This window comes from Rhinoderma darwinii, chromosome 13 (assembly GCF_050947455.1).
Source record: "Rhinoderma darwinii isolate aRhiDar2 chromosome 13, aRhiDar2.hap1, whole genome shotgun sequence".
Lineage (NCBI taxonomy): Eukaryota > Metazoa > Chordata > Amphibia > Anura > Rhinodermatidae > Rhinoderma > Rhinoderma darwinii.
In genome coordinates, this window is record NC_134699.1 from 32,189,267 (window position 1) to 32,331,536 (window position 142,270).

At 43.5% G+C, this 142,270-nt stretch overlaps 1 protein-coding gene across 5 annotated transcripts; it reads right to left on the reverse strand.

Annotated features, from left to right (window-relative positions):
* Positions 1-524: 524 nt before the first annotated feature.
* PHF20 (PHD finger protein 20) lies at positions 525-66,100 on the reverse strand. 5 transcript variants are annotated; one of them, XM_075845995.1, is made up of 20 exons: positions 65,828-66,100; positions 45,778-45,894; positions 45,471-45,642; positions 44,919-45,003; positions 44,239-44,318; positions 43,101-43,476; positions 42,574-42,675; positions 41,355-41,564; positions 41,063-41,257; positions 37,686-37,742; positions 32,088-32,363; positions 23,235-23,420; positions 21,129-21,209; positions 19,446-19,595; positions 17,886-18,058; positions 16,984-17,083; positions 13,750-13,945; positions 11,485-11,866; positions 5,947-6,127; positions 525-4,495 (listed from the first exon to the last, which is right to left on the reverse strand). In XM_075845995.1, exons 2-20 carry the CDS (start codon positions 45,858-45,860, stop codon positions 4,356-4,358), a joined length of 3,225 nt encoding a protein of 1,074 aa, XP_075702110.1. In that variant the 5' UTR covers positions 45,861-45,894; positions 65,828-66,100; the 3' UTR covers positions 525-4,355. The 5 variants fall into 5 exon arrangements, with proteins under 5 accessions (XP_075702110.1, XP_075702111.1, XP_075702112.1 ...); XM_075845996.1 differs by lacking the exon at positions 65,828-66,100 and adding an exon at positions 54,331-54,651; XM_075845997.1 differs by lacking the exon at positions 37,686-37,742 and having other exon boundaries at positions 65,828-66,099.
* Between the last annotated feature and the right edge of the window lie 76,170 nt (positions 66,101-142,270).

Sequence of the window (142,270 nt, forward strand, 5' to 3'; positions counted from 1 at the left end):
AATTAGCATAAATCTAAAATTGTTCATAAGTGAGTTTTTCAAAATTAAAAACCACTGTTATCTACATTACAGTGCCGATCAGATTGTCGGAGATAGGGCACTTAGGCTCTGTCACCAGATTATCTTTAAGCAAATAAGTGACAGAAAGCTGAATTCAGCATGTCTGTCACTACATTGTGCTCCCTGCAATGTGGATGACACATTCCCTTTAAAAATCAGACCATACACAGCCACATGTCTCACCATGCCCAGAACCTCTGGTGCACCACCAGCACTTGAAGCATAAGTGGGGTGTCCCTCCCTCCTTTTAGGAGTCTTCACATAATAAATCTCTTGAGTTTTAGTAAGCGCTATTAGTAATGCCCCCTGTACACAGTCCAATTGGGCAAAAATATACTACAAAAAAGCAAAAAAAAATAAAGCAGTGTAAACTGAAAAGGTTTGCAGCTTTTTTGTAATTTTGTGATCATGAACAAGAGCTCCACCGTTCATTTCAAGTGTAATAAGGTCTCACCATTCACAAGTACAGTTAAATATATTTGTTTTTATTTTAGGAAGAACAATTTCATAAAGAAAAAAACTCCCCTGCAAGGACTAACTTTTATGCAGCTTGGAAACAAAAGAGGTTTACAGTGGGCCCTGTCGGGTTGGTCCTGCTTGCTCTATCAGAGGGACCTCTAGGAAGCCCAGATATTTGTAATAGATCTTAGTAACGTCTTATTACAAATGGTGCAGTAGAAGAATTTGAATTCAATTAATTTCCATCTCCCGGATTCTCTTTGGAGTCCAGGTGGTCTTTCCTTTTCCCACACAGTAGGAGCATCTTGTCTATCACTGTGTGTGGGCGGCAGAGAACACCCTCCGGACTCGCTAGTACTGAGGAGAAGACGTTTAGACGGTTTTACTGCTCCTTTTCTAATAGATATATTCTTATCTTCTTTAGAGGTTTCTCAGCTATTACATGCTGTTCTCAGATAGGCCAGCTCGATTGGCCTGACAAGTCCACTTTAATTTGTGGTTTTGCCTTGTACCACTGAATATTTAACAAACCACTGGGTGAAAAGTATGACTAATCCCCTCACTAGTAAAAAGAGGAAAACAAAAACATACAAACCTTCATTGAAAATATTTTAGTCTGTTAGATTTACACAAATAATTATTTGTAGCATGTAACCAAAACAAATTGAAAGGGCACCTTGCCCAACCAAAATTCATTATTCTGTGAGTGACAATTTGGGTGTAAATAAAAAAACACCTTTAACAGAACACAAAGGAGGTGTCAAGAGAATCAACAGAAAGGAGGAAAAATTTCATACTAAACACTCAGCATCTAACTTCGATTACTAGAGCTTCAATGTGCCGCTCTCCAGAGCTAAAAAGTACTGAGACAATTTTAGAATTTGTAGCAACTCAGTCCTGGAGCGAAGATCTTGGGCTATGGTGCTGACAAGAACCCCTTTAGTGAACCAACACTCGTTTTACCCCAATGTTACAAAGGGGACTTCTCACCATATGTCCGTTCGGGCTTAAGTAACAACTGCAGCTTGGATATTTTAGAATTTAAAATATTTGCCTTTTTCCAATCCCAGGTCAGAATAAATGTTACACGGATATTGTAACAACGGTTTAGGATTTATAAAGCTAATCAATATAACTGGCATTTAATCTTGTATCATCTTTTGTGGCATTTATGGATGAGTAGGCATTATTGTCAAACAAACCTTGCCTTATCAGGTCTCCGGACAAACTATCCAAGATGCATAACCAATCCTACCAAATTAAAAGGTGGTTTAACACGGACCAATGATCGGAAAAACGCTCCTTCCAGATGATTGCCCTGTGTTAACAAGGCAGCGATTCAGCTGACAAACAAATGCTCGTTTGTCGACTGATTGGATTTTTAATCCAGCCCAAATAAATGGGTCACTTGTCGGCAGCACAGCTCGTGTGTAAACAGGGAATGTGCTGCCGACAAGATGCAAAATTGAAAAAATCGGGATGAACGATCAAACGAGTGCCGATCAACATGCTGTTATGGTCGATCCGTGTTAGTCACCAGGCAAAAATCTGCCGTGTAAAGCTTCCACCTTAAAAAGGGGTTATTCAGGATGTTTTTTTTTTTTTGTTTTTTTTAGTAGGGGCTGAAAATTAATAAGCCAAAAAAGCAAGACTTATCTCCTTGCCCTCGGCTAACCGGATGGTTGTTTATCTGCACGTAGCATGGGACTGCTGCAGCCAGAGGGCTCAGCGGTCTTGTGTGGTCTTTGAGGCATTATGACAGAAATACGATTGGTCACCGAGCACTCCTATTGGCTGCAGTAGTAACGGTTGATATGCACATACGTACAATGTTACTACTGCAGCCAATAGGAGGGCTCTATGACAAAATCGTATGTCTGGCATGCCGCCTGAAATACAACACATGACCGCTGAGCCCTCTGGCTGCAGCAGTCACATGCTACGTGCATGTAAACAACCACCGTGAGTGCCGCCAGAGCTGGATGGCCTGGAGCAAGGATAGGTAAGTATTGCTTTATTTCATTTCTAGCCCCTACTAAAAAAAAAAATCCACGTACAGGGTAACCCCTTTGACTCTAGATACAAGATACAAAAGAGAAATCTTTCCACTTACGGCTTTTAGCTTTTTCACAGTCATGCAGCCACAGCCAACAAATCATACAGGTCTTACAGAAAGGAATACAAATTGAGGACATAAACTTAGACCTGTGCACAACCTGTCTTCCATCAAGCTGTGACAGGGCAAATAAATATACATACATATTTACAAAAAGCAAAAGGGGGAAGGGAACACAACAGGAAGAAGCCGTAATAATCTACAGACAATGGAAACTTGCAAATTGTCTTTTGGGATTTCATACAAAACAATAGTGAACAATATTTCAGGGAGCCGTCAAACTGCTGCATTTTCAGTCCCTGTTTAACCTGCATATTTTTGACGAAGATTTAGAGTAGATTCCATCAAAAGGGAGTAATCGTATAGACTCCTGTTTTTTGGAGAGAAAAAATAAAAATAAAATATGGATGCAACATGGACTAACAATACAGCTATATGAATGCTCCATAAAGTAAAGCTTAACGAAACAGTCTCCAAGGGTACGTTCACACGGATCGGTGGTAGTAATGTAGCAGGAAGCAACACCACTACAGAATTGTAAAACCTGTGCTGAACGCAATGTTTTCTGTTAATGTAGAAGAAATCGTCATAGAACAACGTTTTTGTTTACCCCCGTTGTTAATGGGTAAAACGGTGAGCGAATTACTACATTGCATTAGAATGCTTCAGCAAAACAAGAAAAAATGCTGCATATGAACATACCCCAAGACTTCTTTTCAAGTGCTAACCAAACAAGCAGAGCATATCTCCGGTCATTAACTATAAACCCTATGATAATTCATCAGTTGAAACCCATTAACAAACCAATGGCTAATCATACATACCGTCGAGGAGCCAATATGGAACGTCATGTTATATACAAACATTCATTCACTCAAATATATGGATTTGTTTCCCTCACTGTGTAGGCCCAGCTTTACCATAACTTATTAGACTTTAATTATACAAAAAGCATAATGTAGACCATTTACTAAGTTTGCCGTAAGTCATGCCCTAGTAAGAATAACCGTGCTCATGTACCACTAACGCAAGTACAACAAGCAAAATACTTTGAACATAATACCTACTAAACATTGCAGCAACAAAATACAATGGAAGTAAGAACAATTCTCCACTGCGATACTTGAGAAAAAAAAGCCAGGACAATATAAGGAGTGATTAAATACTGGTCTAGGAGTCAGCCAGAATAAGATTGCAGGAGAACTTTAGTGATTTAAAGAAAAAAAGAACCCAAACAAACAAACCTACATTAGGCTTTTGCCCCCTACACTGTCCTTTTAGTGGCAAAATTTAAGTTATGTATGGAAAAAAAAAAAGTTAGTTATTCTACTTAAATCCTTGTGTTAAATTGTTCTCTCTGGGTCGGGCATACAAGTAATTTTTTTCTGTATTTAGCGAATAGAGAAATTAAAACACAAAATACAGCGGGCAAAAAGCTTCAGGTGAAAGCAAACAGTTCAGCAACTAACAATTTCAGACAACCAAGGGAAATATAAACAAAATGAAAAGAATACAAGCCTCGTAACTACATTCAGGTAATATTCTATCCTGTTATCAAACAGTATAAGCAGCTTGCCCCCTTAGAACAAGCAATATTCCTCCATCATCCCAGCAGTCTGTCCACGTTACATGCAGCCTGCATGCTACTCAAGGCTTTGCAGTGCTGGAGGCCTTGCTTCTCTGTTTCATATAGCCGATTCCATCATCAGCTCGAGTCTCTTCATGTTGAGCAAAGTGCTATTTGCTCTACTTTGCCAAGGTCCATTAGAAGTTGTTTGATCCGATGCTTTAGTTGTGGAAGCCTCGCAAGCGGTTCTGGTGGCTCAAGTTCACCAGTGTAGTCCAAAAAACTTTCTAGAACTGCAAACAAATAAATAAAATAAGAAAAGAGAGTGGTCTTTTAGAACTTATACATTTATTAAAACCGGGCAATTTCAACTGGCCTAGTTACCCACAGCAACCAATCAGAACGCTTATTTCTTTAGCTTGTCTGGTAAAATGAAAGCTGTACGGTGATTGGTTGCTATGGGCAACAAGGCTAGATATCTTGTTAGGCAGTTTGCATAAATGAGACCCAAAGTCTTAAAGAGGCTATCCAAGATTTTAAAATTTACAGCCTATCCTAAGGATAGGCTATCAATATTAGATCAGTGGGGGTCAGACTTTCGTCGCAATTAGCCGTTTAGCTGTTTGAAGGCCTCTACATTGTTTATGTCGGACAGCGTGGCAATATCCATCACAGCGGTTACAAATGTAACGGCGTGTGCAAGTATGAATGAAATTGAAATCCATGTAAACAATGAAGAGGCTGCGGTGCTCGTACAAGCGCTGCTACCCCTTCAAACAGCTGATCAGCGGGGGTGCTAAGAGTTGAACACCCAGCAATCTAATATTGATGGCCTTTCCCTTTAAAAAGGAAACTGAAAAATCAGCTATCACATTGGGTCTTAAATCAATCTGCCTAGTGGCCCATAGCAACTAATCACAGTGCAGCTTTAACGTTTTCCAGAGCAGTTGAAGAAATTAAAAATGCGGATCTGACTTTTTTGCCAATGGCAAGTTTTGATAAATTTAGCCCATGGGGTTTATTATGTTCCTTATCTTTAGACGTCCGTTCACACAGTTTTTTTGGCATGGATTTTGACACAGAAACAGTGTCTGAATCAGCGGGAAATAAACGGCCCGAAATCCCCCCACATTGATTTCAATGGACGACCAGTTTGGTTTTTTCCTCGGGTGGCTTTTGGTTGCTTGTGGGAAAAAAAAAAAAAGCAGCATGCTCTTTCTTTGAGAGGTTTCTGCCTCTGAACTTGCATTGAAAAATCTATGGGAGGCAGAAAAACCTGCGGCACTTGTTTTCAGCGTTTTTTTTGTGGCGCTTTTTGCATTAGATTCAGCTGCCGAAATCAAAAAGCGCGAAAAAAAAATGCTGCCAAATAAAAATTTGCTTATCAAAAAACTGTGAACTAGGCCTTGCATTTGAAAGGCTTTTAGGCCAAGATACCCATCCTCTGGCTTTCTGTACCATCAGTATCACTTCTACTGGGAAGGTGAGGATTCCAGATGATAAAATCAGGAAGATCCTGATAATCGTTTCCCCCAGTATATAAAGTAACTGCAAGGTAGAGCTACACGTAAAGTTCCCACAATTGGGACTACGTGTGAATTTATGCCAGTGGTCTCCAACTAAAATTCTTTCTCCTTGCATTCAGATTCTTTAAAGTATTAGAGATTGGATGTAGAAAAGAGCTGAGCAAAACTGGCTACCAAATAGAAACCATTTGCATCCCACGATTCTTAAATATGCTTACCATCAAGTTCCTTCTCTATAAAATCCATTCTATGAGTAACTTCATCCTGCAGGGACTCCAGATGTGTTAGGAGGTTAAGTTGCCATTGTAGCTGTGAACTGACTGTAGCATCTCCATTATCTGCGGGCTGAGTATGTGGAGATTCCGGAGGTGGATTCCTCTTTGATAAACACTCTCTTACCTAAGACCAAAAGTGAATTAAAAAAGAGCAGATTTTAACGGCATTTAAATAAAAAAAAATAAAAAAATGTTGACTCTTGGAAAGCGACAATGGAAAAACAAAAAATAATCCTCGGTCATTAAAGGGAAGGTGTCACGAATTTTTTTTATTTTTTTTTATATAATATTGCTTTTAGTATGATATTAAAATACATTTTATTTATTTGTGTTCTTGTGTTGTACTTTTTTCTTTTTACTTCTCTATGGGGGCTGCCATTTTTTTTTACATCTCTGTATGTGTCGATTAACGACACATACAGAGATGGAATACGGCACATACATCCCCATAGAGAATGCGAACGGGAGCCGTTCCATTCACTATAGCGTACACCATCTGTGTGGGAACGGCGCATGCGCCGCTCCCACACAGACCAAAAGGAAGCTCTTTGGCAGAGCGAAATCCGGCGCCATTTTCATGTAGACCGGAAGCCGCGGCCGGACAGTAAGATGACGACTTTCGGTCGCGGCTTCCGGCCATATGTTCAAGGCAGCGAAGACGCAAGGTATAGGAGCGGAGGCGGAAGGAGCAGGTAAGTTATGTTTGTGTATATGATGTGTGTATTAGGTTCGTGTTATACTGTGTGATTACCACTGTATCTAATCCTCCTACACTGCATTCAAACCTCCTACACTGTGAAAATGGCGGCAAATCTACCCAAAATTTGCAGCATAAAGCAATAAGGTTGCTTTACCACATTGTCAATGCTGCAATTTTGAGAATTGCTCCCTCTAGTGACCAGCACATAGAAATGTTATAAATTCGAATCTAATTTATAATATTTCCGGACTTGTGAAAAAATTAAAACAATGTGTAATCGCTTATATACTAACGGTTTAACGGGAAAAAAAATTAAAACATTTTCTAGCGACACATTCCCTTTAAGGCCAAAAGAGGTCTGGATGTTCTGTGTAATCTTTAAGAATTACATAGCCATTCTTACAAAGATTTTCATAGTAGGTACACCAGTTTCATCAGGTCTAAGAAACCTAAATAATTAATGCAGTTTATATTGTGAAATCTAGTGACATATCCTCTTTAAGAAGGACGGAAGTGGGGCGCATTCAACTAAATCTGTACAATCTTCTAAACAAACCCTAAACATTGCAATCTCAAAATACCATCAGCAGAGAGGACAGGTACACTTTAAGGCCTTATTCACACGAGCGTATTTCACATCAGTTTTACGTGCGTGAAAAAACAACGGACGTCACACGGACCTACGCAATTGAATGGGGCCACTCAGACTGCATGTCCTATTCTTGTGTGTTTTTTGCGCATCACGTACCCATTGAAGTCAATGGGTGTGTGAAAATCACGGCCAGCGCACGGACTTCATCTGTGTGCTGTTCATGATTCACGCAACAGTTGCTAAAGAAATTATGAGAAAAACCTTCAGGTTTTTTTTTGCTGACGTAAAAAAAAAACAGGTGACATACGCGCGTAAAAAAATGCAGACTAGCACTGCACACGGATGTCACACAGAACTGCAAAGCAAGAAAAGCTCTGCGTTTTTTGCGTGCGCAAAACAGACACGTTCATGTGAAAAAGGCCTTCGTGTAACTAGGTTATAACCAGAGGTGTAGGTAGGAGTTTAGCATAGGAGGGGCAAAACATCTCAGTGGGCCCCCAAATGCATGTTTACATGCAGAGGCGCATCAGGTGGGGTCAGGCTTATTTAAACGGCGTAGTTTGCTGCAATACCCAGTTTATGTAACACCCATTCACTTCTATGAAAAATTACAGAAACAGCGTAGCATAGTGAGCCGTGCTGTGAGGGTATGTTCACACGGCTTATTTTCAGCCGTTTCTCAGGCCGTAAACGGCACGAAAAACATCTGAAAATAAGTAGGCTGAACTCCTCCAAACATCTGCCCATTGATCTCAAAGGGAAAAACGGCGTTGCATTCCCATGGGGCGTTTTTACGTGGCCATTTTTAGAAACTGTGCGTAAAAAAACGCCTTGTAAAAAAAGAAGTGCATGTCCCTTCTTGAGCTGTTTTTCATTGGGACAATAGAAAAGCAGCTCCAAAAACGGACGTAAAAAAACACATCATAAAGTGCTTGATGCATAAAAAAACGGCTGTAACCCAGAGGCGGTTTTTCCTTGAAAACAGCTCTGTATTTTACAGCCATTTTTTTGTTTGCCATGTGAACATACCGTTTACGTTATTCCATTCACAGTATAGTGCCTCCCCGCACAATATAATGCCCCCGCACAGTATAATTAAACCTTTAGGGGCCCCCACACAGTATAATGCCCCGATAGTGCCCATCATACAGTATAATGCTCCTATAGTGACTCCCCACACAGTATAATTCCCCTATAGCTGGCCCCACACAGTATAATTCCCCTCTAGCTGTCCCTACATACACAGTATAATGCATTTATAAACTTCCCCCACACAGAATAATGCCCCAATAGTTCTCGCCACTTAGTATAATGTCCCCATAGCTACCCCCACAGGATAATGATCCTATAGTGCCCCACACACTGTATAATGCCCTCATAGCTGCCCCCCATATAATGCCCCCACACCTGCCCCTATACAGTATATTGCCCTATAGTGCCTCTTAAAAAACAAACAAAAAAAAAAAAAAACAACTCTCCTAACCCCATTCCTACGACAAGTGGTGGAGATCCCTCTGCTCCTCCACTCTATGCGGTGTGTGGCTCCTTGCTCCAGCACTGGAATCAACTGTATCTGCATCCTGATGCCGCAGATACAATGGAGACCGGGACACACCACTGCCGGCCCAGCCCGCCCCTGAACTCCCCCATATAAGAGGGCCCGGGGCCACCGACCTTCCCTGCTAGCTACGTCTCTGGTTATAGTGAAAGCCTAGCTTGCTCCTTAATATGCCACACAGACATTGGGAGGATTGAGAATAATGGGCCTCAACTAGAGTAAAGAGAATTTCTGCAACATAACCGAATATAGAATCTTTTAGAATGACTACATTTTTCAAGCTGCAAGGTGTTTAAAATACTATGAAATCATCATCATCATCATCTCCCCCTCCTGCAGCAAACTATTTAATATTGCTTAAGTGCCGAGTGTTTCTGAGAGGTGGCCAAAACACAAGCACCTTCCCCCGTAGACCGCTCCAAGGAAAAACGTCAGCATTCACGCACGACAAATACCGACAGGCCCTGACAACTAGCATTAACTTTTGTGCAATAATTACAGAAATGGAGTCTTCAGAGGGAAACCAACTCATGCAATATAAAGCATCTGAAACAAAAGAATTACCATTGAAATCAATGGTAATTCTAATGGACGCGATGCTTTCTGTTTGGACTCTTGTTCACCTCTTCCTCCGACAGAAAGGAACTATAACAGTAGTGAGAACGTCGCCTAATAGGAATGTATTACATATGGGATAACGCATCGCCTACAGAGATAAGTCCCATGGGTAATGTAACTCAAAAGGCAAATCCTTATCATTTTAAAGTATGAAAGTAAACACCTTACACAGTGTAAAAATTACACACATCACTTTACAATCATTACCATCATGAAATTTTGCATCAAAATTTAACATTGTGTAAAACATTCCTAAAATGTCATGTTTGTGGCAAAAAGTCTGACCCAAGCAGAGCCGGAGACGCACAATACCTCCTAAAGATAAATAATAATCACCCCCTGGGTCTGTGATCTTACTTCCGTCTGTCACTTGCAGCCCCCCCCCCCTCCCCTAAAGCTAAAATCAGCCCTAACAATTTACTTCACTTACTAACAGTATCTGCGGCTTAAAGAGGCTCTGTCACCAGATTTTGCAACCCCTATCTGCTATTGCAGCAGATAGGCGCTGCAATGTAGATTACAGTAACGTTTTTATTTTTAAAAAACGAGCATTTTTGGCCAAGTTATGACCATTTTTGTATTTATGCAAATGAGGCTTGCAAAAGTCCAAGTGGGCGTGTTTAAAGTAAAAGTCCAACTGGGCGTGTATTATGTGCGTACATCGGGGCGTTTTTACTTCTTTTACTAGCTGGGCGTTCTGACGAGAAGTATCATCCACTTCTCTTCAGAACGCCCAGCTTCTGGCAGTGACAGACACACAGCGTGTTCTCGAGAGATCACGCTGTGACGTCACTCACTTCCTGCCCCAGGTCCTGCATCGTGTCGGCCACATCGGCACCAGAGGCTACAGTTGATTCTGCAGCAGCATCAGCGTTTGCAGGTAAGTAGCTACATCGACTTACCTGCAAACGCCGATGCTGCTGCAGAATCAACTGTAGCGTCTGGTGCCGATGTGTCCTCGCTCGTCCGACACGATGCAGGACCTGGGGCAGGAAGTGAGTGACGTCACAGCGTGATCTCTCGAGAACACGCTGTGTGTCTGCACTGCCAGAAGCTGGGCGTTCTGAAGAGAAGTGGATGATACTTCTCGTCAGAACGCCCAGCTAGTAAAAACGCCCCGATGTACACACATAATACACGCCCAGTTGGACTTTTACTTTAAACATGCCCACTTGGACTTTTGCAAGCCTCATTTGCATAAATACAAAAATGGTCATAACTTGGCCAAAAAATGCTCGTTTTTAAAAAATAAAAACGTTACTCTTATCTACATTGCAGCGCCTATCTGCTGCAATAGCAGATAGGGGTTGCAAAATCTGGTGACAGAGCCTCTTTAATTTTGTTCCATTGTCCTGAAGTCTGGGTGGTGCTGTATGTGTGGGTAGGGGTGGGTAGGGGTCCCACATGTAAATAATACAGGCTTCTGCAGTGCAGTAGCGATCACATGATGCGGTCAAGTGACCGCCTAATCCATTGATCACCCTACATCCGCAAGTGCATGCACAAAGAAGCAATATATAGGCTTACATTATCACTTGGTTGATCTCAAACGAAGGTCAGAACTGGATAATAACAAAGCCTATAGTACAAATACAAATTATATACAAAAACTCATTACTGTAAGGCCACGTTCTCTGCAAGTGTAATTACACCACCAGCCTAAAATTACAATACTTTGACAATTCCCATTCGCAAAATGCATGGGGATTAAGATGAGATCTGCCAACATATGTTGGATGCTGCATGTGGTGCATTGTATCAGTGTTTCTTTTTAAGGGGTTTTATAGGATTAGGAAACAAAAAGAAAAAAAAAAGGTTTCAAGTAGATGAAGCTCAGCTGCAATAGCAGCCATGTACAAGAATGGTGCAGTTTCTGAGAAAACCTAATCCCAGAAAAAAAAAAACACTTTTAAAGAAACTGGATTTTACATAACAATTTAAATATCCCCACACAGATCACTAATAGTTTCAGAAATAAAATCTATTCAATACAAGCTTATATGACAAACTCACCTTACAGTAATTATGCTTTGATTCGCTCTCTACCTTTAGCAACTCTCTGTCCAATTCCCAACCTAATCTATCAGCCCTGTTTTGTCGTATTCGGTCTACGCCACCATCTAATGATGAACTGCGCGTTTCTACAACCAGTCTCTGCTCTACTGCAGGGTAATAGGTCCGAGGTTTTTGGTAACAGTGTTCACTGGTGATATAAGATTCCTCCACAGAAGGAATTGGGGAAGGCTTATCCACTGCACCATTATAAGTCCTGTAGTTTGTGGACTCCTCTTTACAGGAGTTCTCCTCCACAGTTCGTCTGATGTAACATCTATCGTTCAATGTATGTTGTTTCCATGGTTGGCCCCAAAACCGCAGATCTGGATGCTCCTTGCTCCTGTTTAAATCATACATTAATTTAGTGGTCTATATCTCAAATCATTGTAAAAAACTATAACTGAAATGTTAAACAATACATAAATTAGAGCGCATTTCCCCTTAAAGAGGCTCTGTCACCAGTTTAAAGAGAACCTTTCACCTCCCCATACATATGCAGCATGTAATGGGGAGGGCTGCACAAACCCTGGGGCACTTCAAAAAAAAATTTCTACCTCCCTCCGTTATTTAGATATCGGTGCCGTTATACGTTAGATATGCGCAAGGGGGCGCGTTACTATGACTGTGACACTGTCCAATCAGATATGGACAGTGCCACAGCAAGAGCGAGCAGAGAAAGTGCACACACTCTCTTCAGCTTTGAAGATCAGTCTTTTCACCCGAACTGGCAAGGGGGAGTGTCACTGCTCCGGACAGTGGAAGAGCTGGGGAGCGCTTCCACTGTCCGTAGCAGAGACACGCCCCCTTGCCAGTGCGGCAGACAATACAAGACTGATCTCTCGCAAGAGCTGGAGAGATGAGATCTCCTCTCCTCAGACCTTCCACTGTCCGTAGCAGTGACACGCCCCCTTGCCAGTTCGGGTGTAAAGACTGATCTTCAAAGCTGAAGAGAGCGTGCACTTTCTCTGCTCGCTCTTGCTGTGGCACTGTCCATGTCTAATTGGACAGTGTCACAGCCATAGTAACACGCCCCGTTGACTGTTCAGGGGGTTATTTAAATATCGGGCGCCAAATATAACGGCACCGATATCTACATTTTTTTTCTATCTCCCTCCGTTATTTAAAGTGCCCCAGGGTTTGTTCAGCCCTCCCCATACATGCTGCACATGTATGGGGAGGTGAAAGGTTCTCTTTAATACTTCATCTCCTACCTAATCTAACGCTTTGATGTAGATAACTACTGCTTTGTTTTTATTGAAAAACATTTATTAGTGACAAAGTTCTGATCATTTTTACATTTATGCAAATTTTTTGTATAGGAAGTATTTTGTAATAGGGAAGTATTAAACTGGTGACAGAGCCTCTTTAAAATAAACAGTAAATGAAGAAGTCTCCTTCTGTCAATTTATTAACCCCCCCCCCCCCCCCCAGGGAAAGCAAGTTGGGTGACATGTGCATTTTTACAGCTCACAGATGGGTTCATCCACCAAGTTAAAAACCTCCTAGTTAGGCATCATGAACATTTCTGTTTTACGTACTGCAAAACACTGGCTTTAGTGTGTATGGGTCCGCATCTTTTACCGCAGAACCATACACTAGAATGGATGAGATGGGCCGCATGTGACCTGTTCCATAACAGCCACGAAGGTCCTCAAAAAATAAAATCAAAAAATGAATACGTGCATGGCCTCATAGAAATTAATGATTCAGTGTGCTGAAAGAACACGGAGGAAAACAGCGGCTTTGTGCTTGAGCCCTTATACAGTAATGTAGCGCCATCTCCTATATCACTCCAAAATTAGGCAGAGCAGCTATTAGTGGTAAAACAGGGATTGGGGGCAGCCTACAAAAAAACAAACCACAACAACGCTATTTAATGGATAGCGTCGCAAACACTACAATTAACACTCCCGCTGTTAAATATTAAGTCATTAAAAGTAAGATTTCAGAACATTTTTTTTTTCATATTATACGTTATCTACACGCTGCGGCGGCATATTCTTTTTTTCTGAAGACACTTCATTCAAAATCTGTGGGAGTCCTGGGTGTAGGACCCCTACAAATCAAACATTGGTGGACTATCCTATGGAGATCCATAGCAAGACCATTATAAGCTAGTGATTTAGCCAAAGTAATTCTCCAAGATCTCGCAGATAAAATGGAGTAAATGTACTATAATTGGGCACAGTCTTTTATTGTAATAATATAAGGGTATGTACTCACTGCAATATACTCATCTTCAGCTGCAACCCATGCAGAACCTCAATCACACGCTGCACGTCTCCCAGGAGCTGATGTGTTGTAACAATCTTCTTTGCATTTTGATGGGAGTAGTTTTCCTCTAGAAATGACAAGCCGTGCATGTGACCTTCGTTCAGCCACTCTTTATCGTACCAGTACTTCAGACTCACACGTTGTCCTAGAAGGAAGTAGGAATAATTTACAGAACGCTAGTTTTCTAGCAAGGAAAAAAAGGCAGACAAGGGATAAAATATTATTCAGTGTATGTGAAGGTAATTCATTAAAGAGGCTCTGTCACCAGATTTTGCAACCCCTATCTGCTATTGCAGCAGATAGGCGCTGCAATGTAGATTACAGTAACGTTTTTATTTTTAAAAAACAAGCATTTTTGGCCAAGTTATGACCATTTCCGTATTTATGCAAATGAGGCTTGCAAAAGTACAACTGGGCGTGTTGAAAAGTAAAAGTACAACTGGGCGTGTATTATGTGCGTACATCGGGGCGTGTTTACTACTATTACTAGCTGGGCGTTGTGCATAGAAGTATCATCCACTTCTCTTCACAACGCCCAGCTTCTGGCAGTGCAGATCTGTGACGTCACTCACAGGTCCTGCATCGTGTCGGCACCAGATGATTCTGCAGCAGCATCGGCGTTTGCAGGTAAGTCGATGTAGCTACTTACCTGCAAACGCTGATGCTGCTGCAGAATCAACTGTAGCCTCTGGTGCCGACACGATGCAGGACCTGTGAGTGACGTCACAGCGTGATCTGCCAGAAGCTGGGCGTTCTGAAGAGAAGTGGATGATACTTCTCTTCAGAAAGCCCAGCTAGTAAAAGTAGTAAACACACCCCGATGTACGCACATAATACACGCCCAGTTGTACTTTTACTTTTCAACACGCCCAGTTGTACTTTTGCAAGCCTCATTTGCATAAATACGAAAATGGTCATAACTTGGCCAAAAATGCTCGTTTTTTAAAAATAAAAACGTTACTGTAATCTACATTGCAGCGCCTATCTGCTGCAATAGCAGATAGGGGTTGCAAAATCTGGTGACAGAGCCTCTTTAACTCTAGTGTTTATTTCTCTATGAGGTAGGTACCGACTATTTTGCGAACCGAAGAAATAATTCAATTTTCCCACTGATGCTGGAAGAGTCTGTGATAAATGAGCATCCATAAGACATTAAACATGCGGCGGTCACCTCTACGACCCAGGAGCTCTCCTGTACATTCTCTGTTCACAGACAGAAATTACGACATTGCAAATTATAGTTTTTTTTAACCACCGAAACTAACGGAAAAACTGGCCTTCAGATTAAGAGACTATCCCATATGTATTAGAGATCTGGATATTGCCTATTTCTTGTTGAAACCTTTAGTTTGCCTGTCTAAAAGTCACACACAAAATGAGGGAACGTAGATCATTTTCAATTCCAAGAGGCTTCTACTAATGTTAATACATTACCGCTTTGGAAAGCGTCCGACATGGCGGTCACAAACCATTCCAGCAAAATCTGCGCGCCAAAAGTCAAATACCACTATTTTCTTCAGAACCCTCCCATATGTCCAAACAGCAGTTTATAACTACATATGGGGTATTACCATACTCAGGAGACATTGATTTACAAATGTTGGTGTGCTTTTTCTTCTTTTTTTACTTGTGAAAATTAAAACTGTTGATCTAAAACTACATCTTATTGGGAGAAAAAAAAATTAATTTTTAATTTTCACGGCTTAATTCTAATTAATTCAGCAAAAAAACTGAGGTCAAAATACTCGGAAGAAATTGTTTTACAAATGTTGGGGTGCTTTTTCTCCTTTAGTCCTTGTAGAAAAGAAAAAACACTAAAAAAAATAATAATCCACTATGTTTTAGTGGAAAGAAAAATAGATTCATTTTAACAGCCCAATCCTAATAAAATCTATGGAACACCTGTGGGGTCAAAAGACTCACTACACAGCTAGATAAAATCCTTTTGGGGTGTAGTTTCCAAAATGCATTTTTGGGGTGTTTGCTTTGTTTTGGTACCTCTTCAAACCCGTCATGGTGCCTAAAATATAAACTAATAAAAAGAAGGCCCCAAAATCCACTAGGTGCTCCTTTGCATCTAAGGCCTGTGTTTCAGTCCATTAGGACACTAGGGCCACGTGTACGATATTTCTCAAGACTGCAAAATCTGGGCGCTAAATACTAAGTTGTGTTTCTCTGGTAAAACCTCCTGCGTTACAGAAAAAGAATGGATTAAAAATTGAATTTCTGCAAAAAAAAAAAAAAAAAAAAGTTTCTAAATTTCACCTCCACTTTGCTTTAATTGCTATGAAACTCCTAAAGGGTGAAGAAACTTTATAATGCTGTTTTGAATACTTCGAGGGGTGCAATTTTTTTAAATGGGTTGATGTGTGTTTTTTTTTTTTTTTTTTTTAAAGTATGGGCCCCTTTAAACCACTTTGGAACTGAACTGGTCCCTGAAAAAAAATAGCTTTTTGAAATTCAAGAAAATGTGAGAAATTGATGCTAAAACTATAAAGGCGTTTTGCGAAAAAACGCATTTGCGCGCGCAAAAGGTACTTATCAGCTCCGTGTGTCACCCTCGTATGATGCGTGATTTTCCGTGTGCGGCGCGTGATTTTCACGCACCCATTGACTTCAATGGGTGCGTGATGCGCGAACAACGCACAAATATAGGACATGTCGTGCGTTTCACGCTGCGTGAAAATCACGGACTGTCTGAACGGGGCCCATTGACTAACATAGGTCCGTGCAAGGCTTGAAAATCACACACGTTGCACAGACGTATTACACGTTCGTCTAAATAAGCCCTAAGTCTTGTAACATCCTAAAAGGACTATCAAAAAACGATGGTAACATAAAAGTAGATATGGGAAATGTTAATTAGTAACTATTTTGTGTGGTATAACTATGTCTGACAATCAGATGCATTTAAATTTATAAAAATGCAATTTTTTGCTACATTTTGGTGTTTTGTTTTTTTACAATTAAATACTGAATGTAACGACTACATTTTACCACTAATGTGTCATGGGAAAACAATCTCAAGCACTTGGATAGGTAAAAGCTTTCAAAAGTTATTACCACATAAAGTGAGATGTCATATTTGAAAAATGAGGCTCTGTAAGGAAGGTCAAAACGGCCACAGCGGGAAGGGGTTAATTAGCAGACAAGCAGATTTAAAAAAACAAAAAAAAAACATACCTGGTGGATCCTGGCAGACATAGCAAGTGTATTTTTCAGGTACACTGTCTTCTAATAAACCCATGCAAACTCCATGCTGCCAGCACAAACATTCTTCACACTGTCATTATGAGATAAAATGAGGGGGCGGGCAATCAGTGAAAAGTAAAGTAAAAATTTAGAATCACCTATAAATACTGGTTAACAGTGGAATATTGATGTCAATCCCGTTCTTATTTTAAGTGAAATTCACTAACAGTATTAGGCCACATTCAAACTTGTGTTGTATAATCCGTTAGGCTAAGTTCACACTACCGTCATCTTCCGTTTAGCTCTCTTCCGTCAGAGAAAGATGACCGAAAGCATCGCTTCAGTTTGAATTACCATTGATTTCAATGGTAATTCTTTTGTTTCAGTTGCATTCCATTTGCCTCCGTTCGCTAGGTTTCTGTATTTTTCCACGGAAGCAAAAGTGCAGTCTGCAGAGAACGGAATGCAACTGAAACAAAAGGATTACCATTGAAATCAATGGTAATTCAAACTGAAGCGATGCTTTCCGTTTAATCCATCGATCCTCTTTGCCTCTGACGGAAGAGAGGTAAACATATATTAAACGGTAGTGTGAATTTAGCCTTAGTCTTTCAAATTCTGAGTCGTCAATAACAGCTAAATCAACAGGGATTTCAGGAGCCGGACTTAGGGCACCATTAGTGTCTGTCAAGCGACGGATCCGGTACCCTGTGAACGGGTGTCATTTTACCAGATAAAATAGCGCAGCATGGTGCAAATTTGCGATGGAGGCTCTGAACGTATATACGGATTTGTTTATTTTATTAGCGTGAGTGTTTTGAAGTGTGTCCATAACACAATATGCCTCATTATGAAAAAGGGAAAGGTATCCAAACCACATGACCATTTTCTACCTGAATCATGAAGTCATTTTCTTCCTGCACCTCACACATGCAGCGAACAATTTCACACTCCGCTTCATCTTCCTCCATATCTTCATCTGCATTTGTGACGTCAATTTCTTCATTATAATCATCATCACTCCAAAGCAGACTTTCCGTGCATGAATCACTCAGGGTCTCCTCATCTGTTCGGACAAAAATGTAATTACTACAACTAGGATTTTCACCAGACTAAAGGGGTTTTGAAGTTATGTAACTATAGTGTAAGGCTGTGTTCACATCACCGTTGCTTTAAGCTGAGGGGTTCCGTTGGAGGTTTCCGTCAAGTAAACCCCTCAGCGGAAAGGCAAATGGAAACCTCAGCTTCCGTTTCCCTCACCATTGATATCAATGGTGATGGAAACCTAGCTAATGGTTTCAGTCTGTCACCGTTGTGACAGGGTTCCATAATTTTTACGGCATCAATAGCGCAGTCGACTGCGCTATTGGTTCAGTCAAGAACGTAACCCTGTCACAACGGCGACAGACGGAAACCATTAGCTAGGTTTCCATCCCCATTGATATCAATGGTGATGGAAACAGAAGCTTAAGTTTGTTTGCCTTTCCGTTGAGGGGGTTAACCCAACAGAACCCCTAAACGGAAGGGCAACGGTGATGTGAACAGACCCTAATGCAAAATTCTGCACATTTTTATGATACTTTGCAAGATCTCTTCTCAGTGAATGAAAACAATCTTAGCATCCAGAGTGTTGGAAATGGCATGGATTTGAAGCAAAAGTATATATATTACAAAGTACGTTATTTTTCATTATAGAATGATTAACCTAAAACCATTTTTCCAGTTATCTTGTACCAAAAAGTCTGTCAAAAAGAGTAACAAAATCATTTTACAAGCGCATTTACAAGACCACGTCTTGCCATTGTGTAATTTTAACCAAATTAAAAAAAATGCAATAAAAGTAATGTATTTTGTATAATGTATCTACTACTGCTCCCTCTCTGCACAGCATGAGTTAGGCCCTTTTCACACTGTTTGGAGTGAATGTTATACATATCCATAGGCGCCCATTCACCCAACGGAGGCAAAGAGCGTCCTTGTTCCTCCGTCAGGCTGGTATATCTCGGTATATATTTTTTCTTATGCTGTACGGAACAGTGCATACAGAGGTATCTAGTAAAATGTAAAAAAAAAAAAAAAAAAAAAAAAAGAAAAGATGCCAAGTGGTATACTTTTAATTTTACAATGGAAGCCTGTGTGAGACGTATGCCACTGTATACATATACAATGACATAAGTCTGAAGTATACGTCAGGAGTATAACCCTACTTATAAAAGGCCTATGAGTAACGAGATTGGCAGTAACATCAGACCTCCCCAGATAACCTTGCCCACGCAGTCTGCTCTGTTTCTACATTTTCCCTTTGCTACGGTCAGTGTAAAAGCGGATGATATTGGTTAAAGCAATGCAATAAACTTGCCATTCGGTCATTAAAAACTTTTTTTTGGCCAAGCTTGCTTTCCTAGGTCTTTTTAAGAAATCTGCGTTTAAGTCAACATCTAACAGTTACTCACCACTTAATCTGGTTGTATCTGTGAGCTTCATATGATCAGATGTTTTTATAGAACAAGAAATTTTATAATCTGTACCAAGATTTACGGGGCTTGTTTTTTTGGCCGATAGTTCCTTTGAAATGTCAACATTTTCTTCACTGCCAGATAGCTCTTCATTTGATACATCGGAACGAAGCAAAAAAAAAAAAAAAAAAAATTCTCATAAGTCATTTCAATAAATTAGTAATGTTTAACACAGATGAAAAGCGCAGTGGTAGCTATGAAATAGAATGATAGATGAAAGATAACGGTTTCAAGTATGATTTCACAAATCGTGAGTATGCAAGGAGCGGTGTAAAATGTCAAGAATTTATAGATTAAATGGGGAGATGGCCCAAGAAATGGTAATACGCACAAAACAGAAGTGGGAGGGAATTATGTGATGTGAAGAGGAAGGATATTGGGATAAAATATATCAGTCGAGCAATAATTTGCTCAGAGCTAATAGGCACAAGGTAACAATTTTTTATAAAATCATAGTTTATATCATTCAGCTCGGTTGTTACATCGGATTGGGTGAATTGGAACACGAATGGTGGGAATGTGACCCAGTCAGGAGACATTGGGATAAGGTTTTGGAGATCATTCATAAAGTGTATGATGTAAAGATCGTAGACCGATTAGAATTCACAATTTTGGGAGATATGATAAATATAATCATAGCAAGGGGTTGGTTATCAAAAAAAGAACCTCAGATAAAGAAATGGTATGAAGTAATTTCTTAAGATATGAGAAATTGATAAACAACAGGAAACAATATACAAAATTGAGCGAATACATGGAGGAATGGTTCATATACTGGGGTTCCAGCTGATTCATAAATAAGTGGACTGGGCTTTACTATGGAACAGGAGGTAGGAGATGAATGGGGAGGAGACTTGTGTCTTTTTTCCTCCTGTTTTGTTGCTGTGAAATCTGGGAGGGGGTGGGCAGGGCATTAATGAATTGTGATCATGTTTGAAATTTTGTATAATGTATGTGAAATTTGAAAAAAAAAAAAAGTCATGTTTAACACAAAGAAAAGTAAAAGGTTTAAAAAGGACATGATGTAGGTGGAGCAAACTTGGGATTTTGCAGTAACAACGTCAAAATGCTTAGGCTTTGTTTACAATGGCATTTTTTACAGTCTGTCAAGGTGTTGATTGGAACCAATTTACAACTGGATCCAACATAGCGGTCATAGCTCAATTATAAATGGAAGCTAGGACTCTGAACGGAGAGACTTCGATGTACACATTAACCACTAGGTACTCGTAATGGGGATTAGATGTGAGGAGGGAAAGGTATATTCCCAGTATAAATAGAATTTTCCATGGAAATAAACAAATGAGATTATACACACACACACACATATATATATATATATATATACACACACACACACACACACACACACACACACACACACACACACACACACACACACACACACACACACACACGTTGTCTTAGAATGTTATATTGATTTCCAAAATGACTGAGACGCTAGCCGACAGCTACCAGTGGCTGTCATTGAAGTACCCATAGAATTGGTCACTCAATTACCATTTTTGATAGATCAACATAGAAAAATAAGACCCAACACCTAACATACATTCACATAAACGCTGCCCAATTATAAAACTTAAGATGAATGTCAATTACCAGGCTTTGTGCTTTTCTGCTTTTTCTTCTTTGATTTAAGGCTTAAAAGGTCTTTTAACTTCTCCTTTACTTTATCTTTAACTGTCAATAAAGGTTGAATGTTAACATTAATACTGGAAAACAATCCAAGGCCTGAAATTGCAGAGCAGTTTAACAACCTATTGACATACATCTACTTTAACATATTCTTATTAACACAAAAGAAAAAAAAATTTGATTTTTGTATTCACCGTAAAATATTTCTGATTGAATTAATTGGACACAGCACAACGTGTATAGGCCCTTGACGCTAGAAGGCGGACTCTAGGTAGGAAAGAATCTTTGCTACGCCCAGGCAGGCAATGCTTCCCACAGACACTGGCTTAAAGGGAAGGAGTCATGATTTTTCATTTAATTTTTTTTAATTATATTGTTTTTAATAAAATATAAACAAACATTTTATTTATTAGTGTTGTCACGTTCTAATTTTTAGTGTGTTCAAAGTTTTACTTCTCTATGGGGCTGATATTTTTTTTCATCTCTGTATGTGTCGATTAACAACATATACAGAGATGGAATACAGCACATACATCCCCATAGAGAATGCGAACGGGAGCCGTTCCATTCACTATGGTGTACGCCATCTGTTTGGAAACTGCGCATGCGGTGCTCCCACACTGACCAAAAGAAATCTCATTCGCAGAGCGAAATCCGGTGCCATTTTCATGTGGACCGGAAGCCACTGCTGGACAATAAGATGACGCCTTCCGACCATATGTTCAGGCGCAAGGAATAGGAGCGTAGACCAGCGGAGGCAGGTAATTTGTGTATGTGATGTGTGTATTATGTTCGTGTGATACTGTCTGCTGAGCCCTGTATCTAATCCTCCTACACTGTGCAGTCGCTTAGAAAATGGCGGCACACAGTGTAGGAGGATTTAAGATTCATGGGGTTTGAATATTTAAGCCGATGGGCGAGGACACCACCAAATGTTCTGAGGCCTAGTCCCCCTAGAAGTCAGAAAACTAAATTTATCAGGCCTTGCCGGTGACTGAATACTAATGGTGCCGTGGTACTAAGAATCAACAAAACAAATAAAAAAACCCTGTCAAGGAACAACTCATTTTAGAATGCCCCCACGGCAGTTAGGGGAAGGAACTCCCTCAGACAAGAGGGGAATAGAGTGCCAGGTTAGGCACATCTCTCTCGGATAAAGACTCACTCAAGCAAGAGGGGATGGTGTCCCAGGTAAGGTACATCTTTTCTGAGAAAAAAAAAAAAGTCCCTCATGCAAGACCACAGAAAGTTTCCCTACCCTAATAAAATTGCCCCTTTATTAATGTACATAAGGATCCCTCAGAGCCGGTCTCACAAAAGGGGTTGTTGAAATTTTTATTTTAGTTTTTAAAAACGTACCCTCCGAAATCTTCGGGTGTATGAACTGTAATTTGGTAAGTAAATTGCACATATAGTGAGGTACTCCACCTGTGGATGCAGAAAATAAGTTGGATGACCAGCGGTGAGGGAAAAGCAGTGCAGAGAACTGCCTGGTTTACCGGCACCCGCAGGGTTTTGACTAGGCTGGTGGTACAGGCTGACAACCCACCTGAATATAAGGAAAATAAAAATGTAAAAAATAAAAATAAATGGCAGAAGGCTTGAGAATTCGGTCATGTCTGCACCCTATGTAAACGGATTAAGCCAGTGTCCGTAGCAGTGGTATGGCCTGTCTGGCCGGAGCCAAGTGTCTATACTCATGGTGCTGTGTCATCCAATGATATTAATGAGAAATTAGCAATTAAAAAAAAAAAAAAAAAAATATTAAAAAGAAGGTTCAGAGTTGCAGTTTTAGATGGGTTTTATAAAAATGATAATTTAAAAAAAAAAAAAAGCTATTAGAGCTGAGAGGGTGTTTATCCTTTTGAATCCTTACACAATACAAAACCGCGATGTGCAAAATGTTTTTATTGCACCAGTGTATAAAGAATTTTAAAAAAATGAAAAACTTTGCAAAGTTTTTATAAAAAAGATCAAATAAAAAGTATTATATATATTAGATCTCTCAAAATATATCAAAAGCAATAATACAAAAAAAATTAGCTGAGAAATAGTTAGAATGACCCATACCACTATCTGAACCCTTCTCTGGCTTGCGATAAGACTTCTGAATTTGATTCTCTTTGCTCTTCTCTTTTAGTGAAGGTCTTTGGACATTTAAGCTATTTGTGGCTGGACTTGAATGTCGTCTCTTCTCACAAATTAAGTCTTTAACATCATGAGGCGAGCTTCGTAGGGAAATCTGAAATGGGGGGTCTAAAGAAACAACAGAAGTGTCATCGAAGGTTTGATATTAGAAATTGATTTCATAAACCATGTAGAAAAGGAGGCAACATACACAATTGATGGACTAAGGAAAACAGAAGACAGACAGAACAAAACATGTTCAACATGCTTCAATGTACTCAAACCAGGGTTGAGACCATCAGGCAGTGAGGAAAATTATAACTTGTAGACAAATGAAGAATCAATAAGCAAACTAAAACCGATCAGCAACAGTGCTAGCATTAAATTTGATAGAAAAACAAACAATGTGTTGGTGAGGATGGTTGACAGACCTATGTAACATTAGCAATCTAATGAGCACTCATGCACATAGCATTAAGAAAAAAAAAATGCCTTGCAAAAAAGATAATAAAATTTAACCCGTTTTACCCGAAACCGCGCGCGCGCGCACGCACGCACGCACGCACACACACAGTGCCTGGACAGGTGGAACAAAGCAGCCAATTTTCAAACAATGACCAGGGTTCCACATAAAATGTTGCATTTTAGTGTACATAAATAACATCACTGCTAATAATGGAGAGCACAGTATCTATACAAAGCACTATCTATACAAATAACTATTACGATACTGACCCACATTGTGGAGGCCGTAACCACTCCCACATGCAGTGGCCGCACGCTTGTGTCAGTAATACCAGATATGGCCGGCCATTGAAAGTGAGCCAGGCTTCTGCAGAGTGCGGCCGCAGCTACGTGACACCATTCCCTTAAAATTAACTGCAGTTTGTCACAATGCATTAGATTAGGGTTTCCCAAATAGGCAGTGACTTGAGAAATGACCTTAACATTGCACAGGTGATCTTCTTAGTTTTACTAAATCAATAATTAGAATTTTTTTCTCTTGTACAGGAAATCCTTAACCCCTTGCGTACCTTCGACGTAATAGTACGTCGCTGGCCGCTTATTCCAGCGTACCTTCGACGTACTATTACGGCGCAGGAATAAACTGTCACTATGTGAAATCACATAGTGACAGAACAGCGGCGGCAGCTGTCATTGACAGCTAACCGTCTCTGCTACCGGCCTGGGGACCAATTAGCAGTCCCCAATGCCGGTGATTGCTGTGATTGGTCAGTCTCTGAAGACTGACCAATCACAGCCGTCTGTGACGTCGTCTGCAGGAGAAAGCTCCTGTCACTTTCTCTGATCTCCTCACTTCTGTGAGATACGTGAGGAGATCAGAGAAAGCGGTGTAAAAAAACAAAACACTATTTTTATTAACCCCTTCCCGAAAATGGGCGTATAGTAACGCCCTGAGGATGAAGCGGGCACAGGAGCTGTGCTCGCTCCATCTTCATCGGATGTCGGCTGTAATATACAGCCGACATCCCACTGCAACTACAGCGATCACTGTCCTCTCCGATCGCTGTAGTTTAACCCCTTAAATGCCGCTGTCAATAGCGACAGCGGCATTTAAGTGATTGATACAGAGGGAGGGGGCTCCCTCTGCACCCCATTGTCCCCCCGGCGAAAAATCGCGGGGTTCGGATGGTTGCAATGGCAACCAGGAAGCCTAGCAATGGCTTCCTGGTTGCCAGGTACGGGAGCCTATTAGGTCCTGCCCAAGGCAGGACATAATAGGCTCAACTGTCAGTTGTAAAGTGACAGTTACAATACACTGCACTACACAAGTATATACAGAAGTAGTGCAGTGTATTGTACAGGGGATCAGAAGATCAGATCTTCCAGTCCCCTAGTATGTGTAAAATAAAAAGTGAAAAAAAAAGTAAAAAAAAAAGTAAAAAAAAAGTTTTAGATAAATAAATAAATACAAGTTTTACGTAATAAAAACAATAATCGCCTTGTTTCCCTGATCAAGCCCTTTATAATTAGAAAAAAAATGAAAAAAAAGACAAAAACTAGACATAATAGGTATCGCCGCGTTCGTATCGGCCTGACCTAAAAAAATATCATATTATTTATCCCGCACGGTGAACACCGTAAAAAAAATACCATAAAAAAACAATAGCAGAATTTCCTTTTTTGGTCACGTTGTTTCCAAAAAAATGGAATAAAAAGTGATCAAAAAGTCGCGCGTAGCCAAACATGGTACCAATAAAAACGACAGTGTGTCACGCAAAAAATGTATGTACTCCGCACAGATTACATATGCCCCCACATTATAAGCTGAAACACCAGTAAAACACTAAACAAAACTACTACCAAGCAAAATCTGCGCTCCAAAAGCCAAATGGCGGTTCTTCTGGGCCTGGCAGTGTGCCCAAACAGCGGTTTATGACCACATATGGGGTATTACCGTACTCTGGAGAACCGCTTAACAATTTATGGGGCGTATGTCTCCGGTGGTACAAGCTGGGCCCAACGCATTGGGCACTGAAATAGCATATATGTGGAAAATGTCAATTTTATATCTGCAACATCCACTGTGCACTAATTTCTGAAAAACCTTTGGGGGTCAAAATGCTCACTACACTTCTAGATGAATTCCTTGAGGGGTGTAGTTTCCTAAATGGGGTCACTTCTCGGGAGTTTTCACTGTACTGGTACCTCAGCGCAATGCAACATGGCGTCAAAAACAAATTTTGTAAAATCTCCACTCCAAAAACGAAATTGCACTTTTTCCGTTTAGACCCTTGCCGTATGTCCAAATAGCCGTTTACAACCACATATGGGGTATTTCCGTAATCAGGAGAAATTGTGTAACACATTTTGGGGTGTCTTTTCTCCTGTATTCCTTGTGGAAATGAAAAATTCTGAGCTAAAGCTACAGGTTATTGGAAAAAAAAAAATTTCTACTGTACTGGTACTTCAGGGACTCTGCAAATGCGACATGGCCCCCAGAAACCAATTCAGCAAAATCTGAGCTGCAAAATCCAAATGGTGCTCCGTCCCTTCTGAGCCCTGCCATGGGTCCAAACAGCAGTTTATTACCACATATGGGGTATTTCCGTAATCAGGAGAAATTGCTTTACAAATGTTGAGGTGCTTTTTCTCCTTTATTCCTTATAAAAATTAGAAAATTCTGTGTTTTTTCCAAAAAAAAGTCTCTTTTCATCTTCACAGACTAATTCCAATAAATTCAGCAAAAAACCTGTGGGGTCAAAATGATAACTATACCACTAAAAAAGTTCCTTGAGGGGTATAGTTTCCAAAATGGGGTCACTTTTGGGGGGATTCCACTGTTTAGGTCCCTCCAGGGCGTTGCAAACGTGACACGGCACTGAAAACCATTCCAGTAAAATCAGAGCTCCAAAATCCAAATGGGGGTTCTTCCCTTCTGAGCCCTGCTGTGGGTCCAAACAGCAGTTTATTACCACATATGGGGTATTTCCGTAATCGCGAGAAATTGCTTTACAAATGTTGGGGTGCTTTCTCTCCTTTATTTCTTGCAAAAATTAGAAATTTTTACGTTTTTCCAGAAAAAAAGTAGATTTTCATTTTCACAGACTATCTCCAGAAAATATAGCAAAATACCTGTGGGGTCAAAATGCTAACTATACCCCTAGATAAATTCCCTGAGGGGTGTAGTTTAAAAAATGGGGGTCACTTTTGGGGTTTTCCACTGTTTTGGCACCACAAGACCTCTTCAAACCTGACATGGTGCCTAAAATATATTCTGAAAAAAGGAGGCCCCAAAATCCAAGAGGTGCTCCTTTGCTTCTGAGGCCTGTGTTTCAGTCCATTACCGCACTAGGGCCACGTGTGGGATATTTCTAAAAACTGCAGAATCTGGGCAATAAATATTGAGTTGCGTTTCTCAGGTAAAACCTTCTGTGGTACAGAAGAAAATGTATTACATATGAATTTTGTAAAAAAAAATGAAATTTGAAAATTTCAGCTCTACTTTCCTTTAATTCCTGTAAAACGCCTAAAGGGTTGAAACACTTTCTGAATGCTGTTTTGGATACTTTGAGGGGTGCAGTTTTCAAAATGGGGTGTTTTATGGGGGTTTCTAATATATAGGGCCCTCAAAACCACTTCAGAACTGAACTGGTCCATGAAAAAATCGCTTTTTGAAATTTTCTTAAAAATATGAGAAATTGCTGCTAAAGTTCTAAGCCTTGTGAGGTCATAGAAAAATAAAAGGATGTTCAAAAAACGATGCAAACATAAAGTAGACATATGGGAGATGTTAATTGGTAACGATTTTGTATGGTATTACCATCTGTTTTACAAGCAGATGCATTTAAAATTGGAAAAATCATAATTTCTTCATATTTTCGCTAAATGTTGGTGTTTTTCACAAATAAGCAATGAATTTATCGACCAAATTTTTCCACTAAACTAAAGTACAATATGTCATGAGAAAACAATCTCAGAATCAATTGGATAGGTAAAAGCATTCCGGAGTTATTACCACTTAAAGTGATACATGTCAGATTTGAAAAAATGGGTTTGGGCCTCAAGGCCAAAATGAGCTGGGTACTCAAGGGGTTAAGACATGGCCTGTTGAAGTTCAAGGAGAGGTTTAGGAAAACACTGCATTAGACCATACGGTCATGCAATTATTTAGACCACTGGGAGAACCAGGAGCGCATTATATCTGGGGTTCTACAATACCCAACTAGCTTACTTACATGCCTAATTTCTTCCAAAAACAATGCCACACCTGTGCACAGTTTATATGTTGTCTTGAAGTTTATCTCCATTCACTTCATTGGTCACTAACGTTTCAATAAACTTTACATAAATCAATAGTACAAGAGAATATAAGAAACATTGTAACATGGCTTATTACAGAAAATGCCTCTCTTTATCCACTTATCAGGCTTCCCACCCCTCCTAACTTTTCACGCACTCTGAATTTACTGCCAAGTCTGTCTCCACAAAATAGCCTATCATACAAGTCTATGGAGAGGGGAGGAGAGCAGGAGCAGAGTGAGGGAAGAGCAGAGAAACACAGTAGTGGCTGTAGCTTTTAGTAAGTGTTCTCTCAACCCCAGTGCTAGATTCACAGCTACACTGCTCATTACTGATGTGTAATCTCCTTGTTGCTGCAGTAGCAGGATGTACTATTCTATATGTGTGCTGTGTATGACAGATAGCAGTTAGGTTTCACCCACTAGCTCAGGGAAAACTGAGAATTAGAGAGAGCATGCTGAGAAGAAACGGCTAAAAAAAATGCAGAATGCAAGTTATAAAATGGCCAGAAACAGTTATTCCTCATTTACACACACACGACAGGTTATTCTGAAAAATCACCTAACGGGTTAGCTACACTTTCAATGTTTATTTGCATAGAGGGAAATTTCCCAGGGTAAAAAAAAAAACAAAACAACTTAATGAGTCACGATAATCCACATCTTACACACACTCTGTTCAAATCTTGTTATTTGAACATGTTCAGCTTATGTATCGTAAGAGCATAGTACCCCACACATCCTCCATATGCCAAGAGAGTGACGTTTTGGCATATGCCAGGCCAATATGTGGCTGGTGTTTCCTATACAGAGGCCTACAATATACAAATAAAAAAAACAATATTCTGCACGGTATTCAATGGGCGACATGACACTATGCCTATTCAGTGGCATATGTTATAGCCTTCCAACAGAGGAATACGTCTGGGAAAACACAAGATGTGAACAGAGCCTTAATTTCATGTATAAAAAATAATATATTGTAGAGCTTTTAACAGTATAAGGCTATGTACACATCTGCATAATTTCCATTTGTCTGTTCCGTCATAGAAACAGAAAAATGAGAACATCAGTGTCGGATCCGACATATTGACGGACACCAACTGCGCCCAACGGAATTCATTAACTTTAATGGCTTCCGTCATTTTACAGGACAAAATAGATTTTTGTAGCAGAGGCATGTGGAGCAGGCCTAATAGGCAATCATTTAAATGATATATGAAGAAAAAAAAAATAATTTAACTAGCAGTGCCACAGTTTTGCAACTGAATGGTTTAGAATTTAAAAAGTTGATAATTGCATAATGGCAGATTTCAGATTTTTCTACGTGTTCCTCATTTAAGATACTTACCCAGGTAATTTAGAATACGGGTATGTTGAATACTGCTGCAGTCCAAAGTTCAAAGCCAAGTGTTCAATTTTTACACATGCAGGATTCACACATGCTACTTTTGTTTGTGTTTTTAAATTTATTTTTTTTTACACTAAAGTGAGAAGTGGGTCCAAAAGATGGGAAAATATAATGCAAAATGATGAGCTCCATATGAAATCTGCAACATGTAAGCTCAGCCTAAAAAGGAAAGAATTACACTTCGCTCTTGTATCCACTCATGCTTGGCTCAAAAAAACGGCATGTGTGAATCCAGCCTTAAGAGGTGTTGCCGCGAACCCTTGAAAATTTGTGCTATTTTTCCACCCTTTTGCAAAAATCTCAGCAAAATGTCAGTTTTGATACGGTTCACGGCAAAACACAGCCTTCGGCCGGATTTTTGCGCGCGCAAAAGGTACTTAACAGCTCCGTGTCAGCCGCGTACGATGCGTGGCTGCGTGATTTTCGCGCAGCCGCCATCATTATGACACTCTGTATGTTTGTAAACCGAAAAGCACGTGGTGGTTTTCATTCATAGTTTTTACTGCTGTTGCGCGAATCACGCGCGTCACACGGAAGTTCTTCCGTGTGCTGCACGTGATTTTCACGCACCCATTGACTTCAATGGGTGCGTGATGCGCGAACAACTCACAAATATCGGACGTATCGTGAGTTTTACGTAGCCGACACACACTGCGTGAAACTCACGGACAGTCTGCACAGCCCCATAGACGAACATAGGTCCGTGCGAGGCGTGAAAATCACGCGCGTTGCACGGACGTATATCACGTTCGTCTAAATAAGCCCTTAGTGCCCTTTTACACGGGAGTATTTTCTTGCATCAGTATTTGTGAGCCAAAACTAGGAGTGTGTAAAAGACACAGAAGAGTTACAAATCTTGCCATTATAATTTCTGTTTATTTCCCACTCCTAGTTTTGGCTTACATATAGTGATACAAAATACCGACCAAAATACTGCCGTGTGAAAGTGTCCTTAGGGTAGATTTCTAAGAACCGACAAATCCCACAAGCCTTAGCATTAACAAAATGAAAAAGCATCAGAGTTCTATGTTTTAAAGGCAAAGCAAAAAAAAAGCAAGCTGTACAACTACAAAAAGTGACATTTAACCCCAACTCTACCAATAAAACACCTGTCTAGTGCCAAATAAGGTCGTGATTTCTATAGTTTAAGGCCCCATGCACACGACCGTGCCCGTAATCATGGTCCATGATTACAGGCACGGCCGGCCCCAGAGAGCCACCCGCATTTGTGGGCTGTGCTCCCATATAAAGTATGAGAGCACGGTCTGTAAAAAGCAAAAGATAGGACACGTTCTATCTTTTGCAGAGCCTTTCTATGGCACGGACACCTTACCTTAAATATACAGGAAGGTGTCAGTCAGCCGTAAAAATGAATGGGTCCGTAATTACGGACTAAATCTACTCTCGTGTGAACGGGGCCTAAGGCCCCATGCACACAACCGTAGTTTTCATCTGTAATTACAGCTGAAATTGCGGATTCATTCATTTCCATGGGCAACAGACACCTTTCCGTATATTTACGGATGGGTGTCAGTGCCGTAGAAATATCCGCAAATGATAGAACATGTCCTATTATTGTCCGTAATTATGGCACGGACTCCCCAAAGAAGTCTATGGGCGCTTCCGTAACTGCGGACGGCCACGGATGTGCATCCGTAGCCGTCTGTACGTGTGATAGCGTTGCTATGTGACACCAGGGGATTAACCAAGATTCCTCAGTTTGTATTTTGCGGATCCGTAAACACGGATGAACTACAGATGCACTATAGACCGTATTTGCAGACAGCGTGCCGTATATGAAGAGGAGTTGCGTATCATTGAAAAAAAAACCAAAAAAAAACAAACAAAAAAACTGTGATAATACATTTAAAATAGTTTCATTAACATTTCCTTTTTTTTTAATGCGATATAGATATATATATATATTTTTTTTTTTTTTTTTTTAATACACCGCATGTTCCAAAGGATCTGTATTGGTAACATTTTTAGATCATAAAAAGTAAACGGGTTAAACAAAAAATTTAACCGCATGTTCCGTTTTTTTAACAAGTTCACGTTTGTATTTGTATTTTTTTTTTCAAAAAGTTATTACGTTCATTTTTTGTTTGAACAAATACGGACGAAAAATTTACAACATATTAAAATATGTAATGAAAAATACAAAATGGAAAAACGGACCAAACTGTACAAAAAAAAAAAAACCTACAACCAAAAACACTGTATTGCACATCTGTACTTTCATATGCAATCCCTTAGCATCACAACAAGTCTGCCCACTCAGCAGGCATGAAGAGATAAAATTTGCTTTTTAGAACGGTATTTAAAAGGAATGGAAAAAGACCCAAAAACACCTTTGTTCTTTGATATCATTCTGCTCGGTTGTCTAAAAAAGGTAATTTTCGGTAATTAAAATTACAGCGAAGAAACTATTTAAAATATATTGCAAATAAAACAAGCAAAGAGAAGAGGAAAGAAAAAGCAACACTACAGCGGTAAAGAACATCTAGGACAGGGATTCACCTGTGTCTCAACCGTGATCCGGTAACCCTAGGACAAGACTAAAAGAACACTACAGTCTACACCTAAAAAAGAGCCACAGGACATAAAGGCGAACAGTCTTACGCAGGGAACCAGACGTGGTGCGTCTCCTTTTTGATGTTTGCTGGCTGTTCTTTTCATGAGCTAAAGAGCCTCTTGTCTGCATATGCCTGGACATAGGCATCTGATCCTGCTCTGCCTTTTCAACTCCATGGTAATACTTCATATGATAATGCAGCAATTTGGCTTTGCGAAAGGATTTGGAGCAATCCAAAATTTTGCATTTAAACCTGTTGGCGTCCAGTTCCAAGGTCACAGCTTTGGCAGCTGGATCATCTGGTTTCTTCAAAGTATTTGTTACTGTAAGGACACAACAAAACAAGAAACAAAAACAAAAAAATAAAATAAAAATGGAAAGTAAAAAAAATGTAGGAAGTAAATCAAAGAAAATAAAAAGGAAACTAAAAACTAAAGAGAAGCTACAGTATGTCCATTAGCCATTTATTCTGTAAGTAGGGAAAAAGGAGCTAGAAAGCCAGGTTCAAATAGAGAATTCATGTGGCGGTATACATTATATAAATCCTCCCCAGTCAGATGCAAGAAGCAAGACATTTGAGAATTTAACCCTCGATGAAGTAGCACTACCCGATCTACAACATTCACGTCGTTTTTGGGGCTATTTTCCAATTGACTTCAAAAATCGAGGCGAAAAAAAAATAAAAAATAAAATAAAAAAAAAACACACACCACCTCGATGCATATTAGTGCACTCTTTTTACACCGATCTTATGGTGTCATTTTTAAAAGTATCTGTAAGGGCTTGTCCACACACAACGGAATGGATGTAGAAAATTTCTGCAGCAATTCCATTGAAAGTCAAAGGCTTTCCGCTGTGGCAAAAATGCACCGTTTCCTGCGCTTTTTACGGCAGAAAATGGTGCGTATTTTACTGCGTTTTTTTCAATTTTAGGAGATGGAGACATCTCCTCGGAAAAAAGCAGCAATTGGCAGCAGGAATGGGCATGCTGCGGTCTGAAAAAATACGCACCGCAGGTCAATTTCGGCTTGGAAATTTTACGCAGCATGTGGATGAGATTTGTTAAAATCTCATCCACTATGCTGCTACTTTATTCTGCTCCATTTTTTCCATCCGAAATTCAGGCAGGAAAAAATGCTGCAATTCTGCAGTGTGTGGATGAACCCTAATAGGACCGATTTTTTTTTTTATATATATATAAAATATATTTACTTTTTACATAGCAAAATCAAATACAAAAAGGAACAGAAGAAAAAAAAAATACGGATCAGTTTTGACTGACCACTGACCTTTCACTAGTAGTCAATCACATTTAATATATAAAAACTCTTAATGCAATAGTTTGTGTATTACTTAACCACACTGAGCATCCGTAGGTGAACCCGGCCTAAAAGGAGTAGATTGAGGCTCTATAAAGCTGTATGCCTTTGATACTGTAAGGCCAAATGCGCACAATGGGTATCATGTGCGTATTTGCCGTGCGTATTTTCGTGCGCAAATCCGCAGCATAATACAGTACTAGCAAAGTAAATGAGATTTCAAGAAATCTCAACTACACGTTGAGTTTTGTTTTTTTGTACATAAATTAACCTGCGGTGTTTATTTTAAAATACGCAGCATGTCAATTGATCTTGCTCTTCCGCTTGCGAATTGTTTCACTAGATTTAAAAACTAAACCAAAATCTGCAGGATAAAAAAAAACACCTATTTTAGCATTTTAAAAAACAAACGCACTATAAGCAGCGGATTTTACCTGCGGGTCTTCTGCATCAAATTCCACAACGTGTGGATTTAGCCCAAGTGTAGCTACAATAGGTTTGCAGTAAGAATAGCATTACGAATACGTAAGACAAAGCTTAGTAAAAGTCACCATAAAAATAATAAAATTCCTTCTAGAGATTCCTTAACTGATTCAGGATCAGGTGGCGTTTAGCCATTTTTAGTACGCGTTATTTAAACGGCTATAATATTTTTATATGTTGGGCTAGCTATGTCATTTTTTGCAAAGCCATTTTCGTGATCAATGCAGGTTTTTCTTATTTTTGGGCTTATAGTTTGCAAAAAAAATATATATGCTATTTAAAGAGGCTCTGTCACCAGATTTTGCAACCCCTATCTGCTATTGCAGCAGATAGGCGCTGCAATGTAGATTACAGTAACGTTTTTATTTTTAAAAAACGAGCATTTTTGGCCAAGTTATGACCATTTTCGTATTTATGCAAATGAGGCTTGCAAAAGTACAACTGGGCGTGTTGAAAAGTAAAAGTACAACTGGGCGTGTATTCTGTTTGTACATCGGGGCGTGTTTACTACTTTTACTAGCTGGGCTTTCTGATGAGAAGTATCATCCACTTCTCTTCAGAACGCCCAGCTTCTGGCAGTGCAGATCTGTGACGTCACTCACAGGTCCTGCATCGTGTCGGCACCAGAGGCTACAGTTGATTCTGCAGCAGCATCAGCATTTTCAGGTAAGTAGCTACATCGACTTACCTGCAAACGCCGATGCTGCTGCAGAATCATCTGTAGCCTCTGGTGCCGACACGATGCAGGACCTGTGAGTGACGTCACAGCGTGATCTCTGGAGAACACGGCTGTGTCTGCACTGCCAGAAGCTGGGCGTTGTGAAGAGAAGTGGATGACACTTCTATACACAACGCCCAGCTAGTAAAAGTAGTAAACACGCCCCGATGTACGCACATAATACACGCCCAGTTGTACTTTTACTTTTCAACACGCCCAGTTGTACTTTTGCAAGCCTCATTTGCATAAATACTAAAATGGTCATAACTTGGCCAAAAATGCTCGTTTTTTAAAAATAAAAACGTTACTGTAATCTACATTGCAGCGCCTATCTGCTGCAATAGCAGATAGGGGCTGCAAAATCTGGTGACAGAGCCTATTTAAGTTTTAGCTAATTTTTTCTGGTAATAATACAGTGTTACCCTAACTTTTTTTTGAGATGTCATGGTATGCTAAATTTTGATATATTACATGTCTATTTTAGGGTAATAAGGTCAGGGCTGAACTCAGTACTGGCAATGTTTGGCAGGGGGGAGCGGTTTTTTCGGGGGTATTTTATATGCAATTCTTATCTCGGTTTTGTTTTTTAATCACTATGGCCTAGACTTTTAGAGGACTTTATTATTATTTTTTATTCTTGTACACTATATTTTCCCACTGGTGCTGCACAGTAGGTAAATGAGCTCGGTTAGGCCGAATTCAGACGGCCGTCAAACGGACAAATGTATTTGAATGGGGCTGTTCACACAGCCGTTTTTTTTTTTTAACGCACCGTGTGGATGGTCCGTTGAAAAATAGAACAAGTTCTATTTTCTTCAGTTTTCATGTGGACAGACTCAAGCCTATGGGGACCCATGAAAACGGCACCTGCAATTGTGCAACTCGGACATGAAAAACGGCCGTTTTTTCCACTCGTTCGTGTGAATCTGGCCTTATAGTGACCATTGTCATGGATAGGGCAGTGCAGAGTCTAGTTAGACCCAACACAACAGAAGCCTCCTACTACTGGCATCCCGGCAATCACGTGAGCAGTCACATAACCACCAGGAACCAGGACCAATAGAGGCAGCGGCGCTCCTGCTGCCCTTTATTCTATACACAGCGCACATTGAGCACTGTGTTCACGAGAAAAGAGCGGTGAAAGACGCATTTGTCTTCTCTCCAGGGTCTCTGACTGGCGGGCACCCGACATTTACCTGCCGTATACGTACAGTGGGTGGTCCTCAGATCGGTTCATACAAAACTCCTCTTCCCAATGGTCTTAGACCAATTTACATGGCAAAGATGTTCTTAAAACACTTACATAAGACTACCTGTTGATAGGACACCCTCAGAATAGTGCTACTATGCCAACGAGCAGAGGTGCATGTGAGCAAGAAAGCACTGATATCCATTCTACGCTAGATATATTGGCTCTGCTTGGCAGACAAAAGGGCTGCAGGAGTGTCATCAGTGTTGCCAAGTAGGTAGTGTAGTACAGACAGCAACCAAGAGGCTTAAAGGGGCCACAGCTAACACCCCTTTTTCTTTACTAAACACACAAAATATCTTAATTTATACTGGTCTTTCCTACGGATATACTTGCTTTAAAGGGCATGTACAGCGAAATTGCATTGATTCTCATCAATAGATCTGGCCACATTATCGATTTCAAGTGTGTTTTTTCCTCTAGTGAACATGCAAACAAGATGCACTAGTTGGTGCATTTCTCAAGTAAAGGCTAAAAAACTCTTTAGGTTTGTTCCAATTTCCTATGTAAATTAGTTTTCATTTAAAAATAAGACATATAAAAAAACAATCAAACCAGTACAAGAAGTTGTGTTCTACTGAACAATTTAATGAAACTTCCTGTAATTTAACTGCCCGTCATCTGCTGATTAACACTTTTCTCCCTATGCACACTAAAAGGGAGAAGGACGTTATTCAGTGGTTGGATGGCAGGTGAAGAATGAATATTCTTAGAATCAAGCCTGCAGCGTGCCACAAATATAACTACTAAATTCTCAGAAACTACTGCACATTATCTTATTAGTCAAAGTCCGCTGAAATCCGCATCAGTCACTTCTTTATGCTGCCCTAAGACAGGGCAGAAACATATGACAGATCTGCTTTAATACTACCATGCAGTCACCTCTGCCTCTTGCTAGAATACTACCAAAACCCATTTGTATGTCCCTAGCAGGCTTTCCTTGTTCAAGTTCGAGGACTCTAATAAACACTGGGATACTCCTTTTTACCAGAATGTCCTTTTAAATGTTCCAAGTCATAAATTTGGCTGGTTTCTACAAAAGAGAAGTCCTTTATACTTTTTCTTCCTTTTGCATCCACTCCTGGCTTTAGTATTTGTTTGTTTTTTTTTTGTTTTTTTAAAAACCTCTGCATTTAGGCTGCCATCAACCGGCTGTAATACAGACATAATGTAGCCCCCATATTATTGCCGCAATAACTGGACCTCCTATGGTTCAGAGTCGAACTTCGAAAGACATTATAGGATTCTATGGATGGTGTTTAAAGTGGTGAACCTCTACTTGTGATCTCCCACCAAACCGAACATTCGGCGTGGAGACTGCACACTGGGTAGAACAGTTGTCGTGGTAACCATAGGCCACGGAGTATTGTGCAGAGGTCCACATTTTTTTAAAAAAAGGTCCATAATACTCTGTGTACTGTACGCTTGCCATGGCACTGCGTATCCACAGATGTCAGGTCGGACAGGGGAACACAAGTGGAGGTTCACTTTAAATCACCATAAATACCTATAAAAAGACCTTCGAAGTGCGGTTGGGGGCCCAGTTATTGTGGCTGTAAGATAGATGGCTATTACGGCTATCTGAAACCAGCCTTAGGGGGAAGCAAAAACTCAAATGTCAAGGAAACGCGACTAGTTAATTTTCATGAAAAGATAAGCACTAACAAGCGTGGCATTTTCCTTCAAATGCAGTCAGTAATAAATAAGCAAGGAAACGTATTAAAGTTAAAAGATGCAGTACTTATGTAAGAAAGCTAGACTTTGGGGAAAAAAATTAGCAGTATTACTTAGAGGAGTGTGAAAAATATTTTGGCTACTTGATCGATATTGGGGATATTTCTCACAGAGTACAAAGCAATGAAGCAAAGCATCTTACAAGGTTCTCTGCTGTATTTAGCAGAATTGTCAGATCGTGGATTCCGCTTCATAGGAGCTAGGGGAAAAACCCAAATAAAGAAATTAGCACTGCGGATACTACAACTCATTATTAGTCGTGACTTATAAGATTTAGGTCTGGCCTTTGTATTACCTCCACCTTTAATTAACAAGGACTATATGATCGGCAAATATACAATCTAGCCTCTATGTAAAATATCTTATAAATATGTGAAATTGTAGAATAAAAAAAAGTTTGTTTTTGCTCTGTGCAATGCAGAAAATAATTTTTTTTCGTTTCAATTGGGCATATGTAAAGTTGAGCCATAATTATTTTGGTACACCTTGCAGATCAGCTGAAGAACAAGAATATGAAAAGTCCAGTTTATATATGAATACTTAACACCTGCATTGTCTCTATCCATATCTCCCACTCGTAAGGCTAGAATTCACACAGGCGTTGGGTGTTTTTCACGTCCAAGGTGCATCCGTGCTCTGCGCAGCGGGATGAGATATCACGCATCCCACATAGACTAGAGTCTATGTAGGAATGCGTGAAGCGTGAAAAAATAGGACGTCCTATTTTCTCACGGACCCTTCGTGTGAACGCCCACATTGAATTATATAGGTCTGTGCAGCGGCCGTTTAACACGTTCGTGTGTGAATAAGGCCTAATGGAGAAGGACAGTGCACATGTGGGAATGTCTGCACAGAATACCTAGGAGCAGGGACCCCTGTTCAGGGGGATAAGTAAAGTGGCCTAGCAGTTGGATCCCGCCGATCACACATTTATGGCATATCTGAGCTGCCAGGGGGTAGAGGATGTTCTTGAGCTAAAAAACAAAACGGTCCACTGTGCACACAAAGTATATAGATACATAGGATTGATTAAAAATTAATTTATTAACGCTATTGTTGACAGCTTCCGTGTAACAAATAAAAAGAGAATCATAAAAAAATGGAAACAAGTTAAAAAAAATAATTCATTAATAAAAAAGAACCAAAAAAAACAAAGCTAGAGTTTGACAACCACATGGCCTATGTTAATCTAAGGTGGAGTATTCCTACACAGGAAAGCTAACCTTTAATCCTGGAGACTTTAAAGACAGAAAGGAAATTAAAGAAAAGAGCAGTTTTTGAATTGACATCTGTATTTCTAGTCCAGTCTTCTTCAATGCTAGGAATTTAACAATATTAAGGGGGTAAGACTATACTTGCTAGTTAAAGAGGACCTGCCATTAGGTCATAAGTTGAACTAGTTATCTGACCTGAATAGAACAGTCTCCCTGGTTGCAGCGCGGTTTTCCTTTATTTCCTGGCCCCTCCCGTTCCAGAGATATGGAGCACTGTTGTGTTGGATCCCTCTATGCGAATTTGCTGTAGTTAACCAACAGGGTGTGAACTAACATCAAGCTGATTGGTCAGCATCAGAGGCAGGGAAGCTAGCTCCACCCTGTTGGCTAACTACAGCAAATTAACATATCTAGAGAGCCAACACAAAAGTGAACCATATCTTGGGAACAAGGGGGCACAGGACAAAAAACAAACCAGCGCTGGAATCAAGGAGACAGCGCTATTCAGGTCAGATAACCAGTTAATCTCATATGTGCTTTTGACAGGTCCTTTTTAAAGCCAACGGACACTTTTTTTTTTAAAGGTGCATTGGCTGTATTATAGGCTAAAAACCAAATTATTAATATAATAAAAAATTTATCAAAAATGTTGCTGTTCAGATTCTGAATGTATTCTAGTATATTACAGGCTGCCAAATGCCGTTCAGCCAAATACGTCAGACTGGTTTTCCGATGGCTTGTTCATTAGCCCCTCTCTCCTTAACTATCTCCTAAGCAGATTTATGACCCATTTAAAAGTCAGCTATATACTAGAATACATGCAGGCTGCAGATGCTTATACATTTTCACACACCTAAAATACGATCTGATACTTATGTTTCATTGATTCAAACAGTTATAAAAAAATGAAAACATTCCTTTTACCTCCTCTTACAATTAGATTAGTGAATGACAGTAGTGGGTTACAGCTGTTAGTGGTAATTGTAAGATGAAGCAGAACTATCAAAATAGAATGGGGGTGTAATTCATGCTAAGTAAAAAAAAATGCAAGGAAACATAAGAATGCAAATAGAAAGTGCCCACTAAAAAGGTACACTATTCACTAGTTTGAGCAGCACCAAGTGAAACTTTTTTTTTTTTTTTTTTTTTTTAAATTCAAGACCAGTTACAAAGGGGTCTTAAATTTAGCATTTTTAACATCTTAATAGTTTTCCCACTATATGAAGGGATGGCATATCGATAGGATAGGTCATCACTTTCTCATCGGTGGGGATCCAGCTGCCGGGACCTGAACCATTCCTCAGAACGAAGATGCCCCTCCAGTTTTTTGTTTTTTTTCTGCACATTGTTTTTTGGCAACCTGGTATGCAGGGAACGCCACTGTGCAGGACAAATGCCAAACAGTCGTCCCTTCATATTCAGGATAAGTGGGGGTTCAGGGTAGGACCTCCACCAACTTAAACATTATGAAATATCCTAGTGAAACGTAACAGAGCTGGTCAGCACATCCCATCAAAATAACACATGTGCAGGTTACGTACACTGTGAGACTGCAAACAATACAAAAACATTGCAACAGCACCCTGCGAGCATCAAAACCACACAATGTATAGATTGAATTGTAATACTGCTACGTTAACTATACTTACAAATGTGGGGTTTCTCAGGGCACATTTTGATCTAAATTGTGTGCTAAGAACTTCACATTTTTAAATATATTAATAGCATTACAATTCTAAATAATTTATAGATTGCGTGGTCTTGGTGCTCTCAGTATTTTTGCAATGTTGTTTTTAGATCTTAGTGATCAGTCATAAATGTCTGAGATGGGAATACTCCTTTAATGAAAATATGGCTTCGCAGTGCCAAATTCACAATGTAAAGCAGCTCAAGTCTATAACGTGGGCAAGCTAGATACAGATGGCAGCAGATTAGTGAGAAAATCAAGACATCATCTTACCCACCCCACTATGCAGACTAGTATTTAGAGGAGAACAAATAACATGCGATCTAGTTGTGCCAAGCACAAAAAAAACAAAAACAAAACACAAGCTACCAAACTGCTAGCACAAGGCCTACATACAAAAAATACTAGCGGAAGAAATGTTCACACACTTTTTTTTTTTTTTTCAAGAACAGAAACCGCCACATAACATGAGCATTATATAGTGCAAGTCAGGTTAACACAAGCAAAAGAAGTAACTATACCCTTAATGCTAGGCTTGCTTTTCTGGTATACAACGACTCAACAGCAAGTCTATATAATTTAAATGAGTGCAACTATGAGAATACATTACGTATTTACCAGATAGTGTGGTGATCATCTGAATTTCATTTGGTCCAGGAACTTCATTCTCATGGTCATCGGGTTTGATGTCTGGGATAACAGTCGACACATCAGCTGCAGCAGGCTCGACAACATCCTCTAAAGGCAGCGATTCTTTCACTTCAGGTGGTTCAGGTTTCATAGGATCCACAGATGTTAAGTCCCCTGTTTTTACTTTGAATGAAAAGGGGTAAAGAAAAAAGGGGAGGGGAATTACTCTCAACGTACACGATGTATCCAAAATTACAATTTGTCGTAATCAACACCACACCTTGTTCCAAGGTTGGCCCATTTTGATGCACCAATTCCTCTTCTGGTGCAGATGCTGCTGTAACATCCAGGAGAGGGTGATCCTCCTGACCCCTGCTGGGTGAGAGCTGCACAGGTTTATGATCCCTTTCATTCTCATCATCCGCACAAGGCTGTTCTCCATCGGATACATTTTCCGTTTTCACAGATGTAGCTGCAGTAACATTCTTTTCTAAACAGAATACGTTTTAGTTATGCAGAAGCGTTGTGAATTCTACAAGCTTTTAAGAAATCGTAAAGTTGTTGAGCGTCAGCACAACTCAAATATTATTTAAAAATTGCCTTTGGGGGTCTATTAAGGAGGCTCTGTCACCAGTTTAGAACTGCCCTATCTCCTACCTAATCGAATAGATGCTTTAATGTAGATAACTACTGGGTTTGTTGTTTTTTAAAAAGTTTATTTTTAACCAAGTTATGAACATTTTAAGATTCATGTAAATTTGTTCTTAATGCTTTACTTTTCACCAAGTGGGCGTCGTAAAGAAAAAAAAGTGTATGACTCTGATCAATCAGCGTCATAGACTTCTCCTCATTCCAGTCCAGCTTGATCCACAGCAGTGTGATCTCGCGAGATCACGCTGTGACGTCACTTCATCCCGCGAGTCCTTCACCGGAGCGATTGAAGACTGAACAGGCATTTCCTCCAGCCGCTGCAGATTCGGATAAACGTCCTGGCACCGCTAGAGGCGAAGTCTGTTCACTCTTCTGTCACTCTGGTGAAGGACCTGCGGGAGATCACACTGGGCTGGAATGAAGAGAAGTGTATGATGCTGATTGGTCAGTGCCATCCACTTTTCTTTACATCGCCCACTTGTTGAAAAGTAAAAAAAAAAAAAGATGGGCATTAAGAACAAATTAGCATAAATCTTAAAATGTTCATAACTTGGTCAAAAATCAACGGTTTAAAAAAAAGCAAAAAAAAACCCAAAAACTGTTATCTACATTAAAGCGCCTATTAGATTAGGTAGGAGATAGGGCAGTTATAAATCTGCTAATTACTATATAATTAATATAATAGGCTAAGTGAGTCCTGCTTATATTACGGTCTAATTAGAACTTCTACAGTACTCCACCATTTCCAATTACATCAGTGCAGATCAAGGAGACAGACATGCAATTATTTAGCTTCTTTCCAAACTGAAAAGTGTGCTTGCAGATACGAGCATGTTAGGTTTACTAACTTTTTTCCAGACGTGGACGTTTGGTGCGAGTTTCTGATGCTATGGAGATCTTCCGTCTTCTTAGTTCCAATGTCATTGGCTGAAGAGTTTGCGAACCTGGATCTGTTAACAACATGTTAACAGTTGAGCATTTCAGCCATATAAAAATACTTAAAAGTACAAACAGAAGTGATCGTACAACCACCTATACAGTGTGAGAAAATGTTCATGCAATTACTGGTTTAAAGAATAAATTTTAAGCCTGTGGAACCAGAACAGTCCAATCAGAAGATTAGTCAATTCACAGATAGCGACAACTATTTTTATGAAAATCCTGGATTACAACAATACATAAAATAAAAACATTTCATAACTTGGGCTTGAAATTATGGCCTATAAATATTATATACATCTATATATCTACAAATTGAAGAGAAATTTCTTCTGGGACTGCTGGTTTGTGTTTTTGCATATCGTGATTGATCAAAGCTACAGCATAAAATCAGCCTTTATCTCGCACAGATGCCTTGCTCCCCGCTGTAACATACCAGATGATGTGAGAGAGGATGAACGATCACGTTTCCTCCTCCGGTCTCCATTTTCATGTGGTACTTTCAAGCTGTCGTTTTGCCCACTCCTCTCATCTGGGCGGGTCTCTGCAGAGGAATCTCTTTCATTCTCAGATATATTTTCTTTGTCCTCTTTTTCATTTTTTGCAGCAGGAACTTTGCTCTTTTCACAGGGTACAGTTTTCTTATCTCTATCAGGTTGCACTGCTTTCTTATCTGCGGTCTGTGGTTTTTCTCTCTCTATGGTGGTGTTCTCTGAACTTTTCCTCTGTTCTCTAAATTTACCTCTGTGTTTATCAGAAGGTGAAGTGCTCTCTGTGGGCCGCTCTATGTGCTTCGAACGAGAAGCAGTAGCCTAAAAATAAGTCACCAATCAGTAAGGATGTCCTGGTAGTTTTAGATTTAACAGCTTTAATGCTGGAAATTCATGTGACAAAACAAAAAACAAATTATATTTCATAAATAAAATAATTATTAATCTATTTACAAACAGATTGCCATAAACTGCAGGGATATAGTAACGTAGTGTATCATATGGTATAGTCCACTTGTCAGAGAACAGTGAAAGACGTCAAACATCAGAAAAACATGATGGTATGACAAGACTTTAGATGCAATCAATAAGAATGTGAACAAGGCCATGAATATTACGTAGGTTAGAACTAGAAGGATACTGTAACGACGCTTCGTCTTCAGAAGTAATTTGGCAAAGTGATGGCATTCTTTAATGTAAAGCAATTATGATCTCTGTGCAGAGCGGCATAATTTCCCGTTTTACTAAATAAAACTATACTCAAAGGACCGCCTGGCTTCGAGCTCAATATTTTGCATTTAGCCCTTCTCCTTAGCTGATAAACTACACAAAAATGTCTCTGAAATGGAAAAAAAACACTAACTATGAAGGGTAGAGTCGCGAGAAAGAAATGAGAAACAGACACGCTAAAGTGGAATCCTATTAGGAAAGCTAAATTGTAAATTTTGACTAAAATTATTCTGTAATGAATATCAACAAACACAAGGCTAATAAGAAAAAAAATTAAATCTGTTCCTGCAGCAGCGTGCAATTACTACAGGAGCCAATAAATGTAAAAAATAAGTCTAAAACACTGTCTCTTACCTGATCTTTGGAAAAGGCTTTCACATGAATATTTTTGACTGTCTGAACAACACCATCAAAAAACTTTACGGTGTACGTGCCTACAATATAAAAGAGGGAAAACAAAACAAAAAAACCGAATATTTTAATAGTAATTGTAAAAAAAAATTACGCAAATTTATATTAATTCTGCTTACACAGAAGGAGCAGATGGCCCAGAATATGGCAGTATTAAGGGGGATGTCCAGTCCCCAAAAATTGATGGCCTATCCTCAGGATAGGACATCAATATTGTCGAGGTGCAAATCTCGGCACCTCCGCTGATCAGCTGTTTTGAATGGGCATTAATTTTCTTTACCGCTCTCACCGTGAATCGTCACACATGTAGCGGCGGTTCACAGTATTCACTTCAATGGGAGAAAGCTGTAGCACTGTGAACCGCCGCACTAGAGTGCTGACGATTCACAGTGAGTGTAGTAAAGGAAATGAATGCCCCGTCAAAACTGCCGGGAGTCCGACAACGACTGATTAGATATTGATGGCCTATCCGGAGGAGAAGCCATACATTTTTTAGGACTGGATAACCCCTTTAAAATGCAGCTCATACATCATACTGCACCACACAAATCATAAACCATGTGTGACAATGAAAGGGCTTGAAATATTTATCATGTTCAAAGGGTTAAAAAAATAATTCTTACCATCTTTGTTGACAGATGTTATTTTTGCTGGATAAAATCGGCAATCAGACCAACAAGCCAACACTTGTTCGTTTACACGAAAAACCTACCGATAAAACAAAGCATATAGTACAATAAAATTAAGCACAAGTCATTCAGAAAAAGGCATGACATTTTTAAAAAAAGGACCTGTCAGTGCTTCTGAAATGTCTGTTTTAGTAAATACTTGCATTCCCATAAAATAATAATTCTGCAGCATCTTTTCTTAAAACTCTGTATTTTGCCGTTCCTCTGTTATTCCTCCTGGAAATATATGAATAAATGACAACTGGGCGTTACCATTCCCCTTGTCAATGGGGCATGTCCCTACACATTGACACTGTCCAATTTTTAAACAGCAAGAAAAACTAAATGGACATCGTTAGACTAATTGATATACATGGGGGCAAGGCCAAAACTATACCCTTTAGTGAGACTCTCTCTTTATGTACAAAAAAAGATTTAATACAAAATAACAGGCCAAAAACGTACAACACAAAAAATAACTTCATGATTTAAAGAAATTATAATTACCGCAGTAGGCTCATCTTCTACCAAGCCTTCCCTCCTTAGCTGGATCTTCTCTAAAGGACGAAGGTAAGAACTATCCCAGCAAAACCATTCATCGTATCTGTGATTCCAACGTTTAAAATGGATCAGCACTTTGCCTTCTTCATAATCTATTTCTTCAATGTGTGCCGCATACCTAGCCCAAACAAAATGCAAAACAAGCAATTGTTTTTTCTATTACAATATTGTAAAGGTTAGAAGGATGTTAGAAACATTTAGAATAATGAAGCTCATGCACATTACATATTACATCAAGTGTCGCATATCATACCATTTCTTTAGTCGATCACGTGCTTCCAGTTGTGCTCCAACCTCAAATGTGATTCCTCTACGGTTTGGTGGGTGCTTAGTCATCGTACACGCTGTCCTTTACAAGAGCCATTCAAGCCTGAAAAGTGTCAAAGCATTAGTATTACTATTGCATGGCTTTTCGGTTACCTCTATATACCCAAATGGGTTTCTAAACGGTCAAAATAGTTATTCACTACATGCACAGTATATCAGCCTGGCTCCTCCCTAGGTTGGGGGAAAACACCATACAAGGACGGGTTCCCACAGGTGGGATATGCTGCGTAAAAATCACGCAGCGTATCAGACCTGGAATCTGCAGTACATTCCTTCCGAAAAATCGCACCACGTTGTGGTGCGTTTTTCGAACGGAATTTCGACAGTGGAAAAAAATGCTGGGGAGAAATAAAAAGCAGCTCATACTTACCCCCTCTCTCTTCTCTGGGCATAGTCCAGTCTCCCTGGATGACGTTGCAGGCCATGTGACGCTGCAGCCTGTGATTGACTGCAGCGGTCACATAGGATGAAGTGTCATCTCCCAGGAGGCCGGACTGCAGGAAGAATGAAAGCGTTCTGGGCAAGTATGATTTTTTTATTTTTTTTTGGAGTTGTGATTTTCGCCGTGTAATCGCTGCAAAAGTCGCAACACATGGCTTTCTGTTGCAGATTTTGCATCCGCATTGAATTTAATGGGGAAAACCTGCAAAAGAAAAAACGCAGCATAAAATGGACATGATGCAGATTTATATTCCGCACTGCAGGTCAATTTATTAATGTTTACGCTGTGGGAACCCGGACTAAAAGGTTCAACATCTCACTCGGTGAATATTCAATGGACAGATACAATACAGTACACACGAAATTACATTTTAGACAGAATGTTTCTAGATGGTATTACAGTGAAACTAAACGAAACAGGGATACTCAAACGGGTGATTGAGAACTCTAAAATACACGTGGGAAATGTATAATTTTATTTACAAAAACTAAAAACACAATTAACCGGTTTCCGACCGCTGGCTGTGTATTTACGGCCAGCGGTCAGGGTCCTTAAAACCCGCGCCATGGACTATTTACAACGTGGGTTTTAGCTAGCTGCCCGAGCGATCGGGCAGTTAAATGCCGGGTCTCCGGTCGCTGCTTCGATCGTCTCTGATCTCTTATACACAGCACTCAATGAACGCTGTGTATATGAACAGAGGCAGTGCCGCTGTCTCTATTGGTCCCGGTGATCATGTGACTGGTCACATGATCGTCGGGTGCCGTTAGTGGCAGGTTGCTGCTAGGTCTTACTAGACCCAGCACAGCCCTATTAGTGGCAATAGTCACTATGAGAGGGCTGATTTCCCCAATTACAGTGGAAAAACATGGTGTAAAAAAAATAATAAAGTCCCCCAAAGGTCTTTTGACCTTTGAGGGACAGACCATAGTAATAAAAAAATAAAAGTCAAATAAAGTGCAAAATAAAATACACAGAAAATATCCACCCCCAAAAAAATGTCCCCGTCACCCCGCCAATCATTGTCATAATGCTAGCCTTGAGCCAATTATCCTGAAATAGACGTGTAATATATTAAAATTTACGGTAGACAATGACAATCACAAATAAAAAGGTCTATTTTAGGGTAAAACTATGTTATTACCAGAAAACAATAGCTAAAATGTAAAAGCGCTTATTTACTATTATTTTCAAACTTTAAGCCTAAAAAGTCTAAGGCTATGTTCACACGGGGTATTTTTCAGGACTAATATCTGCCTCAAAATTCAGTTTGGAAGTTTCAGGCAGATATTCCTCTCCCTGCACGCCGTTTTTCGCGGAGTTTTTCGCCCGCGGCCATTGAGCACGGCGGGCATAAAACAGCGCGAAATACGCTTTCTCTGCCTCCCATTGAAGTCAATGGGAGGTCAGAGGCGGAAGCGCCCGAAGATAGGGCATGTCGCTTCTTTTTCCCGCGAGGCAGTTTTACTGCTCGCGGAAAAAAGAAGCCAACCCCTCCCATTGAAATCAATGGGAGGCATTTTCGGGCCGTTTTTGCCAAGTTTTGCGACGCGGTTTCCGCCTAAAATAGCAAAAAGGAGGTGTATAAAAACAACAAATAAATAAACCTGCATTGTCTACGGAATAAAACGGTGTCTGGTCCTGAAGGATCAAAAGAGCCCGGTCCTGAACCGGTTAAATGGTTTTATTAAGATATACCACTGATAGCCTTTCTTTAGGCTAGGCTATCAATGTAGGATTAGTGTGTGTGTGGGGGGGGGGGGGTTCCCACTGATCAGCACAAAGAGGCAGTAGCGCTTGCTGGTGTGCCGCAGGTCCTTCACTGCAGTACTAGGCACAGAAAGATCCACATGAGCTTCCCTGCCCCTTCTTTCTCACGGGGGTACCGCCCTCATGACCATTACCTACCAATCATACATTGATGGTCTATCCTAAGGCTAGGCCAATAATCTATTATCCTAGAGAAACCCTTGGAGAAAAAAAAAGGAGTCTGTCTCCAGGACAGACCCCTTTATGTTAGAGCATCTATAATACATTAAGATAAAATATACAAGGTTCTATTCACATGTTCCTGGGCTATGTTTGCATAGAAAAAACACCAGTCTAAAGGGAACACCCTATTCAGTACATATGTAAGCTTTTGTGCCTCATACTGACTGGCCAAGAGGTAACACTTGCAATATAAAGGTGCCACAGATGTGGTCACGTCATGCATTGTAATGCACATACAGCGTGTGCTTAGTGGATAGGCTAAGGGTGTATTCACACTGTGCACTTTTGCCGTGTGACTGAAAAACGGGCTGTTAAAAAAAAAAAAATGCATTCTTTTTACCGCCATTTGTTGCAGTTCGCTTGGAATCACGGTTCAGCAAATCGTGGATTCGAACGCACAGAAAAAAACACAAAAAACAACTCGTCAAAACCATGCTGTATGGGTACACGATTAGGGAGCCATTTACCAAGTTTAATATCACCCACTATGATACACAGCAGAAAACATTCATACAAATTTGAGAACATGCTGCGGTTTTGAAGGCTACAGACTTCGCCTGAATTTGCTTCAGATTTCAGCCACTACATTGCAAATGGTAGAATTTGCTGCAAAATCCACACGCAAGGCCATATATATATATATATATATATATATATATATATATATATATATATATATTATAATGGGTCAAACATAGATCTAAATAGTATCCGTTCGGTCTATGTTTGTCATGGTTTACGTTGGGATACTGTTTTTTGTGGAGTACTATCCATTTAAATACAGTAAATCTATCAGTTTTCTTGTTGTTTTGTTTGTTTTTCCTATCACCGTTCACTTTAAAACGTTTTTTTTAGGTAAAAAACAGACAAACTTATATTGACGTATGAGTATACCCTAAACGTACATGCTATAAAAAAAACCCGGCCATCACTCGGGACACATTCCGGTGATGGCCGTGTATTACCCGGCCCCATAGACTTGTGAAAAAATTAAAAAAATTAAAACAATGTGTAATCACTTAAATAATAGTTTAACTAAAAAAAAGCGTGATCGGGTCTCTCAAAGTAGCGCTGACACCCGGATCACACCGTTAACCCCTGCATCTGGTCCCGGAGACATGATCGGGACCTGATTGGTTCAGGTCCCGGTCACGTGATCGAAGGCAAAGTTTGTTGTAGCGCCAAACTGGAAAGTTTATTGCTATAAAACTGGAAAGTTTGTTGCTACAACAAATTTTCCCGGGGACCGATTTCAGGTGCCGCCGTCGGTTGTCATGGCACTGACCGTTTATAATACATTACACTACCTAGGTAGTGTAACGTATTATAGCAGCTAGCAGTGCTGCAGGTCTTCAAGTAAAAAAAAAAAGTAATAAGAACGTTTTATATCCTTTTTTTCCCCATCCCTTGGTTGAACTTGATGGACACGTGTCTTTTTTCAACCGTACTATGTAACTATTAAAGTGTAAACATAAGTTACAAAAACTGCTTTTTTTTTCCTATAAGGCCACATTCACACGAACGTGTTTTTGCGTTCGCAATTCCCTCGAAAATCCACGGGAGAATTGCGGCCCCATTCATTTCTATGGGGCCATGAACACGACCGTAGTTTTTGCGGTCTTTGCACGGCCCGGGAACCCGCACCGCAGAAAGAACTGGCATGTCCTATTACGGCCGTCTTCTGCGGTCCGGGCTCATTGAAAACAATGACGGTGGCCATATGCATGTCCTACGATTTGCGAGCGGCCCGCGGCTGACAGTCCGCTGCCGGCCGACCTGAAAATCACGGCCGTGCGCATGAGGCCTTAGTCTTTTATTAAGCACACATTTCGTATCACCGCGTTCGTAATGACTCAAGAAGTGGACATGCACTGTTTTACGTGCCGCTTTTAAAAACTGCCGCGTAAAAACGAAACTCCATTTTTCCCATTGAAATCAATGGGCAGATGTTTGGAGGCATTCAGCCCCCGTATTTTCAGCCGTTTTTTGGGGCCCGAAAAACGTCTGAAAATAGGTCATGTGAACATATCCTTACTGTGTGGGGAGCACAAATAGGGCCCTATTATTTGTGGGGGCACTTTAACTGAGGCACTAAGTGGAGGACAATTAGTGTGGGCGGCATTATATCTGTCTGGGGCACTATAAATGGTGAATAATTGTAGAGGGTGGGTAATAGTTGGGTAGGATGCTAGAAGAGCAAGGAGCAAAAGATTTTGTTGTAAATTCTGCAGAGACGAGTTGTAGATGGAAGAAGTAGTCATAATGTTCTGGGCCGGATGAGGAAGAAAAGGGAACAACTCTTAATCTGAGAAGACGTCACCTGTAAGTCACTGGATGTAACTCTACTGTATTAACTTATATGGTCTGCAGAGCGCCTGTGTAGTGCTTATACCTACCACTATATGCTGGTAATATTGGTCTAGTCAAACATTAAGAGTAGTATTGCATTATTCCTATAATGAAAGGTGGGCCCCTAAGAAAGATTTCCTTATGGTAAGCCCAGCATACTCTGCTCCGACATTGAATGGCAATACTAGAAAATATAAACAGAAGAGAAGCAAAAAGTTCCAACACCACTTTCTTGTAGCTAAATCTCTGGACCGTTGGCCTCGTAGCATCTTGCCTAACAGGAAAGCGTCCCAACCCAGTTGACTAGCAACTGTAGTGAAAGAAATAGGCCTCATGCACACGACCGTGTTTTTGCGGCCGCAATTCCCCCGAAAATCCATGGGAGAATTGCGGCCCCATTCTTTTCTATGGGGCCGTGCACACGACCGTAGTTTTTGCGGTCCGTGCACGGCCCGGGAGCCCGGACCGCAGAAAGAACAGGAATGTCTTATTACGGCCCGGTTCTGCGGTCCGGGCTCATTGAAAACAATGGCCGCGGCCATGTGCATGTGCGGGCGGCCTGCGGCTGACAGTCCGCTGACAGTCCGCAGCCGGCCGACCCGAAAATCACGGCCGTGCACACGGCTACGGTCGTGTGCATGAGGCCATAGTCCTTTCCTTCTGCCAACCAATACCTTTTTAGAGCTTGGGTTGAGTCCACCAAATCTAACAATTTTTTTTCTTAGTGGAATTTTATTTTACTGATTGATAATGCTTGACTCTTATCCCAATTTAAGAGAACCATTAATGTATACTTTTTAAGTGGAATTGGCTCCATAATACAGCTTGAATGGAAGCGGTTACTCTCCCATACAATTTAATTACGTCTTGTAATGTACAGCAAGTTCTTGAACTTCTGTATTAGGTACGGCATCTTTTTGGCTGGGAAATAAAAATTTACGGTAATTTTCGGACTATAAGACGCAACCAGGTTTTAGACAACAGAAAATTGGGGAAAAAAATTATTATATAGTAAAATAATATAGAATATATAATAAAATATGTATATGTTTCACCACATTCAGAGAGCCACAACTTAGATTTTTTTCATTGTTTCAGATGTGAGGTAGGGATGCACGATGCATCGAAACTTCGATACGGTTTCTATACTGTGCGTCCCCAAACGGTTCGATACCGCTATATCATGTATTTCGATACTTAGCTGTGCGGCCGCACAACTCCATATTGTAACACATGAATGTATGAGAGCGGGGCTGCGGCTGTGTAATACCGGCACTGCCCCGCTCCTGACAAGCGCGCGCCGTCAGGATGATGCGATGCGGCCTGCAGCGCTGGCTAATGATTGCCTTCACTAAAGACAGAACATGGCGGGCGCGCTACAAACACCCCCACGTTCTGCCCTCAGTGCCTGAACAGTCGCTCATTAGTGCAGCGCCGGCCGCATCACCTCAGGCTGACCGTGCGCGCACTTAATGTCAGGAGCGTGGCAATGACTGTATTCCACAACCGCAGCCCCGCTCTATAACGGCGAAGATCAGAGAAACCTCTCCGCTCCGCCGCTATTCTCCTGACTGCTGCGATCAAAGCGGACTGCGGCATTCAAGAGGAAGTGAGATGGGGGGGATGCCCCATTGGATCGCATCACAGGAATCCCTGTGACGCGATTGAGGACATGCCATATATGGGCAGACAGCCCAGGGTCCATTGAAGGACCCCAGGGCTGTCCTACCATATTTTCTCTTAGGGCACACTTAGGTATGGCCTAACAACTGCCTGTGTACTATCTGTACACAGGCAAATGTACTGGCATATAGATATATGTCAGTACATTAAAGTTTAAAAATAAAGTAAAAACAAAGTAATGTTAAATTTAAAAAAAATACATACACTTTTTTACAATAAACATTAAAATAAGTCTCAATACATAAAATATTGGCGCGGCCGTAATAACCTGCACAACTATTTTATTTGCATCATTTATGATGTGTGCGCTGTAAAAAAATGAAATAAAAACTTTTCACTTATTGTGAGGCACAAGGTGTGAGGAATTTAAACTCCATGTTCCTCACATTAATAGTAGTTAACCCCATCATGTACCTTACACATTAACCCATTATGACAGAGAAACATGATGGGATTACTATGAATGTGAGGCACATTCAAAATTCATTGCGTCTCATCAGAAAATGGAAGAACTTTTTTTTTTTATCACTGTTGGCAAAGTATCGAATTGGTATTGAAATCGCAATACTAAACAAAGTATCGGTATCGAAGCCCAAATTCTGGTATAGTGACATCCCTAGTGTGAGGGTGGGACGAGCTGTAGTTTTTATTAGCACCATTTTTTTGGTACATACGATTTTTTTTATCACTTTATTTCATTCTTTGTAGCGCTATGGTGAGCAAAAGACAACGATTCTGGGGTTTCAAAGTAATTTTTTTTTACGCAATTTCACTGTGCGAGTCAAATAATGCTATATTGTAAGTTAGACTTTTACGGATGCAGCGATACCAATTGTTTTGTTATTTTTACACTGTGCCTGGGGAAAAAAAAAATGGGAAAAGGGTTTATTTTAACGTTTTAAAAAATGTACACTCCTGAAAATGTATCTAAACTTTTTTTTTATTATTTACACATTTTATTAGTTCCCCTAGGGGACTTGAACCAGCAATCATTAGATTGTTGGTACAATACACTGCAATACATGGATGAGTTACGGAAACAGCGTAGATCACGCTGTAAGCTGTCATTTACAGCGTGATCTTACGGTCATTAAGCCCCACACAACCGTTACCGAAGTGTCGGGATTGTGAATAGACATCGCGTCCTGGCTGGAAGCTATGTCTATTCACTCTCAAGACACTTCAGTAACGTTATTGTGTGTGTATGTGACTGCACATCATGATCTAGCAAAATCACTATGTGCTGAGTAAATGAATGGAGAGAAGTGTATGACGCCGATTGGTCAGCGTCACACTCCTCTGTATAATGCCCACTTGGTCAAAAAGTAAAAACCATGCCCAGTTGGGCATTAAGAAAGTCATTAGCATAAATCTAAAATAGGTCATAACTTCATCAAAATTGATCGTTTTTCTAAAAAAAACAAAAAACACTGCAGTAATCTACATTACAGCACCGATCACATTATGTAGAAGATAGGGCACTTATAATGTGGTGACAGGGCCTCTTTAAGGTCATTTTTTTTTTCTTGAGATGTGAATTGTATTAAAATATAAATATTCTCTAAGCAGGGTGGAACTGTGCCAATAAAAATATCTATCTATCACATAATGCTCTATTGACAGCAGACACTACTTGTTCTGCCAGTGGTCCGCATGCAGCCAGCAGCGCCCTCTAGAGGGCTCGGCACAAAGCAGCGCCATTCATAACCTCACACTGCAATGAACAAGAGAGCAGTGCAATGCGTTGAATACACAGTAGGGCTGCCCCGACCACAGCTCTCTACAATGAGGTGAAAAAACGCAACTATAGCGCTGAACCCGCTCATAGGTCACAAGAGGTGGTAAAAACGAACACCACGAGGGAGTCGAAGCTTTCCATTACAGTCGATAGCAGTAGAGGGATGCAGTGCGGGCTTTCTTCAAGCAGAAAGTCCATCTTATTACCTGCCACATTTCTATCAGCACGCACACGGCAGAGACAATTGCCAGCAGGTGGAAGAGATCATACTGTACCTGGTACAGGGGCCCCGAGCGCGGACCCTACAAAGCCGGGCAGATTACAGCTGCAGCCAGGGCGCTTCCCCGCTCCAGACACAGTCTCACGTCAGGGCCGGCGCTGCCTTCCTCTTCCTCCTCAGTCGCGATGCGCAGCCTCTGATTCTCAGAACTGCGACCCACGTGGAGAGAAGCCGATGTGTGCGAGCTGGCGCTACTAGCAGGGCGTGTTACCCGGGGACACTATAGTAAATACGGCACCGTAGCACAGACCCTCCACCGGACAAGCTAGAAGGTCGGGCTGCAGGGTAAGCGGGAGCCGCTGAGAAGATGGGCACCACAAAAGGTTAAGAAGCTGACGCATCCCGTGCTCTGCCAGCACCGCCCCCTGCTGGTAAGAGCCCATGACGCTAGGGGAAACAGACGCAGGGTGTGCTCAACAGGGGCAGCAGTGGACAGGACGCGGTGGTTACTTGTTGCGGACAGCATGGGGTTTCACTCCATAGTTACCATTTCCTCTCCTGTAAATACAGCTTGCTGCCCCAGATGGTATCACCACAACCGTAGTCTGTGCACAATAACCAAGTGAGTCACAACCAACTGGAACAGGAAAAAATAAAGCCTAATGCACACGACCATGTGTGCGTTACAATTGATGTCACCAGTTTGTACCAACCCCTTGAGTAGGTCACATGATCCACAAACACGGACAGTAAATTATAAACGTCCTGAGTTTTTGCAGCACGGACTTGCGGCCTCCACACAGATTCATGGTCTTGTGCATGGGGCCATATAAATGAATGGGTCCGTGTACGCAAAAAAACGGTCGAGTGCATTAGGGCTCAGACTAGCACGTTCCGTGTCCATGTTTCACGCATCATGGACGACATCTGTGCGCTGTCTGCATTTCTTTAGCAACTAACTTGCCGAGCATAACCACAGACGTGAAATACGGATGCCACACGCAAGCATACTGACGCCACACGGAACACACACTGATGCCACATGGACATGAAATGCAGGAAAAACGGTTTGTTTTTTGCGCACGCAAATCGGACACGCTCATGTGAATGTGGCCTTAGGCCTAAGGGGTCTATCATGTGTAGCATAACATCGTCAGTAGAGCTCTGGCATAGAGTTGGCAGAAATCACGCTACCAAACTGGATTTACAAATTAATACATAACAGAATTGTATGAAGAACCTATAATTATTATACAGGATTTATTTTATTTATTTGTAGTCACTTTACCAATGCACATTAGGGGAAACAGTGTGTATACAATAAGTGCAGACTGCTGGTATTTCATTGTAGAAAAGGGGTGGCCAGCTACCAACCTTTTGGATGTTACAATGATGGCAAGCTGCTGTTCAAGAGCCCCATTCATGGAAGCAGGTGCCACAGCAATATTCACCCTACCAACCTGGTCACACCTCCCAAACTAACCCAATAACCTCATCCAGAGTGCCTGAAGGATGTGATGGAAATGGCACCTCTGAATTCTGTCAAATAATTGTGCCCACTCTAGGGCCATATAGTACTAATAAAGCGCTGCCACCTTGTAGCTATTCCAGACTCATTTAGTATAGGCCAAATAGCAGCACCATCACAGTAATAAGCGCACGGAGTAGTTACTTCTACAACAGTGACAAACAAATGTTCCAGCCCTAGTGCCCCTACAATACACATCTTCACGGCCCCCTACTGCACATGGGAATCCAGTGCATCTGCCTGCATATAACCATCTCTTCTTGGGCAGTCAGCACTGAAGAAGACAAGTCAGGTAGAAAGGATGAAGGCTGTGCCTGGTACCACTGCTCAGTTCCATTCACTTTAATGCTGCAGTAACAGGCACAGCCATTACCACTGTATGTACCATGCTGTGTAAACAATTAAGAGGACATAGCATTCAAAACATTTGGATTATTCTGCTGATCAGCAGGGTTTCTAGGAGTTGAACCCCTACCTTTAAAAAATAAAATGGCCTGTCTTTGGGATAGGCCATAAATAAATCAATCAGTCACCATAGAGGAGAATCGGTCATGATAACAGACCCCAGTAATGTAAAGCAACTGTAAGATGTTGCATGCAAAACACAGTAGCATCCATTGAGTGCAGCCATCTAGGTCTTGAGGCACTGTCATTTACATAGGACACGCAGTCTTTTACAAGCCACATTTTGGAGTCTGTTATGACAAATTCCTTTTGAGGTGCTAATTTTTAGGGCTCCGATTCCATTTTGAAGATGCACATTATAAGATTTGAGAGAAAAAATAAATAAATTTGCATTTCAATTACATTAATTTGGAGACCCACATCTTAATTTGTATACAAAACTGCATTCAGATTAGTAATGTGTATATCCTTTGAATGTTCTGAGACGTTTTGCAGTAGTTTCGGCAGGCCAGCCACATCTGGGCAGATTCACTAGTGTTCACAGAAGAAAATTGTGGAAATGCCTAAATATTAGTAAAAAGAAAAAAACTTGAGCAGTTGCCCATAGCAACCAATCATATTCCAGATCCCCCTCACCCCAATTGCTCCAATCAAATTGCTCCAATCAAATTTTCTAACCTGTATTGAAAAAACAAGCTTTTCCTAATCTCTTGTGGAATTTCTTTTAATGGTGGCAGTGTGTTTTTAGACACTTCTTAGTAACTACTTTACTCTCATAAGTTTTGATATACAGAATTACCAGCAATGTCAAAAAGTGACCTCTAGAATCACAACAAGTGCTTGGTTTAACCCCTTCCCGCACCTTGACGTCACTGCACATCAAGGTGAGCAGTAACTTTTGCACACCTTGTTGTGCAATTACGTCTGTACTTTGACAGTTAACCGCCGCACGGCACTACACCGCAACTGTGATTCGGACATTGTTTTTTACTTTGTTTTGCGGTGTTCACTGTGTGGGAAAAATAACATTATAGTTTCGGTCGTTACAAAGGCGGCGATACCAAATATGTGTACTTTAACGTGTTCATTTTTTCCCTATAATAAAAGACTTAAAAAAGCATTGTTTTTAATGTAACAACTTTTATGAAACATTTTTATTAACTTATTTATACTTTTTTTTTTTTACTTGTCCCACTAGGGGACTACGAGACTTGCAGCTCTGATCACTGCTAGAATACATTACGCTACCTACATAGTGTAATATATTCCTTCTGTCATTGTGACGCGACAGTCACTATGACAGAAAGCCTATGGGGACCAGCCTCCGGCCTTCTGTACATGGCAGTCCAGAGGCCAATGTCTGGCGTCTGGTTGCCATGGGTACCATCGCCAGCCCCCGTGATTTCATATGGTAGCTGCCGATCTGCGCTGAACTCCTTAAATGCGGCGATCGCAAGCGACCGCTGCATCTAAGGGGTTAACTGCTGAAATCAGTCCATTAAAAATGCCCACGTTATTACTACATAAGGTAACATGTCAGATTTTTTAAAAATCGGCTTCGTCCTCGAGGCCAAAATAGGCTCAGTCCTAAAGGGCTTAAGGGGGTAGTTAATTTTCACACTTGGTATATGGATGTAGATAACTGCTTTTTAGGCCTCCTTCACACCAAGAATTTTTCTGGCAATTTTTTAAACTGCATCAAAAATTGAATCTAAAAAAGTTGTTGCATGCAATTTTTTATGGCGTTTTTAATTAAGTGTCATCGTGTATGCTTTTTTTTTAATGGCCCTATAAAGAAGCTTATGGGAAAAACACCTGAAAAAAACAAACAAAAAAAACAAAGGAACAAAAACACACACCCAGAGCATTCTGCGTTTGGGAAAAAAGAAGCCACTGACCACAAAATTTCCTCAAAAACGCCACAAACCAAAATGCAGTTGTATGTAGTGCTTTTTATATTTTACTACAGACTTTAAACATCTGGCCACTCGAAAAAAAAAACGCTGCAAAAAAGCCGTTTGTGAATCCAGCCTTAAAAGGGGCTGTCCAGGTTGGGGTCTATAATTTATAATGATTACCTATGCACCCACAAAAAACTCCAATGACAGCATAGCTAGTTAAGTGAATAGGCGCAGAGCTGCAGTAACCCAGCACGGCCGCTATACAGTAGTCCGAGCCTTCTGCTTCCGGAACCGACCCCTCCATAGCTTCCAGTGCCAGGAGGCAGCCGGAACAGCTGATTTGTGCGAGATCCGGTTGTCTAATCCCCACAATTATACTGACAAAAAAAAAAAAGTTTACTCAGGTTCTCCTCTGTATGTGAGCTGTATATTTAGCAACAAAATATGATGGAATCCTGTTGGGAAGAAACAGCAAAACTTTTGTCAAGATAACTTTGGAAAGGCTTTACTGCTTCTACTGGGTCGGTTTCGATGCAGTTTTGGCACAAAATCCCCAGCTGCTGTGCGGAGCTTCGATACCCCTTTATGACTGAAGCCTGAGGCTGGGTTCACACGAGCACATTAACGTCCATAATGGACGGACGTATTTCGTGCAGAAGTCCCGGACCGAACTCAGTCCAGGGAGCCGGGCTCCTAGCATCATAGTTATGTGCGATGCTAGGAGTCCCTGCCTCTCTGCAGGACAACTGTCCCGTACTGAAAACATGATTACAGTACGGGACAGTTGTCCTGCAGAGAGGCAGGGACTCCTAGCATCGTACATAACTATGATGCTAGGAGCCCGGCTCCCTGCACTGAGTTCGGTCCGGGACTTCCGGCCGAAATACGTCCATCCATTACGGACGTTAATGTGCTCGTGTGAACCCAGCCTAAGAGTATGTTCACACGCAAAACGGCTGTAAAATACGGAGCGGTTTTCAAGGGAATTTTCAGCCGTTTTTAAAGTATCAAACGTTTGAGCCATTTTTGGAGCGTTTTTTCTATTGACCCATTGAAAAACGGCTCCAGAAACAGCTCAAGAAGTGACATTAACTTCTTTTTATGCACCGTTTTTTCAAATGGCCGCATAAAAAACCACCCCGTCGGAGCGAAACACTGTTTTTTTTTCCATTGAACTCAATGGACAGATGTTTGGAAGCATTCAGCTTCCTTTTTTTCAGGGCGTTTACGGTCTGAAAAACGTTTGAAAAGAAGCCGGGTGAACCTACCCTAAGGGTCCTTATACAAGGGTACAACTTTGATTTGATCAGTATTATGCTTCAAAGAACCCTCAAAAGCAGCTGCAGACCGAGTCATCAGACCAGCTCACTGACTGATTCGGCTGACAACAATGTTCTACAGCCTCTAGGTAGAGTGATACATAGACGCTGCAGAAGTGAAATAGTACAACATTTTTAATCAAAGCATATTACAAAAGTTATTTTATGCAAAATACAAAAAAAAATAAGTGTCTAGCTTTTAAGTCTAGAGTTAGGCCTCATGAATGCATTCTTGTCCTTTAATACAGCTGCAAAAAGCTGATCTGCTAAACATAGACGGCTTCAGTGTGCAGTCTGTTTGTTGTTTTTTGGCCATTGACTAGAATGAGCAAGACAGATCTGCAAAAGCGGACAGGAAATAGGACCTGCTTTGTGGTTTGCAATTAGGCACACGGATGAAAAAAAACGGAAAAAAACAAACAAAACATACACGGATTTGTGCATGGCCCCAACGGATAGCACACTGAAGTAAGTAACTGATGTGTGCATGAGTCCTAACAAAGCAATTTGTGTTATACAACCAGGCAGTATTGCTGACATTTAGTGATATCTTTGGGTACTTTCCCACAGGCACAATTCGCTGCAGATTTTCTGCAACGGAATCAACAAAAAAATGCAGGCAATTCAGTCACAGTAATCCGCAGACAATAGTGCATTTTTGCTGTGCATTTTTCTGCGGAAACGCTACCTTTTTCTGTAGCGGTTTACCTGTGGATTTAGTTCCATGCATTGATTATAGCAAAGTATATGTGCGTAAACACTGTACAAGCCGCAACAAAACTCATCTGCAGAATTTGCGCTCCCCATTGTGGTCATGGGCCAAATACGCAGCATCTCCGCACAGAACCCCCAGCATAAACATGGGAAGCCAGCCTTAGTATTCTGTAATCTTTGGCCTATATTGCAGGCGTTTTTTTTTAAAGTAGACGGTGCTGCTAGATTGCGGTAAACTTAATTTTTTTCTATTTTAAATCTCATTCCATTGTGGCTGAAACTTGTTTTAAAGAGGTTTTCCCCACTAGAAGAATTCTAGCATTCAGCAGGGAAATCCAATGATCTTCTGTGGATCCTTAACACAGTTCTGCTCCCGTCCACACGCTGCGCAGGTAAACGCAATACAGTCCCATTCATTTGTATAAAAAGGTTTTGCAGTTTCCTACACAGCGAATGAACAGGACCCATACCGTGCAGAGGCTCTGCCAAGGGGCTTTTGCCCCTTCATTCTCAGGATTGGCGGGTGATCCGGAGGTGGGACCCCGATTGACCATGAAGTGATGTCATAACCAGACGGTATAACACTATGGCGGATTTCTCACGTTACGGACGCAGTAAAACAGCACCAATATACGTGTAAAAGCACTCAATGTTAATGGCTGTGCGGTTAAACGGCAGTTTACCATGCGGCCAGTGACCATGAAATAGCTTTTCCCTGGAGTCAATGTAAAAACTAAGTTACACCGTGGTTTTACGTTTTAAAACGGCCACACTCCATTACCAAATAACAGGCTCGGCTTACGCGGCCAACTCAGACACATGAGGACGTACTGCACCAAAAATCATTCAGACATGGCACAATGGAGTTTTATTAAAAGTAACACTACCCAGAAAATCCTATCTCAGGAGATTATCCCATTATGCACTTCTATCGGGAGAACTGAGGTTCCATGACCCCAGTTCTGTATCATAAGTGGAGACTAAGGCCCCATGCACACGAACGTGCTTTTGCGGCCGCAATTCCCCCGAAAATCCACGGTAGGATTGCAGCCCCATTCATTCCTATGGGGCCATGCACACGACCATGGTTTTCATGGTTTAAAGGAACAGTGTCATCACAATTTTTTTTTTAATATGTTAAAGATGTTAGTGCTTTATTAAAAACGTTTATATTTATTTGTGTGTTTGTGTTTTACTTTTTCTTATTTTTACACTTTTTCTTCCCTATGGGGGCTGCCATTTTTTTTCATTTCTGTATGTGTCGATTAACGACACATACAGACATGGAATACGGCAGCCACAGTCCCATAGGGACTGCGAACGGGGCCCGTTCCATCCACTAACATGTACGCCGTCTGTGTGGGAACTGCGCATGCGCCGCTCCCACACAGTCCAATTTGAAATGCGCGCCGTCCGGCGCCATTTTCCTGTGCACCGGAAGTCGCGGCCGGACAGTAAGATTACTACTTCCGGTCGCGGCTTCCGGACTTGTGCACTTGGACCAGCGGCAGCAGACGGAGCGGACGGGCCGGAGGGAGCCGCGGCGGCAGGAGCAGGTAAGAGATTTCTATGTATGTTCGTGTTTGTGTACGTTTACTACTGTATGTAAACCTACTACACTGTGTGTTAGCTCAAAAAATGGCGACACACAGTGTAGGAGGTTAGACCGTTCAAACCCCTCGTTTATCCCGGCACTAGCCAGGATAAAGGAGGGGGGGGATGCTGAGAGCTCACTAGAGCGAGGGCTTTTTACCCAATTTTGCAATGCTGCAATTTTGGGAATAGCTCCATCTAGTGACCAGCAATGGGAAATATTATAAATTAGAATTAATTTATAATATCTCCTGACTCGTGAAAAAAATAAAAAAAATTTGAACAATGTTTAATCACCCACACACTAAATGTTTAATTTAAAAAAAAACAACATGTTTTTCTGGCAACACATTCCCTTTAATGAAAATAAAGGCCGCAGCTGACAGTCGACCCGAAAATCACAGCCGTGCACATGGCTACGGTCGTGTGCATGAGGCCTAAATAAAGAGATGGTCGCACATATGTGGCTCTCTATATTGAAGTCTATGGAAGTTACAGAAATGGATGTATAGCAATTAAACAGATTCTGTTGTGGTAAAGTCAAGAATGATGTGATCCCAGTTTTGGCAGTAAGTATACTATATGGACAAAAGTATTAGGACACCTTGTAATCTTTGAATTCAGGTTTTCCATTCACTCCCATTGCCACAGGTATACAACATCAAGCAACTAGCCACGCAGTCACCTTTACAAACGTTTGAGAAAAAGAATGGGTCATTCTAAAGAGCTCACTGAAATTTCTCCCCTCTTAGGCCTCATGCACACGACCGTAGGCATGTGCACGGCCGTGATTTTCGGGTCGGCAGGCAGCGGACTGTCAGCCGCAAGCCGCCCGCAAATCGCGGGCAATGCACATGGCCGCGGCCATTATTTTCAATGAGCCCGGACCGCAGAGGACGGCCGTAATAAGACATGTCCGTTCTTTCTGCGGTGCTGGCTCCCGGGCCATGCACAGACCGTAAAAACTACGGTCGTTTGCATGGCCCCATAGAAATTAATGGGGCCGCAATTCTCCCGTGGATTTTCGGGGGAATTGCAGCCGCAAAAGCACGTTCGTGTGCATGGGGCCTTAGATATTCCACGTGCAACTGTGAGTGGTATGATCGTAAGGTGGGAGCGTTTAGGAACCACAGCCATGAAGTGTCAGACAACGTAAAAGTAACAGAGCAGGGTCACCGAGTGCTGAGGCGCATAGTGCCTAAAAGTCGCCAACCCTCTGCTGACTCAGTAACTGTAGAGCTCCAAACCTCCTGTCAAAAACTGTGCAGCGGGAGCTTCATGGCATGGGTTTCCCTGGCCAAGCAGCTACATGCAAGTCTTTCATCACTAAGCACAATGGCAAGCGTCGGATGGAGTGATGTAAAGCACGCCACCACTGGAGCGATGAATCACGCTTCTCTATCTGCCAGTCTGATGGAGGAGTCTGGGTTTGGCAAATGCCAGGCGAACATTACCTGCCTGACTGCATTGTGCCAACTGTAAAGTTTTTGGTGGATGAGGGTTAATGCTATGGGGTGGTTTTTCAGGGTCGGCCTAGGCCCCTTAGGATATGTTCACACGGGGTATTTTGCCGAGTTTTTTGACGCGGAAACCACGTCGCAAAACTCGGCAGAAACGGCCCGAGAACGCCTCCCATTGATTTCAATGGGAGGCGTCGGCGTCTTTTTCCCGCGAGCAGTAAAACTGCCTCGCGGGAAAAAGCAGCGACATGCCCTATCTTCGGGCGCTTCCGCCTCCGACCTCCCATTGACTTCAATGGGAGGCAGGAGAAAGCGTATTTCTCGCTGTTTTATGCCCGCGGCGCTCAATGGCCGCGGGTGAAAAACGGCGCGATAATTGCCGCGAAAATCGGCGTGCAGGGAGAGGAATATCTGCCTCAAAGTTCCAAACGGAATTTTGAGGCAGATATTCCTCCCCCAAAATACTCCGTGTGAACATAGCCTTAGGCTGGGTTCACAGAGTTTTTTGCAGGTGGAAAATCTGCTTCAAAATTCCGTTTGGAAGTTTGAGGCAGATTTTCTTCTGCCTGAAGGCTGATTCTTGCAGCGTTTCTTGCCTGCGGCGATTGAGCGTCGCGGGCATAAAATGCTGCGAAATACGCTTTCCCTGCCTCCCATTGATGTCAATGGGAGGTCAGAGGCATAGTCGCGCAAATATAGGGCATGTCCCTATTTCTCCCGCGAGCTGGTTTTACCACGCGCGGGAGAAAGCCGCCTCCGCCTCCCATTGAAATCAATGGGATGCATTTTCGGCGCGTTTTGCGGCACTGTTGCCGCAACAAAAAACTGTGTGAACTCAGCCTTCGTTCCAGTGAAGAATCTTAATGCTTCAGAATACCAAGACATTTACGGAAACAGTTTGGGATTCGGCCCTTTTCTTTTCCAGCATGACTGTTCCCCAGTACACAAAGCAAGGTCCATAAAGCCATGGTTGGGGGAGTTTGGTGTGGAAGAACTTGACTGGTCCGCACAGAGCCCTGACCCCAACCACATCGAACACCTTTAGTATAAACTAGAATAGAGATTGCGAGCCAGGACCTCATCTCCAACATCAGCGTCTGACCTCACAAATGCTCTTCTGGATGAAAGGTCAAAAAATCCCTCAGACACTCCAAAATCTTGTAGAAAGTCTAACCAGACGAGTGGAAGGTGTTTTAGCTGCAAAGGGACCAACTGCATATTAATGCCTATGGATTTAGAATCGCATGTCACAAGAACTCCTGTAGGTGTAATGTATTGGTGTCCCAATACTTTTTCCCATATAGTGTACAAAGCCAAACCAAGAGCATGTTCATTGATTAAGGCATTTCAACACTGCAATTCAACATATCTAATACAGCAGCAGATCACTGGACCCTGCAGACCATCAGTGGGGTGGACAGCCCCTTTAAGGCTATAGATAAACAAATGCTGTAACATATTCACATGGCATCTGTCACTACAATTTATTGACAGCAACTATTGTGCAATCGTGAAATTGCTCACAACCGTCACAATACTTGAACTCAATTGATATTTGCAACGGTCAGGCAAAATTTCATTGAATTCTAGAAAATAAATAGTTATCTAATGGCGTATTCATGGACCGAACAAAGGCTGTGGAGGGGGATAAAAGACACAAATAGTCACATTGTAAAAGTTTAGTTATACAACCAATTGACCTCATAACCAGGTCCTAAGAAAACTGTAAAATAACATTAAGATTTTCTGGCATCAATACATTTAATAAGATAGAATAGGGGAAATGAAGGGTGGGAAGTTTATACACACACATGACTATCATACTATGACAGCTACACAATACCCTTATTATCACACATAGGAGGGTATTAGGAGTCTTCCAAGGAATGTCTATGGAATTCCAGAATCTTTCTTTGCAGCTTATCCCTGGCATCAAGGAGGTTAATAAGACTGGTTTGGGCCTCGCATCCATAAGAGCGTATGGTAAAGGAGATCAGCACACTCCTGCAGCGCAGCCATAGCTTTCCCAACAATGACACCTCTCTGCCTACAAACTAGGGAGCAGAGAACTCAGATCACCGGCGGCACAAGATGCGACAATCGGGCTGCGTCACAACTTTAGTCAACCTATTACATCCTGTACGAGGCGACAACAAACGTATAAATAAACGCTGCCTAGATCAGTTGATAGTCGCGATTGTAATAGAAATCCTTTGAGGTTTTCATTAACCTGTTAAGACACCATGACACTGAAAAACGTGTCTAAGCAGCATGGACTATATAGCTTTAAAGGGACCTGGTAAAAGAACCATTGGTCAGCCTACTCCGCGGATAGGGTAGCAAAGCTGTCACTCAGCTGTCAGCGCTCACTGATTGGCTAGCTCGTGTCTCCATCACCAGACAGAAAGAGTGAGACCGGTCGTTTCATATCGCACCCCCCTCCCCCACTTCACCCCATTAAACTCTACATCTGGCTAATTATAAATCGAACAATCCGGATCCGAGAACCACAGCGTAATTATCATCGCAACCTCGCTCAACAAGCATACAGGGCATCAGCTGCCCCTCCCACTTATGGACACTCGTGTCAACGTCATGTGGGGAGCCAGCAGTATGGGGGTGTAGATGTTACCTGTCTCTAGCTCAGGTCGGCGACATCCACTTCTTTCCTCACGGCGAACTGTCGTTTTCTTTTTTCCAACAGCGGTTACCTTAGGACGGCTGCCTCTTGCACGAATTAGTTAAATAATTGCTCTCCCTCCCTTCACCACATTCAGCGCCTCCTTCGCTTTAACACTGCGCGGCATGGCCGGTGCGCGCTCCCGGGAGGCGTGCTGGAGGATATGGTGACGCGCACGAGAACAGCACTAGGCGCCGGCTGGAAAGGGGGCGCGTTTACGGCTGATGGGTTTGACTGATAGAACCATACTGGGCGGGGCTTCTCTTTCCCGCCTACAGAGACGTTCTGAAGGCGGTACAGTCATGTGACCTGAACTTTGGCGCGCATTTTCTTCCTCAGAGCGTGGCGTAGTTGTGAGGAAGAAGCCAGTTGTTGCTGACTCATGTTGTGAATTACAGGAAATATACTGGTGTCAATGGAAGGGTATAGTGTATCTGTATTAGACTGCTCACATCACCTATTTGCTTTGTTTAAGATACGGTTTGAACTGTGTGTATATATATATATATATATATATATATATATATATATATATAATTTAATAGAGAACCTGTAGGGAGGATACCATTTTCTGTGGTAGAGAATGGAGACTGACTACTTATGTAAACTCAACGTACAAGTCAAATCTATGCAATGGCAGTGATGTTAACCCCTTCCTGTCATAAACAACTTTAAGATTTTAATTTTCTTTTTTTCCTCCCCACCTTCCAAAAGCCTAAACTTTTTCATTTTTCTGTTGATATAGTCCTATGAGGGCTTTATTTTTGCGGGACGAGTTGTAGTTTTTCGTAGCGCCGTTTATTGTGCTATATGATGTACTGGGAAACGGTAAAAATTATTTGTGGGGTAGAAAACGGAAAAAAGTGATTCCTCCATTTTCGTGCTTTGTTTTTACAGAATTCACTGCAATTAAACAACATGTTAACTTTATTCTGCGGGTCAATACGATTACGGCGATACCAAATATATTTCGTTTTTTCTGTTTTACTACTTTTGCAAAGAAAAAACTTTTGCTATAACTAGTCTTTAATGCTGCCATTTTGGGGTACATGCAAGGTTTTCATCACTTTTTATTCCATTCTTTTTGTGGGAGATGAGGTGACCAAAAAATTGCGATTCTGGTGTTTTTACATTTATTTATTTTTTATTTTACACCGTGCGGGTTAAATAATATTTTGTATGCGGTGATCCCAATTATGTTTATTTCTTTACCATGCTCTAGGGGAAAAGGCTTTGTTTTTATTTTTTTTACTTTAAAGGCATGGTGTCGCCCCAAAAACATGTTTTTTTTTTTAAATTTAAACATTTAGTGTGTGGGTGATTAAACATTGTTCAAATTTTTTTTATTTTTTTCGCGAGTCAGGAAATATTATAAATTTTTTCAAATTTATAATACTACCCATTTTTGGTCACTAGATGGAGCTGTTTGGAGCTAGTTCCCAAAATTGCAGCATTGCAACATTGGGTTAAAAGCTCTCGCTCTAGTGAGCTCTCAGCATCCCCCCCTCCTTTATCCTGGCTAGTGCCGGGATAAACGAGGGGTTGGAAAGGTTTAACCTCCTACACTGTGTGTCGCCATTTTTTGAGGTAACCCACAGTGTAGTAGGTTTACATACAGTAGTAAACACACAAACACTAACATACATTGAAATCGCTTACCTGCTCCTGCCGCCGCGGCTCCCTCCGGCCCGTCCGCTCCCTTTGCTGCCGCTGTTCCATGTGCACTTGTCCGGAAGCCGCGACCGGAAGTAGTAATATTACTGTCCAGCCGCGACTTCCGGTCCACAGGAAAATGGCGCCGGACGGCGCCAATTTCGAATAGGACTGTGTGGGAGCGGCGCATGCGCAGTTCCCACACAGACGCCGTACACGGCAGTCAATGGGACGGGAGCCGTTCGCAGTCCCTATGGGACTGTGGCTGCCGTATTCCATGTCTGTGTGTGTCGTTAATCGACACACACAGAAATGGAACAAAAAATGGCAGCCCCCATAGGGAAGAAAAAGTGTGAAAATAAGAAACAGTAAAACACAAACACACAAATGAAAATAAACGTTTATATGAAGGCACTAACATCTTTAACATATAAAAAAAATTATTTGTGATGACACTGTTCCTTTAAATATCTTTTAAATTATTTTTTTTCATAAAGAAAAAACTTTAGTGTACTAATTTTTCCTTTTTTTTATTTTTTTAATTTTCTTTATTCCGTATACTAAGGTATCACAGTTTATCGTCTTTCTGACAGGCTTCTATTAAGCCCTGCCAGAGGCTGCGATAGCCACCCCGCTATTGCATTGCCGGGGGTGCGATGAGCTGCTTAGAGGGGGTCGCCCCCCTCTTTCTAACAATTTAAATGCCGCGGTCGCTATTGACCGTGGCATTTAACGGGTTAAACGAGCGGGATCGATCCCGTTACTGTGAAGTTGGACTGTAACATACAGCCGACACCCGCATCGTATGGAGCGAGTACGCTCCGTGAGCCCGTTCCATACTTCCTCTACCCTGCTATTACGTAGCCATATGTCAAATGGGAAGGGGTTAAAGTGCCCCATAATGGGTCTATCGTTGTGCCACTCATAAAGCGTATCTGCTGTACTCCTTATAAAGAAAATTACCAATTGCACAAACAGGTATGTATTCTTTATGTGTATACTGTACCTGGGTATTGGGTATATACTGACTTGTTGCTCTGGTTAACTAAGCTACATTTGCCTTTCACTAGCGTTTAAAAATATCCCCCCATAATGTCTCAAAGCCATTTTTATGCATGGGAACATTATCTGTTATATCAATCTTTATGTTCATACAAGTCGGATACTCTTTGGAAAAGTACGCAGTATATCTGACCTAGAACCTGCAGGAAATTTCTGCCAAAAGACCGCACAAAATTGTGGATTATTTTCGGCCAGATTTGCCACTGGAAAGCAGCAGAAAAAAAAAAAACTTCTCACAGGCGTTGCCATAGTGATGCATCGCGGCTCGCCACTTCTGATATCTGTGCAGCCCATCCTCCTGTGATAACGCCGCAGCCCATGTGACTACTGCAGCCTGTGATTGGTTACAGCAGTCACGTGGGATGAAACTTCCTCCCAGTAGGCCAGCAGCGCTTGGGGAGCTATGGGAGCACAATGGAAGTACATATGGATTTTTTTTAAATAAAATTTTTCCAACCGCAAAAAATTATTCTGTACACTATATGTGAACTGAACAGCGTGATCTCGTGTGACGTCACTTCCGCTCACAGGTCCTTCGTCTCTAGGGAGTTCTATATGCTTACCTGCACTGTGTGATGCTGCCTCCTCCGCTGCTGCTGCAGATCCGACGACTGTAACTTCTCATACACCTGGAGACGATCTATGTTCAGTCTTCAGACGCAGGGATGAAGGACCTGTGGGCGGAAGTGACGTCACAGCGTGGTCTCGCGAGATCACGCTGTTCAGTGAAACAAACTTGGGTGTAATGGAGAGAAGTATATGATGCTGATGGGTCAGCGTCATACACTTCTTTGTAATACGCCCACTTGGTTAAAAGTTAAAAAACGCCCACTTGGGCATTAAGAAACAAATTAGCATAAATGTAATAAAGGTCGTAACTTGCTGAAAAAAGATTGTTTCTCAAAATAAAAAACACTGCTGTTAACTACATTCCAGCGCCGATAAAATGATGTAGGAGATAGGACATTTTTAATCTGGTGACAGATTAAGTAAATGCTTGTTGTATCCATAATATATAAATTCTGGAGCAACTTTTCTTAGAACTGTGTGTGTGCCCTTCTATTATTCCTCCTAGCAATGTGTGAATGAATTGACAACTGGGTGTTACCAGTTAGGGGTGTGTCCCTACATAGTATGAGACTGTCCAATCAGTGCTAGCAGAGTGAGACTATGTAGGGTCATGCCCCTTTGTCAAGGTGAATAGTAACACCCAGTTGTCAGTTTATTAATACATTTCCAGGGGGAATGGCACATTGTAAAGTTCTAAGAAAAGCTTTTTATGTTATGGAGGACACAAGTATTTACTAAAATAAGGAAGATGAAAAGTTCTATTAAAACAGGGAGTTTAGAAAATCATATTTTCCAATGTACTATTAAACTGTATTACCAACAATTCAATACTCCTATTCGGCTAAAAACTCTTTAAATATGGCAAGTGGAGTATTATTATTTTTAAATTCACAAATAAAGTTTATTGTAAAATATCAGAGGTAAGTAGAGCATTGAGACGTGTAGACAACGTGTCAACTGCAAGTACGAAAGAACACAATAATTCAATACACTAAGTTCAGACAATTAGGGCAGTGCAAGTTATCGAGTAAAGAAATGTGATACAAAACAATTGCATACAAAATAATACAAAGCGAGCAGGGTATCTGGTAATTATACAGTACTTGAATATTTATAAAACCAGCGTCTAGAACTGATCACTGCCTAAGGCATAATATAAAGAATTAACCAGCTAACTAGAAACTGTTTCCACAGGTATAGATGCATAAAAGTATAACACAAACATGTCAGGTATCATTCAGCGGAAGGTCAGGACCTATATTTATACCGCGTTGAAAGTGGAGGTCTATTGTGTATACATGGAATGTAAGAGGGGCCAACTGGATATGGGCCAAAGGGGAGCCACGTCCGTGGCAGCAAACGGATTAAGGGCTCGGGGGTGAGTCAGAGAGGCTGTGTTGGGGGGAGCAGACCGTGGCAGGAGACTGCAGCCATCTATCCCAGATTTTGGTGAATTTGAGTGTTTCCATGTTCGATTAACCATTTATTGTGGGGTAGCATACTACCAAACAGACAGCCATTCTCCAAATGTAGGGGCTCGACAGGACAACCTAGTTTTGGCTAACACCTTTTTGGCATAATATAATGTCTCCACAATAAATGTATGTTTATGACGGGTCAGGCGTAAATAGACAGGTCTTGTGGGACAGGAGACCCCATCTCATCGTTCAGAAATGTGATAACTTGATCCCAGAACCCAGCTACCTTTAGGGCAGGACCACACTAGCTGATAAAATGTACCCGAGGTAAGTCCACATTTAGGGCATTCGTCAGGCTAGTCAAAACGAATTTGATGTAATCTAGAGGTATAATACGCCCTATGCGGTATGCAAAATTGTGTGAGTTGCTCATTATAATTGGATGATATATATTTAGGAGAGGAGAGGGCCCTGTCCCACTCATCCTCAGTCAGCGGACCTACATCACCTTCCAATTTTACCTTCAGCGAGATGAGCAAAGATTCTCTAAACCTGCCGGATAATAGGCTATAAAGATGGGAAATCAGGTGTTTAACAGGGGGAGAAAGTAAGAAGTGGGAAGCTGTGGTACGTTAGTTCTCTGGGGCCCAACTGAATCTCAAGTGCTTGTTTGACTCAAATAGGAGAACAATTGGGAGGAGGGGAGAGCAAATTCCTCCTTCAGCTCTGTTAAGGTCTTAATACCAGAGTCAGAATACATATGGGAGAGATACCCAATACCATTCTTGGGCCAGGGGATATCAAAAGAGTGCAAGTGGAGTAAAACATGCGCTGGGACACATCCCACACTAGTAGGGCCTGGTTCAGGATCGGGAGGTTGTGTAAATTTGCACTGGTATGCAGGCGGCCTCAAAACAAAATATGCAAAGGGTGAGCGTAATGTGTACTAAATAGGCAAATAGGGTTTGAACTTTCACACGCTCGGCCGCTCCCCATCTCGCCAGGTGAGACAACTGACCAGCTATATAGTACCATTTAACACTAGGGAAAGATGCACCTTCCTCATTCCATGGGGCGTATAGCTGCCGACTAGCCACCCGAGGCCTACCATTATTCCATACAAAGGAAGTGAGTATACTTTCAATACGCTGTAGTCAACGGGCTGGGAGGTATAAGGGAGATTGCTGGACAATATATGGGACTTTAGGCATTAGGGTCATTTTAACTAAAGTCACCTTGCGTCCCATTCCATCAGTTGTAAAACGTATTCGATTATATATTTTTGGCAGCTAAAATCGCCATTGCTAGAGCCTGGCGATCATCATACATTATCTATGGCGATACTTACTGCTAAAATCACATGGATAATGGTCAATGATCACCTTTCTCATATATTGTCTGACACTTTAGAGAAGTTTGATAAAATCTGCAATCCATGGAAGAACTGCACACTTCCTTGACTGCATACAGATGGAACCTCCTCCCTCTCCTCTCATACCTTTCCTACCTCCCGCCTCGTTGTGTCTTTTTCCTTTTTGTTGGTACTTATTGTACCACTTTAGAGATTGTGATGTCTCCTGAAGTTACCTATGCATGAAACTATTTCATTTACATATTCTCTATTTTGCATGATCTTTGACATCATAGTTTCTTATGATATGATTGTTTGTATACTAGGCCATGTTGGTCTAGCATACGTTGTATTACCGTATGTGCGACTCTACCAGTCTGTTTCTTATTACATTTTCAAAAACTGTTCAATAAAAATCTATTGAAACTAAACTCACCCTTGCAGCTGTAGATAGGAGCAATTGGTTCCAACTGGCCATTTTGGTACGTAAAAAGGAAGTCAAAGGGTGATATTCAATGCTTCGAAATCAGAAACTGATCTGGAGATCTATATACCAAGATAGGTAATAGTGGTAGGGTAGAGATGGCCGAGGCAGCAGGTCCCAATATATTTAATGATAAAATATGGGACTTAGACCAATTAATGGATAAGCCAGACATTGAACCAAAACGTGTCTTTATAGAAAGTACAATATGCAGGGATGCCCCAGGGTCAGCGAGCTATAACAGGGTGTTATCAGCATACATGCCGACTTTTTCTTGTACAGGAGGAGATTGATACCTATAACACGGGGTTCTTGTCTGAGTATTTCAGCGTGAGGTTCCACTGCCAGCGCGAATAGTAGACGGGAAAGAGGGCGACCTTGTTGGGAAAGGGGTCTGGAGTCCAACCATTTACTGCCACTCGTGAGGATGGGGCAGAGAATAATAATTTAACCCATTTTATAAACTCTGGTCCGAATCCAAATTTCGCAAACGTTAAAAAAAGGAAATCCCATTCTATTGAGTCAAAAGCCTTAGTGGCATCTAGGAAACTATGACCCGAGCGCCGACATCCTCATGAGTGGACTGCAAATTAGTGAACAGTCGGCAAAGATTAATGGCTGTGGCTTTGCCAGGCATAAAGCCTGTCTGGCCCAAATGTATCAGAGACTGTATAACTTTTTAGTCGTCTAGCCAAAAGTTTTGCCAAAATGTTAATGTCAGTCTGGAGGAGTGAGATGGGGTGGTAAGAATCGCATAATATAGGGTTGTTTCCTGGCTTAGGCAGTACTACTATCGTTGCTTCCCTCATTGAACATGGCAGTTCTCCAGAGTACAATGCCGCCTGGTAAACATCCAGGAGATGGGCAGCCAAAAAATCAGCATGGGCCCTATAAAATTCAATAGGCAGGCCATCACTACCAGGTGGTTTAGACGTCTGAAAGGAGGACATGGATTCCAGAATCTCCTGTACAGTAATGGGGCCATCTAAATACTCCCTGTAGGCAGGCGATAGTGAAGGGAGGGTTGCCTGCTCCAGATATTCAGCAATTTCTGTGAAGGAAGTGGTTATGTGTGAGGAACACAATTTTTCATAACATGGGTATGTTCACACGCAGTGTTTTCAGACGTATTTCGGGGCGTTTACGCCTCGAAAAACACCTGAAAAAACGGAAGCTGAACGTCTACAAACATTTGCCCATTGAAATCAACGCCACTGTTTAAAAAAAAAATAAAAAAAATAATGGAGCGTAAAAAGACACTCCGTAAAAAGAAGTAGCATGTCCGTTCTTGAGGCTGATTTTCCATTGAACACTATGAAAAGAAGCCTCAAAAGTAGCTCCAAATTAAAAGAAGCTTTATTTTCAGCTTCAACAATGCCTGAAAATCAAAGGCTGTTTTCTCTGAAAACCACTCTGTAATTTTCAGCCATTTTTCACTCGGCGTGTGAACATACCCTCAGAGCGAAAGGCAGATAAAATGACCTGTGGATCAGAGGACTCGGGCCCCATCTGAGACCTTGATCAGTGATTTCACAGGAGGTTCCCTATCACCCTTGGCTATGCAGGCTAAAAGTTTACCACATTTTTCACCACATTCATAGTATGATTGTTTGGAAAAGAAGGCTTTTTTTTCTGAGCCCTATTATTTAAGGAAGTTTGGTATAAACAAATTTTGCAAAGCCATTCCGATTTTATGATCCCTAGTCGGATTATTGTTATACTGAAGTTCGGCCGGCAAAGCATCATTAGCCAGTTTGAGTTTGAGTTTATGTGCCAAACCCCTCTTCAAATCATTAATTGCTACAGAAAGTGTGTATGCCTTGAAGGAGTCTCGCACAACTAAAGCAGAAGCGCTGCCATCATTGTCAAGAAAAAACTGATGCCACTTAGTCCTAGGTGGAATTACAATCCCCCCAGCCAAATGCTAGGCACAGACGGGTGACTGGTCACAAACGAAAAGATGGCATTAATTGTGGTGAGGGAAAAGGGAGGAGGAACATAAACCCCTGTCAGGGGAAATAGTTTATGATAAAGAAGACTGTGTATCCGAACAAATTTACCACTCGGGTCCAAGGACATATCTATCAGGTGGAAATGGCTAGAGCGTTTTATCAATGAGACTTCCCTGCCCAAATTAGTGAACGTGGAATGGTATGACCAACCAATCCAGGGTCTATTTAGAAGACTGAGCTTGTCAGTCATGTGGGTCTCCTGAAGGCATATAATATCACAGTCATTCTTTTGTAATTGCCGAAATACAAGGGCCCTCTTAATGCGGTCGTTAAGACCTATTACATTCCACGCTAAAAAAGTCAGAAGACATGGTAAAGTGTTGAAGTGCAAACCTAGGCCTTACGATCAGGGTGGACCAGTATATAAGCAGCATAATATACCTGAGACATGTAAAAATTAGAAGTACGATATGCACTGTGTAAACAAACATGCAAAAAAACCAGATAGAAACAAATCCCCTCCCATCACGCGCGCAGGCATGAAGTCTTGGATCCCAGAACTCTCAGGCGTGCAGGGTACATCAATGCGTACTTGAGATCAAGTTCTTTGAGATTTTTCTTGGCAGTGAGGAATAAAGCTCTCTTCTTCTGGACCTCAATATAGAAATACCGTTCAAAAGTTTGGGGTCACTCAGAAAATGTTGTGTTTTCCATGAAAACTCACACTTATATTTATCAAATGAGTTGCAAAATGACTAGAAAATATAGTCAAGACATTGACAAGGTTAGATATGATTTTTATTTGAAATAATAATTTTCTCCTTCAAACTTTGCTTTCGTCAAAAATGCTCCATTTGCAGCAATTACAGCATCGACCTTTGGCATTCTAGCTGTTAATTTGCTGAGGTAATCGGGAGTAATTTCACCCCATGCTTCCAGAAGGCCCTCCCACAAGTTGGATTGGCTTGATGGGCACTTCTTGCGTACCATACGGTCAAGCTGCTCCCACAACAGCTCTATGGGGTTGAGATCTGGTGACTGCGCTGGCCACTCCATTACAGATAGAATACCAGCTGCCTGCTTATTCCCTAAATAGTTCTTGCATAATTTGGAGGTGTGCTTTGGGTCATTGTCGTGTTGTAGGAGGAAATTGGCTCCAATCAAGCGCTGTCCACAAGGTATGGCGTTGCAAAATGGAGTGATAGCCTTCCTTATTCAAAATCCCTTTTACCTTGTACAAATCTCCCACTTTACCAGCACCAAAGCAACCCCAGACCATCACATTACCTCCACCATGCTTGACAGATGGTGTCAGGCACTCTTCCAGCATCTTTTCAGTTGTTCTGCGTCTCACAAATGTTCTTTTGTGTGATCCAAACACCTCAAACTTCGATTCGTCTGTCCATAACACTTTTTTCCAATCTTCCTCTGTCCAATGTCTGTGTGCTTTTGCCCATATTAATCTTTTCCTTTTTATTAGCCAGTCTCAGATATGGCTTTTTCTTTGCCACTCTGCCCTGAAGGCCAGCATCCCAGAGTCGCCTCTTCACTGTAGACGTTGACACTGGCGTTTTGCGGGTACTATTTAATGAAGCTGCCAGTTGAGGACCTGTGAGGCGTCTATTTCTCAAACTAGAGACTCTAATATGCTTGTCTTGTTGTGCAGCGGGGCCTCCCACTTCTCTTTCTACTCTGGTTAGAGCCTGTGTGTGCTGTCCTCTGAAGGGAGTAGTACACACCGTTGTAGGAAATCTTCAGTTTCTTGGCAATTTCTCGCATGGAATAGCCTTCATTTCTAAGAATAGACTGTCGAGTTTCACACTAAAGCTCTCTTTTTTTTCTAGCCATTTTGAGAGTTTAATCGTACCCACAAAATTTAATGCTCCAGATTCTCAACTAGCTCAAAGGAAGGTCAGTTTTATAGCTCCTCTAAACAGCAAAACTGTTTACAGCGGTGCTAACTGTTACGTCCATGGCCGGGGATCGCCGTTCTAACTCACCCCCTGACGATCCCGGCCATGGACACCTCTCTCCTCGGCGTTCTCCTTCCTCTGGCAGACGCCGGCACTGTCTTCCGGGTCCTCGCGCCGTTCCCCCGCAGGGCGCGCGCCCGGGCGTGCTCGGCCTTAAAGGGCCAGTACGCGTCCAGCTGTCAATAATCAGTTATCAGCCCAAATGGCTGCTGGACTATAAAAAGGGTCTCTGCCCACTGCTTCCTTGCCTGAGCGTTGTTGTATACCCTAGTCTGTCTTGCTAAAGGTTCCCAGTGTTTTCCAGTTCCCAGTGTTGCCCGTTCCTGCTGCCTGTACCCCGCATCCGTACTATCGTCACCTGCTGTGAAAGCCAAGTCGTGTCTTCCGCCGCACACGCGGCGTCACCTGCTGTGAAAGCCAAGTCGTGTCTTCCGCCGCACCCGCGGCGTCACCTGCTGTGAAAGCCAAGTCGTGTTCCTGCCACTGTCTACATTGCCTCAGGTACCCGTTTTGAACTATAGACATTGTTTTGTACCTAGTTGGCCAGCTGCTACGCGGTACGGCCCAGTGGGTCCACACCCCGCGCCGTGACACTAACATAATTGCACAAGGGTTTTCAAGTGTTTTCTAATCATCCATTAGCCTTCTAACACAGTTAGCAAACACAATGTACCATTAGAACACTGGAGTGGTGGTTGCTGGAAATGGGCCTCTATACACCTATGTAGATATTGCATAAAAACCAGACGTTTGCAGCTAGAATAGTCATTTAGCACATTAACAATGTATAGAGTCTATTTCTGATTAATTTAATGTTATCTTCATTGAAAAAAAACTGCTTTTCTTTAAAAAATAAGGAAATTTCTAAGTGACCCTAAACTTTTGAACGGTAGTGTGTATATATATATAATATATATTAAGCTGTATGGGGGACATGAGGAATAACATGATCTCTGACCATTATATAGCTTGTAATTGTGTCACCCATGGCTGCGGGCTGTCAGGTTTTCTCACCACCTAACGGCCGCAACCTTGGATCAGAGGAGGAAATGCGGGCCAGCGCTCGCTTTCGCTTCACTCTCCTGTGTCCCGTAGGCCTTGCTCGTGCCCGGTCTTGAAGGGCCAGCGCACGCATCTGCAAATGGTCCCTTAAGTTTTTTCCAGTTCCCAGTGTTCCCGTTCCTGCTACCTGTATCCCGTGCTATCCTGGTCCTAGTGCCGTTGAGAGTTTGTCGTGTTGTGCTGAGTACTCCATCTACCTTGTTACACCACGCCTGGTGTCTGCCTACTGCCGTGGTCCCATCCGAGCCTACCTTCCTACTGTCTGAAGTTACCACAGGTATACCTATTCGAACTATTGACTTTGACTTGTATCCTGTTGGCCCACTGCCATACCATCATCGGTATGGCCCAGTGGGTCCACGCATCCTACGTGATAGTAATGTTACATTATTTAACAGTTTTCATATCTGCAGTTACCTCCTAAAATTCTCAGTTGTCTCTGAGCTAGTGGGTAGAGTCTAACTGCTATCTAACTGCTATCATGTCTTCTATAGACCAAACACACAAGAGAGTAGGATTTTCCTCTTCTATCTCTAATAAGCATCATGGAGGAAATTATACAGCAGAGTAGCTGAAAATCCTGCACTGGGATAAGATACAACTTTGTCTCCCTCTCTCTGCTCAATGTTCCTGTTACTCACCAAAGACTTCTATGGGCAGGTAGTGAAGTGACACCCCCCATCTACTGCAGCCCCTCTCCTCTGCTTTGTAACTAAACATGTTTGCTTAAAAACAGGGGGTGGACAGCAGATTACAGGCAGGGAGACACCTAGTGGCAGTATCTTCACATGGAATTTGCATGGATAAAACAACTACATTTTAACAGTAAGTAAATTACAAAGTTGATCTATATATAATTTGTTTGAAAAGATAGTGTCCATTTAAAAGGATCTGCGAAGTAAAAAAAATACATTTGGTACGTTTTTGTTTAAATGGATCTAGTGTAATCTATTTTTATTACTGTTTTGCAACAAAGACAGACGCAACAAATTCAATGCATATACAATTTTTTTGTATAAAGTAATAAAAAAAGGCAAAAATAGGAAGAGGTTAGGAAAATAAATAAGATAAATTAATGCTCTACATATTCAATTCATGGAAATTCCAGGGATGCCATACAGACAGAAGATTCATACAACTCCAGTAAATTCCTGCCACTAAGGCCTCATGAACACGTAGCAGTGTGCACGGTCCGTGATTACGGCATGGACGGGTCGCTGAGTGTTATTCGCGGGCCCTCCGCAATCACAGACCATGCACACACAAGATGTGCAGTGTGTTAAATGAGCCCGGACTACAATCACGGTTCGTAAAATGACGTACTATTTTTTTATTTTTTGCGGTCCGGGCCCTGGGCAATGCACGGACCTTGGAAACTTCGGTGTGGATAGTATGCGGCCGCAAATGCACGGTCGTGTTCATGAGGCTTAACTCCATTCTCATCTTAGTATTTACTTCCTTGGCCCATTCCATAAAAGAGGGGGCCTGAGTGGTTTCCCAATGTCTGGGGATAAGGTGCTGCTGCTAAGGTACTTTTGATGGACGCAAAGTTGCCTGATAAAATCGATCGTAATGCCATCAGAGGTGTGGCGTCGTCCTACCTTAGGCTACATTCACACAACAGTAAAAAATGGCTGTGTGACGGACGTTTTCAGAACAATGGAGCTCTATGGGTGTATTTGTCACGATCTGTGGGTATGTGGACCCACTGGGCCGTAGTGGGATAGCATCTGGCCAAACAGTGTACCAAGTAAAGTCTATAGTCCAAAGAAGGGTACCTGTGGTAGTACAGACAGTAGTGATGGCTAGGCTCATATGAGACCTTGGCAGAAAACACCAGGCGTGGTGTAACACAACACGACTCCAACTCTTAAGGCACAGAAACAAGGTAGCATGGGATACAGGTAGCAGGAACGGGAACACTGGAAACAGGAAAACACTAAGGGACCATTTGCTAGACTGACACAGGAAAACACAACAATGCTCCGGCAATGAGTGAATGGGCAGGGCCCTTCTTATAGTCCTGGTTGATTAGACCATTCTAAACGTGTGCATGCTGGCCCTTTTAAGGCCGGGACTGAGCTCGTGCGCGCTGTAGTGGTCACTGCAGGCCAGGACGGCCACGTGTGCAGGCATCTCCGGGAAGGAAGGCGTCGGCAGGATGAGAGGAGTCTGCGGTCGTGGATGTTACAGTATCCCCCCTCTTACGCCCCCTCTTCTTGGGACCAGAGCGAGAGAGGAGCTTCTTAATGAGGGTAGGAGCATTGAAGTTCTCCTCTGCTCCTAGGACCTCTCCTCTAGAACAAATACCTTCCAATCCACCAGATGGTTCCTCCTACTACTTTTTTGGTGTCCAGGATCTACTTAACCTCAAATGTATCAGATGAACCGGCGGAGTTAACTTAGGACCAGGAGTATCGGTTCAGGACCACAGGTTTCAGGAGGGAGACCTGAAAGGAGTTGGGGATCTTGAGGGCCGAAGGCAGCCAAAGCTTTTAGGAGACCGGGTTGATCTGTTGCAGGATCAAGACGGGTCAGAGGAACCTGGGAGCAAACTTGTGTGACGGCACCTTCAGCCGTATATTCCAAGAGGGCAGCCAGACCTTTGTACCTGGAAGAAACTGAGGTGGCTCTTTTCTCCTTGTGTCCGCCTTACGCTTCATGTGATTGACCGCCAGCATAATAGAGGATTGGGTTTGCTGCCAGATCTGCAAGAACTCCCTGAGTGCAGAGTTTACTGCGGGCACCTGGGACATAACTGACACCGGGAGAAGAATTTGTGGGTGTTGGCCGTAAACGATGAAGAACGGTGTTGCAGTAGTGGACTCTTGTGTGGTTTTTATAAGAGAGCTTGGCCCAAGGAAGAAGCTGCACCCAGTCATCATGCTGCCTAGAGATGATGTGTCGTAGGTAGTTCTCCATAATCTGATTCTCTCGACTTGACCATTGGATTGGGGTGGTAGGCTGAGGAAAAGTCCAACTTTACATCAAGGAGATTACAGAGGGCTCTTCAGGACTGAGGTGACACAATATGCAGAGGTAAGCCGTGCAGGTGGAAGATGTGTTGGATGAAGAGGTTGGCCAGTCGAGAAGCAGAAGGTAGGCCGGTCAGCGGAACAAGATGACCCATTTTCGAGAATCCTTCCACCACCTCCCAGACCGTACTGCATCCAGCCGAGAGGGGCGGGTCCATGACAAAGTTGATTGCTATATGGTGCCAGGGGGCGTTGGGCACAGGCAGCGGCTGGAGCAGGCTAGCAGGCTTGGAGTGAGCAACTATAACGGTTCTCACCAGTTTGCTTGTGGATCCTCTGTGTCGTCTGGGAGATGGTGCTTGGAACCCAGGGCAACGCTTGGCACAGCAGGTAGAGGCGGTCAGATGGTAAGGCAGAAGTCAGGGCAGGCAGCAGGTGTCGTAACGGGTATGGAAGAAATAGGTCATGGCAGGCGGCGTAACTGGTATGGGTAGCAATAGGTCAAGGTAGGCGGCAGGCAAGGCTAGTCAAGTTCAGGCAGAGGTCAACAATGGGAAATCCAGACAAGGCAGAAGGGACGGAAACAGAGAAGCAGGGTACAGGGAAACTTACGGGGAACTTGGTTGAACAAGCATGGGTTAGGGGAAGGAGGATCCTTAAATAGGAAGTCTTTTGAATTAAGGCGCATGCTGGCCCTTTAAGAAAGGACGAGTCAGCGCACGCGCCCTCTAGTGGCTGTAGCCACACATCGAGGATGCCCGCCGCGGAGGGAGGTAAGGGATGCACTTACCTGACGGCGCCCAGGGCCAGCAGGGCGTCCGGATCTGGTGAGTGGAGCTCGAGATGAGCGTGTGGTAATGGAGGGCGCAGGAACCGGAGCAGAGGCCGTGGGGAAGGCGGGGAACAGCGCGATAGCCATTACAGTACCCCACCCTTTACACCCCTTCTTTTTTTTGCTTACTTGGGAACCTTCATTCAAGGTCCTTGATGAGAGCTGGGGTGTTGACATTCTCCACCGGCTCCGATGATCTCTTCTCAGGACCATAATCTTTCCAGTCCACTAGGTACCATAATCTCCCCCGTGTTCGTTTGACATCCAGGATCTCTTGAATTTCAAATTCGGCATCAGCCGCAGGAACAGGATGAACAGGAATTATTTTTTTGGGAAAATCGGTTGAGAATAGTGGGTTTCAGCAGTAAAATGTGGAAGGAATTAGAGATTTTCAGAGACTGAGGAAGGCGAAGTCTGAAAGTTACCGGATTGTTTTGTTATCTCATAAGGACCTAGAAACCGAGGAGCTGGCTTGTAACAAGGGGTCTTCAGACATATGTACCGGGTGGACAGCCAGACTTTATCCCTAGGAAAGAGCTGTGGCGGTATCCTGTGTTTTTTTTATCTGCGTCGCTCTTAAACCTGGATACGGCTTTGTGGATGGAGTTCTTGGACTTCTGCTATATCCGTACAGTCACGGTGGACCGTGTTAGCAGCTGGAACCTCAGAAGGCACAGAGACTGGTAGGGTGCTGGCCATACACCAAGAAGAAAAGAGAACAACGGGTAGATTCCCCCGTATGGTTGTTGTAGGCAAATTCGGCCCATGGAAGTAGAGTTGCCCAGTCGTCTTGTCGTGGAGACACGAAATTCCTGAGGAAACTTTCTAATGTTTGGTTTATCCGCTCTACTTGACCATTGGATTGAGGATGGTAAGCGGAAGATAAGTCTAGTTTGACCTCCAGCAGTTTGCACAAGGCTCTCCAGAACTTTGATGTGAACTGTACTCCTCTGTCAGAAACAATATGCTTAGGAAGACCATGAAGGCGAAAGATGTGCTTGATAAACAGCGTTTCCAGTCGGGAAGATGATGGAAGGCCTGAGAGGGGTACAAAATGCGCCATCTTGGAAAAGCGATCCACTACTACCCAGATCACGGTACACCCAGCAGAACTAGGCAGATCGGTGATGAAGTCCATGGCAATGTGCGACCAGGGAGAGTCAGGCACGGGTAGAGGATGCAAAAGGCCAGCAGGTCTTAAATGGGAGACTTTTATTCTGAGAGCAGGTGGAGCAGGCTGAAACAAAGTCTTTAGTGTCTTGGGACATGGAAGGCCACCAGTACAGACGGCCAATCAAATTGAGAGTCTTTTTGATGCCAGGGTGCCCAGAAACCCTGGAGGCATGACCCCAGCGAAGAACACAATCCCTTTGTTTAGGGGGTACATAGGTCTTTCCTCGGGGAATGTGTACCACGTCAGCTGGAGCAGCGATCCTAATGTGTTTAGGATCTATAATAAACTGAGGGCTGGGCTCTTGGTCTGTGGGGTCAAAACAGCTAGATAATGCGTCAGCTTTGGTATTCGTTCCAGCAGGTCTGTAGTGCAGCTAAAAATGAAATCTGGAGAAGAATAATGCCCACTCTGCTTGGCGAGAATTTAGGCGTTGAGCAGTCTGCAAGTATAGGAGGTTCTTATGATCTGTGTAGATGATGATAGGATGCCGTGCACCCTCAAGCAAATGTCTCCGTTCCTCCAGGCCTAATTTAATAGTCAAAAGTTCTGTATCTCCAATACCATAATTTTTTCTCAGCGGATGTGAATGACTTGGAGAAAAAACCACAGGCCACCAGTCTCCCTCTACAAGTCTTTTGTATAAGAATAGCTCCGACTCCCACAGATGAAGGATCGACCTCCAGAATAACTGGTTTGCTGGAGTCCGGTCTATGTAGGACTGAAGCAGAAGAGAAGGCAGTTTTAAGAGCTTGGAATGCGGCTTCAGCCTCCGTGGTCCAGTCTTTGGCATTAACCCCCTTTTTGGTCAGTTCAGAAATAGGAGCTGTCATAGAGGAGAAGTGAGGAATAAACTGGCGGTAATAATTTGCAAATCCCAGCAGGCGTTGGACAGCTTTGAGTCCTTGTGGACGAGGCCAGTTGAGAATTGAGGATAGCTTGGCTGGATCCATTTGAAGTCCCTTGTCGGAAATTACATACCCCAGAAAAGGCAGGCTGATTTTCTCGAAGAGGCATTTCTCTAGTTTGGCAAACAGAGAGTTCTCTTGCAGACGCTGTAACACTTGGCGCACATGCACACGATGAGTTTGAATATTGGGAGAAAATCAAAATGTCATCTAGGTATACCACCGCACAGCTGTACAACAGATCCTGAAAAACGTAATTAACAAAAGCCTGGAAAACCGTCCGACCGAGAGGAAGATGAGGCAAGAAGAGGCCTTTGGAAGGTTGGTGCCGACCTTGATGTCCGATTGCCTCGAGCAGATTCTTGTTGTCTCTCACGGAAACGTATGTCAATCCGATTAGCAAGAGTAATCAAGTCATCCAAGGACGGTGGAAGGTCTCGGCCAGCAAGTTCATCCTTGATTCGGCCCGCCAGAACTTCCCAGAAGGTAGATACCAAAGCCTCATTGTTCCACTGGAGTTCTGTAGCCAGGGTGCAAAATTGAATGGCGTATTGGCCTACCGTGGAAGTTCCTTGCCGGAGCTTGAGAAGAGAGGAAGCTGCAGAAGAGGCTCTTCAAACACCCTTTTAAAAGTGGAGAGAAAGTTCTGAATATTGTATATGATGGGGTCGTTTCTCTTCCACAAGGGCGATGCCCAAGCCAGCGCTTCACCAGACAGCAGGGACAGGATGTAGGCCACCTTAGCCCGGTCTGAGGAAAACTGATGCGCCATGTCTTCGAAATGGATGGTGCATTGATTAACAAATCCCCTGCAGGTCTTGGGGTCTCCCTCATAGCGGGCAGGCGTAGGTAAATGTAGTCCTGGACTGTAGACAATCGCTGGCTGTGGTGGTATCGGAGGAGCTAGTTCGTTCAAACGAGTGGACACATTTTGCCCACCTGAAAAAGCTGATCTTGGCGGACTCGTTGTCTAGAAAGCTCCTGAGCCATATCCGCTGTGTCAGGCAGGGCTGTGTCAAGGGGATCCATGGCTTGTTCAAACTATAACGGTTCTCACCGGTATGCTTGTGGATCCTCTGTGTCGTCTGGGAGATGGTGCTTGGAACCCAGGGCAACGCTTGACACAGCGGGTAGAGGCAGTCGGATGGTAAGGCAGAAGTAAGGGCAGGCAGCAGACGTCGTAACGGGTAAGGAAGCAATATATCAAGACAGGCGTCGTAACTGGTATGGGTAGCAATAGGTCAAGGCAGGTGGCAGGCAAGGATAGTCACGTTCATTCAGAGGTCAGCAGAGCGTCCGGATCTGGTGAGTGGAGCTCGGCATGAGCATGCGGTAATGGAGGGCGCAGGAACCGGAACAGAGGCCGTGGGGAAGGCGGGGAATGGTGCGGCAGCTGTTGCAGCAACCTTGTCAGCCGCGCACACCGCGCAGGACGAGACAAAGTTCACGATATCTTTTGGCAGCGTGGGCCACCAGAACTGACTGCCAATCAGATCTCTGGTTTTTACGGGCACCCGCGTGCTCCGCCAGTTTGGAGCTGTGTCCCCAGCGACGGATTCTCCTCCTGTCTGCCAGGCGTACAAAAGTCTTCCCCGGAGGAATGTCTCTAACTTGCAGGAGTTAACAGAGAAGATGCAGGACGGATCAATGATACTTTGCGGAGACTACACGGTGTCCTCTGTGTTGAACGACCTAGAGAAGGCTTCGGCCCTCACATTTTTGACGGCAGGGCGGTAGTGGAGCACAAACTGGAACCGAGCAAAGAACAGCGACCACCTGGCTTGACGGGGGTTCAGCTGTTGGGCCGACTGGAGATGGGTGAGGTTCTTGTGGTCCGTATATATCAGGATGAGGTGAGCTGCACCCTCTAGTAGATGTCTCCACTCCTCCAGAGCCAATTTGATGGCCAGTAACTCCTCATTCCCAATCGAGTAATTGCGCACTGCGGAAGAAAAAAGTCTAGAATAATGGGCACTTACCACTGCCTTCCCTTTGGACCGTCTCTGGAACAGAAGTGTGCCTGCACAAACAGAGGTGTCCACCCCCAACGAAAACTGTAGAGCTACATCGGGATGATGGAGGGTTGACGCAGACTTGAAGGCGAGGGAGAGATGGGAGCCGTCAGTGAAGAGCAGTGTGGGATAAACTGCTGGTAAAAGTTGGCGAATCCCAAAAAGCTCTGTATGGACCGCAAGCCTTGAGGACGTAGCCATTCCAGGACGGCCTTTAACTTATCAGGGTCCATCTTGAGGCCTTCATCTGAGATGATGTAGCCCGGGAAGGGGAGAGATTTTTTCTGAAGCACGTGCTTCTCCAGCTTGGCATACAGGCGATTCTCCCTTAGTCGCAGCAGAATTTGACGAACATGTCTCCAATGAGTCGTTGGATCTGGAGAAAAAATGTAAATGTCATTGAGATAGACCACAACACAGAGGAGGTTACGGAAGATGTCATTGACGAATTCCTGGAAGACCGCGGGAGCGTTACGCAGACCGAAGGGCATCACCAGGTATTCGTAGTACCCGTTTCGAGTGTTCAATGCCATCTTCCACTCATCACCTTGATGGATTCTAATCAAGTTGTAAGCCCCACGCAAGTTCAGTTTAGAGAAGATCTTGGCTCTTCGTATGCGGTCAAATGGTTCGGAGATTAGGGGTAACGGATGTTTGTTTTTGACCGTGACTTGATTGAGACAACGGTTGTCAATGCAAGGCCAAAGGGATCAGTCTTTTTTCTTGACTAAGAACCCGGACACGGCCGGGAAGGAATAGGGCTTCTTCTTGCTTCTCCTTCTTGCTGAAGACATCCGCAAATTGAGAGTACTGAGGAGGAAATCCTGCCAATGACTGAGGCAAAGAAGACTGGGCCGGATGGATCTGCGACAGACCGCGATTGCGACACTTGAGACCCCATTAGAGTACCTCTCTGAAATGCCAGTCCAGAACTGGGGCATGTAGTCGAAGTTAAGGCAGACCCAGCAGTACAGGGCTGACGGCTTTGGGCAGAACGAAAAATGAGATTCGCTCCGAATTAAGGGCTCCAACTCGGAATTTCAGCGGTTTGGTCTCAGTTACGATTGGGTCGGGCAGAGGCAGTCCATTCACCAAGGCGAACAGCCAAAGATGTCCCCAGGGGGACTATGGGCAACTGAAGAAGATCAACTAGGTCTTTTCGGATGAAGTTTGCTGCGGACCCAGAGTCCAGATATGCAGAGAACCGGTGTGTCTTTTCACCAGACACTATGGTCACGGGAATTGTCAGTCTCGAGGAGAACTTTCTCCCTAGCGCAGTAACACCTAGGGTTGTCTCTCCAACCAATCCTAGGCACGGGAGTTTCGCTTGTCTCTGCGGATACCAACGCACAATATGGCCTCCGAGGCCGCAATACAGACAACGTCCTGGCAGATCACGAGCGGCGAGCTCGTCTTTAATCTTAGGAGACAGTTCCTGCCAGAATGTAGCCCCCAAGGCCTCGTTGTTTCAGGACAGCTCTGCCGCCAGGGTGCGGAACTGAATCGCATACTCGCCTATGGAGGTGTTCCCCTGGCGAAGGGTCAGCAGAGATGCAGCTGCTGAGGAGACTCGTCCAGGTTCCTCAAACACCATGTGAAAAATCTGTAGGAAACGCTGGAAGTCCCGGATCTCTAATCCCGGACTTTCCCAGATGGGATTCGCCCATGCTAGGGCCTTGAAAGTAAGGAGGGAGACGATAAAAGCAACCCTTGCGCCGTCAGGAGAAAATGCTCCGGCATGTTTCCTGATGTGGATCTGGCACTGGTTCAGAAATCCCTTGCAGGTCTTTGCGTCTCCATAATAGCGATGATAGTGGCAGAGGAAATCGGGGGGTCAGCACTGCCAAGAGGTGTAGTCAAGGGGGTCAGTACTATCAGGAGGTGTAGCAGGAGGAACAGCAGAGGCAATAGGAGCAGGTGTCGGGGAAACCTGCAGATTGCGTATCCAGCCGATGTGCAATAATTTTCACTGCCTGGAGGAGTTGGTCCTGTCGTAATTGGCAGACTAATATATCCGCCTGCATGGCTTATGATGTCGTCATGGTCTTGGGTTGACCAGCGGGGTCCATGGCCTGAGCATACTGTCATGATCTGTGGGTATGTGGACCCACTGGGCCATACCGCCGTAGCGGGACAGCAGCTGGCCAAACCGTGTACCAAGTAAAATCTATAGTCCGAGCATTGGTACCTGTGGTAGTACAGACAGTATCAATGGCTAGGCTCAGATGGGACCTTGGCAGCAAACACCAGGTGTGGTGTAACACAGCACGACTCCAACCCTTTTAAGGCACGGGATACAGGTAGCAGGAATGGGAACACTGGGAACAGGAAAACTCTGAGGGACCATTTGCTAGGCTGACACAGGAAAACACAACAACACTCGGGCAATGAGTGAAGGGACAGGGCCCTTCTTATAGCCCAGGGTGATTAAACTAATTCTAAATGTGTGTGCGCTGGCCCTTTAAGGCCGGGATTGCGCTCGCGCGCGCACCCCAGTAGTCACTGCAGGCCAGGATGGCCGCATGTGCTGACATCTCCTTGAGTGAAGGCGTCAGCAGGGTGAGAGGAGCCTGCAGCCACGGACGTTACATTATTCACATGCTCGTTTTTTTAACGTCCGAGGAATACAGGCCGTCAAAAAAATCGAACATGTTCTATTTTTGACCATTTTTCACAGCCCGACGGCAGCCATAGAAGTCAATGCATCAGTTTTTATGGCTGTTTCTCAGAAATCAATCCTTGTGACGGCCATTAAAATCTGATCTTGGCCCTCACAACAGGACTCCCCGGGCACAACGCTATTTTAAGCACTCATCCCGGGGAAGAACGTGACGTCACTGTCCATATGGAGTTTCAACCTTGGAGTCCCCGGCCAGAGAATTGCAAGCTCTTTATCTGAGGACTCCTGTCATGGGAACGCGAGAAAGCCCTTGACGTCACTGTCCAGGTAAGGACAGTGATGTCAGGTTCTCCCCCAAGAGCGGAATCCTTGGCCAGAGCTTTGCCGATGCCCTGTCTGGAGATTCCGCTCCTAAAGGGAGCCCCTGATGTCACTGTCCATTTATGGCCATTTTTTTCCACTGTCGTGTAAAAATACCCTTGGCATGTGTAGGAAAACATCCCACAATGGTCTATGCAATCCACCATATGTGTGGCATGGTCTCCTTCTTGCAGCCACATCTCCAGCATCCTTCCGGAACTAGGGGATAAAATTGAAGTGCGGGACATTTGTACCACTGGGTCAACAGCCTATAGTTTTTCTCCTGTGCTCTGCATTTTGTGAGATAGGGTAAAGGCATTATGCCTTTCATCTGTTGTAATCAATACACGTTGCTTCCCATCCCAGGGTCTAGTACACAATCGCTCCCCAGTGGTGGCTGCATCTAAGAGCAAATTGTATATCCTCCAAAGATTGTGTGTCGGAGGCAAGGATGCTGAAGAAAATCACTTATAATGAAGTAGGTGATGCATGGAAGTGGAAGCCCTGGCTAGTAGAACATATGTAGGACGACAGTTGCATGTAAGACAATAACGAAAGGGATATCTCCGGATGTACTGATTTGCGGTCTGTTAAGCCCTGGAGAATATGGTGTAAGCAGATATCCTCTGAGGTTTTTCCAGCGAAGAAAAGTGTCTGAGGTTTAGCCCTGGAGGGTAGACAAGATTATGAAAGAGAGGAGTCAATGGGCCATTTCGTTTAGAGAGGACATCCTTTCCACTATTTTATCCCAGGGATTCAGAAAGCAGAGGAAGAAAAATGAATGATTCGTCCTATTGGGTCTGGCATCTGGTTATAGCGAAGACTACTAAGCGGGATAGACCAGATCTGCTTCTAATTTCACCCACTGCTTTGAGGATCTGTGAAAATGGCAGTCGAATGGTTGAAGCAAGACTGCTGCAGTGTGGTATACTTTTGGGTCGGGCATACCAACCCCTCCAGACCATTTTAAACCAGAGATAGTGTGGAAGCTTATCCGACTGCGGCTACCCTTCCAAATGAATTTACTGAAGACTGATTTTAGGCTCTGAAACAAAACAGTCGGAGGTCTGATGGGGAGAGCCCCAAAGATATGTATCGGGGGAATAATATCAGTTATCAGGACACTTATACGACCAAACAAGACAAAAAAAAAACAACTTCCTGTCCTACTGCTTCAGATCTATTGTTTTCTCCAACAGGGAGTGATAAGGTAAGGCGTATTCTAGAGATGCGTCCAAAGGTATTCGCATTCTAAAGTATTTAATAGAAGAGCTCTGCCATTTAAACGGGAACTGTTGATTCAGATGTAGTACCTCTTTGCTTGGAAGGGAAATATTACGGGCCTCAAGTTACTTAAATGTTTGAATCTTTTTACATTTTTGTAGGCTGAAAGCAATTAAAATGTAAGGCTGTGACATGAACAGTAAGAGGTCGTCTTCATAAAAAGACATTTTATATTGGTGGGATCCAACTACGTGACCATGTTCACTAGGGTTATTCCTCAAGGCCAGTGCCAAATGTTTCATCACGAGCACATACAACAAGGGGTTAGAGGATACCCTTGTATTTTTTCAATTTCCAATGGGATAGGCCTCTGACTATTGACCGTCAAATTAATCTAAACCGCAATATCCATGCAAATCGATGCTATATGTTGAGCTCTGACTGCTTACTGATGAGCAATTATCAGGTATACAGTGTGTGTGTGTGTGTGTGTGTGTGTGTGTGTGTGTGTGTGTGTGTGTGTGTGTGACATACTCACAACCATGCAACATCATGTAGGGAATGGATCCAAGTCTTAGGTGTAATCGACCTAATTTGCAATGTCCCACAGTATATAATAAAAATGCTATGTTTTGGTGAAAATTCTGCAGTAAACTTTTTTTCATTTTTCTTAATTACATCTGAGTGAAGCTCAAGGACAGATGATTCATCCTTTCCTGCAGACACTGTAACAGAAGAAACTTCACTATAGCCACTGCAGGACCAGATAAAACTTAGCAGTTAATTTGTTTGGGATGTTACAATCAGAAGCTATAAACAGTATGACAATATGTCAAATGTTTCCTTCTTCAGGGTTAGGAGGCAGTCGAAGTCTCAATAGTAAACAGCTGAGCTTTGAACAGGAAGATTTCACACGGTTACTGCACACACAGGGCTTCAGGAGCACTTGGAATGTGTTTTGCTTTGGACACAAAGGTATGCTTTAACTTCTATTATTACCTATAACCAGTCATTTCAGTCTACATTGAGGCTTTAAGGGTTATTCCCACCTTAGACATTTATGGCATATTCATGGAATATGTCATAAATTTCAAAGCCCGGACCTGGACCTATCTCTAGAACGGAGAGGCAGCTACCGAGTCCAGGCGGGCAATGGATGGAGAGGTGGCCATGCATGTGCTCCATTGATTCCTATGAGAGTTATGTAAACATCCGAGCAAGTGTTGGTTCAAGCGTGTTGTGTGACATGTCTCACATAGTTAAAGTGGTATTCTAGCCAAATATATAAATGTCTGGTGGAATGGGTGTCTCCCTATCTCTTGTACAATATATGGGTATATTTACAAAAAGTTGAGACTCTGTACTGCCAAATAGCTTAACGCAACGCTGTCATACTGCTATTGTCTTATAGAGGTTTGCATACCATTGTATTTTCAGATGGCAGAAATTTTAATGTAAAGTGAAAATATTATATAAAATATAACCATTTGAGAAAACACCTCGTGCACATGCACCTTTTTAGTTCCAAGGAGTTTAGCGCTCCTGTTTAACCCCTTCCCTCTTTAGCCACTTTTGACCTTCCTGACCGAGCCTCATTTTTCAAATCTGACATGTCACTTTATGTGGTAATAACTCCGGAATGCTTTCACCTATCCAAGCGATTCTGAGATTGTTTTCTCGTGACACATTGGACTTTAAGTTACTGGCAAAATTTGCTCGATATGTTCAGTATTTAATTGTGAAAAACACCAAAATTTAGTGAAAAATTGCAAAAATTAGCATTTTTCTCAATTTAAATGTATCTGCTTGTAAGACAGGCAGTTATAACACACAAAATTGTTGCTAATTAACATCCCCCATATGTCTACTTTAGATTGGTATTGTTTTTTGAACATCCTTTTATTTTTCTATGACATCACAAGGCTTAGAACTTTAGCAGCAATTTCTCACATTTTCAAGAAAATTTCAAAAGGCCATTTTTACAGGGGCCAGTTCAGTTGTGAAGTGGCTTTGAGGGCCTTATATATTAGAAACCCCGAAAAAGTCACCCCATTTTAAAAACTTCACCCCTCAACGTATTCAAAACAGCATTTAGAAAATTTTCTTAACCCTTTACATATTTCACAGGAATTAAAGCAAAGTAGAGGTGAAATTTACAAATTTAATATTTTTTTGCAGAAATACATTTTTAATACAATTTTTTTTATAACACAGAAGGTTTTACCAGAGAAATGCAACTCAATATTTGTTGCCCAGTTTCTGCAGTTTTAGGAAATATCCCACATGTGGCCGTAGCGTGCTACTGGACTGAAGCACCGGCCTCAGAAGCAATGGAACACCTAGTGGATTTTGGGGCCTTATTTTTGTTAGAATAAATTTTAGGCACCATGTCAGGTTTGAAGGGCTATTGCGGTGCCAAAACAGTCAAAATCCCCCAAAAGTGACCCCATCTGGGAAACTACACACCTCAAGGAAATTATCTAGGGGTACAGTGAGCATTTTGACCGCACAGGTTTTTTACAGAAACTATTGGAAGTAGGCCGTGAAAATTAAAATCAACATTTTTTCAAAGAAAATGTAGGTTTAGCGATTTTTTTTCTCATTTCCACAAGGACTGAAGGAGAAAAAACACTATAAAATTTGTAAAGCAATTTCTCCCGAGTAAAACAATACCCCACATGTGGTAATAAACGGTTGTTTGGAGACACGGCAGGGCTTAGAAGGGAAAGAGCGCTATTTGGCTTTTGGAGCTCAAATTTAGCAGGAATGGTTTGCGGAGGCCTTGTCACATTTACAAAGCCCCTGTGGGGACAAAACCATGGAAACCCACCACAAGTGACCCCATTTCGGAAACTACACCCATTGAGGAAATTATCTAGGGGTATATAGTGAGTGTTTTGACCCCACAGGTTTTTTGCATAAATTATTGGAAGTAGGCCCTGAAAATGACAATCTAAATTTTTTCAAAGAAAATGTAGGTTTAGCTAATTTTTTCTCATTTCCACAAAGACTGAAGGAGAAAAAGCACCATAAAATTTGTAAAGGGGGGGCGTGGCGCTGACAAGACGTGCTGCTTGAGAGCTCCGTTCCTGCACTTCCATAACCCGCTCATAAGCATACTAAAAAGTCACACTTGAACCTACCTAATGGTCAGGAAATCTAAGGCAACCACGGGGACTCCATACTGTACGAGGCAGATGTCTTCAGCCGGCTCCATTCAAAGATTCCTCACCGACGCTGCTGCCGGGCCGTCTCCCAAGATGGCGCCGCTGGAGGGGAAACTAACTGGAACAGGATTCCCGCTTGCAGAGGAGTCTTCTTCGGGGGTTGCCGCTGCAGCATCAGGTACCGACAGTACCCCCTCTTCGGTCTCTGGCTCCCTGGGTCCGTTTCCTTCCCTGCAGGCGGGGGTGGAGATGGGTCCTTCTGGAACTGTCATGGCGCTTCCCGCTCCGTCCTGCTCGCCACGTGGTGTTAGTCATGGCACCCGGGTCTCTCCTTCCTCATCCTCTGGCATGCTGGGGTCTGCATCGATGCCTGCTTCTCCTCGGGATTTGGATCTACATCCCTCTCACCACATTGTCGGCTCTGCTAGCATGGGAGATGATTTACAGGGCCTGAGACAACAGCTCGCCACATTGCCCACTAAACAGGACATGGAGCGTTATGTGAATCGTCTTGAGATGACTTATAAATCTGAGATACAGGCTCTTACGACTAATGTCTCTCAATTGTCCGATCAAGTTCAGCGCATAGAAGGCGACGTTTCCACTGTTACACAGCAGCAAGTCTCTATGCAGAACGGCTGGATCATTACTCCCAGCAGATTCATGCTCTATTTAACCTGGCTGAAGATCATGAGAATCGGAATCGCCGTAACAATATTCGGCTCCGGGGTATTCCTGAGGATATATCTTCGGGGCATCTCATACCTGTCTTACAGTCCTTGTTTAACTCCCTGCTGGAGCGTCCTGCTGATGATCCATTGGAGCTGGATAGGGCTCACAGGACTCTTGGCCCTCGTAACCCGGATCCTGATAGGCCTAGAGATGTGCTATGCCGTGTCCATTTTTTCTCTCTAAAGGAGCAGATCATGAGGAAGGCCCGAGATAAAGGAGAAGTCTTATTACAAGGGGTCAAGATCCAGTTGTTATCCGATTTGTCCAAGATGACCCTGGACAAACGCTGAGTGCTTCGTCCTTTACTGGATGTGCTGAGAGAGCATGAGATCTCTTATTCCTGGGGTCACCCCTTCCAGCTACAGGTTCGCAGCGACGGGACATTGCTGAGTGTTCGAGACCCAGGAGATGTCCCGGAGTTCTGTGCTGCCCTCCAGGTGCCGAGAGTTTCCTTGCCTGATTGGCCGTATGTCCCTCTACCACCACAGCGTCCAAGGCCACGCCGGCGTGGTCGTTCTCCCGCTTCTCCTATGATCCGCTGTGATTTCGTCTGGATGTTTCTTTGTCGGCCAGCAGTCGGCTTAGGCCTGTTAAGTTCAATTGTTGCTGCTTATATCTTGGGAGGCGAAAGTCTGATGTGTTTCATGTAATACTCCGTTATACTGGTTCTTTCGCTCTGGGCAGGGGCTGCAGGTGATCAGATAGGCCATTTGCCCGTGATTAATTAATGTTCATCAGCTGCCAGTCCTACTGCACTATGTATGTTATGTGATTATCTACGTTTTTACTAATTACATGCCTGTATACTCGTGCGGTAACTGTGTAAATTTCCGGGAATGTATTGTTATTCTGGCATCTCTGTTCGATCCTGACCTAATATCGGCCATTACTTCATTTTCTCGTGATATTGAGCTAATAGCCTTGATTCTTTTTCCATTCATGTTTTGGTTCTAAGATGTGTGATATTTGCACTGGGTTGGCGGGTGCGGGGCGCTGGCTAGACCTTGTCCTGACCCTTCTCTTAGGGACTCACTGGTTATATCCGGTGTATATTGGATTGTTTCTCCTTGAGTAGCTCAAGGAGTGGGTGATTATTTCACCTGTCTGTTTGTCTTTGTTGTCGTGTCTCCCTTCCTTGTTTGTCCTGTTGCTGTTCGTCTCGCCTCTGCTTAGTGCATTGCTCTACGAGTTCCTTCAGTGAGAGGTGGCGATGGCACAATTGAAGGCTTGTACCTTTAATGCTAGGGGGCTTAATGTCCCAGAAAAACGCTCACAAATTTTATATAACATGCATAAAGAGCGGGTACATATTTTGTTCCTACAAGAGACCCACTTTCAGGCGGGCCATACGCCACAGTTCACGAATCGATATTTTCCGGCCTGGTTCCACAGTACCAACCCGGAATCCAAGTCCAAGGGTGCCAGTATATATATTCATAAGTCACTCTCTCATAAAATTCTTGATGTTCTGGTTGACCCGGATGGTCGATATGTTTTTCTCAAGCTATCCATACGTAATAAGATCTTTACTCTGGCTAATTTATACCTCCCCAATAAGGACCAGGCACGAGTGGGCCGATTGTATTTAAGGAAATTGGAGGAGTTCACTGAGGGCGTTTTAATTGTTGGAGGTGATTTTAATTTGACTTTCGATTCCAGACTTTGCACCTCCTCGGGCAGGTCTGTTGTCCCTAAGTCGCATTTGGGGGCACTGAAAACTGTGATGCATTCCATGCAGTTGATTGACGTGTGGAGGATTCTACACCCTCAGGTAAGAGAATACACTTATTTCTCCCCACTGCATAACATGTACAGTAGGATAGACGCTTTTTTGATTAGCCACCACTTGCTTACCTGGCATCCTACCTCTGACGTGGGCCCTATGGTTTGGTCGGATCATGCCTCTGTGTTTCTGACTCTTACATTTCCTAACTCGTTGCCTAATTTCCAATCCTGGAAACTTAATGACAATTTGTTACGGGATGCAGTATGCATGGCGGCCATTAAAGATTCACTTACCGGTTTCTTTGAGGTTCATGAACATGAAGCTACTCCCTTGCCACTCCAGTGGGAGGCACTGAAGTGTGTCTTTCGAGGGGTACTAATACAAAATGGGGCACGATTGAAGCGCGAAAAGGGGTTTGCTATTGCACGTCTCTTGATTCAGATACGGGATCTGGAATCCTGTCATAAACAGGTCCCATCCTCACAGATTTTTGCGGAGCTCACTACAGCGAGAGAATCCTTGCGTTCTTTGATAGACCAGTCGCACGCTCTGTTCAGGGATCGGATGCGTAAGCACTCCTACGAACATGCGGATAAATGCGGTAGGTCTCTGGCACGGATGCTGCATCCCCGCACACAAGAGTCATATATCCCTAAAGTTTCATCTCCCTCGGGCGGTGAGGTTCATGACCCGGTTGGTATTACTAACTGCTTTAAACACTATTACTCGGCGCTATACAATATTAAAGGCTAATTTCATGATATGCAGGCGGAGGCGTTACGGGATAAAATCGACCGTTATGTTCATGATACTGCGTTGCCGACCTTGGAGGAGGGGGTGGCTTTCGGTGTCCTCCTCGTGTCCCTTTGCGCCTCAATCCCTCGAGGCTCGTATAACTCTCCTACCAAAACCAGGCAAGGATCCAACGGTGTGCGCAAACTTCAGGCCCATATCGCTAATCAATGTAGATGTGAAGCTTTTCGCGAAGTTGCTTGCCTCTCGTTTATCGCCATTACTGCCTGGCTTGATCGTGGATGATCAGGTGGGATTTGTATGTGGTCGGGAAGCGCGGGATAACACGAACAAAACTCTCCTTTTGACGTCGTACTGCCAAACCCGTAAGATACCAATGTTCTTACTCTCGATAGATGCCGAAAAGACTTTTGATAGAGTGCACTGGGTGTTCCTCCGCAGTGTCCTGACGCAGGTTGGCCTTGGCACCACCACGGTGGATAGGATAATGGCCTTGTACCAAAGGCCTACTGCTCGAGTTCGTGTCAACGGACTATTATCTGATCCTCTGTCTATTGCTAATGGCACGAGACAGGAGTGCCCACTTTCACCTTTTTTGTATGTTCTGGTCATGGAACACCTGGCCGTGGCACTGCGGAACAACCCTAATATTAATTGTATACGCGTTGGCTCACAGCATCATAAATTGGCGTTATACGCAGATGACCTCCTGGTATACATCACAACTCCCATGATTTCTTTGCCATCTTTGACGGAGGAGTTTGAGTGCTTTGGTCATTTAAGTAACTTTAAAGTCAATTACTCTAAATCGGAGGCCTTGAATATCTCTTTGGATCACCCTCTAGCTGCCCATCTCGCTCAGGTTTCTCCGTTCAGGTGGCAACCTACATCTTTAAAATACCTAGGGGTCCCCACACAACAGTCGGATTTGTATGCTCTGAATTATACGCCCATTCTACAGCGTACCATGAAGGACTTGGTGGAATATGGCGGGAACCGCATGTCGTGGTTTGGGCGTATCAATGCGGTTAAAATGGATATCTTGCCCAAATTTCTATATATCTTCCAGACCGTCCCTATTGCTGTACCATCCAGTTTTTTCCAGGTTTTACATAGGGCCGTAACCAAGTTTGTGCGGGGCTCCTCTAAGCCTCGTATACGGTTTGCTGTCCTTAGCCGGCCAAAAATAGACGGGGGCGCGGGTCTCCCAGACTTTAAACGATACCATCAAGCAGCGATAATTATGAGAGTAGTGGATTGGTTCAGTTCGGAAACAGGTAAGCAATGGGTGCGCATTGAAAAGGCTATGTCTCCTCTTGCATTGTCCTCTCTGCCGTGGCTATCAGTCCTTCAGAGACAAACTCTCTCTCTCTACCTTTCCTCACACGTCAGTTTCTCATGGTATGGGAACGGATCCTGGGTACTACGGGCCTTGTCCATCGCCCGGGTCCCTTGACTCCCCTATTTGATAATCCTTCTTTCCCTCCGGCGGAGGGTGTTGATACATTCCTCTGTTGGGAGAGAGGAAATGGTGGATGTTTGTCTGAGACCCTTACTCCAGAAGGTGCCATATTGCCAATGACTGATGTATCTGCTGCCTGCCCGGGGAGGCGGTCAACTCGGTGGTCCTATTTGCAGTTGCGGTCCTATCTCTCCTCCATGGGTGACTGTCTGGTATTACTACAGGATAAGACTCCTCTGGAACTCTACTTGTCCTTGCCCACAGCCCCTTCTAATGTGTTGTCCCACCTACATGGGATCCTCCTGCCAAAATTTTATTTTTCTCAATTATCCTTCACTGCCGCATGGGACGAGGAAATGGGGGTTAGACACTCTGAAGAGGAGTGGGGCACCGCCTTCTTTTTAGCCCATAAGTTACCGATGTCTTGTTTTGCCCAGGAAAAGAATTACAAAATACTTACCAGGTGGTACCGTTGTCCGACCTTGTTACATAGGCTATACCCTGATGTGTCTGCTGATTGTTGGAGGTGTGGGGGGGGGGGGCTCCTGGAACTATGTTGCATATTTGGTGGGACTGTCCCATGCTACGTCCCTTTTGGGGAAAGATTTTTGATCTAGGCAACAAGCTTTTCCATACTGAGGTTCCGACCTCGGCTTCCATAGGCTTGCTTTCTATGGTTCCTGGATCACTCCCACACCTCAAAAAGGGGATCTTTCGACATTTCTTGACCGCAGCGAGAACGGTGATACCTCGTCACTGGAAGTCGCATACTGTACCGTCCCTGGCGGAATGGGTGACGGAGGTGAACGGGATTATGAGGATTGAGGAGTTGCTGTCCGCTGATGGGGGCAAATAAGGGCTCTTCGTCCGAACTTGGATGGTGTGGTCTGGATTCCGGGATGGTGCTGATTTGCCTCTATGGCTGGATGGAATGTTCTGAACAAATTATATTACCTACCTGAGGCGCTTTGTCTGTATGTGTTTTCCCTTTGTTGTCTGGTGTTATGTGTTGTGTGTCCATATATTCAAAAGTGCTCTTATATGTGTCACTTTTCACTTTACTGGGGGGGGCGATCTCCCTGACTATTGCACTGATTTGACGCGAACATGGTACAGTTATTGCCGTTCTATCTCTCATCACTCAATTCTGATAGGTGGGAGGCTACCTTTTACTGTTGTTCTTATACATGTATATATGCATACTGTTGTTACACTATGATACTTCATTTAAATGTATTGCACTGCGTGCAAATTTCTTTTTTTTGCACAAACCGTGAAATGTTTATGTATTGTTATATTTTCAAAATAAAAATCTTTGATAAAGAAAAAAATAAAATTTGTAAAGCAATTTCTCCCGAGTAAAACAATACCCCACATATGGTAATAAACGGCTGTTTGGAGATACGGCGAGGCTGAGAAGGGAAAGAGCGCTATTTGGCTTTTGGAGCTCAAGTTTAGCAGGAATGGTTTGCGGAGGCCATGTCACATTTACAAAGCCCCTGAGGGGACAAAACAGTGGAAACCCCCCACAAGTGACCCCATTTTGGAAACTACACCCATTGAGGAAATTATCTAGGGGTATAGTGAGTGTTTTGACCCCACAGGTTTTTTGCATAAATTATTGGAAGTAGGCCCTGAAAATGACAATCTAAATTTTTTCAAAGAAAATGTAGGTTTAGCTTATTTTTTCTCATTTCCACAAGGACTGAAGGAGAAAAAGCACCGTAAAATTTGTAAAGCAATTTCTCCCATGTAAAACAATACCCCACGTGGTAATAAACGGCTGTTTGGACACATGTCAGGGCTTTGAAGGGATGGAGTGCCATTTGGCTTTTGGAGATCACATTTAGCAGGAATGGTTTGCGGAGGCCTTGTCACATTTACGAAGTCCATGATTAGACAAAACAGTGGAAACCCCCCACAAGTGACCCCATTTTGGAGACTACACCCATTGAGGAAATTATCTAGGGGTATAGTGAGCGATTTGACCCCACAGTTTTTTTGCAGAAATTATTGGAGGTAGGCCCTGAAAATAAAAATCTACATTTTTTCAAAGAAAATGTAGGTTTAGCTTATTTTTTCTCATTTCCACAAGGACTGAAGGAGAAAAAGCACCACAAAATTTGTAAAGCAATTTCTCCCGAGTAAAACAATACCCCACATGTGGTAATAAACGGCTGTTTGGAGACACGGCGTGGCTTAGAAGGGAAAGAGCGCTATTTGGCTTTTGGAGATCACATTGAGCAGGAATGGTTTGCGGAGGCCATGTCAAATTTGCAAAGCCCCTGAGGGGAAAAAACAAATAAAACACCAAAAAAGTGACACCATTTAGGAAACTACACCTCTTGAGGAATTAATCTAGGGGCGTAGTGAGCATTTTGACCCCACAGATGTTTCATAGAATTTATTAGAATTGGGCAGTGAAAATAAAAACAATCCTTTTTCTTCATTAAGACGTAGCTTTAGCTCAAATTTTTTCATTTTCGCAACAAATAAAGGAAAAAAAAAGAACCCAACATTTGTAAAGCAATTTCTCCCGAGTACGGCAATACCCCATATGTGGTCATAAACTTCTGTTTGGGCACACGGCACGGCTCAGAAGGGAAGGACCGCCATTTGGAGTGCAGATGTTGCTGGATTGGTTTCGGGGCGCCTGTGGGCCCAAAACAGTGGAAACCCCCCAGAAGTGACCCAATTTTGGAAACTACACCCCTCAATGCATTTACCTAGGGGTGTAGTGAGCATGTAAACCCTGCAGGTGTTTTGTAGAAATTAGTGTGAACTCGATGTTGCAGAGTGAAAATGGGATTTTTTCCACAGATATGTGGACAATATGTGGTGCCCAGCTTGTGCCACCATAACAAGACAGCTCTCTAATTATTATGCGGTGTTTGCCGGTTTTAGAAACACCCTACATGTCGCCCTAATCTCTTGCCTGGACAGTCGACCAGGCTCAGGAGTGAAAGCGTACCATGTAAAATTGAGGCCTAATTTGGCGATTTACAAAGTATTGGTTCACAACTGCAGAGGCTCAGATGTGAAATAATAAAAATAAACCCCTGAGAAGTGACCCCATTTGGAAACTGCACCCCTCAAGGCATTTATTAAGAGGTGTAGTGAGCATTTTCACCCCACAGGTCTTTTCCATAAATGAATGCACTGCGGATGGTGCAAATTAAAAATTTATATTTTTTCCTAGATATGCCATTCAGTGGCAAATATGTCGTGCCCCGCTTATGCCACTGGAGACACACACCCCAAAAATTGCTAAAAGGCTTCTCCCGGGTATGATGGTGCCATATATGTGGAAGGAAACTGCTGTTTGGGGACGCTGTAGGGTTCAGATGGGAGGAAACGCCATTTGGCTTTTGGAGCGTGGATTTTGCTTGGTAGTAGTTTTGTTTGGAGTCTTACTGGTGTTTCCGTTGATAATGTAGGGCATATGTAAGCCGGGCGGAGTATATAAGGGGCATAGTCAGGTGGTATAATAATGGGGTAAAAAAAAACAATAAAATGATCCATTGTGTGTTATGCTGTGACACAATCCTTTCTGCACAGGCCAGTGTCGCACTGATATATGGCGTCCTTTATTATCCCCCTTTTGATCCACACTCCGCACCTTTGCAGTTTGGGGAATTTTGCTGGGAAGTGTTGTCCTGGTATAATACGGGCACCGTCGCTTCCAGCGGATATGTTTGGGCCCTCCCTTTCCTGGTTCCCTAATTTTAGGTCCTTGATAAATCGCCTCTTCAAACAGAAGAAATGATCCCCTCGGGCACAACTGCATATTTTTTTATTTCCTGACTTATTGGAGCCATAACTAATTTTATTTTTTCATAGACGTAGTGGTATGAGGGCTGGTTTGTTGCGGGACGAGCTGTAGTTATTATTGGTACCATTTTGGGGTACATGCAACTTTTTGATCACCTTTTATCCTATTTTTTGTGAGGTCAGGTAAACAAAAAAACGCAATTCTGGCACAGTTTTTTTCGGTTTTTTTTATACAGCGTTCACCATGCATTATAAATTACATGTTAACTTTATTCTGCGGGTCAGTACGATTCCGGCGATACCTAATTTATAGCACTTTTTTATGTTTTACAACTTTTTGCACAATAAAATTACTTTTGTAAAAAGAATGTATTTTTTCTGTTGCCAAGTTGTGAGAACCATAACTTTTTAATTTTTTTGTCGACGGAGGTATATGAGGGCTTGTTTTTTGCGGGACGAGCTATAGTTTTTATAGGTACCATTTTTGGATACGTGCGACTTTTTGATCACTTTTTATTCTAATATTTGTAGGGCAAAGTGACCAAAAAACAGAAACTCTGGTAAAGTTTTTTAGGTTTTTTTTTTTACGCTGTTCACCGCGTGCAATAAATAATATAATATTTTGATACCTCAGGTCGTTACGGTCGCGGCGATACCAAATACATATGGTTTGTTATTATTTTTCAATAATAAAGGACTTGATTAGAGTAAAAGGGGGATTGTGTAGTGCAATGTATTAGATCTGTCAGTCATTCACTGACAGCAAGCCGATTAAGCTTCGCCTCCCGGCGGGGCCTAAATCGGCTTCCGTAATGGCAGAGCAGGAGACCATTGTGTCTCCTGTTGCCATAACAGCAGTCGCCAGTCCTGATTGCCTCTCAGGGCTGGCGATCTGCTAGTAACCGCTACGATGCAGCAATCACTTTCGATTGCTGCATTGAAGGGGTTAATGGCAGGGATCGGAGCTAGCTCCGGTTCCTGCCGTTACAGGTGACTTCCACCGCTGATGACGCCGGATCAGCTCCTCACCCGGCGCCATCTTGCCGGCAGCTACGGAAGCCGATCAGGCTCCGCCGCCGGGCGGATCTTGACCGGCTTCGGTGCTAGGCAGAGTGGGAGGCCAGTATTAGGCCTCCGGTTGCCATTGCAGCCACCGGAACCCCGGCAATTTCATTGCTGGGGTTCCGATGAGCTGCAAACACCTTAAGTGCAGAGATCGCGTTTGAGCGCTGCACTTAAGGGGTTAATGGCGGGGATCGAAGCTAATTTCGGTCCCCGCCGTTACAGCCGGATGTCAGCTGTAAGATACAGCTGAGATCCGGTGATGATGGCACCAGCTCAGCTTCTGAGCCGGTCCCAAACATTCGGCGTATGGGTACGGCAAGATGCGGGAAGTCAATGCTTTCCATGACGTACCCATACGGCAAATGTCGGGAAGGGGTTAATGTTTAATGATGGGTTTAGACATGGCAGTAAATTTTGTGGTAGGTGCGCAGATACCAAAAATCCGCAGCAATTCGGCTGAAAATTCTGTGTGTATTACAAGCATTATTTGCTACAGATAATCTACAATTCTCCCCTTTTTCATTGCAAAGGGTGAAATCTGTGACTCAAATCTACGACAAATACACCATCAGTGGCGTAACTACCGCCGTAGCGGCTGCTACGGGGCCCGCGGCATGAGGGGGCCCGTGTCGCCCGCCGGCACGGGCCCCCACCATGGCCGGAGGCTCCGCTAGCAGCCGCTATGGCTGCTACAGCGGGACGCCACTGAACACTACGGCAGAGCAGGGAGGTATCTCCCCGCTCTGCCATTAACTGGTTCCCGACCGCTGGCTGTATTATTACGGCCAGCGGTCAGGGTCTTTAAAACCCGAGCAATAGACTTTCTACGGCTCGGGTTTTAACTTGCAGCCCGCACGATCGGGCAGCTGAATGTCGGGTCTCCGGCTGTCAGTGACTGCCGGGGACCCTGAGGAGAGGATAGAAGCAGCTTTAGCTGCTTCTGTCTTCTCTGATCACTTGTACACAGCGCTCAATGCCTGGTCACATGATCGCCGGGTGCCGTTAGTGGCAGACTGTTGCTGGGTCTTACTAGACCCAGCACAGCCCTATTAGTGACAATCGTCACTATGAGAGGGCTGATTTCCCCTGTAACTAGGGCTGCCGTGCAGCTCCAGTTACAGTGGAAAAGATGGTGTAAAAGAAAGAAAAAAATATATATAAAGTTCCCCAAAGGTCTTTTTTGACCTTTGGGGGCCAGACCATAGTAATAAAAAAATAATAAAGTAAAGTGCAAAAAAAATGTAAATAATAAATACACATAAAATACCCACCCCCAAAAAAAAACATCCCCCCCCCCCACCAATCATTGACTTAACGCTAGCGCTGACCCAATTACCCTAATATAGACATGTAATATATAAAAATTTACGGTCGACAATGACTATCACAAATAAAAGGTCTATTTTAGGGTAAAACTATGTTATTACCCAAAAAAAAAATAGCTGAAATGTAAAAAAGCTTATTTTTTTACTATTATTTTCAAACTTTATGAATAAAAATTCTAAAATAGCAAAAAAGGTGTGTATAAAAACGATAAAAAATGAAACCTGCATTGTCTACGGAAAAAACGTCGCAAACATCACATCGTTAGCCCAACAAATAAAAAAGTTATAGCCATTTAACTAACACGTGCTAAAAATGGCTAAACGGTGTCTGGTCCTGAAGGCGCAAAATAGAGCAAAAGACATGTATCCCCTCTCCACAGGACAGGGGATACATGTGTGATCGGTGGCATTGATAGGGAGAACGGAGGACTGAAAGTCCCCTGAAGTTCTCCATCACAAACTTCTGACTTCCGGGGTCTGTGTCGGCAGCTCCGTAGAAATGAATGGAGCGCCGGTCGTGCTTGTGCGCATGCGTGACCAGCGCTCCTTTCATTTTTATTGAGCTGCGCAGACGCCGGAAGTCAGAGGTTTGTCATGGAGAAGTTCAGGGGACTTTCAGTCCCCCATTCTCCCTATCGCTGCCAGCGATCACTCATGTATCCCCTATCCTGTGGAGATCCTGTGGAGAGGGGATACATGTATTTTGTAGGACACACTGTAGGTCGCATTTTTTTGGGAGGGGGGACGCTGTATGGCGTTCCCTACAGGGGGGGGGGAACGCTGTATGGCGTTCCCTACAGGGGGGAACGCTGTATGGCGTTCCCTACAGGGGGGAGCTGTATGGCGTTCTCTACAGGGGGGGCTGTATGGCGTTCCCTACAGGGGGGGCTGTATGGCGTTCTCTACAGGGGGGGGCTGTATGGCGTTCTCTGCAGGGGGGCTGTATGGCGTTATCTACAGGGGGGCTGTATGGCGTACTCTACAGGGGGGCTGTATGGTGCTATCTACAGAGGGGGGGCTGTATGGCGTTATCTACAGGGGGGGGGCTGTAAAAATGGCACTATCTAAAAGGGGGGGGGGGTTGTGTGACACCCAGGGGAGGGGGGGCCCCAGTCAAAAGTTTGCTATGGGGCCCAGTCTTTCCTAGTTACGCCCCTGTACACCATATTATAGAAACGCTGTGGAGTTGAAAATTCGCAGCATGCCTTCAAGTCCGCAGCTGAAAAATCGACTATGTAGTTACATAGTTGGTATAATTGAAAGACGAGTCTCTAAAATCCCATTGGCATGTATTACAGTCCCTTGCTGTGGATTTTCATTGCGCAATTCGCCTGAACTTGGTCTGAAGTTTCTGTCGATTAGATGCAGCCAGGCTCAGGTGGTACTGTAGTATAGCCAGTTAGTAATCGGAAATTTGCCCTATATTCTGTCCTTGTATGAAAGCCTAAGATACAGACCTGCCTGCATGACAACATCTTTTTAATTCAGACGAAAGCTGTAATTTAAAGGCTATGTACACCTTTGAAAACAATAAAATAATGAAAAAATAGAACAGTGTATCAGTGTGATTGGTGCTACTTTCGTATTACTTTTTGTTAAAAATTATTTTTACTTTTTCAGATATGAGCTGTTATCAAACACATGTACGTTATGACACGCAGGACACGCTGTCACTGAACCTGTCCGTGCCGCTGACCTGACGGATTCAGGTCTCCGCGGAAGATACAGTTGCTCTGTATACAAGATACAAAGCAGCTGTATCTGAAAAAGTTAAGATATGTTTTAATAAAAAGTTATTAGAAAGTTTCACCAATCACACTAATACACTGTTCTATTAACCCCTTCCCGATATTTGCCGTATGGGTACGCCATGGAAAGCTATGACTTCCCGCAAATTGCCGTATCCAAACGCCAAATGTTTGGCACCGGCTCAGAAGCTGTATCTTACGGCTGACATGCGGCTGTAATGGCGGGGACCGCAATTAGTTTCGATCCCCGCCATTAACCCCTTAAGTGCAGCACTCAAACGCGAGTGCTGCACTTAAGGTGTTTGCAGCTCATCGGAACCCCAGCAATGACGTTGCCGGGGTTCCGGTGGCTGCAATGGCAACCAGAGGCCTAATACTGGCCTCCTGGTCTGCCTAGCACGGAAGCCGGTCAAGATCCGCCCGGCGGCGGAGCCTGATCGGCTTCCGTAGCCGCCAGCAAGATGGCATTGGCTGAGGAGCTGATCCGGCGTCATTAGTGGTGGAAGTCAGCTGTAAGTTACAGCTGACATCCACCTGTAACGGCAGGAACTGGAGCTAGCTCCGATCCCTGCCATTAACCCCTTTGATGCAGCAATCGAAAGTGATTGCTGCATCTTAGCGGTTGCTGGCAGATCGCCAGCCCTGACAGGCAATCAGGACTGGCGACTGCTGCTATGGCAACAGGAGACATAATGGCCTCCTGCTCTGCCATTACGGAAGCCGGTTAGGCCCTGCCGGGAGGTGAAGCCTAATCGGCTTGCTGTCAGTGAATAACTGACAGATCTAATACATTGCACTACCTACGTAGTGCAATGTATTAGAAAAAAAACATCAGACAGTTGGAACTTCAAGTCCCCTAGTGGGACTTGAAAAAAAAGTGTAAAAAATATATAAAGTGAAATAAATAAAAGTTTGAAAACCATAAAAGTTTCAAGTAATAAAATAAAACACAATCGCGCTTTTTCCCTTATCAAGTTCTTTAATATTGAAAAAAATAATAAACCATACGTATTTGGTATCGCCGTGACCGTAACGACCTGAGGTATCAAAATATTATATTATTTATTGCACGCGGTGAAAAGCGTAAAAAAAATCGTAAAAAACTATACCAGAGTTTCTGTTTTTTGGTCACTTTGCCCTACAAATATTGGAATTTAGTTATTAGTCAGGAAATAAAAAATATGCAGTTGTGCCTGAGGGGAACATCTCTTCTGTTTCAAGAGGCGATTTATCAAGGGCCTAAAATTAGGGAACCAGGAAGTGGAGGACCCAAACATATCCGCTGGAAGCGACGGTGCCCGTATTATACCAGGACAACCCTTTCCCAACAAAATTCCCCAAATTGCAAAGGTGCGGAGTGTGGACCAAAAGGGGCATAAAAAAGGACGCCATATATCAGTGTGACACCGGCACGTGCAGAAAGGATTGTTTCACAGCGTAACACACATCTATGGATTATTTTATTGTTTTTTTTTACCCCATTATTATACCACCTGACTATGCCCCTGATGTACTCTGCCCAGCTTACATATACCCCCACATTATAAATGGAAACACCAGTAATACTCAAAGAAATCTACTACCAAGCAAAATCCGCTCTCCAAAAGCCAAATGGCACTCTCTCCCATCTGAGCCCAACAGTGTGCCCAAACAGCAGTTTCCTTCCACATATATGGCATCTTCATACCCGGGAGAACCCTTTTAACAATTTTTGGGGTGTGTCTCCAGTGGCATAAGCTGGGCATGACATATTTGCCACTGAAATGGCATATCTAGGGAAAAATATATATGTATAGATCAGCAGCACAGGATAAATTTTTCAAGAGGGTGCACGTCTCCTGGGTCACAGTCCAAGTGACCCCTCAGTCAAGACAAAAAAGAAATGGAGACAGCACTACCGAATTTTCAAAGTGAAGATCCTTTTATTCCACAGTGCAACGTTTCAGCTCAATACGAGCCTTTCTCAATGCTTGAGAAAGGCTCGTATTGAGCTGAAACGTTGCACTGTGGAATAAAAGGATCTTCACTTTGAAAATTCGGTAGTGCTGTCTCCATTTCTTTTTTGTAGGGAAAAATATACATTTTGCACCATCCGCAGCACATTCATTTATGGAAAAGACCTGTGGGGTGAAAATGCTCACCTAACCCCTTAATTAATGCCTTGAGGGGTGTAGTTTCCAAATGGGGTCACTTCTCAGGGGTTTCTTTTATTATTTCACATATGAACCAATAAAATTGCCAAATTAGGCCTCAATTTTACATGGTACGCTTTCACTACTGAGCCTGGTCGAATGTCCAGGCAAAAGATTAGTGCCCCATGTAGGGTGTTTCTAAAACCGGCAAACACCGCATAATAATTAAAGAGCTGTCTTGTTATGGTGGCACAAGCTGGGCACCACATATTGGCATATCTATGGAAAAAATCCCATTTTCACTCTGCAACATCGAGTGCACACTAATTTTGTACAAAACACCTGCAGGGTTAACATGCTCACTACACCACTAGTTAAATGCATTGAGGTGTGTAGTTTCCAAAATGGGGTCACTTCTAGGGGGTTTCCACTGTTTTGGTCCCACAGGCGCCCAGAAACCAATCCAGCAATATCTGCACTCCGAATGGCGCTCCTTCCCTTCTGAGCCCTGCCGTGTGCCCAAACAGCAGTTTATGACCACATATGGGGTATTGCCGTACTCGGGAGAAATTGCTTTACAAATGCTGGATTTTTATTTTTTTTCCCTTTATTTGTTGAGAAAACGAAAAATTTTGCGCAAAAGCTACGTCTTATTGAAGAAAAAGGATTGTTTTTATTTTCACTGCCCAATTCTAATAAATTCTATGAAACATCTATGGGGTCAAAATGCTTACTACACCCCTAGATGAATTCCTCAAGGGGTGTAGTTTCCTAAATGGAGTCACTTTTTGGGCGTTTTCATGGTTTTGTCCCCTCAGGGGCTTTGCAAATGCGACATAGCCTCCGCAAACCATTCCTGCTAAATGTGATCTCCAAAAGCCAAATAGTGCTTTTCATTCTGAGCTCTGCCGTGTGTCCAAACAGCCGTTTATTACCACATGTGGGGTACTGTTTAATTCGGGAGAAATTGCTTTACAAATTTTGCAGTGCTTTTTCTCCTTCAGTCCTTGTGGAAATGAGAAAAAATTTGCTAAATCTACATTTTCTTTGAAAAAGTGTAGATTTTTATTTTCAGGGCCTGCTTCCAATAATTTCTGCAAAAAACCTGTGGGGTCAAAACGCTCAGTATACCCCTAGATAATTTCCTCAATGGGTGTAGTTTCCAAAATGGGGTCACTTGTGGGGGGTTTCCACTGTTTTGTCCCCTCAGGGGCTTTGTAAATGTGACATGGCCTCTGCAAACAATTCCTGCTAAATTTAAGTTCCAAAAGCCAAATGGCGCTCTTTCCCTTCTCAGCCTCGCCGTGTGTCCAAACAGCCGTTTATTACCACATGTGAGGTACTGTTTTACTCGGAAGAAATTGCTTTACAAATTTTGTGGTGCTTTTTCTCCTTCAGTCCTTGTGGAAATGAGAAAAAATTAGCTAAACCTACATTTTCTTTGAAAAATTTAGATTTTTATTTTCAAGACCTACTTCCAATCATTTCTGTAAAAAACCTGTGTTGTCAAAATGCTCACTATACCCCTAGATAAAAAAATATGAAATTTCTAAATTTCACCCCTACATTGCTTTAATTCCTGTGAAAAGTTTAAAGGGTTAAAAAAATTCTAAATGCTGTTTTGAATACTTTGAGGGGTGACGTTTTTAAAATGGGGTGACTTTTTTGGGATTTCTAATATATAAGGCCCTCAAAGCCACTGCACAACTGAACTGGCCCCTGTAAAAATAGCTTTTGAAATTTTCTTGAAAATGTGAGAAATTACTGCTAAAGTTCAAAGCCTTGTAACGTCCTAGAAAAATAAAAGGTTGTTCAAAAAACGATGTCAATCTAAAGTAGACATATGGGGGATGTTAATTAGCAACAATTTTGTGTGTTATAACTGTCTTACAAGCAGATACATTTAAGTTGAGAAAAATGCTAATTTTTGCATTTTTTCGCAAAATTTTGGTGTTTTTCACAATTAAATACTGAACATATCGAGCAAATTTTGCCAGTAACATAAAGTCCAATGTGTCACGAGAAAAGAATCTCAGAATCACTTGGATAGGTAAAAGTATTCCGACGTTATTACCACATAAAGTGAAACATGTCAGATTTGAAAAATGAGACTCTGTCAGGAAGGTCAAAAGTGGCTAAAGAGGGAAGGGGTTAAATAAAAAAATAGTTTTGAAAGTTGTACATATCCTTTAACTGTAAGGCCCTTTTCACATTGCGTTTCCAGTGTCCATCGGAGGTATAGAAGTCGACGTATGCCATTTTGTAGGCATACGGTATAGGCTGCCATGTTAAAAACCTGCTGTGCTATTCCATACAGCAGTAAAAATGGTATACCAGTCCGACGGAGGCCGACAGGTCACTCTATCGGCCACCGTTGAATGATTAGGTACCTAGGGATACGTTTGACGTATGCTCCTGGAGCTTTGCCTGCACATACGGCAAATGGACACTGCATTGTGAAAAGGGCCTAACTGTGCTATATATTTTCAAGCATGTCTTTCTTAAATGTCATTGCCCAGAATACCTCTTCAAGTTTAGATGTGGAAAAGGAAATCGTGGAAGATCCAGTTCACACAGTGTGGCAGAAAAACACTGTTTTTAAGGCATGCTCCTTTTTTTAAATAATTCACAGTATACGCTATCTACAGGGGCAGATTCCTGGTGGGCCAGTCAGTCAGTGACCCGCCACCATACCTCCAGCTGCCGACTCCCCTGCAAGCAGTACACTTTGTGCCATTTGGAATTGCAGATTGGATGAGAACCTGTCAGTCTCCCTAGCTGACAGGCATTCATACAATCAGCAGGTTCTCTTGCAGCTATGGGAGAACCGAATGGATTGACTCAACCGTATTGATTTTGCAGTCCATTTGTGCACAAAAAAACTTCCGTAGTGCATCCGTAATTACGGATCCGCAAAAAAAAGAAAGTCTGGAACCCCCGGAGTATGTCACATGGTCCGCAAATACAGCCAGTAAAATTACATGTCCTGCGTTTTTGCAGCCCCCACGCTGATCCGTGAGCATTAGAGTCATGTGCATGGGTGTAGCGTCCATGGCAGCAGACCGTCGGGTTTACTCACCCCCCGGAGGCCACAGCCATGGATCCGTGAGCGCTGGCTCGCATCTCCTTCCCAAGAGACTCCAGCGCTCACCTCTGGTCCGCTGTGTCCTGTAATGTGCGTGCGCACATGGAAAATCATCATCAACTGCCCATGATTTCCTGGACTATAGGAAGGGCCTTTCCCCTTTGCTCATTGCCTGAGCTTTGTTAGTTTTCCCATGTCAGTCTTGCAAATGGTTCCTTAGTGTTATCCTGTTCCTGTTGTTACCAGTATCCCATGCTGTGTGTTCTTGTTCCTGAGCCTGTTAGTGTTGGAGTCGTGTCCTATTGCACCTGCTGCCGTCTGACACATCCAGTGTTATCCGCCACGTCTGGTGCAATATTCTGCACCTGCTGTCATCCGCCACGTCTGGCGTAACCAGCTGCACCCCCACCCCCATCCGTTCCAAAGCCTCGGCCACTGTCTGGACTATTCAGGTACCCTAGTGCTGGACTTTGTATTGCTTGGGTGCTCTGTTTGGCCAGCTGCCTCCCTGCTACGGCCGTGTGGCCTAGTGGGTCCACATACCCACAGACCGTGACAATGGGACCATATAAATGAATTGGTCCGTGTGCTATCTCCAAATTTGCAGATAGCACACAAACAAAAAAATTATATGTATGTATGTATATCAGTGTGTTTTGTGCAATTTTCTAAAGGCTTTCTCTAAAAAAATATTTTTACTTTCTAAAACGTCCCTCACAACAGCACCACAGGAGCTTGACCTCTATAGGGACAAGAGGACAGAGGTTAAACGATCCCTCCCTCCACCCACTTGCCGGTATTCTTCCTGTCCCTACAGAGGACAGGTGCAGAGAGATCAGCTACCAGGAAGACTGCAGGATACGAGGCATGGGGCGAGATCGGTGAGCCAGGTTTCTTTCCTCTCCCCAGTTTAAACAGCCTCATGCTAACACCCATCACAGGAGAGGTCCCTTAGCCCCACACCCCCAGACTGCTAACCTGATAAGTCAGGGTCCTAAGCTGGATCCTAGTGTAGTCCGGAGGTAGGAAGGTTGTGATAGCCGTAACGGAGCTCCGGCGGCATGGCTTGAAGACGGGCCCATTTTGGAGGAAGACCAAACCACAGGTCTTTTTCCCCTAATTCCCGGAAGGTCGGAACAGGAAGTAACGGTGATGCACGTCTATCAGTATAGATGGCAGCGTCACCGGCAGTGACGTTGGACCAATTCCGGTCAGCAGCCATCTTGGGAGGACAGCGGGAAATTAAAATCTTCCCAGGAAAAACGGGACACGCACAGATAAGCAAGCTGATATCCTATTAGTACTAGTCTGCTGATACTTATCTGCAGAATTGATTGGAGTCTTTCCTTATCCTCTGTGCAATATGGATCCTTCCCGACTGGATGGTCTTCCAGATATGTCCCAGAGCCATGTGAGTCCCTCCTGGTTATTTAAGGGTATACTCCCTTTCTCTTATACAGGTATTTTACCTCCCAATCTTCCCTCCTCATCTTTTTTAGGAAAAATAACCCTCTCTGAGGCAATCGGATCTAAAAAAAGATTTAAAAATGTGCTACCTGCGCGGGAAGAACTGCAGGATACACATAAGAAGCAATTCTGCCAGGATTGCATAGTAAAATTATTGAAGGAAGAATAACCTTCATTTATGTTTGAATTGAGGACTATAACACGTCAAGAAGTAAAGCAGTCAGTGGGCTCCTTTATACCACCCCAAGAGACTCCATCTATGTCCCAGGCAAAAAGACCTATGATAGAAATGGATCAGAAGTGGTGTACCCAGACTCAAGAGTCAGAGCAGGAATGCTTTTATCCGTCTGAAGGTGAATTGGAAGAGGGAGAGGAACCTATTCAGTCATCCTCAACCACACAGGAAAATAAGTTTTATTTCTCTTCAGAAATGTCGAATACCTTGATACAAGCAATTAGAGAAACCATAGGTATTCAGGAAGAGGATCCGTTCCATTCAAGACTAAATATTTGGAGACCTTACAGAAAGGAAAACAAAAGTCTTTCTTATAAACAAAAACCTCATGAAAATGATATTTTATGCTGTTAATTTCACGATAACTTAAAAATAGACTTCTCTTTGACGCCGAAGATATAAAACCCTGGGATGAAATTCCAAAAGTAGACATCCAAGTTGCAAGAGTAGCAAAAAAGACAGCAATCCCCTTTGAGGATTCCTCACAGCTAAAAGATCCTATGGAATGCAAGGTAGACTGTCTTCTAAAGAGAACGTGGGAGTCTTCATCCGCCTTAATCTCAACCAACATTGTGGCTACATCAGTCGCAAGATCAATGTTCATATGGTTAACTCCATTAGAAAACCATTTAATAATGAAGACTTCTAGCGAAGACATTCTAGAAGCCTTTTCTCTATTTAAAATGGCAACAGGTTTCTTGGCAGACATATCGGCCAAGTTGGTTAGGTTTTCTGCCAGAAATGGAGCCCTATTCAACTCCACCAGAAGATCGTTGTGGCTCAAGACGTGGACAGGGGGACACACAAAATTAAAAAAATAAAGTTATGTTCTATTCCTTTCTCGGAATCCTTTATGTTCGGACCACTCCTTGATAATATGTCGAACGCATCTGATAAAAAAAAAGGGTTTCCAGAGGACAAACCAAAAAAATACGCCTAAATTTTGGCATTTTCGTCAACAACCAAGCTATAGAAGTAAAGGGAAGTCTGATCGCTGGAGTTACCCCAAAGGGGGAAGAAGTCGAAGATTTCGTCTTAACCCCAACAATTCATTCCAACCCACAAAACAATGATTCCAGGAGTGTGGGGGGAAGACTCCTAGATTTTTATTCAGAGTGGACCAACATAACCCAGAATCCATGGGTGCTACGAATTATAGAAGAAGGATAAAAAATTGAATATTCCTCTTTACTGCCTGAAAGATTTGAGGTTACATTATTTAAACAATTTCTTGCGAATGACAATCCTCAATCTCAAAGGTTTAACTGGTTCCCGCCCGCGAGGCTGTGTTTTTACGGCCAGCGGTCAGGGTCCTTAAAACTTGAGCCATAGACTTTTTACGGCTCGGGTTTTAACTTGCTGCCCGCGCGATCGGGCAGCTGAATGTCGGGTCTCCGGCTGTCAGTGATTGCCGGGGACCCTGAGGAGAAGGTAGGAGCAGCTTTCGCTGCTTCTGTCTTCTCTGATGACTTGTACACAGTTCTCAATGTGTGCTGTGTATAGGAATAGAGACAGCAGCAGCAGCGGCGCTGTCTCTATTCCTCCCGGTGATCATGTGACTGGTCACATGATCGCCGGGTGCCGTTACTGACAGACTGCTGCTGGGTCTTACAAGACCAAGCACAGCCCTATTAGTGACAATCGTCACTATGAGAGGGCTGATTTCCCCTGTAACTGGGGCTGCTGTGCAAAAACATGGTGTAAAAGAAAGAAAAAAAAAAAATCAAGTTCCCCAAAGGTCTTTTTTGACCTTTGACGGACAGATTATAGTAATAAAAAAATAGTAACGTCAAGTGCAATAAAGATAGTGATTCCCTAGTCCAGGGCTCTCATCTGCGGCCCGCGGGACACAGAGCCGCTAGTACCGGCTCTGCTCCGAGACTCTGGAATTCCCTGACATCGCTGTCCACATATGACCAGCGATGTCTGGGGCTTCCCCAGAGCCGGAGTCCCGGGCAGAGCGCTAGTACAGGCTCTGCTCCGGGACACTGCGGAATTCCCTGACATATCTGCCCATATATGGACAGTGTGTCAGGGTCTTCCCCAGAGCCGGAGTCCCGGGCAGAGCGCTAGTACAGGCTCTGCTCCGGGACTCTGTGGAATTCCCTGACATCGCTGCCCATATATGGACAGTGTGTCAGGGTCTTGCCCAGAGCGGAGCAGAGCGCTGGTGTCGGCTCAGCTCCTGGACTCTGTGGAATTCCCTGACATCGCTGTCCACATATGAACAGCGATGTCTGGGGCTTCCCCAGAGCCGGAGTCCTGGGCAGAGTGCTAGTACAGGCTCTGCTCCGGGACTCTGTGGAATTCTCTGACATCGCTGCCCATATGTGGACAGTGTGTCAGGGTCTTGCCCAGAGCGGAGTCCCGGGCAGAGCGCTAGTATGGGCTCTGCTCCGGGACACTGCGGAATTCCCTGACATATCTGCCCATATATGGACAGTGTGTCAGGGTCTTCCCCCAGAGCGGAGTCCCGGGCAGAGCGCTATTATAGGCTCTGCTCCGGGACTCTGGGGAAGCCTCTGACATCGCTGTCCATACATCGACAATGATGTCAGGGGCTTCCCCAGAGCAGGAGTCCCAGTGATGTCAGGAGCACAGCTGGAGTCCCAGGAAGAGCCTACTAGCGCTCTGCCTGGGACTCCAGCTCTGGGGTTGCCCCTGACATCTCTGTCCATATATGGACAGTGATGTCAGGAGCAGAGCTGGAAACCCAGGCAGAGTGCCAGAAGCAGCTCTGCTCCGGGACTCCAGCTCTGGGCAAGCCCCTGACATCACTGTGACAGCATCTGCAGAGGGCACTGTGGCAGCATCTACAGAGGGCACTGTGGCAGAATGTACCGAGGGCACTGTGGCAGAATGTACCGAGGGCACTGTGGCAGCCTCTACCGAGGGCACTGTGGCAGCCTCTACAGAGGGCACTGTGGCAGCCTCTACAGAGGGCACTGTGGCAGCCTCTACAGAGGGCACTGTGGCATTATCTACAAGTGTGTGTGTGGCAGTATCTGAAGAGGACACTGGCATTATCTAGGGGTGTGTTGCATGATCTACAGAGGGCACTGTGGCCTTATCTACAGAGGGCACTGTGGCCTTATCTACAGAGGGCAATGTGGCCTTATCTAGGGGTGTGTTGCATTATCTACAGAGGGCACTGCGGCAGCATCCACAGAGGGCACTGCGGCAGAATCCACAGAGGGCACTGCGGCACTATCTAAAAAGGGGCTGCCCAATCTTGACATGTGTGCTAACTGAGCCGCCGGACTGCATTTAGCGACACTTAAACTGGATTGTTGAAATAAGCACGTGGAAAAATATCTCAAATTTTAAACCTAGCGCTATTATTATAGTAATGTAGTATTATTATTCTAGTAATATAGTGTGATAGTAGTTCAAATAACTAATTGATTAACAATTTTGTATTGTATCAAATTTGAAAGTAATGCGGCCCGTTAACTTCCCATTTTTTCTATATGCGGCCCACTTACCCGGCCGAGTTTAAGACCCCTGCCCTAGTCAGTGAAGACATCCCTCCTCTGGTGGGTGTCTCTAGACAACCTAAACAGAGGACTCCCATGTGTAACTGATGCCGCGCCGTTCCCCGCCTTCCCCACGGCCTCTGCTCCGGTTCCTGCGTCCTCCATTACCACATGCTCATCCCGAGCTCCACTTACCCGATCCGGACGCTCTGCTAGTCCTGGACGGCGTCCGGTAAGTGCATCCCTTACCTCCCTCTGCGGCCGCCCTCCTCGATGTGCGGCTGCAGTCACTAGAGGGCGCGCGCGCTGACTTGTTCTGTCTTAAAGGCCCAGCGCGGGCCTTAATTCCAAAGACTTCCTATTTAAGGTTCCTCCTTCCTTTCATCCATGCTTGTTCAACCAAGTTTCCCGTAAGTTTCCCTGTGCCCTGGTTCTCTGTTTCCTTCCCTTCTGCCTTGTCTGGATTTCCCGTTGCTGACCTCTGCCTGAACTTGGCTATCCTTGCCTGCCGCCTGCCTTGACCTATTGCTTCCATACCCATTCCGATGCCTGCCGCCTGCCTTGACCTATTGCTTCCACTAGGGGACTTGAAGTTCCAACTGTCTGATGTTTTTTTTTCTAATACATTGCACTACGTAGGTAGTGCAATGTATTAAATCTGTCAGTTATTCACGGACAGCAAGCCGACAGGCTACACCTCCCGGCAGGGCCTAATCGGCTTCCGTAATAGCAGAGCAGGAGGCCATTGTGTCTCCTGTTGCCATAGCAGCAGTCGCCAGTCCTGATTGCCTGTCAGGCCTGGCGATCTGCTAGCAACCGCTAAGATGCAGCAATCACTTTCGATTGCTGCATCAATGGGGTTAATGGCAGGGATCGGAGCTAGCTCCAGTTCCTGCCGTTACAGGTGGATGTCAGCTGTAACTTACAGCTGACTTCCACCACTGATGACGCCGGATCAGCTCCTGAGCCGGCGCCATGTTGCTGGCGGCTACGGAAGCCGATCAGGCTCCGCCGCCGGGCGGATCTTGACCGGCTTCCATGCTAGGCAGACCAGGAGGCCAGTATTAGGTCTCCGGTTGCCATTGCAGCCACCGGAACCCCGGCAACTTCATTGCTGGGGTTCCGATGAGCTGCAAACACCTTAAGGGGTTAATGGCGGGGATCGAAGCTAATTGCGGTCCCCGCCATTACAGCCGCATGTCAGCTGTAAGATACAGCTTCTGAGCTGGTGCCAAACATTTGGCGTTTGGATATGGCAATTTGCGGGAAGTCATAGCTTTCCATGGCGTACCCATACGGCAAATGTCGGGAAGGGGTTAATAGAACAGTGTATTAGTTTGATTGGTGAAACTTTCTAATAACTTTTTATTAAAACATATCTTAACTTTTTCAGATACAGCTGCTTTGTATCTTGTATACAGAGCAACTGTATCTTCCGCGGAGACCTGAATCCATCAGGTCAGCGGCACGGACAGGTTCAGTGACAGCGTGTCCTGCGTGTCATAACGTACATGTGTTTGATAACCGCTCATATCTGAAAAAGTAAAAAATAATTTTTAACAAAAAGTAATACGAAAGTAGCACCAATCACACTGATACACTGTTCTATTTTTTAATTATTTTATTTTTTTCAAAGGTGTACATAGCCTTTAAATTACAGCTTTCGTCTGAATTTAAAAGATGCTGTCATGCAGGCAGGTCTGTATCTTAGGCTTTCATACAAGGACTGAATATTGGGCACATTTCCGATTACTAACTGGCTATACTACAGTACCACCTGAGCCTGACTGCATCTATCGACAGAAACTTCAGACCAAGTTCAGGCGAATTGCGCAATGAAAATCCACAGCAAGGGACAGTAATACATGCCAATGGGATTTTGGAGACTCCTTTCCCTGGTTGAACTTGAGGGACGTGTCTTTTTCAATTATACCAACTATGTAACTACATAGTCGATTTTTCAGCTGCGGACTTGAAGGCATGCTGCGGATTTTCAACTCCACAGCGTTTCTATAATATGGTGTATTTGTCGTAGATTTCAGTCACAGATTTCACCCTTTGCAATGAATAAGGGGAGAATTGTAGCTTATCTGTAGCAAATAATGCTTGTAATTAGGGATGTCACGATACCAGAATTTGGACTTCGATACCGATACTTCGTTTAGTATTGCGATTTCGATACTTTGCCAACAGTAATAAAAAAAAAAAAATTCTTCCGTTTTCTGATGTGAGGCGCGACGTGTGATGAATTTTGAATGCGCCTCACATAGTAATTAATCCCATCATGTTTCTCAGTCATAATGGGTTAATGTGCGAGGTACATGATGGGGTTAATTACTATTAATGTGAGGAACATTTACTTTAAATTCATCGCACCTAGCGCCTCACTTTAATAAGTGAATGAAAACCGTGTTTATTTCATTTTTTTACAGCGTACACATCATAAATTATGCAAAAAAATTGTTGTGCGCGCCCTTACTGAATGTGTTAATATTTTATGTATTGAGACTTATTTTAATGTTTATTGTAAAAAAGGTGAATGTGTATTTTTTTTTACATTTAACAATACTTTTGTTTTTACTTTATTTTTAAACTTTAATGTACTGACATATATCAGATATGTGCCAGTACATTAGCCTGTGGACGGATAGCACACAGGCAGTTGTAAGGACATACTTGGGTATGTCCTAACAACATGAAATATGGTAAGACAGCCCTGGGGTCCGTCAATAGACCCTGGGCTGTCTGCCCATATATGGTATGGCCCTCGATCCCGTCACAGGAATTCCCTGTGACGCGATCCAGGGGCATCCCCCCTCCTTATTTTCTCCTGAATTCTGCAGTCAACTGTGATCGCAGCATTCAGGGGAATAGCGGCAGAGATGAGAGGTTTCTCTGATCTCCACCGTTATAGAGCGGGGCTGCGGCTGTGTAATACAGCCATTGCCCCGCTCCTGATAGGAAGTGCGCGCGCGGTCAGCATGAGGTGATGCGGCCGGCGCTGCACTAATGAGCGGCAGTTCGGGCACTGACGACAGAACATGGGGGATTTTTGTAGAGCGCTCGCCATGTTCTGTCTTCAGTGCCGCCGCTCATTAGTGCAGCGCTGGCCGTATCGCATCATCCTGACCCCGCAAACTTATCATGACTCAGGAGCGGGGCTGTGGCTGAATTACACAGCCGCAGCCCCGCTCTCATACATTCATGTATTACTATACTGAGCTGTGCGGCTGCGCAGCTAAGTATCGAAATACAGGAAATAGCGGTATCGAACCGTTTAGGGATGCACAGTATCGAAACAGTATCGAAGTTTCAATGCACCGTGCATCCCTACTTGTAATACACACAGAGTTTTCAGCCAAATTGCTGCAGATTTTTGGTATCTGCGCACCTACCACAAAATTTACTGCCATGTCTAAACCCATCATTAAACATTAAACAGGAGCTCTAAACTCCTTGGAACTAAAAAAGTGCATGTGCACAAGGTGTTTTCTCAAATGGTTATATTTTATATAATATTTTCACTTTACATAAAAATTTCTGCCATCTGAAAATACAATGGTATGCAAACCTCTATAAGACAATAGCAGAATGACAGCGTTGCGTTAAGCTATTTGGCAGTACAGAGTCTCAACTTTTTGTAAATATACCCATATATTGTACAAGAGATAGGGAGACACCCATTCCACCAGACATTTATATATTTGGCAAGAATACCACTTTAACTATGTGAGACATGTCACACAACACGCTTGAACCAACACTTGCTCGGATGTTTACATAACTCTCATAGGAATCAATGGAGCACATGCATGGCCACCTCTCCATCCATTGCCCGCCTGGACTCAGTGGCTGCCTCTCCGTTCTAGAGATAGGTCCAGGTCCGGGCTTTGAAATTTATGACATATTCCATGAATATGCCATAAATGTCTAAGGTGGGAATAACCCTTAAAGCCTCAATGTAGACTGAAATGACTGGTTATAGGTAACAATAGAAGTTAAAGCATACCTTTGTGTCCAAAGCAAAACACATTCCAAGTGCTCCTGAAGCCCTGTGTGTGCAGTAACCGTGTGAAATCTTCCTGTTCAAAGCTCAGCTGTTTACTATTGAGACTTCGACTGCCTCCTAATCCTGAAGAAGGAAACATTTGACATATTGTCATACTGGGTATAGCTTCTGATTGTAACATCCCAAACAAATGAACTGCTAAGTTTTATCTGGTCCTGCAGTGGCTATAGTGAAGTTTCTTCTGTTACAGTGTCTGCAGGAAAGGATGAATCATCTGTCCTTGAGCTTCACTCAGATGTAATTAAGAAAAATGAAAAAAAGTTTACTGCAGAATTTTCACCAAAACATAGCATTTTTATTATATACTGTGGGACATTGCAAATTAGGTCGATTACACCTAAGATTTGGATCCATTCCCTAAATGATGTTGCATGGTTGTGAGTATGTCTCACACACACACACACACACACACAATGTGTACCTGCTAATTGCTCATCAGTAAGCAGTCCGATCCCAACATATAGCATCCATTTGCATGGATATTGCGGTTTAGATTAATTTGACGGTCAATAGTCAGAGGCCTATCCCATTAGAAATTGAAAAATACAGGGGTATCCTCTAACCCCTTGTATGTACTCGTGATGAAACATTTGGCAGTGGCCTTGAGGAATAACCCTAGTGAACATGGTCACGTAGTTGGATCCCAGCAATTTAAAATGTCTTTTTATGAAGACGACCTCTTACTGTTCGTGTCACAGCCTTACGTTTTAATTGCTTCCAGCCTACAAAAATGTAAAAAGATTCAAACATTTAAGTAACTTGAGGCCCGTAATATTTCCCTTCCAAGCAAAGAGGTACTACATCTGAATCAACAGTTCCCGCTTATATGGCAGAGCTCTTCTATTAAATACTTTGGAATGCGAATACCTTTGGACGCATCTCTAGAATACGCCTTACCTTATCACTCCCTGTTGGAGAAAACAATAGATCTGAAGCAGTAGGACAGGAAGTTGTTGTTTTTTTGTCTTGTTTGGTCGTATAAGTGTCCTGATAACTGATATTATTCCCCCGATACATATCTTTGGGGCTCTCCCCATCAGATCTCCGACTGTTTTGTTTCAGAACCTACAATCAGTCTTCAGTAAATTCATTTGGAAGGGTAGCCGCAGTCGGATAAGCTTCCACACTATCTCTGGTTTAAAATGGTCTGGAGGGGTTGGTATGCCCGACCCAAAAGTATTCCACACTGCAGCAGTCTTGCTTCAACCATTCGACTGCCATTTTCACAGATCCTCGCAGCAGTGGGTGAAATTAGAAGCAGATCTGGTCTATCCCGCTTAGTAGTCTTAGCTCTAACCAGATGCCAGACCCAATAGGAGGAATCATTCATTTTTCTTCCTCTGCTTTCTGAATCCCTGGGATAAAATAGTGGAAAGGATGTCCTCTCTAAACGAAATGGCCCATTGACTCCTCTCTTTCATAATCTTGTCTACCCTCCTGGGCTAAACCTCAGACACTTTTCTTCGCTGGAAAACCTCAGAGGATATCTGCTTACACCAAAATTCTCCAGGGCTTAACAGACCTCAAATCAGTACATCCGGAGATATCCCTTTCGTTATTGTCTTACATGCAACTGTCGTCCTACATATGTTCTACTAGCCAGGGCTTCCACTTCCATGCATCACCTACTTCATTATAATTGATATTCTTCAGCATCCTTGCCTCCGACACACAATCTTTGGAGGATATACAATTTGCTCTTAGATGCAGCCACCACTGGGGAGCGATTGTATACTAGACCCTGGGATGGGGAGCAACGTGTATTGATTACAACAGATGAAAGGCATAATGTCTTTACCCTATCTCACAAAATGCCAAAGCTGTGCAGAGCACAGGAGAAAAACTATAGGCTGTCGACCCGGTGGTACAAATGTCCCGCACTTCAATTTTATCCCCTAGTTCCGGAAGAATGCTGGAGATGTGGCTGCAAGAAGGAGACCATGCCACATATATGGTGGATTGCTTAGACCATTGTGGAATGTTTTCTTACACATGCCAAGGGTATTTTTACACGACAGTGGGAAAAAATGGCCATAAATGGACAGTGACATCAGGGGCTTCCTTTAGGAGCGGAATCTCCAGACAGGGCATCGGCAAAGCTCTGGCCAAGGATTCCGCTCTTGGGGGAGCACCTGACATCACTGTCCTTACCTGGACAGTGACGTCAATGGCTTTCTCACGTTCCCATGACAGGAGTCCTCAGATACAGAGCTTGCAATTCTCTGGCCGGGGACTCCAAGGTTGAAACTCCATATGGACAGTGAGGTCAAGTTCTTCCCCGGGATGAGTGCTTAAAGTAGCGCTGTGCCCGGGCAGTCCTATTGTGAGGGCCAAGATCAGATTTAAATGGCCATCACAAGGATTGATTTCTGAGAAACGGCCATAAAAACTGATGCATTGACTTCTATGGCTGCCGTCGGGCTGTGAAAAATGGTCAAAAATAGAACATGTTCCATTTTTTTGACGGCCTGTATTCCCCGCCGTTAAAAAAACAAGCATGTGAATAATGTAACGTCTGTGGCTGCAGGCTCCTCTCATTCTGCTGACGCCTTCCCTTACGGAGATGTCAGCACATGCGGCCATCCTGGCCTGCAGTGACCACTGGGGTGCGCGCACGCGAGCGCAGTCCCGGCCTTAAAGGGCCAGCGCACACACATTTAGAATTAGTTTAATCACCCTGGGCTATAAGAAGGGCCCTGTCCCTTCACTCATTGCCCGAGCGTTGTTGTGTTTTCCCGTGTCAGCCTAGCAAATGGTCCCTCAGAGTTTTCTTGTTCCCAATGTTCCCATTCCGGCTACCTGTATCCCGTGCTACCTGTATCCCGTGCCTTAAAAGGGTTGGAGTCGTGCTGTGTTACACCACACCTGGTGTTTGCTGCCAAGGTCCCATCTGAGCCTAGCCATTGATACTGTCTGTACTACCACAGGTACCAATGCTCGGACTATAGATTTTACTTGGTACACGGTTTGGCCAGCTGCTGTCCCGCTACGGCGGTATGGCCCAGTGGGTCCACATACCCACAGATCATGACAGTATGCTCAGGCCATGGACCCCGCTGGTCAACCCAAGACCATGACGACATCATAAGCCATGCAGGCGGATATATTAGTCTGCCAATTACGACAGGACCAACTCCTCCAGGCGGTGAAAATTATTGCACATCGGCTGGATACGAAATCTGCAGGTTTCCCCGACACCTGCTCCTATTGCCCCTGCTGTTCCTCCTGCTACACCTCCTGATAGTACTGACCCCCCTGACTACACCTCTTGGCAGTGCTGACCCCCCGATTTTCTCTGCCACTATCATCGCTATTATGGAGACGCAAAGACTTGCAAGGGATTTCTGAACCAGTGCCAGATCCACATCAGGAAACATGCCGGAGCATTTTCTCCTGACGGCGCAAGGGTTGCTTTTATCGTCTCCCTCCTTACTTTCAAGGCCCTAGCATGGGCGAATCCCATCTGGGAAAGTCCGGGATTAGAGATCCGGGACTTCCAGCGTTTCCTACAGATTTTTCACATGGTGTTTGAGGAACCTGGACGAGTCTCCTCAGCAGCTGCATCTCTGCTGACCCTTCGCCAGGGGAACACCTCCATAGGCGAGTATGCGATTCAGTTCCGCACCCTGGCGGCAGAGCTGTCCTGAAACAACGAGGCCTTGGGGGCTACATTCTGGCAGGAACTGTCTCCTAAGATTAAAGACGAGCTCGCCGCTCGTGATCTGCCAGGACGTTGTCTGTATTGCGGCCTCGGAGGCCATATTGTGCGTTGGTATCCGCAGAGACAAGCGAAACTCCCGTGCCTAGGATTGGTTGGAGAGACAACCCTAGGTGTTACTGCGCTAGGGAGAAAGTTCTCCTCGAGACTGACAATTCCCGTGACCATAGTGTCTGGTGAAAAGACACACCGGTTCTCTGCATATCTGGACTCTGGGTCCGCAGCAAACTTCATCCGAAAAGACCTAGTTGATCTTCTTCAGTTGCCCATAGTCCCCCTGGGGACATCTTTGGCTGTTCGCCTCGGTGAATGGACTGCCTCTGCCCGACCCAATCGTAACTGAGACCAAACCGCTGAAATTCCGAGTTGGAGCCCTTAATTCGGAGCTAATCTCATTTTTCGTTCTGCCCAAAGCCGTCAACCCTGTACTGCTGGGTCTGCCTTAGCTTCGACTACATGCCCCAGTTCTGGACTGGCATTTCAGAGAGGTACTCCAATGGGGTCTCAAGTGTCGCAATCGCGGTCTGTCGCAGATCCATCCGGCCCAGTCTTCTTTGCCTCAGTCATTGGCAGGATTTCCTCCTCAGTACTCTCAATTTGCGGATGTCTTCAGCAAGAAGGAGAACAAGAAGAAGCCCTATTCCTTCCCGGCCGTATCCGGGTTCTTAGTCAAGAAAAAAGACTGATCCCTTTGGCCTTGCATTGACTACCGTGGTCTCAATCAAGTTACGGTCAAAAACAAACATCCATTACCCCTAATCTCCGAACTATTTGACCGCATACGAAGAGCCAATATCTTCTCTAAACTGAACTTGCGTGGGGCTTACAACTTGATTCGAATCCATCAAGGTGATGAGTGGAAGACGTCATTTAACACTCGAGACGGGCACTACGAATACCTGGTGATGCCCTTCGGTCTGCGTAACGCTCCCGCGGTCTTCCAGGAATTCGTCAATGACATCTTCCGTAACCTCGTCTGTGTTGTGGTCTATCTCAATGACATTTTAATTTTTTCTCCAGATCCAACGACTCATTGGAGACATGTCCGTCAAATTCTGCTGCGACTAAGGGAGAATCGCCTGCATGCCAAGCTGGAGAAGCACGTGCTTCAGAAAAATTCTCTCCCTTCCTGGGCTACATCATCTCATATGAAGGCCTCAAGATGGACCCCGATAAGTTAAAGGCCGTCCCGGAATGTCCACGTCCTCAAGGCTTGAGGTCCATACAGAGCTTTTTGGGATTCGCCAACTTTTACCAGCAGTTTATCCCACACTGTTCTTCACTGACGGCTCCCATCTCTCCCTCGCCTTCAAGTCTGCGTCAACCCTCCATCATCCCGATGTAGCTCTACAGTTTTCATTGGGGTGGACACCTCTGTTTGTGCAGGCGCACTTCTGTTCCAGAGACGCTGCAAAGGGAAGGCAGTGGTAAGTGCCTATTATTCTAGACTTTTTTCTTCCGCAGTGCGAAATTACCTGATTGGGAATGAGGAGTTACTGGCCATCAAATTGGCTCTGGAGGAGTGGAGACATCTACTAGAGGGTGCAGCTCACCTCATCCTGATATGTACGGACCACAAGAACCTCACCCATCTCCAGTCGGCCCAACAGCTGAACCCACGTCAAGCCAGGTGGTCGTTGTTCTTTGCTCGGTTCCAGTTTGTGCTCCACTACCGCCCAGCCGTCAAAAATGTGAGGGCCAAAGCGTTCTCTAGGTTGTTCGACACAGAGGACACCGTGGAGTCTCCGCAAAATATCATTTATCCGTCCTGCATCTTCTCTGTTAATCCCCTGCAAGTTAGAGACATTCCTCCGGGGAAGACTTTTGTACGCCTGGCAGACAGGAGGAGAATCCGTCGCTGGGGACACAGCTCCACACTGGCGGAGCACGCGGGTGTCCGTAAAACCAGAGATCTGATTGCCAGTCAGTTCTGGTGGCCCACGCTGCCGGAAGATATCGTGGACTTTGTCTCATCCTACGCGGTGTGCGCGGCTAACAAGGTTGCTGCAACGGCTGCCGCGCCATTCCCCGCCTTCCCCACGGCCTCTGTTCCGATTCCTGCGCCCTCCATTACCGCATGCTCATCCCGAGCTCCACTCACCAGATCCGGACGCTCTGCTGACCTCTGCCTGAACGTGACTATCCTTGCCTGCCACCTGCCTTGACCTATTGCTACCCATACCCGTTACGATGCCTGCCGCCTGCCTTGATATATTGCTTCCATACCCGTTACGATGTCTGCTGCCTGCCCTGACTTCTGCCTTACCATCCGACTGCCTCTACCTGCTGTGCCAAGCGTTGCCCTGGGTTCCAAGCACCATCTCCAAGACGACACAGAGGATCAACAAGCAAACCGGTGAGAACCGTTATAGTTTGAACAAGCCATGGATCACCTTGACACAGCCCTGCCTGACACAGCGGATATGGCTCAGGAGCTTTCTAGACAACGAGTCCACCAAGATCAGCTTTTTCATGTGCGCAAAATGTGTCCACTCGTTTGAACGAACTAGCTCCGATACCACCACAGCAAGCTCTTGTCTACAGTCCAGGACTACATTTACCTACGCCTGCCCGCTATGAGTGAGACCCCAAGACCTGCAGGGGATTTGTTAATCAATGCACCATCCATTTCGAAGTCATGGCGCATCATTTTTCCTCAGACCGGGCTTAGGTGGCCTACATCCTGTCCCTGCTGTCTGGTGAAGCGCTGGCTTGGGCATCGACCTTGTGGGAGAGAAACGACCCCATCATTTACAATATTCAGAACTTTCTCTCCACTTTTAAAAGGGTGTTTGAAGAGCCTCTTCTTCAGCTTCCTCTCTTCTCAAGCTCCGGCAAGGAACTTCCACGGTAGGCCAATACGCCATTCAATTTTGCACCCTGGCTACAGAACTCCAGTGGAACAATGAGGCTTTGGTATCTACCTTCTGGGAAGTTCTGGCGGGCTGAATCAAGGATGAACTTGCTGGCCGAGACATTCCACCGTCCTTGGATGACTTGATTACTCTTGCTAATCGGATTGACATACGTTTCCGTGAGAGACAACAAGAATCTGCTCGAGGCAATCGGACATCAAGGTCGGCACCAACCTTTCAAAGGCCTCTTCTTGCCTCATCTTCCTCTCGGCAAACCCATGCAGGTGGAGGGAACAAGACTCATGCCTGAGGAATAGACGCAAGTTGAACTTGTGTTTATATTGTGGTGGAAAAATGCACTTCCACAAAGACTATCAAGTGAGGCCGGAAAACTCCAACGCCTAGGGCAAGTAGGAGAGGCTACTCTATGTGGAATACCTTTCTCTCAAAAGAGGACCATACCAGGAAAACTGTTCTTTGCAGGAACCACTTTCTGCGTCCAAGCCTTCCTAGATTCCTGATCCGCTGGGAATTTTCTGTGCCAGTCTTTGGTAAATCGCTACCAAATTCCAGTGCAAAAATTAACCAAACCTTTGTCCATTGCTTCTGTGGATGGGAGGCTTCTACAGGAAACTATCTATCTCGTTACCGAGCCCATTCTCTTGTTAACCGGGGCGCTGCACCAGAAACGTATCTCCTTTGTTTTAAAGAACTCTCTGAACCCTTTGCTACTGGGTCTACCGTGGTTGCAGAAGCACTCTCCTGTTATTGACTGGACTGGAGGTCAAATTACCCGCTGGAGTGACTTCTGTCACCAACATTGTCTACAATCTATTCGCCCACCCATGCCTCAGCCTACAGAACGTAACTCAGCAGGCCTTCCTACTCCATACAAAAGCTTTGCTGATGTTTTCTGTAAACAAGCTGAATCGCTGCCTCCTCACAGGCCACCTGACTGTGCCATAGACCTTGTCCCCAATGCCACGCCTCCCAGAGGTAGAGTCTACCCGCTGTCTTTGCCCGAGACGGAGGCCATGTCTTGGTATAACCAAGAGAATCTGGAGAGAGGATTCATCCATAAGTCCTCCTCTCCTGCTGGCGCAGGGTTTTTCTTTGTGGGGAAAAAAGACGGCTCCCTGCGTCCTTGTATTGATTACCGTGGATTGAATAATATCACGTTAAAGAACAAGTACCGGTTACCATTTATTTTTGAACTCTGACCGCCTACAGGGGCCAAGAATTTTCACCAAACTAGACCTTCGTGGAACTTATAACCTCATCCATATCCGCAAGGGAGACTAATGGAAAACCGCATTCAACACTCGTGATGGGCATTTTGAATACATCGTCATGCCCTTTGGACTTTGTAATTCTCCTGCGGTTTTCCAGGCTTTTGTTAATGACGTTTTTCAGGATCTGTTGTACAGCTGTGCGGTGGTATACCTAGATGACATTTTGATTTTTTCTCCCAATATTCAAACTCATCGTGTGCATGTCCGCCAAGTGTTACAGCGTCTACAAGAGAACTCTCTGTTTGCCAAACTAGAGAAATGCCTCTTCGAGAAAATCAGCCTGCCTTTTCTGGGGTATGTAATTTCCGACAAGGGACTTCAAATGGATCCAGCCAAGCCATCCTCAATTCTCAACTGGCCTCGTCCACAAGGGCTCAAAGCTGTCCAACGCCTTCTGGGATTTGCAATTTATTACCGCCAGTTTATTCCTCACTTCTCCTCTATGACCGCTCCTATTTCTGCACTGACCAAAAAGGGGGTTAGTGCCAAAGACTGGACCACGGAGGCTGAAGCCGCATTCCAAGCTCTTAAAACTGCCTTCTCTTCTGCTTCAGTCCTACATAGACCGGACTCCACCAAACCCGTTGTTCTGGAGGTCGATGCTTCATCTGTGGGAGTCTGAGCTATTCTTTCACAAAAGACTTGTAGAGGGAGACTGGTGGCCTGTGGTTTTTTTCTCCACGTCATTCACATCCGCTGAGAAAAATTATGGTATTGGAGATACAGAACTTTTGGCTATTAAGTTGGGCCTGGAGGAATGGAGACATTTGCTTGAGGGGGCACGGCATCCTATCATCATCTACACAGATCATAAGAACCTCCTATACTTGCAGACTGCTCAACACCTAAATTCTCGCCAAGCACAGTGGGCATTATTCTTCTCCCAGATTTCATTTTTAGCTGCACTACAGACCTGCTGGAAAGAATACCAAGGCTGACGCCTTATCTAGCTGTTTTGACCCTACAGACCAAGAGCCCAGCTCTCAATTTATTATAGATCCTAAACATATTATGATCGCTGCTCCAGCTGAAGTGGTACACATTCCCCGAGGAAAGACCTACGTACCCCCTAAACAAAGGGATTGTGTTCTTCGCTGGGGTCATGCCTCCAGGGTTTCTGGGCACCCTGGCATCAAAAAGACTCTCAATTTGATTGGCCGTCTGTACTGGTGGCCTTCCATGTTCCAAGACACTAAAGACTTTTGTTTCAGCCTGCTCCACCTGCTCTCAGAATAAAAGTCTCCCATTTAAGACCTGCTGGCCTTTTGCATCCTATACCCGTGCCTGACTCTCCCTGGTTGCACATTGCCATGGACTTCATCACCGATCTGCCTAGTTCTGCTGGGTGTACCGTAATCTGGGTTGTAGTGGATCGCTTTTCCAAGCTGACGTACTTTGTACCTCTCTCAGGCCTTCCGCCATCTTCCCGACTGGCAACGCTGTTTATCAAGCACATCTTTCGCCTTCGTGGTTTCCCTAAGCATATTGTTTCTGGCAGAGAAGTTCAGTTCACATCCAACTTCTGGAGAGCCTTGTGCAAACTGCTGGAGCTCAAACTAGACTTCTCTTCTGCGTACCATCCTCAATCCAATGGTCAAGTAGAGCGGATAAACTAGATACTTGAAAGTTTCCTCAGGAATTTCGTGTCTCCACGACAAGACGACTGGGCAACTCTACTTCCATGGGCCGAATTTGCCTACAACAACCATTCGGGGGAATCTACCCGCTCTTCTCCTTTCTTCTTGGTGTATGGCCAGCACCCAGGAATTCCCCTACCAGTCTCTGTGCCTTCTGAGGTTCCAGCTGCTAACACTGTCCACCGCGACTTTGTACGGGTTTGGCAGAAGGCCAAGGACTCCATCCACAAAGCCGTAGCCAGGTTTAAGAGAAACGTGGATAAAAGCTGCATCTCCTTCCTGGGGATAAAATCTGGCTGTCCACCCGGTACATACGTCTGAAGACCCCTTGTTACAAGCTAGCTTCTCTGGGTCCCTATGAGATAACAAAACGGATTAATCCAGTAACTTTCAGACTTCGCCTTCCTCAGTCTCTGAAAATCTCTAATTCCTTCCATATTTCTCTGCTGAAACCCACTATACTCAACCGATTTTCAAAGAAAATTCCTGTCCATCCTGCGCCGGCGGCTGATGTCGAATTTGAAATTCAAGAGATCCTGGATGTCAAACGAACATTGGGGAGATTATGGTATCTAGTGGACTGGAAAGTTTATGGTCCTGAGGAGAGATCATGGGAGCCCGTGGAGAATGTCAACGCCCCAGCTCTCATCAAGGACTTGGAGTGAAGGTTTCCAAGCAAGCCTAAAAATAGGGTGCGTAAAGGGGGGGTACTGTAACGGCTGCCGCGCCGTTCCCCGCCTTCCCCACGGCCTCTGCTCCGGTTCCTGCGCCCTCCATTACCACACGCTCATCTCGAGCTCCACTCACCAGATCCGGACGCCCTGCTGGCCCTGGGCGCCGTCAGGTAAGTGCATCCCTTACCTCCCTCCGCGGCGGGCATCCTCGATGTGTGGCTACAGCCACTAGAGGGCGCGTGCGCTGACTCGTCCTTTCTTAAAGGGCCAGCATGCGCCTTAATTCAAAAGACTTTCTATTTAAGGATCCTCCTTCCCCTAACCCATGCTTGTTCAACCAAGTTCCCCGTGAGTTTCCCTGTGTCCTGGTTCTCTGTTTCCTTCCCTTCTGCCTTGTCTGGATTTCCAGTTGCTGACCTCTGCCTGAACTTGACTATCCTTGCCTGCCGCCTGCCTTGACCTATTGCTTCCATACCCGTTACGACGCCTGCTGCCTGCCTTGACCTATTGCTTCCATACCCGTTACGACGTCTGCTGCCTGTCTTGACTTCTGCTTGTCCATCCGACCGCCTCTACCCGCTGTGCCAAGCGTTGCCTGGGTTCCAAGTATTATCTCTCAGACGACACAGAGGATTCACAAACAAACTGGTGAGAACCGTCATACCATGGAAGTTTTCTCCATACGTAGTAGTCACCACAGACGTCAACAAACACGGTTGGGGGTCTATAGTTCAAGACAAACCATTCCAAGATATCTCGTCTCCTCAAATAGGAAAAATGTCTTCATTCTACAGGGAACTGAGATCAGTATGGGAATCCTTCAAGCAAGCTCTTCCACTAGTAAAAGGGAAACATATAATGAGATTGTCAGACAATACCACAGCAGTATCCTTTCTTCGTCCCCAACGGCGAACAAGACTTGCTCATCTCCAAGCTCTCTCTGCTCATATTATCTACTGGGCAGAAGAAAATGTCCTGTCCATGTCTGCAGTCCACTAAAAGACACAGAAAATATATCCACCAACTTTCTGAGCAGGAAGAAAATAGATCCAGGAGAATGGGCCTTGAACAAAAATCTTTCAATCTCTAACCCAGAAATGGAGTCTCCCTCAAGTGGATCTATTTGCCACAAAACAAAATGCTCAGGTAGATATATTTTTTTTCCTAAACTTCAAGGACAACCCGGTAGGAGTAGGAGGTCTCATCAGTGGGACATGAAGCTGGCTTATGCGTTTCCTCCATTCCCACTAATTCCTGCGGTATACTGGAAGGCTCAAGAGGAATTAACAAACCTAATTATAATTCTACCATACGGATCCTGAAAGGCAAATCCTGAGAAACCATAGACTTTCCGAAGATCTTCAGTGATCTACCGGAAAATGTGGAAGAAATTCTGTTCCTGGCATGGAAATCCAGGACCAGACCCTTTTTCACCAAATATAGCAAAAATACTAGATTTTCTACAAGCAGGTTTCAAAAAGGGATTTAGTCCTAGTACCCTAAAAGTACAAATTTCATCTCTGAATAATTTTTTCAACACTCCCCTAGCTGAACATGGGTGGATCAAAAGATTTACACAGGCAGTTTCTAAATGAAAACCATCCCTAAAAAAATCTGTGTCTTCCTGGGACGACCTAAAGATAGTCTTGACGGCCCTTTGTGATCCTCCCTTTGAGCCCATCAACTCTATATCCAGAAGAGCTTTAAAGGGAATGTGTTGCCAGAAAAACATTTAGTGTGTGGGTGATTAAACATTGTTCAAATTTTTATTTTTTTTTTCGCGAGTCAGGAAATATTATAAATTTTTTCTAATTTATAATACTACCCATTTTTGGTCACTAGATGGAGCTAGTTCCCAAAATTGCAGCATTGCAACATTGGGTTAAAAGCCCTCGCTCTAGTGAGCTCTCAGCATCCCCCCCTCCTTTATCCTGGCTAGTGCCGGGATAAACGAGGGGTTTGAAAGGTTTAACCTCCTACACTGTGTGTCGCCATTTTTTGAGGTAACCCACAGTGTAGTAGGTTTACATACAGTAGTAAACACACACAAACACTAACATACATTGAAATCTCTTACCTGCTCCTGCCGCCGCGGCTCCCTCCGGCCCGTCCGCTCCGTTTGCTGCCGCTGTTCCATGTGCACAAGTCCGGAAGCCGCGACCGGAAGTAGTAATATTACTCTCCGGCCGCGACTTCCGGTCCACAGGAAAATGGCGCCGGACGGCGCCAATTTCGAATAGGACTGTGTGGGAGCGGCGCATGCGCAGTTCCCACACAGACGCCGTACACGGCAGTCAATGGGACGGGAGCCGTTCGCAGTCCCTATGGGACTGTGGCTGCCGTATTCCATGTCTGTGTGTGTCGTTAATCGACACACACAGAAATGGAACAAAAAATGGCAGCCCCCATAGGGAAGAAAAAGTGTAAAAATAAGAAACAGTAAAACACAAACACACAAATGAATATAAACGTTTTTATTAAAGCACTAACATCTTTAACATATAAAAAAATTATTTGTGATGACACTGTTCCTTTAACTTTAAAATTGCTACTAGACTAACTATAGCTCGGACATGGAAGTCCCCAGATTCTCCTAATATTGCTGAAGTTATCCGAAGGGTGAATATGCAATGTCATTATGAAAGGGCATTATTGTCACAAGGTCATTCACAGCAACGCATTAAAATGTTATGGGATAGGTGGTTACAATCCAAATATTTCAAGTGAAGCAAAAGGTTGGATCTAATCAGGGGCATGTTTTAGTGGAGGCAATGTTTATTTTTAATTACGTGTTTGCAATGTATGGATCATTGACAGATCTCGAAATGTTTAGAGATCTTCACATTTATGTTTTCTTGTGTTTGTGTTGGAAAAATCAAATAAAAAATTATTGAAATAAAAAAATAGTTTTTGTAGTCACCATCACATCAGCAAGAAGGATTGCAGAAATTCAATCTTTAAAACTAGACCCCTCCTTTATTCCTAAAGTGGCTACTTTCTTTCAAAAAGATCAGGAAATAATTTTGCCTTCCTTTTATCCAAATCCAAGAGATCAACAGGAACAAAGGTACAATTCCCTGGATGTTAGACATGCTGTAGCTGTACTCCGTTACCTGAGGTAACATCCCCTTTGAAACTAGATAAAAATGTATTTGTACTATATGGCAGAAAAAATAAAGGAAAGAAAGCTTCAAAAAGCTGTCTAGCAAGATGGGTAAAGATTACGATTCAAGAAGCCTACAGTTCCCAAGGACCCTGTGCTCCCCTGGGCATGAAAGCTCATTCAACAAGAGCAGTCTCTTCCTCTTGGGCAGAAAGAAAAGAAGCCTCTATGGACTAGATCTGCAGGGCTGCCACTTGGTCGAACTATTGTATCTTTTGCAGACACTATAGATTGGACGTTCTGTCAAATTCGGATCTTGGTTTTGGACGGAAAAGTCCTCCAATGCGTAGTCTCGCTGTCATGTTGGGTATGTAGATGGTATGGCAGCTGGCCAACAGGTCACAGTCTATAATTCGTATAGTGTACCTGTGGTAGCTCAGACAGCAGCAAGACCGGCTCGGCTGGGACTAGGCAGCAGCCAGGCGTCGAACACAGCACAGCACAATTTCAGCTCAACACAGCACTTGACCAGGATATCGCAGGATACAGGTAGCAGGAATGGGAAATACTGGGAACTGGAAAACACTTAGGAGACCATTTGCATAGACAAACTAGGGAAACGACCACAAGGCTCAGGCATTGCAGGGAGGGGCACAGCCCTTCTTATAGTCCAGGGTGCTCTGGGAGCAATCCACTCAATCTGCCAAATGTGTGCGACCTGGCTCCTTGTCTGGACTGAGCTCGCGAGCGCACCCTGGTGGTCACTGTGGAACAGGATGGCCGAATGTGCAGACATCTCTGCAGAGAAGGGCGTCGACCGGATGGAAGGAGTTCGTGGTCAGCGACCACGGATGTTACACTCGCCTTGAGCATTATAATTTGGTATTCCTCCTGTGGTGCTGTCATGAGAGATGTACTAGAAAGTACGAATTAGACCTACCGGTAATTGTATTTCCAGAAGTCCATCATGACAGCACCCTTATATTCCCTCCCTTTTATTTAAATTTCTGATTTGTGCAATTAACATGTCAGTTATCTCTAAAAATAAAATATGGTTGCATCCATCCTGGTGTAGTAATTGGAAAAACACTGGCAAGTGGGTGGACGGAGGGGCCTTTTAACCTCTCTGTCTTCCTGTTCCTATAGAGGTCCAGCGGGCAACCTCCTGTGGTGTGGTCATGATGATGGACTTTGTATCCTGTGCAGCTGTATCTTGCGCGAAGACCTGAATCCGTCCGGTCCGCGGGACTGACTGGTTGAGTGTCAGCGGGTCCTGTGTGCCTCTGACACACAGGATCGAGCTGTTACCGATCACATCACGAATTCATAACTTAGACGTGATCGATAACGGGTGGACCCTTTGTGTTAGAGACAGGCTGGATCTGATGACCCTGAACCCGTCGGTACCGCAGACCTGACGGATGCAGGTCTTAGCGCAAGATACATCTGCTCTGTATACAGGATAGAAAGCATCTGTGTATCAAAAAGTAAAAAAATATATATGTTCTAAAAAGCATTTAGAAAGTTGAACAAAACACACTGATACACATTTTTATTAAAGAAAAAAAAAATCAAAGGTGTACATAGCATTTAAGGTGGGCAGTAGAATAGGGAGTTTGGGGATGTGCTTTAACACTTTCATGTCACAGCCATTTTTTTGATTTTTGTTTTTTCCTCTCCACCTTCCAAAAGCCATAACTACGTTTTATTTTTCCGTCGATAAAGCCATATGAGTGTTTGTTTTTTGCAGGTTGAGTTGTAGTTTTTCACCGCACCATTTATAGTACCGTATAATTTATTTTATAATGTATTGGGTAACTGGAAAAAAAATCTTTGTGGGGTGGAATAGGAAAAAAAAACAGAGATTCCTAAATCTTTTGAGGGGTTTCGATTTTACGGCTTTCACTGTACGGTAAAAATGGCATGTTAACTTTATTCTACCAGTCAATATGATACCAAATTTATATAGTTGTTTTTTTTATGTTTTACTAGTTTTACAAAAAAGAAGCTAATTGTTAAAAAATAAAATTTTGTGTTTTGTCGCTACATTTTTAAAGCCATAACTTTTATATTTTTACGTCAATTGAGCAGTATGTGGGCTATTTCTTTTTTGCGGGGCGAGCTGTAGTTTCTATTGGTACCATTTCGGGCTACCTGAGTCTTATTGATCACTTTTTATTCAAATTTTATGTGAGATATGAAGTGACCAAAAAACAGCGATTCTGGCATTTTATATATTTTCTTTTTACGGCGTTCACTGTGCATGTTAAATAATGGTACATTGTAATACTTTTACGGACGCTTCGATACCAATTTTGTTTATATTATAAATATTTTTTTACATTACTTAAGATAAAAAAAATGGGATAAGTTGTTTAGGTTTTTTTAGTTGTTTTTCTTTAATCTTTTTTTTTTTTAAATAATATATATATACATATATTTATTTTTTTTACACTACTAAAAACTTTATTAAACTTTTTTTTACACATTAATGAGTCCCCCTAGGGGATTTGAACCAGCATTCGTCAGATCGCTGGTACAATACACTGCAATGCTAATGTATTGCAGTATATTGTCATTTTTATAGGCTCCTGTTAAGCCCTGCCAGGAGATGAAGAAAGGCAGTCCCGGGGTTATTCAGTAGGCCCCTGGGCTGCCATGAGCTGTAGGAGGGTGCCCCCCTTATTCTAACGTCTTCGATGCTGCGATCGTGATTGATCCCAGCATCTAAGTGGTTAAACGGCAGGAACAGCGCGATTGCTGTTCCTGGCCGTTAGTCCCGAATGTCACATGTAATACACAGACACCCCTTCGTATGGAGCAGGCTCATCGGGTGAGCCGCTCCCAACATCACCCCCTCCCCACACACACCATGACGTGCTTTTACATCTTAATTCAAGTAGGGGTTAAAAGTGAGCAGTAAAATATGAAGAGACTATTTGTGGGCAGTAGAAGTAGTCTAGGCCCAATGGAGAAGAAAAAGGAAAGTGAACAACTTAGTAAAGACGTCACCTCTACATCACTGAATCTAATTGTAATCTACTCTGACCCTGACTGTGTTGGATCAGCCCTATATTCACTTGTAAAATCTGCAGTGTGATAATACTCTGCAGACTGCATACACTACTGCATGGTGGTATTATTTCGTCTCAATTTGGTGGTAATTAGAGATAAGTGAATCGATTTTACATCATGTTAATTAGTTACAAAAGTTTTGGATTTTAGCGCATCCAAAACTTTTGGGATTCGTCCCACACAAATTGCTCAAGTTTTTTTTCTAATAAATAGATTTTAATTAAAATTTAAATCCTGTTGCTGATAGGGTCTAGGGACAACTCCAATAACTGCTTTTTTTAAGCAAACTGCACTTGTCAAGCACTGCAAAAACGGCATGTCATTTTTTTCTGCAGATTTTTGTTGCAGCAATACCTGTGTGCGAACATACTGTAATTTTAATAATGTGGATAGACAGTAAAAAATAAGTAACTATATTTTATGTAGATTAACTTTAGATTCAGAAAACATGCCTGAAGATGGCAGTATTCTAGTATTATAGTTTCTTTCAAAAACACTTCTAAACTGGCAGCATTATTTAGAAAACCAATATCGAATGTATTCATTTTTATAATTCTTCTAGCTACAATTTTTATGATTAGTAAATACAGAATCTGCTAGAGTACTTCCTCCTAGCAGCCAATCAGATTAGTTCTTCCATATTCTAACTTACACTCAAAAAATGATTGCTGTAATTTGATTTCTCCACGTTTTGGTCTTTGCTACTTTTTATAGAAGGCCCAGTTAGCTTTGAGGCTTTTGTTTTTCCCAAGGTAGTCTACTGCTTCATGCCCCTTGTCATCCGCATATCTGGCACTCTGTCTGCAAATACGATCCGTAGTGCATCTGTATTTACCTATCCGCAAAAATAAGGGAGGCAACAAATGATGTCACCAACATGTCCCAACACCTTGAAAAGGTCACATGATCACTCTGGTGTCATTTTCTTGGGGAATCTCCTGCCGTCGCATAGCAGCGCTTCAGCAATTAAGGCTGGCTATGGATACATCTTTAGCTATCCTCAATTTTGTACATGCCCATAGACTTCTGTGGAGGTGTCCGTGCCGCAATTGTGGGCAGGAATAGGACTTGTTCTATGTTTTGTGGATCATTTCTACGGCCCGGACACACATCCGTAAATATATATGGAAAGGTGTCCATGGCCTATAGAAATGAATGGGTCTGCAGATTATCCATAATTATATTAAATAAGGTTGTGTGTATGGGGCCTCACAGTGTATAACTTGATGACTAAACTTAAATATATAAACAACCAGTATACATAATTAAAATAACTTTAAAGGGATTGTCTTAGTATTAAATGTTATTGCAATATAATTCAGCATTAAATATTATTTAGTTCTCTAATTTACCTTATGTTACAAAAATGCTCCAGTTGCGAGATATTCTCTTTACTATAATGGCGCCCCCTGGTGATCAATCTGTGCGGCACTATATACAAGGGGGGGCTGTGCGGCACTGTATAGAAGGGGGGCTGTGCGGCACTGTATAGAAGGGGGGCTGTGCGGCACTGTATAGAAGGGGGGCTGTGCGGCACTATATACAAGGGGGGGCTGTACGGCACTATATACAAGGGGGGCTGTGTGGCGCAATCTACTAAGGGGGGGCTGTGTGGCACTATATACAAGGGGGGCTGTGTGGCACTATATACAAGGGGGGCTGTGTGGCACTATATACAAGGGGGCTGTGTGGAGCAATCTAAGGGGGGCTGTGTGGCACGATATACAAGGGGAGAAGAACTGGGCGCTATCTACACGGGAGCTGTGTGGTGCTATCTGCAGAGGGCTGTGTGTGTGGCGCTATCTGCCGGGGGGGCTGTGTGTGGCGCCATCTGCCGGGGGGCTGTGTGTGGCGCCATCTGCCGGGGGCTGTGTGTGGCACCATCTGCCGGGGGGCTGTGTGTGGCGCCATCTGCCGGGGGGCTCTGTGTGGAGCCATTTGCCGTTGGGCTGTGTGTGTGTGGCGCCATCTGCCGGGGGGCTGTGTGTGTGTGGCGCCATCTACAGGAGGCTGTGTGCGTTGCGCCATCTACAAGGGGGGTGTGTGTGTAGCGCTATCTACAGGAGGCAAAAAAAGGGGTTTATTACTTGGGGGCACGGTTACTGATGGGGCTCTTTTATTGTGTAATATTGGTCTTTGTATATTGGTTTTTATTCAGTAACAGTATGGGGGTATTATTCAGTCACTATGTGGTTATGGTGTGGCGGTATTATTCAGTAACAGTATGGGGGTATTATTCAGTCACTATGTGTTCTTTCTAAGAAAAAGATCTGCCAATAAAAGCTATGACAGGAAGAGGCAGCAGAACGGACACGCCGACTGAGCGGCCAGCCTAAAGAAAATCTAGCAGAGCACTGAATGGGGTGATCTCTGGATCCATGTAAGATACAGGACTGGTTAAAGCTTTTTTTTTTTTTAGAAAGAGAATGTCGTGCACCATATTATGTCTGTTGCTTTCATTCTGGAACAACTGCTTTAATTGTAACATATTCATTTACGTTTCGAGGTGCTGCGTCTCAAATGTTGCTGCTAGAGCTACAGACTTGGATTTGAAATGACACCAAAATAAGTTGCAGCACTCATTTGCGCCAGGGAGCTGCATGAAATTCAGTGTCTGTGGTGGCTGCAAGTGACGACTCTATGATCCAGCTGTTTACTAGAATCTAGATTGTGGAGTCACGTAAGTCACACCATGCATTTGCACCACCCACAAAAGCATTACTTGACATTTTAATAAAGTTTATACACGGTACTTTATACTTAGTGTATAACGAAGAGCCTAATAGGCATACTCTGACGGCAGACCTGGGGGCTTTTGTTAGGCTCCTGGCTGCAATAGAAATCATCGGGGTTACTGATGGGGTTACAGAGAGAGGAAGGCCCCTCCCTTTAAAACCACTTAGATGCCGAGGTCACTATTTACGGCAACATCTAAGGGATTAAACTGCCTGGATCGGAGTTACCCATTAGAGCAGGAGCCCGGCGGTCTTTAGTCAGCCCGACAAAGGCTTTAGCCCGTGCCGGGCTTATGTGACAGCTCTGTGAAAAGGCGTTGCTGTGGCATGGGATAGATACCCTCAATGACCGCTGTGGAAAGATGTATGGACTGTTGTTAAGGTGTTAATTGGCAAATACAAATTTGCAACAAACTTATTTGGTTGTTTATTTTCATGACAAAATTGCACGTACTCAAAGTCCATCTTAGGCCAAAAGCCAAAGCCTGATTTAGCTGCAATGGTTGTCATGACCTGCCTGGAATTCGTTTTTTGCTGTACTGGTTCCTGGGTAGACAAGCAATCTTTCTGGCAGCAGGAGCAACCTACAAAAAGAAGCGCACAGATCTCCAGATCAGCAAGTAAGAGAAAAGTGAAAGTTTTAGGGGCTGGGTACCTTCACTATGTGAAAAGCACGGTTTTCAGGTTTTGGCTGCAGTGTCACTTTAAGAAAAAAAAAAGTTATATTTTTATCTTTCTAGGTCTTAAACCTTTCACATCGCAGATCTGTAGATCTACGTTGGAAAAGTGTCTCTAAATATGGTGCCCATTTAGAAGCAGAGTGGGCGTCATAGCCGCCGGGTCTCTGCTGTGTTGCACAGCAGGGACCCAGCGGCAATGCATGCGATCAGAAGAAATTCTGATAGCAAGCATTTAACCCCTCAACTGTGACCATCGGCTTCTGAGGGATTTTTACTGCCCATTTTGCTTCGGACCGGTCACTGCTCCCGGGCGGCGAGATCGCGGGAGCCGGTGTACTCCTCTAGCAGCTGGGAGCCTTCTGAACGCTCCCATGCATGCTATAGAAAGATTGCTATTGAGAACTACCTGTGTCAGGTCTCAATAGCAATGCACTAATTTTGACATAGACTGCAATATTGTGATATTACAGTCTATGGCAGAAGAGATCTAATGATCGCAGGTTCAAGCCCCCTAAGGGGGGGGGGGCTCAATAAAAGTAACAAAAAAAAACAAGTTTATTTAAAAAAACATAAAAATTAAAATCACCCCCCTTTCACTAAATCACATAAAAAGAAATGAACAATAATAAACAAGCACATTAGGTATTTCCGCATCCGAAAATGCCCGAAATATAAAAATATTTATCCAATACGGTCAACGTTGTAGTGGGGAAATTGGTAAAAATGGCCGAATCGCTGTGTTTTTTGCACTTCAACCCCCCCAAAAATTGAATAAAAGGTGATCGAAATGACAGACCTTCCCCAAAATGGTATTAATACATACAACATCTTTCCACGTACAAAAGACGCCTTACACAGCTCTGTACACAGAAATATAAAAAAGTTACGGGGGTCACAATATGGCGATGCAAAAAAAGTTTTCTTTCTTTCAAACTTACTTTTTTTTTTAAATCCTAAAACATAACAAAAACTATATAAATGTGGTATCACCGTGATCATACTGACCTGCAGAATAAAGGTAATGTGTCATTTTCACCATATATTGAACACCATAAAAAAGAAACCCATAAGAATATAGCGGAACTGTTGTTTTTTTCCAACTTTGAATTTTTTTCCAGCTTCCAAATACATTGCATATAATACTAAATCGTACAATTAGAAAGCACAACTTGTCCCGTAAAATGAAGCCATCATATGGCTGCGTCAATGTGTGGAGGAAAAATCAAACGCATAAAAACGAAAATTGGTCTGGTCCTGAAAGGGTTAAATGTTTTACGGTGTAGATACAAATACATAACTTTGAATCCATTTTCTTGGAAGGCAATTGAAGTATTTTTTAAAAACTAACGAAAGTCCAACTATTTTTTTCTGTTTATTTATTTTTACTTTTCCAGGTGTTATTCTTATTTGGAACCTATTATATAGCCAAATAATCTTTCATTCGCTAATGCACTTTTGCTTTCGTCCAAAATAAGGAAACCAAGCGAATGGAGACAAACGGAAAGCAACTGAAACAAAAAATTTGCATTGAAATCAATGGTAATTCTAATGAAACCGTTGCTTTCTGTTTAATCTTTCGATCCTCTCTTCTTCTGACGGAAGAGAGGTAAACGTATACTAAAGCTAGTGTGAACTTAGCCTTAGCCTTAGTCTTTGCTGAACAGTCTTTTGACTTGGGCTATAAAGTGTAAGGCCTTATTTACACGAACGTGTTAAACGTCCGTGTTACGGCCGTTGAAACAGCGGCCGTTCCACGGACCTATGTAATTTAATGTGGCCGTTCACACAGCCGTTGTTTCAAAGGTGTACATAGCCTTTAAAGAGTATATCTATATCTCCACTCTGCTTTTATTTTTCCAACAAAATCTTGTCATGGTTATGTACATGCCAATGGTTTTTAGAATTATTTTTAGAAATACCTAGTTTCATTTACACTCTACCCTCTTACCAGACAAATAGTAGCTTACTCCCTTTCCTGGTGGGATTAGTAAGGCCTATTTCACATCTGTGTTGGACGCTCCATTAGGGTTCTCCATCACAGATTCCGCCGAAAATACCGGAAAGAATAGCGCAGCATGCTGCACTATTGTTTCCGGTAAAACCACAGACACTCCGACGGAAAACAGGCGGAAACCCATTAAAGTCAATAGGCTCCTTCGGCTGCCGTTCGTGTCCGTGGTGCAACGGAACTAGCACTTCTGGTTATTTCCTTTTTCTGCTCCTCTGACTGAGCAGAACAATGGAATAAGGCCTTACTCACACGAGCGTAGTTCACGTCCGTGATACGCGCGTGATTTTCAGTGGCATGGACCGATGTAATTCAATGGGGCTGTTTAGACAGTCCGTGATTTTCACGCAGCGTGTGTCCACTGTGTAAAACTAATGACATGTCCTATACTTGAGCGGTTTTCGCGCATCACGCACCCATTGAAGTTAATGGGTGTGTAAAAATCACGCGCGGCACACGGACGCACTTCCGTGTCCTGCGCGTGATTCGCGTAACAGTTGTTTAAGAAATGAAGGCAAAAATATACACCTTCATTTCTGATTTTAAACATAAAAATAGTGTCATAACGATGCCATATGCGCGAAAATTACGCAGACACGCACCCTACACGGATGTCAGACGGAACTGCAACGCGCGCAAAACGCTGTTTTTTGCGCGTGCAAAATGCACATGTTCGTGTGAATAAGGCCTTACTAACACAGATGTGAACATAGCCTAACTTGCCTGTAGCAAGGTGACATTTTGAAACTACTTGCAGTGAAATAAAATAACCAAAAAA

Bases quoted from the DNA above. Each gene is read 5' to 3' on its own strand.
- PHF20 (XM_075845995.1), bottom strand. From the start codon at position 45,860: ATGACTAAGCACCCACCAAACCGTAGAGGAATCACATTTGAGGTTGGA. The intron at 41,258-41,354 runs GTGTGGTGTTGA...TTTCATTCAAAG, and splicing joins TGGGCCAACCTTGGAACAAG to TAAAAACAGGGGACTTAACA. The intron at 23,421-32,087 runs GTAAGACTGTTC...TTGTTTCTTTAG, and splicing joins CACCACGTCTGGTTCCCTGC to ACCCCCCATTTCAGATTTCC.